We start from the raw sequence: 144,179 nt of genomic DNA, 5'->3' as shown, positions 1-144,179 counted from the left end.
ATGCTAGCAATTTCCAGTCAAAACCTTATATGATTTAGGCATTGGAGGTGGTCTGATTACAATATACATGGAGTCACCCCTTAGAGTAAGTGACATACATTGTCAGAAAATCAGTGACGACTATAATAGAGTGTCTCATTGGTGGTATTCATGCTAATTAAACATCATAATGGTTGGCATCTGGATTGGTAAACTGTAAGGAAGAACATTCCGATCATTGTCCTAAATATTTTCGGCATTGTGCTCCGTTGATATTTTACAGTAACTCACCCACTGGAGTAAGTAACAAACAATCAAACACTATCTAAGTTCAGTGATGTCAAAATTGAGCATTTTATTAGTGGTAATCGTATTAATGAAACATCATCATGGCTGCCATCTGAATTGACAAATTGGCGATAGAAGGGAACAGTGCCAGGAAATGAGGGAGGTACCCCAATATTTAGAAAAGGGACAGGTATACGAAATAGAAACAAGCAAACTCCTTTTACAGAATGACAGAAAGTAAGTGGACTAAATATATATGCAAATTCTGTAAACCCACCTGCAATGTGCATCATGTGCTCTAGGTACCTTTTATAGGACAGCATAACAATAAACATTATATTCACAACTAATTCCTTTTTAAACAAAACCACTTTTCACTTATCAATGGCTTCAATATGTTACAAAGAACTTCAAGAATGAAAGATGTATCAAACTATATATTGTTTTTCTTTAAAACCTTTTTAATTGGTATTATGTTCTTGAAGTGCAAAGATTAGAAAATATATAAAAAAAACATTGATTTCATTGGTACATAAACATCATGTTATTTCTCTATTTAAACACCAATAACAAGTACACATTTTAAAATCCAAAATTAAAAACCCACAGTGTTAAAAAAATACATATGTATATATACACAGAAAAACTGTTGACGCGGCATTTCGGTGAAAGTTTTATTGATCTTCACCTTCTTCAGGACTAACACATTTTTCAGTTTATCTGAGTAACAAAAAACATTATAATAAAGCCATAAATTCCTGAAAACTGTCATTGCTTGTAACACATTATTGTATACAGCAGTGCAGAAATGTGAATTATCTTTATACATGAAACAGGGATTCGCCTACCAAACATTATTCGTACAGCAGCAACATGGACTGATTCTCCAAACAAATGTGCGTATATCACATGGTCCACAAGATTACGTGGTTTAGGATTTACTTATCCATGATCTAAAATTAAAAAGTGAAGAAACCTGCCTAATTTCTTATATGGAGACACCTCCATAGGTGAGGATAGAACAGAACAGCCAGTCTATCCCCAATGGCAAAGTCTGTAGGGGAAATTATAATAATTTAACCCATAAATTCTAGGTGTGAGGTGCATTTTGTTGTAACTTCATACAACTCACCAGAGGTGGTAGGAGACCAACAATGTCATGGGATCAATGAAATTAAACAGTAATAGATCGTGCCGTGTGGCGATCGATTGCGGCACAGTGCATCTGTAAAACTCAGCAGTAATATATGGAACAATTCTACTGACTGTGTGAGAAAGTGTGATTCTCAGCACGTCATGTGCCAGGGTCTACCTTTTGGGCCAAAGAGAAAAGATAACAACATGCTAGTTTGTCTAGTATTAGTTTAACTTAACTAATGAGGGACTACTGAATAGTTTGAAGTCCAAGACTAGAAATAGTGTCCTTGAGGACCTTGAGGGAGGTGGTCACCCTAATAATGAATCACCACCATCTGTCCTCAGAGAAGAAGAAGGCAGTAGACATGCAGCTGGAGAGCAGAAGTCCATTTTTTGCGTGTTTATTGAATAAAGTAGATGTTATCAGCCTGGAACAACGTTGACTGATTTCCACCCGTATCCGCCGTGCTTGAACGACAGACGTGTTACGCGCATTTGGCCATTTTTTCGCGAATGATCAGTGTCGATGAAGAACTTTAACCTGCACGATATGCGCTCCAAGTCCCAACTGCAGCGTATTCACTGCACAGGTCTTAACTCTGGATTTTGTGGGAGGACTGCTGAATCTCCATTCACACTGAGGATGCACAGGGGGGATTACTTTACCAGGATATTTGACTCTAGCGTGTGCAGAATAAAAGGTGGTCTGGTCCTCTATGAAACGAATCATGGCTGTGTTGGAAGGGCAGGTCTGACGTTTTCAAGAGGGGCGTTTACGGGTAATGAACGCCATCAGTCTGCTTTTGACATTTATTCGAAGCACACATACTACTTTACCCCCCGAATATCGTGAAATGGAGGAGGCAGCTGCAGTGTCCCGGATGCTGTGCCTCGAACCCTGCGGAGAGTGGCATTGCCCCTCTCCAACACTACAAGAGCCCTTCAGAGAGCCGCAGAGTGGGTCTTGGCATGCTGCTGAAGGGCCTGTGTGGCCCCAGAAGATGATGGAGAGTGCTCTCCTTCAGAAACAGAAGCCAAGACACAGCCCTCTCCTGGGGCAGCACAGCGCCAACACCCCCTCCGTGAATGCCTGAAAGCGGGTCCCAAAAAGCGCATATGGAAGAAAAAACAAACATGAATCACAACGTCCACCTGGATTCCAAAGTCAGCAACAACCGGGGAAATACAGATAAATAAACCTCCTCGGTGTGAAAAGCATGAACCTCGCGATCCATTTCTGAATGTAGAATTTCGCAGGATACATTTGTTGAACAGTTTTAAAGCTCCCTAAAAGCGTTGTGTAAACAGACGCTCGGTATCATGTTCAGAGTTGCTGCGCGCTGGAGAGAGAGGCCCCTTAATCCTCACAAAAGGTTTTGGAACCCACAACCACGCGCAAGCGTGTGTATTTAGTGTGCTGACTAATGCCTCGCTGTGGTAGATGGGCATCAGCAGCTCTTGAACTGTCTTCAAAAAGGCAGAATTGATGGTAATTGCCCGGGGACTGCTTAGCATAAGTGCATGCACTCGCTCAACCAGTCACTATCGATGAACTCCAGTTCAACAATACGCCTCCTGGATGTTCGCCAAAGTCCTTCTAATGTTCTGTTTTCAAGTGTTGAATTCCAGTTCAAGAAAGAACACTTTCAATCACAAAATCAGACAAGAAGGGCCTTTTTATGGTAGTTACAGTCTAGATTTTGGTATAGCACATATTCGCATAAACAATTTTCAGATCACCGGTTAGTCGCAGTGCTGGGAGAAAGCATCTTCCAGCCTTTGGAACTTACTAAACCGAGCACCATTGTATTAGGTAACACTATTCCATATGTTAATGGCTCTATGAAACGGCAAATATGCTATTGCAAGCGCTATTTAAAACAAGCATTTGCAATGCAACCGGTCTCGCCTTTGGGACCTTATATGTATTTAGCTATGCAGCACATTCGCGTGGGTGCTGAAATATCTAATGTTCTTTAACATGGAGGGAAAGTAAGCACCAAACTGTGTGACACGCCAGGTATGGGAACACATGGAGAGAAATATTGCCTTTCAGCACCAAATGGTATAGTCCAAAGCTATGTTTTTAATTTAAAATCAGGGCCTTCGGTGGTCATATCACTGAAAATACAAGATTTGGAAAAAATATTATTGTCTATGGGTGCTCGTGGAAGTCAATTTCTATGGACTGGAATTCAGAGAATGCTAAAGTGATTCTGGTATTTTACTGACCTCTGCTGGTCGTTTTCTATCAAGAAAGTTAAATAGAGGCAGTTGCCAGAAAAATAAAAAAAAGAAAGTCCCTCAGCAGAAAGCAAATTCTGGTAATTTACTGACCTCTACTGGTCATTTTCTATCAAAACAGTTAAATAGAGAGGGAGGAGCTTAGCGCTTGACCAAGATGGCCGCGTGAGCTTAGAGCTCCCGAGACCCTCGCGCCCTCCGTCGACTATCCTGTCTCTAATCCTGCTGGTATGCATGGCACCGTGTTGCTGAGTTGTCAGGGAGGCGATTGATGCTACCCGCGGTCGGATCGCCCATCGGGAACCGGACTTATGACTGGCGAAAGATTGTGGCCTAACTCCCGGAGATGCCAGGGGCTAGAGTTGGCAGGATGCCCGACTCCTAGTTGATCAACAACGGCCTGGTGAGGTGTGAACTGTCGGACGGAGGCCCTCGCTCTTTCACTTTCGATTTCGTTCCCTTTGTCTGCCCGGACACTGTAGAGCTCTGGGTGGCTTTATAACCCCAAGGACGCTCGGCGGGCTACTCTGGCAGCACAAGGCGGACCTGCTCACTCCTTATTCCTCTCTCTGAGAGGGAACGGTCTTCACTGCATTGGACTGCCTGGAGTCCATTATGTCGGGCAAAGCAGAAGGGGATCGGCTGAAGACTAAGTCCACCAGGCGGGGAACGTATTCCCAAGTCAACAGTATGGACCGCTACGCCCTCCTGAAGACATCGCCGAGTGGATCGAGCCAGGCGCCGGATGCCCAGAAGGAGGACTCGCCTGGGACACCGGAGCTCTCCCTGCAGGATGTCATGGGCGCGCTTGATGGGATGCAGACCTCGATGGGGAGGCAATTCGAGGCCCTGGCGCATAAGGTGGATGCCATCCTGGTGGATGTCAACTTGATCCGCTCGGACCTGGGCAAGACAAACGAACGCGTTAAGGACCTGGACCACAAGACCACGGGCCTCACTGATGATGTTGCGGATTTGCAGAACGAGGTCCGGAAGCTGAGGGCCGAGAGTGACCTCGCCGCCCGCCGGCTGGAGGACTTCGAGAGCCGGTCCAGGCGCAACAACGTGCGCGTCATCGGGGTCCCGGAGTCCTCGGATGAGGCTTCGACGGACCTGCTTGTGGAAGATTTGGTCCTCAATCATCTGAAGCCTAAGGGCCTTGGAAAGTTTTTTTGCGGTGGAAAGGGCCCATAGGGTGCCGGGCGGACGGCCCAAGGCGGGTGCCCCGCCGCGGCCGATTGTCGCCCGGCTCTTTCATTTTCGAGATCGGGACGCTATCCTGCAAGCTTCGAGGGTGACGGGCCCAGTCCCCTTCCAGAATGCGTCGGTGAATTTTTATCCGGACTTCACCCAGCAGGTGCAGAGACAGAGACAGAGCTTCCTGGGGGTGAAGCGGAGACTTCGGGAACTGGACCTGAAGTATGCCATGCTTTTCCCCGCCAGACTACGGGTGGTGCATGAAGATCGGACATTCTTTTTTGACTCTCCTGTTATGGCCGATGAATGGCTGGACGCTTTGCCCCGGCGACGGACCGGGGACGACACAGCCGAGCATGGAGACAGTGGCCGGGATGGACAGGGCTGAAATCTCAAAGCCGGCCTGACTTGATTTGACCATACTTGAAGATTTGAACAGAGAGCAGTAACTGTGGAGGGTTGCGGGAGGACGAGGGGTGCTCTTTTCCTCCCTTAGGGTACTTTTTGTAGATTTTTGTTTTTCTAGGGCGACAGGCACACTGCAAGTTGGGGGGGCTTTTTAAGCTGCAGCAGGGGTGCAGGGTGGGGGGAGGTATGGGGATTTTGAGTTTGTTGTTGGGGGGTTTATTTCTGCAAGGCATGATGATTATCCTCAGGACTGTTCCATGGTGGCGCCTCGGGTGTGGGGTGGGCCTCTTTCCGTTTGAGGATGGGGGGTAGAGGCTTAAGTGTTATAAGCTGGAATGTTAATGGTTTGGGGGATCGCATCAAGAGGGGGATTGTTTTGCAATTTCTGAAACGTTCAATGCCAGACGTTGTCCTGCTGCAGGAGACGCATCTCATAGGCAATACGTGCTATGCCCTGAATAGGAAGGGGTATAAATTCATTGCACACTCGGGATTCTCTTCTGGGTCCAGGGGTGTGGGCATCCTCGTTAGAGCATCGTTGCCTTTTGAGGTGGACTCCACCATTGTTGACGATAGGGGGAGGTTTGTGGCGGTGGCGGGGAGGTGGGAAGGAAGGACTTTGGTTTTGGTTTCGGTTTATGTCCCGCCGGCCCTGCAGGCCTCCACATTTGCTGAACTGGGCAGGGCTTTGCTGACTCTCCCGGGGGGAATGCTGGTAGTGGGAGGGGATTTCAACGCTGTGGGTTCCGGACTGTTGGATAGATACCCGCCCAGGGATACAGGGGGGGCTCAGAAATGGCTTCCAGACTTCCTGGATACGTTTGGTCTGATAGACTGCTGGAGGCTCCGGCACCCCACACAGAGTCAATACACGTTTCACTCCGGGGCGCATGGTAGCCTCTCCAGGATTGACTACCTGCTCACTCTGGCCGCACATGCCTCGTTGATATCCGAGGCGAGGCACATGGCACGTGGTATCTCTGATCACTCGCCAGTGTGGATCCGGCTGGATCTAGGTCGGGAGGGAGGAGGGAGGGTGGCCCCCATCAACCCATGGTATTTCCGAGACCCCAAGATGCGCAGCGCCCTGGTAAAGAAGGTAGATAATTACTTTAAGGACAATCTGGGAACCGTGGACTCGGCGGTGTCGCTGTGGGAAGCTTTTAAGACTGTGCTTCGGGGGGAGGCCCTCTCCCTGGTGGTGGCTGCCAAGAACCGGAGGGATTGCGAGGTGCGGCAAGTGGAGGAGGAGATTGCGGGCCTTGAGGGTGATATGGAGGAGGATGTTACAGAGTCCTCATTGCATGAGCTTTGCCTGAAGCAGGCGGAGTATAGGGACCTGGTGACGAACGCCGCCAAGACCCTCAGCAGGGAACAACAGGGCCGCCTTTATGACGTTGGGGATAAGGCAGGGAAACTCCTGGCGTGGTTGGACAGGAAAGAACGGGTCAATAGAGTGGTGCCAGAGTTGATTGGAGAGGGGGGAGAGGCGATTGTGGAACCTGAGGGGATTGTGGAGTGTTTCGCGGAGTATTTTCATAGGGTTTATTCCTCTGTGTCGGACAGGCCGCCCGAGGACTCGTCTGATCTCCTCCGTGATATCGAGTTGCCCTGCCTCTCTGACATAGATAGGGACGATTTGGATGGTGACATCACGATTGACGAGGTGGCGGGGGCGATTCGCGCGTTGAACTCGGGTAAGGCCTCTGGACCGAACGGACTGCCGATCGACCTGTACAAATTGTTCCCGGATAGGGTCGCCCCTCACCTGCGCGCCATGTTTTTGGAGGCGCGGGGGGATGGGATCCTTCCGTTGGATCAGCGGCTGGCGTCGATCGTGGTCATACATAAAGAGGGTAAACCCCGAGATAGATGCGCCTCCTATCGGCCCATTTCACTCCTCAACGCTGAGCCGAAAATCCTGGCCAAACTCCTGGCTACCCGTTTGATTAGGGTACATGGCGATTTGGTCCATCCGGATCAATCTGGCTTTATCCCGCACCGAAACACAGCATTGAACATTAGGCGGCTACATGGCGTCATCGCCAGGGCGGACACGCTGCGTGAACCGGCTGTTGTGGCATCTCTTGATGCCACGATGGCCTTTGACACGGTGGAGTGGGCATATTTATGGGCCGTGCTGGCCAAGTTTGGTTTCGGTCGCGGGTTTGTGAGTTGGGTTCGGTTGCTGTACGAGGGGCCACTAGCGAATGTTGTGGTGAATGGTCGGGCATCTACTCCGTTTCAGCTTGGTAGGGGTACTCGGCAGGGCTGCCCCCTGTCGCCTCTGTTGTTCACCCTCGCCCTCGAACCGTTGGCTGCGTGGATACGTTGGCACCCGGATATACGGGGCCTTCGGTGGTCGCCTGATCACGAGGACCGTATTTCGCTTTATGCCGATGATATCCTGCTGTATCTTGCCTCACCTAAGAAGTCACTTATAGTGGTCTGTGACGTACTCGCATCGTTCGGCAGGAACTCGGGGCTTGTGATTAATTGGGGCAAATCGTACTTGTACGTTCTTAGTGGCGAGGTCCCACCGATCCCTAGAACATGTTCGATACAGGTTGCCCAGCAGGGCTTCGTGTATTTGGGGATTTTTTATATCCATGGATCCTGCTGTGCGCTATGAGAGGAATCTGCTCCCCCCCTTGGCACGCTTGAGGCGAGATGTTGAAGGTTGGCGGAGGCTGCCGCTCTCCCTTGTTGGGCGTGCGGCCCTGTTCAAAATGATGTCTCTTCCCCGCTTCCTCTACGCCCTCCAGAACACCTTGGACTGGGTACCGGCCAAATACTTTCGGGAGGTCGAAGGCCTCCAACGGACGTTGCTGTGGGATGGGCGGCCGCGAATAGCTATTTCAAAGTTGACGCTCCCATGGTACGATGGGGGCATTGCGCTCCCGGACATCCGACGGTACTATTGGGCCACGCAGCTGAGCGCGATCAACCATGGGTTTTATGGCCCTGCCCTCAGCCCTGGGTATGCCATGGATAGGTGGCTGCTGCGCGGCGGCAACTACTACAGGGCGTTGTATTCGCGGTCCTTAGACTCGTCCCTCACGGGGCCCACAGGTGTGGCGGTGCGCGTATGGAAGATGGCAACCGACTCGCTGGGCTGGAAGGATAGGCTAACTCTCGCTACCCCATTGTTTGAATCGGAAAGATTGGGAAGACTCTGGCATACGAAGGGCTTTGATAAGTGGGATCTGATAGGTATATCCAAGGTGGGAGATGTGCTGCATAAGGGGAGGGTGAAGTCCTTCGAGGAGTTGCAGACTGAGTTTGAGCTAGGGCCCTCAGAGTATTTTAGGTATATCCAGCTGCGTCACGCCCTCCGATCAGTCCTCGTGGAGGGTGAGAAGGTGCCGGAGTCCTCTCCCCTTGAGGACCGAGTCCTTGATGGTCATATGCCCGAGAGCACGATTTCGCTCATATATAAGAAGTTGATAAACGTCCGGGCAGACTTGCTATTGGGGCTGAGAGAACAGTGGACCAGGGATGGCCTTGAGTTGGATAATGAGGACTGGCAGTCAGCGGTTTCTTCGCCTAAGGAGGTTGCGATCCCGTCGCGTCTGAGGCTGGTGCAGCTTAAAATACTGCACCGGGTGTATGTGACGGGGCCAAGGCTGGTCCACATGGGATTCTCGGAGGACGGCCTGTGCAGAAGGGGATGTGGTATGGTGGGTACTTTCCTGCACATCATTTGGGAATGTGGTGTCATTGTGGAGTTCTGGAGGAGAGTCCATGCAGTTATGGGGGAGGTGACGGGCATTGTGGTACAGCCGGAGGCGCGGTGCTGCCTCCTGAACGTCTGGGGGCCCACTGACCTTGATGAGGCGCAGACCCAATGGGTGACTCTGGGTAACATGGTAGCTAAAAGGGATATCGCGCGATTATGGGGCTCCTCGGGACCCCCTACACTGACCGCGTGGAAGGAGAACATGGATTGGAGCATGTTTAGGGAGAAGACGGTCTACTGCTCTAGAGGTCGCCCCCGGAAGTGGCATGCCATCTGGGGGCGGTGGAACCAATACAGGGGGGGAATATGTCTTGCCCCGGAACTGGAACCTCCCGAGGAGCAGCTTTCCCCCTGACCTACTTTCCAGCACAGTTTGGTTTTAGTAACCGTTCTGGGCCTCTGCTGTTCCCCTTCTTCCTCCGCACACAGTCTTATACTTAGTAGATGAGTGGGGTCCGGCCTCCCCTGGGGGCTTTCGCCATGGGCTTTCAATGTTCTGCCTTGCTGGGGTTTGTTGTGTGTTTTTTCTGTGTTTATTTAAAATTGGACCTTTGCATTACTCTTTGAACTGTATTGGGGACACATCACTGTATCTAACTTGCAATGCTGCCGAACCTTCGGGCTGTCGGCTGAATAGCTGTGTCCTGAATTTCAAAATAAAGGTTTAAAAAAAAAAAAAAAAAAACAGTTAAATAGAGGCACTTGAACAGAAAAAAAGTCCGTAATGGTAATCAGACAAGTCCTTGTGCTGATCTCCAGAGCCCACAAAGTACATACACATATAACTACATACTAAAGTATATACAGGAGGTCTCAAATGCTCGACCTAAAAATGCTCATCATTGTGTTAAAGGAATAGTGTTCGCTATATCTGGTTTTTGAATACTTGACGAGGGTCTGCAGGAGGTCCCTTTAGCCAATGGCACCACCCAGTGCTAGTTTACTTTCATGTGAAATGAGTTGCCTGGAGAGTTCCATCCGGAGTAGGACGTTAGTGTCTCCTGACTGCATTTCTCAGATGGGAGGCTCCAGGCCACTGACACTGGATGTACACCCACATCCACTCGTCATCCCTTGCACCGATCGACCCACAGCTTCCTCCCTTGGCACACGCATTGTAGCCAGTAAAGTATGGGATGGGCAGAAAGCCAGATGCCAAGGACGGACTGCTTTGACATGGAGTAAAAATGCTAAAGAGAGTGGTCAGTTCATGAAAATGGTATGTTCTGCGCTCGTGATGCAGAGGCATCTCCAAGAACCTGCAGGGAGGGCGGATGCAAAGATCCAAAGGAGTTCACCAGTATGATTGCCACAGGGAACGGGATATAGTGAACCGCCCTGCTGAGCTTACTATAATTGTCCATCTCCAGGAGGCATGCAGGGAGATGACTAACCCATGCTCCCATCTTCCACAGATGGCTGAGAAAACACATTTTGCTCTCAGATGGCATTATGACAGGAAGAGAGCAGGAGAGGGCCATATACACAGAGATATGGCACTCTCCTCTCTCCCTAGCGCCGTGCTGATTTTTGCTGTCGTGTGCCAGGCACACACCTTAGCGCCATAGTGCTAGGGTGCGTGTCTCAGTCTTACAAAGGTTTGTACATGAAGTAAACCCTTCCTGTACCCACGCACACAAGGCACTCCACAACACCAGACCAGCGTACCTCAACAGCCGACTCAGCCTCTACACCCCCACCCGCCAGCTCCGCTCCACAGACCACGCCCTCGCCCCCATCCCCCGCATCCAAAGAGTGACCGCCGGTGGCAGATCATCCCCCCACCACGCCGCCAAGACATGAAACACCCTCCCCATCCGCCTGCGGCAGACCGAAGACCTCCTAACCTTCAGGAGACTTCTCAAGACCTGGCTCTTCGAACAGTAGCAGCACCCGCCCCCACCAGCGCCTTGAGACCCTCACGGGTATGTAGTGCGCTTTATAAATTCTATGAATGATTGATTGATTGATTGATTGATTGATTGATTGATTGATTGATTGATTGATTGATATACACAGTTCTGCAAAACAGTTTAAGATACAGAAACAAGATGATGCTTTTCCACATTAGAGTCCTGTCAATGGGCTTCAATTTCTGAAATTGCCTACTTCTCACACCTTCTCCTGTTAAGTCCAAGTGTCACTGTGGCCATGTGGTACACATTAATCTTGTGTCACAGGGGGAGGGGCCTGCGGGTACATACTTCAAGTGCTCCTCTCTCTGTCCCAGAAAAGGTGATCATAACAATGTGAATAGTTAGAATGAGGATGAGGGTCACTCATATTTATGCATGTCCCTTATTTTTTGTGTCTTTACGCTCACCTATCCAAATGAGGGACCAGTCAGGTTTTTAATTATTACCGTTTTTGCATGGTTTGATTGGATACCATAGTTAGGAAGTTCTTACACCCTGAAGAAGACGTGAGACCTTGTTAGGCTGATATAGCGGACAAAGCATGTTGGTAATTTAAGTATTTGTTCTGGTCAGATGACTCATTATATTTCACCTTATGACCAATTTTAATGTTTTTAACCATACCAGAGGTACTCTTCTTGCCTGAAACAAGACCCAAGTAACTGTCCTGAAATCAGATTTATAAGGACTCCCAGGATAAAAATATTTTTCCCTCTGTTGAGTTCGCTGGGGTGGCATTGTTCCTACACCAGTGTGAGAGGTCGGACCATGATGAAGCATGCATTGATACGTTAAAGGTGAGACGACCTCTCAAAAAATGTTTGATGACCTTCTCCTCTAATACATGTGAACTGAGAAACAACAGTGGTGACTTCATTATCAAGTAGTTTTGTTGTGCATGTCTTTATATGGGAGGATATACTTGAGGATTCACCTCCAATTCCCCCGTATGGGTATAGGCTATGTCACTGATTAGCAGTGTCACAGGCCACAGAGTCCTTATGCCAGCAAAAATAGGACCCAGAAAGAGATGAACAATCTGTGGCAACCATGCAGATAATGTGAATTTGCTTTAATAGTTAATGAAACTCTTTTCTAGTGGGTGAATCTGGTAAGGGTGATAAGTCTGTCTATCTGACGATGTCTTGTATGTCTGTGATAATTACAAACTAGGTGTGCTATAGTTTGGAATGTGCTGCATTAGTTCAGCAGCGAATCTAGAAGTGGGGGCAGAATAAGTAGATAGGGTATGGCTGAGTACTGGTAAGGGTTTAGTCTCATGTATCAGGCATGAAATTCCAACAGTATTCCAGACTTCCAATCACAATCAGAGGCTGCCAGGTTTCAAGCCCCAATGTAAAGCCAATTTCTGTAAAGGTTAAGTATATTTTCCAGGAGTTCAGCAGGTGGAGTCATCAAACCTATATCGTTATAGTGCTAGAATGTGCACATTGACAGAAGAACTGGGCAAATAATAAGTCACCCTGTGGCAAAAAAGGGAGATGTTGAAGAGCAAAAAGTAAGAATAAGGTCAGGCATGTGTGGAGTTTGCTGGACTAGCCTGTTTTTTTGAGCTTGGTAGAGCTAGAAGTTGTTACACGGATTAATTTCGGTTGTGAGATTTTATTTCTAGTTGTGTGAAGGCATGGATTGAAATATTGGGACTGAATCGCTCAATATCAACCAGGTGGGGACATCTGGGCCATTACAAGTTTGATCATGAGGGCCTACTAATAAATTAGGAACTACTGAAAAAAGAGTTATTCCAGGTCCGACTTCCCTGGTAATTCTTCATTTTGGCATGTACTTTCCCCTGAGTTGCAGTGAAAGTAAAGTCCTAATAAATCTGGTAGGGTCTTTAAGTACCATTACCGGCCCCATCATAGTTAAGTAATCACTCATAATGAGTACCTGAGTATTAAATGAGGACACAAGTCACTTGCAGTGTGAACATGTAATTCAAACTCATGTCCTATCACTTATACTTGTGCAGAACAGCTCATCGGCAGACAGGCCTCGGCACTAGCATTATGATAGCCAGCTGTCCTAATGTGCATATGTTTTAAATAATGGCAACCAATTTTAACCCGGAGTTCATAAGTGCTGGTTTTGTAAACCACTTCATGCAGGTACCTTATGTGGAACCTCAGGGACCCAACAAGACTTATTGTGGACATCAAAATTGAACAGTGAATTTATGTCAATCTCAGTAATGCTAAAAATAAATTTAACTGTTGTTTTCAAGCAGGAGATATAAAATGATACATTGTTCTGGCCCAATACAGGTCACACAGCAGCAGTGGCACAGTCACACAATTTGTTTAGGTCAATAACCTGCACTATCTAAATGGTCCATCTCCATCTGACCAATCTCCTACTACACCTTGAGGTTCCTGCCGAATCAAGCTCTTATTTTCTGGGTGTGTGTCTCAGGTGACCCCCTTGTACTATTAGTAATTTTATGGAGCAAGAGAACGATAACAACACTCAACTATTATTAAACAGATCCCATTTATTTGGGGCTTTCAGTTGGTTGTGTCTGGGAAGACTGGGAAGCTTATATTTACTGTGAACTTGCGATTGCATAGGTCCTTGCTAAAAATGATAATTGTGCACTTAGAAAAGAGCTAGTAGCAACAAGGCTGGATGCTGCAGTCATTATTAATTAACAATCTGGCTGATGATGTAAGCATCCTGAACATAGATAATTCTTAAATAAACTTGAAGATCATGTCTGGTTCCATCGAGAAGTCATTTTGAATCAAAGCACATATTGATTGTTAGACAGAAAGAACCACATTTCCCTTTAGTGCTAGCAAAAAGCCTTAGAAAAGCCACACAGTGCCTCAAGAATACTGTTAATAATAGTACTAAAGATCAATGCCACTGGGATTGGAATATAATGCAGGAGACTAGTTTTATACTTGCTGAATCAATTTGTCTCTATGAAAGTCCAAGAAATGATAACCACATATTGCCACATCCTAAGTGAGGATGTTTTGGGCACACGTATTTCATGTTTGCATAAAGCCAACCCAAAAGCCTGGGCGTCATTATCGATGATAAAGCTAACCTTGGAGCCCAAGACTCTGCAGTAGTGTCTTCATCCTAGTACACCCTTGAAATGATTAGGAATATTCTGCCATACATTCTGTATAAATCCAGGAAAAATTTGATCATGGCATAGGTCCTCTTAAAGTTGGTAAATTCATAACGTGATTGACAGGAGTCAGCAGAGATTTACAAGTTAACTCTTCAAGCCACTTGGAAACTTGTCAAACCCTTATATCTCAAAGACTAATGAACACATCCTTTCTGTGTAAAGTTCTACTTTGATGCAGGTTTGGTGTAATTCTGTTCCTCAGTTTGGGCGGTAGGCTTCATCAAATTTTCCCATGCAACTAAAATTGGAAACACTTCTTTTTTATTAAACTCCCTTTTACCTTCTTTCTCCCGACATGGATCTGCACAGCAATTGTCATGCTAAACCTTGGAGTTACCAGATTGCCACATTTTATGCAAATGTTGTAGGCAAATAAAAAGAAAATACTCCTGTAATACTGTGCCTGGAGTGGTAAAGACTTTTGTCATTCTTCAGCTCGTTGTAAATGACACTAACTAATCCTGTGCTTAATGACTTTGCTGTAAAACTGGCAAAATGCTTTGTCAATCTCTAGCTCAGTGTGAATGGCACTGTTCTAATCCTATGGTTAATAACTCTGCTCAAGAAATAGACGTTTGAGGTGAGCAGATTCAGAGTGTTGAGGTTGTTCCATATAAATGAGATACTAAACTAGGGAACTACACAGAGGTCCCGGCATCCTTGTTTGTATAATTTCTGCATGCGGTGAAAGTCTGAAATGGTATCGTCTTGAGATATGTATATATATACACACAATCCTTTTTACACAGTGACAGTCATAGTTAGGTAAGACTTTCCATATGAAGAGTGTTTTTTGTACTCTGGTCCTGTTTAATGAATATTCTCAAAAACATTTCATAGACAAAGTTTATGAAACTCAGCTACTTCCAGGAAAGTGTTGGGGTGATTCATCAAGTGGAGGTCAAACAAAAGGGGCATCCTATAACATCATCTTCCCATGTTAATTTGCACCAATTTTAGCAGAAAGTTAGAAATTGACCTGGAAAGCTTGCTTGTTGTGATTTAGTTTAAATCCATTCATCCATTTTTGAGGAATTTACGTTTAAAGAGGTGCTCGGGTGGGCTTGAAATGGTTAAACAAATAGGCATATCAGAACCATCATGCATCTGCACAGGAAATGACAATACCGTTTTCCATCCAAACTCACATAAAAAGAAGTTGCCAAGCGAGAGGAATTCATTTTCCATCATCCATCTGCCCAGGAAGTAAGATCACTGGTTTCCTTCCAAAAATCTCTTTAAAAGAAGAAGCCAAGCAAGAAGACTTCAGTACCCATCATCCAATCTTCACAGGTAGTGACATCACTGAATTTCTCATCATCCAGCTGCAAATAAAGCAACATTACTAGTTTCATAACAAAACTCTCTTTAAAAGACTATGCCAAGCAAGAGGACTTCATTTCCCATAACCGAAGTTGCACATGAAGTGACATCACTGTACTTCCCATCATCCATCTGCACATGAAGCAACATCACAGGATTCCCAGCAAAACTCCCTTTAAAAGAAGAAGCCAAACAAGAGGACTTAATTTTCCATCATCCATCTGCACAAGAAGTACAATCACTGGATCTCCCAACATCCATCTGCACCGGAAGTGACATCACTGGATTGCTCACCATCTATCTGCACAGGAAGTGACATCACTGGTGTCCCACCTTAACTCTCTTTAAAAGAAGAAGCCAAACAAGATGACTTCATTTACCATCATCTATCTGCACAGGAAGAGACAGCCCTGGTTTCCCACCAAAACTCTCTTTTAAGAAGAAGCCAGGCAAGAGTACTTCATTTCCTATCGTACATCTGCACAGAAAGTGCCATCATTGGTTTCCCACCCACCATACCCTGCACACCGCTCTCCTTCCAGGACCTGTTTAATGGCAGCTCCAGTGCTGATGCACAGGTATGCCAGAAGCAAGCCCATCTGCACCTGTCCGTGCCTGGACCGCTTCCAGCACCAGGAAACCTGGTTCTCCCCCTACCCACCAAAATCCTGCTGCACTCCTCCATGCTCTTAACCCTGGCTTCCGCTCATGGCACTGCTGTCATAATGCACCACAGAACATGGAAGGAGTATTCATTGGTGCCTCTTGTGAGTTCTTTTGCACTCTCCCACACCGTACACACACCACTCAAGCACAAAAAGCACCCAACACCTCACTTGCTCACACAGAGCAAACACCACCCAAACAACACGCCACTCTTGAATGGATATCTCTCAACACCCGCTCGCTCACCAAACATACCAAGGAGATTTGGGATCTACTGCACGACCACACTCCCGATCTGCTCTTTCACTCAGAGACATGGCTAAACCCAGCATCTGCACTAGAAATTGCTACCGCAATTCCCCCTGCTACAAGATTATTAGGTAAGACTGTCAGCACAAGCCTGGAGTTGGAGTTGACATCATATTCAAAGATAACATCAGCTGTACCACCTACATGGACACCCCCACCAGCTACATTGAACACCTCACATTCAAGATACACATCACAGCCAACTTATCCCTGGGTGAAAACCTCTTTTACAGACAACCTGGACCCTGTACTAATTTCGCCAGCGACATTATGAACTTCATCGCACCCCTTATCATAAAAGCCAGCACCTTCATCGGAGACCTTAACTTTCACCTAGAAGACCACACTGGTCCTAACTCTAGAAAACCCTGCAAACTTTGGCCTTAACAGCACATTACCAAATCCACCCACACCATTGGATACCTATTAGATTTTCTCCACAATCAGCAGCATCACAGTTGACAAGCCAGCAACAATGAACTGGACAGAACACACCATAGTTATTTTCAGTAAACACATGCCACACCATCACAGAACTATCATCACAGAAATTGTCCACCAGAGCTGGAAAAGCATCTCAGAAGAGGAGTGGGTTTCCACCCTCTCCAAGCATAGGCTTGAGCATGCCAGAGACTTTCTGAAAGCCATCAAAAACCTCAAAGTCTAGCTCACCGCATGTGCTACACTTTGGCTCCCCTCAAGTGTAACCAAAAGGCAGAATCCTGACTACAGCCCAGCTGGAACTCAGAGTGATGAAATATTACTATAAGCAACTCGAGCGCAAACGGAGAATAAGTCAAGACACCGCAGTTAAAGACATCTTCAAATCAGCCCTTTGACGCTACTACCAGCAGATATGGAACACTAAGCACTCTGCTCTTGCAGATTGCATCTACGCCACCAATAACAGCAGCAAGGAAATATTCGCCATCATCAAAGATTTCACCACACCTCCTGGTCCACAGTCAACATCACACCCTCGTCATACCTTTGCAACAAGCTCTCAGAATTCTTCTGCAACAAATCATCTCCATATACAACAACTTCAACACTCAACCAGGCCCCGTTATCGTTGCTCAAATTCCTAACACGGCTGATGAACAAACCCTGACCTCATGGCCTGCCATCATCACTGTTGAAATCACTGCTATCATGAAGACCATCCACTCAGCGGCTCCATTTATCCCTGCACCCACCGCACCTTAACCAATCAGTGAAGCAATAACAAGAATCCTGAATGCCCCCCTCAACTCAGCCACTTTCCCGATACCTGGAAATACGCCACTGCCATGCCCCTGCTCAAGAAACCAACACAAATCCAGCCACACTTTACCAACATACCCGGCAAAGGTCTTAGAGAAACAAATCAAACAAGACCTCACTGACCACCTCAGCAACCATAAGCTCCCCAATGCCATGTAGTTTGGAGTCAGGCCCAAACACAGTACAGAAACAGCATTCATTGCCATTACAAATGACATCAGCATGATCCTTGACAAAGGTGACACAGCAGCCCTCTTTCTCTTGGACCTCCCTACAGCATCTGACATGGCCTCACACTCCATTCATATCAGATGCCTGCACATGATGGGCATCCTAGGACTCACTCTCTACTGGATCTGCTCCTTCTTAATGGCAAGAACACATATCAGTCTGGCACCTTACTCCTTGGGAGCCTGCAAACTGATCTGGGGAGTCTCCTAAGGTTTATTCTTCCACCTCACCCTCTTCAATGTATGCATGATCCCTCTGGCCAATGTCATCTGCGCAATGTCATGAACATCCTCTTGAAATACAGACAACACACAACTCATACACTCCATCTCAGACAAGACCCCCAACCCAAAAAGCAAGCTCACTGCCTTCATGACCAAGGTCGCTAACTGGAAAGCCAACTGTCTCAAGCACAACACAGACAAGCTCAACAGAGACAAGATAGAAGTAGTGATCTTCTGCAAGAACACTGCACCATGGGACTCCAACTGGTGGCTGTCTGAACTTGGACCCACATCCAGAAACCATGCCAAGAACCTCAGAATGATCATCAACAGCAAACTGGACATGACTCACAAGATGGCCGCTAGGTGAGGAGCTCCGTCGGGAGCTCCATGGCCAGGTATTTCCTTTTTGGCCCTGGTCCCCTGGAATCTACTGCCCTTGGGCCTTTTTTTGCTCACCTGAGGTTCTTATGGACCGCGTCCATTCGGCTCTCCAGTTCCTGCGACCCAGTTCGAGAATTTTTGACTTTCAGGCAGCTATAGAGGAGATTGACTCTGGCTCTCCCCCTCAGCCGTCATCTACCCCGCCGGACATTGGACATGGTTTGTCCTCATCTATCCGCTGTGTTTTCCTCTCCTCCCCTGCCTTCCGACAAGTTGCAGAGGATCTGCTGGTGGTGGAGCCATTTCAGAGGTTGATGACCGGTGGGGTATGCCTGGGTGGCTGGGGAGGGGATCTCCCCTCCTGGCCTTGCTGTGGTTGCCTGTCCTCTTGCACTGCCTCCCTAGCGATGACGGAGATGGATGAGTCTTGCTTCTCCCAGCGGGGTTTCAGTGGCGGTGAGTACTGCGGCGCTGCTGACCAGTGCTCCCGAGCTTGCTTTGCTTCTTGAGTTTTGGGGAGGCGTGCCCTCCTGGTCCCCGCTGCTGCCTCCACCTCTCCAGGGCTGTTTACTGGAGCCCGAATCTGACTTTCTCCTGCCTTTGCGGAATTCTGACTGGTGATGCTGCTGCCCCTGGAGCCCCGGGTGTGTGTAAGAGCCGCTTTGTGATCGGTGGTGTCCTGCCCTCCTCCCTCTGTGGTCATCTGACCCTGCATGAAGCCTTTGAGTCTGCTGCCTTGTGGTTTTCGTGTTGGATTTTTGTGTGTTACGCCATTTTGGGTTGATGCTGTCGGTTCCCATTACCTGGGTCCTCCATCTTGACGGTTTTGACCTATCCTCATTGTTGCTGGACTGCTCCTTGTTCGCCTGTCTGTTCTTTTACTCAAGTCGTTCTACCCCCCCCCCCCCTTTGGTCTCCTACTCCCCTCCCATCTTATACTATCACCGATTCATGGGATGTTTATAATTGTTGGTCCCCAGCCGGTTTGTATGTCTTTTACTGTTACTGTATTGTAAGTGCTTTCCCTCTTTCTGGTCTGCCTGACCCGATTATGCATTCCTTACCCCTTTTTACCTGTCCCCCCAAACTTCCATGCCCCATTTGATGTGTGTCTTGGCTATGCTATGCGCTAATAACCCATGTTATTGTGTATTCACTGTTATTCTCCTATGTTATACTTGGCTCCTGTAACTGATGTAATTTTGTAACTTGTAACTCGCTGATCCTCTTGTTGATGGAGCAAGTGTTCACATAAAAAGAAACTTGCTCGTATGCAATCCTCTCGAATAACCTGTAACTCTATAATCAACCCGTCCATGAGTACTAACAGTGCACCATATTCAACATTATTGTATATAGGGGACGCTTTTCTATGTGCCTTACTAATGAATAACCAGAGTGTTCTAAAATGGCCGCCGAAAACGCGGGAATTCTTCTGCGCAGGCGTCTACTACCTCTACGTAGTATGACATTTTCTGTCGATTGGGGGGAAAACTTTGCAGCTGCACAGTAGCTTCTAAAATGGCCACTTTAAAGTAACGCACTAACGCACATGCTGAGCTGAAACTAACCCCTGCAAGCTCTGCTAAGCTATTAATGCAAAAGATGTATTAAGTAAATGGGGTTAGAGTAGAAGTAAGTGGTATACAGTGAATTCATTTAAGTTGTATTCTAACGTGTTCTTCTTTGACTTTATTAATAGTTCCCATTTGGGCCTTGGAGAGTGACTGCATCTCTGTTTCCATGTGACTTCTACACATGCGTAAAACGTCTGCTTGCTCTGATCAAGTGAACTAAATTGACTGGCTGCCAAACAAGAGCCCAGCAAGGACATGGGAACCCAACTTTTGACCCTACAAGAGGAAGGAGAAGAAACATTGTAAATTAGACTTACCGATCCACATATGAAATATCTGTGGGAATAAAGCTTGTGGGTATTAAAATTAAGAGGCGGGGAGTTAGACAATAGACTAAAGAAAAATATTGCACTTGGTATGGTGTGATGTCCTCACCCCACTGCTTGGCCCAATCAAATTGCGAGTGAACATGGAATTGAAACATTTGGGGGTGGATCATACACTTGAATTTGGTATAACAGAGGTAAGTTATAGATAGTTAGACACACTTGATGCTGAGATGCTGATGCTATGCTGAGATGCTGCCCGATATTGCTGTAATCTGACTGAAGAATTCAACACTAGGAAAACTTTGCGGAACAACCGAGGAGGCAAATCTAGGAAGGGGTCCGGACGAACCCGAGCCGGAGAGAGTAGCACCAGAGAGGGGAGTAACGCTGGCGTTACACTAGAAGAGGTCACCTTTCCCTGTCCCAAACCTGTCCTGAATTCTTGACTCTTTGATGTTGGGGTCCTCACACCATTCTAGATAAATATATCTGTAGGGTAAATGCTCCGTACTTGCAGTCTGTCCTTTCTCTCCTCAGGTGCTGTCATTGCAAGAATTTATTAATTCAGACTGATTATAAGCTAACTGTACTATTTTCCTGATGGAAATTTCTGGTATATTCATGTGTATTTGATTTGAATATGAATTCAGATAAACTTTTAAAACTCCCTCTGAGTCTGTGGTTCTTTAAAATAAAGTTAAATGTATTATTGTCTTTCCTGTCTATTCTGATCTACTACTAGATCTTATCGAACGTTCATTTACTCAGGAGACAGGAATGGTAAGAATACTGGTGTAAAGGTTTCCTAGGGTAAATAAAATTGATGACCAGTGGATATTTGCCAGCTCATTATGTGTATGAAGGTATGTGGGCCTAAATGAGTTTTGTGTGTCTGAATGTGTAGAGCTGGTAAACTCTGCTGCATCAGTTTTACTTGGTCGCAGAGGCATGGTTAGTATAGCTAGTTAGGTGAGGAGTGTATTTGAAAGTTGAAATATTGATTTATGTTTAACCAAAACCCGTTATGTATTGTTTTACGTTGTCTGGAAATTCCCGGGAATATTGAATAGCGGGTGGTAAATGGTAGCCACACTGCAGTGAGGTTATTGGTCTGGATCGAGAAAGTGCTGAAAGTTACGCAGGACTGGAAGCACTAAGTTAGGGAAATTCTCTTGTATATTAGTGAGAATAATTGATAGCGAGGAGTTCGCTGGTGAAATTTTGGTATTATATCCCACAGAAAGGGTAATACTGAAGGAGTAGCAGGTTCGCTGATGCTTGTGTGAAGAGTTAGCGGAAAGGTTTTACTCGTAGTGTGTGAAGAGTAAGCGGAAGGGTTTTACTCGCAGTGAAAGAAATCGTACTATTCTTTGAATTAGTGGGTCAGACACAATAGCGAATGTTTATACATTGTTAATTAATGAAACTGTGTGAAAAGTTTTCTGAAAAGTAAGTTGTCGCATTACCTTGTGAAGGAGGGGTCAGTTGCGGGAGCTGCACTGACGTCACTGAGAGCCGCGCTGGGATTGGTTGCAACAGCGGGCGTGTAGTTGATGCAAAATTGTAAAGGAGGGGTCAGTTGTAAGGAGTAAGACTGACGTCACAGAAAAGCAGCGCAAGCATTGGCTGAGCGAGCGAGCAGGGAAATAGTTGATTGGTCCGCAGATTAGAAAATGCTCTGGTATTGGAGAATTATTAGAATTAAAGCAAGTGTTTGATTGGTCATCAAAATAGAGATCCTGAGAATAATAATAGATAGTGGAGTTTGCATGTACGATCCAACTTTAATAGGGACTAAACCAGATAGAAGATTTGTACGTTTTGAATACGAGCAGTACTTTAACCAGCACAAGCACGCAATGTACGGAGAAAAGAGAAAAATGACATTCATGCAAAAAGTTAAGAATTATTTCAAAAAGGACAAACCCATTAAGAGTAGAGAGGGGATTCTCATTCCTCCTCTAAATACGCCTGCTTCATACATGATGGTGGAGAGAGGCTATCATACCTGTGTATGGTTGCTAAATTGGGTGGAATACACAAAGGATGATGGTATATTAGCATTTCCTGAGTACGGAAGCTTTAATGGAAGAATACTGTACAATTTAAGAACACAATTGAATGAGTTAGAACCCAGACCTAGATTGACTCAATATGAGGCTTTAGAAGAATGGGAAATAGAAGCATTTGAACGCGACAGGCCCCGAAGTAACAGGAATTTAAGCAAATATTACCCAAAATTTTCCAGAGAGACTAGAGATAGTCAAATGAAACAATGGAGACAGGCTATGGTGGCAAATGGTTTATATCCTGTGTTAACATCAGAAGAGCAGATAGTGAGGAAATCTGAAGACAAAGCTGATCAAGTTATGCCAAAGTCTAAAGAAAATAAAAGGAGTCTTAAAGAACCTGGCAGTGCAGTGAAGTTTAACAAGAGTCGAAAAGGTGATAATTGGCCAAGAATTATCAAGAGACTGAGATATCGACTTAAGACAATCAATGAAGAACCTGATCAAGTAAATGAAGTAACTAGTCAATCTGGACCTTCCAAAGTAATACCAAAGAGAAGGAGTCAAAGATTGAAGACATGTAATAACAAGTTTAAGGGTCCTGAATGGACATATGTTATTCTTGAAGACTTTGAAAACCTCGATTTAAATGAAGAAAGTGATGAAGAACTGAATATTGAGCCAATCAAAGAAGAAGTGATACCGACCTGAAAGAGAAAAGGCCTAAGGTGTTATTTCATACAAGGTTCTGAAGTTAAGAAGATATAATCTTCTTGCCCAAAATGTCTGATAATAATGTTGCTGGAAAACCAAAACAAAGCTGTATAAAGAATTGTTGCTGGATCTGTATATGTAGTTTAATCTTAGTCCTCATAATATGAGTGATATTAGCAATAGCTATTCCCTATCTGATGGTTACTGACAAACAAAATAGTACTAACACACATACAGAAGTTGCAAACCTTAAAGGAGATAGAGTAGACTTTGAAACACCAAATGAGCTAGATTTACACCACACTGTAGATAAGAATGAAACTGATTGAAAAGTATTTGCAAATCTTAGTACATTATGTAGAAACTATGGAAGTTAGTGATTGTTAAGTTTGTATGAAATTGCCAAGCTCAGTAGCTGAAGGGGTAACCTATCATCATTTACCCTTGACATATGGAATCTCTGTAGTGTACTAGCTAGTTTATTCTATAGAACTGGAAAATTTCAGTATTATTATTCAAATGTAGATGTAATATTTTCAGAAGTTCCCATGTGAAAGAAAATGAACTGTGTCCTTAGTACTAGAGACGCACAATTCATGGGTGAATGTTTCCTAACAATGAAAACAATAGATATAGCTGATGCACATAAACACAACTTAACCTGTAAATTACATGAAGAAGAAAAGATATTTTTGAATTTAGTAGAAAACAGGAGACAGGATTTCCAATGAAGAGCCTCTGAACCGAAACCTCAGATACCTAAATGGGCTGAAAGGGAAGACCTTTTAGTAACTGGCAAGACTCATTGTGCCATGTCTCTGGACTTTGAAAAGAAAGGGAAAATCTGTCTCCATAGACTTAAAACAGAATATATCAACGTATCTATTGGTTCCACTGAATGTGAACATAACTCCTTAGCAATTGGGGGTTGGGACTAAAAGGAGGAACTGATGCAGTATTCCCGGGAATTTATTATATTTGTGGAAACAAAGCCTAATTTAGGTCGCCTGATCACTGGTATGGGAGTTGCTATTTCGGAATAGTATTCCCTAAAGTCTATCATGTTAAAAGAATCACTGGAAGCAATAATGACAGTAGTGGACCAACAAGATATAAAAGAGCTAGTTTTGTGGAAATAGTAGGTGATATATTTGGTGCATTGATACCTTCAGTGGGGGTTCTGCTAAATTCTCGAAAAATGTGTCAATTATCAACAGTAGTTGATCGGTTATCTACTGACACTGCTGGAGGATTTCTACTGATCAATACAGAATTAGTTTATGTTAGATCTATGGTTTTGAAAAATCAACTTGCCCTTGATATCTTATTGGCAAAAGAGTCTGTAAAATGCTAAAAGCGCAACATTGTTGCACGTACATACCTGACAAAAGTGTAGAGATTGGAAGATATATTAAAAATATTCCATATTTTGAAGAAGAACTGAAACCACTGGAGGTTGACAGTGTATGGAAGAAAATAACAAATAGTTTTTCCACCACCAGTAGCTGGTTTTCCAACATAGGTAAAGGTATCTTAGGTCATATATTATTGCCAATCATGGGCATAACTTTGCTAGTTTTGATGATAATGTGTTTTCGCAAATGCAGTGGAAAAAGGTACGAAGTAAATGAGAAAGGTAGAAAAAGAAAATTAGAAGAAATACGACTTGAAGAATTGACAGGAAATATCTACAAAAGAATGAAAGGATCACAATTTAAGAAAGATAAAGGGAACAATAAAAGATTTGAAGACATCTGTGAGAAGTTGGCCAGCCATATGCTGGTCACTAGTTAAAGTGGCCACCTTGCACCAGTCCAATTCGACTCTTATGGTAGATAGGTTTAAGACAACCTTTTAAAGAATGCTATCCTAGTGGTAGCTGTGGAGAGCAGCCTTCAGGCTAAGTCTCTTGAGGAATGTAAAGCAGCTTGTTTTACCTTATAATCTCTTGAATTACCAAATGAAAGGACACCTTACAGGTATATATATAAAATATATATTTATTTATTTCTAACACACTCTGTTAATCTCTTTATAAGATTAGAAGTCAAGAACATATGCAAAAATCAACAGTTCCCAACAAATTAAGCACTTATATGGCTGGGGCAAAAGAGGCATAAGAAGATCGACTTGAGGAGGGAGAAGGCCTAGGGCCTTCAGAAGTGCTGGGGCCTCACTAATCCACCCAAGGCAGGTAAGTAAAGGACCCAGAGGAGACGCATGCAGTGTGAGAACATAGCCATGGATCCCAATAGACTTCAATGGAGCAAGTCGCGGTTGGAATTTTAAAGTTCTAGGGTACTACTGGAGAGTCTACAAGCAAGTCACTTACAGGGTAAGTAGTTCTAGAGCCAACACACACAGGAGCACCGGAGTGCACAAGTTACCTCACCCAGGGAAGCCGGGTGCATAGGTGTCTTTTGGTGTCGGGTCGTGCAGTCGTTTTCAATGAGAGCCAAAGAAGACTTGCTGCTTGTGAAGACAGGAGAAGTGTCCGGTGGAATCCAAGGCTGGATTCTGAAGAAAGAAGACCTGAAAGCAGAGGAGACAGTGTTCAAAGTCACTTGCCAGTGACCCGGGCCCAGGAAGATGGATGCCCACAGTGGTCGGGTGATTTCAAGTGATCACGGGTGTCTTGACTCTTCAGCCACAAGGTCCAGGAGGCGTTGATGACAACCAGGAGCTGGACTCGGCGTGTACCATAAAGTCTACAGCATACTGAGGTGTCGGCAACTGGATTGGATCCAACAAGCCTTGGCAAAAGCAAGTCTTGTGGAAAGTGGAGAAAGTCAGCGGTGCAGACCAGCAAGGTCTGATAGACTCACCCAGCAAAGGTAAGTCAGGGCAGGCCTGGAGCAACCAGGGGAGCCCTTTGGTTCTGTAGAAAAGTCTTCAGGGGACCCACAAGCCAACTGGGAAGGGATCGCGAAGACGCCTCATGAGGATTCACTTCATAGGAGCCCACAGTCACTCGGGACAAGGTAGGCCTCTGATCTTTGGTGGAAATCCTGCTGGAGGCTTGGACAACACGTGTTCCAATGCACAAGTTCATAGAACATCGTGAAGGGTTTGCACCTGACAATAGTGCACGGTACCTGGCTATTGCTGTTCCTCATCACTTGTGGGGTCCACTTGCCTCAGCTTCACTGGGGACTCACGATGGCCTTGGGGAAGTCAGGAAATCTACTTCCAGGGCTGCAGGGACTTCGGATTCTGGCGGGAGCGGAAATGTTTGCGACTATTGATTCAAAGTTTTGGTGCCTGCCAAGCAGGGGAGTCACTCCTTGACTCCAAGGGAGATTCTTCAGTCTTCCAAAGGTAGTGGAACATCAAAGGTTCAGGGTTTTTCTTCAGAGCGTCGTCCAGGGATATCTAACTTGCAATGGCAAGGGTTCCCTAACTTATACTACAAGGAAGGGAGGGACTAGCTCTATGACCCCTCCGATTGGAGGGTCAGGGGAGTGGTAGCCTACACCCACTTCCCTTTGTCCAGTTTTGCACCAGAGCAGGGGCAAGTAGCCCCTGAACCGGTTTGAGCTGGCATATGCACAGATGAGCCTGCTGCTCCCCCAGTGCAGGACTTCAAAGCACTCTAGGAGTGCACCCACCCAGCCCCAATACACTAAATCCTGTCTGGAAGGTGGTGACATCTCCCTGTGACAGGATGCCTATTGTTGGGCCTCCTCCACTGCGAGTTTTGGTCAGCAGCAGGAGGGCAGCCCAGTGTCTGTGCTGGTGGCATCCATTTTGTGATGCCAGGGCTCTTTCAGGATTCTACCGTGTTTCCACAGTAGGTACATGTCTATCCCTCTAGAAGGGTGGGATCATACTCTCACACCAGTTACTGGTGTGGGGGTATGATTCCAAAGCGTTTGACACCAAACACGACATGTTTTGATGCAGCCATCACAGAGTTAGCATTTACCGTGAGGTTATAATGCACTTAAGAGTATATGGTTTAACCGCATCCACAAACAGCCACAGAGAATAGACTCTGAGGGCTGCAGAGGGGCCCCACAAAGGCAGAGGCACCCCCTCACATGTAAACCAAGCACCCTGCCCTCAGGAATGATAGGGTCTGCCTTAGGGGTGACTGATAGGCTTATATGTGTGTGTAAGGTGATATATAGGGAACCTATATATCAGTGAGGAGTGCTAACACTACCTCACCCAGGCTGCAGTAGCAGGCCTGTGGTGTCAGATTTAGTCTGCTTCCCAGGGTGGCATAATACATGCTTCAGCCCCTGGTAGGCCTGTGAAGTATCTATGCCCTTGGTACCTAAAGTACCATATACTAGGGGCTCATAAGGTACCACGGTATCCAATCACTAGTGCATCTAATATGCACTCCAGGTTGTTCAGAGAGAACAGAGAGACTGGGGCCCTGATTAGCAGGGATCCAGCCAGACTATAGCCAGAAACCAGTGTTAACATCAGAAAAAAAGTGGGGGCAACATAAGTGCAGATCCTACTCTCCTACAACAACGAAATGGTAGAATGCTAAAGTTGGCATCTGATTTAATAGAATTTAGTGATGTCATAAAATGCCATCAGAGAGGGGATTGATGGAGCAAGGTTTCGCATAAAAAGAAACTTGCTCCTACACAACCCCCCCCCCCAAACACAGGGACACTAAACTAACCTTGACCAGTTGAGTCTTCGTGTTCTAAGTGGAAATACTTTGAGAGTCCATCTGCATTGGCATGTTGGGTCCCATGTCTATGTTCCACTGTATAGTCCATCCCCTGTAGGGAAATGAACCACCTTAAAAGTTTTGGGTTTGCACCTTTTATCTGTTTGAGCCATAGGAGGGGCTTGTGGTCAGTCTGAACTATGAAGTGAGTGCCAAACAAGAATGGCCTCAGCTTCTTCGGGGCCCACACCACAGCAAAGGCCTCCCTCTCTATAGCTGACCAACGTTTCTCTCTAGGGGTCAGGCTTCTGCTTATAAAAGCTACTGGCTGGTCTTGACCTTCATCATTCAGTTGAGACAGTACAGCTCCTACACCCAGCTACGAAGCATCTGTTTGGACAATGAACTTTTTGGTGTAGTCTGGGCTCTGTAAGATGTGGGCTGTGCACATGGCCTGCTTTAGGTCTTCAAATACCTTTTGACAGCTAGCTGTCCACTGAACCTTTTTTGGCATTTTCTTTGAGGTAAGATCATTTAAGGGGGTCACTTTAGATCCACATCCCTTAACAAACCTCCTATAATACCCAGTCAGGCCCAAAAAGGCTGTCTGGGTGGTTGGAGCAACCAATTCCATGATGGTTTGGATTTTGCTCTGCAAAGGTTGAACCTGGCCTCCACCTACAGGGTGGCCCAGGTACACAATCTGACTATGCCCTATCTGGCACTTAGTGGCCTTGATAGTGAGGCCTGCTTTCTGCAGGGCCTCCAAAACATTTCTGAGGTGGACCAGGTGATCCTGCCAGGAGGAACTAAAGACAGCAATATCATCTAGATAAGCTGAGCAATAAGTTTCCATTCCTGTCGGAACTTTATTCACCAACTTCTGATAAGTGGCAGGTGCATTCTTCAAACCGAAGGGCATCACCACAAAGTGGTAGCGCCCACCAGGGGTTGAAAATGCTGTTTTGGCCTTGGCATCATCAGCTAATTTGTTTGCCTGTAGCCAGCTGTTAGGTCAAATGTACTCAGATACTTGGCTGAGGCCAAAGTATCAATGAGCTCATCTGCCCTTGGAATTGGATAGGCATCAGTCCTGGTGACTGCATTGAGGTCTCTGTAGTCTACACAAAACCTCATTTCTTTCTTACCACCCTGGGTATGAGCTTTGGGCACAAGGACTATTGGACTAGCCCAAGCACTATCTGAAGGCTCAATCACACCTAGTTCCAACATGTTCTGGACTTCAGTCCTGATACAGTCCCTGACATGGTCAGGTTGCCTGTAGATTTTACTCTTGAGAGGCAGACTGTCTCCAGTGTCCACCTCATGGGTGCATCAGGAAGTCTGACTAGGGGTCAGGCTAAACATCTGTCTAAACTGTTGCAGAACTTGTCTGCATTCAGTTTTCTGATGGTCAGTGAGGCTGCTTGCCAAAGCAACACCATCTACTGACCCATCATCAGGTTTCTGTGAGAGCAGGTCAGGGAGATGGTCACTCTCCTCCTCCTGTTCCTCATCAGTTGCCATGAGCAAGCCCATGTCAGCACTGTCAACATATGGTTTCAATTTGTTGACATGGAGCACCCTAAGGGGGCTCTTGGGTGTTCCAAGAGTCACCAAGTAGGTGACTTCTCCCTTTTGCTCAACAATTGTATGGGGCCACTCCACTTGTCTTGGAGGGCTGTTGGGGCCACAGGCTCCGACACCCATACTTTCTGTCCTGGTTGGTACACAGTCAGCACAGCCTTTTGGTCATGCCAAGTTTTCTGTAGTTCTTGGCTTGCCTCCAGGTTTTTAGTTGCCTTCTTCATGTATTTGGCCATCCTGGAGCGGGGACCAAGTACATAGTCCATCACATCCTGTTTGGGAGGTTTGAGAGGTAACTCCCAGCCCTCCTTCACCAAACATAATAGGCCTCTTACAGGATGCCCAAACAGAAGTTCAAATGGGCTGTAACCAACCCCCTTCTGTGGAACCTCTCTGTAAGCAAACAAAAGGCAGGGAAGTAAAAGGTCCCATTTTCGCCTAAGCTTTTCTGGGAGGCCTTTAATCATTCCCTTTAGGGTTTTGTTGAACCTTTCAACTAACCCATTGCATTGTGGGTGATAGGGAGTAGTGAATTTATAAGTTACACCACACTCCTTCCACATTGCTTTTAGATACCTTTACATGAAGTTGGTACCTCTGTCAGATATGACCGACTTTGGGAAACCCACTCTGGAGAAAACTCCAATGAGGGCTCTTGCCACCACAGGGGCTGTGGTGGTCCTCAGGGGTATTGCTTCTGTGTACCTGGTGGCATGATCCACTACCACCAGGATAAATCTACGCCCAGATGCTGTTGGAGGGTCAAGGGGACCAACAATGTCAATCCCTACCCTTTCAAAGGGCACCCCCACCACAGATAGTGGTATCAGGGGGGCCTTTGTTGTGCCACCTGACTTGCCACTGGCTTGGCAAGTGACACAGGAGCGACAAAACTCCTTGGTGTCCTCTGACATATGTGACCAATGAAAATGTGGAACAAGCCTATCCCAGGTCTTGTTCTGGCCCAAGTGTCCTGCTAAAGGGATGTCATGTGCTAGGATCAAGAGGAACCCCCTAAACTTCTGAGGTATTACCAACCTCCTGGTGGCTCCAGGGGTTGGATCTCTAGCCTCAGAATATAGGAGTCCCCCATCCCAATAAAATTTATGGGACCCACTAGCACTCCCAGCAGCCTCAGCAGCAGCCTGCTGTCTGAGGGGTTCAAGAGAGGGGCAGCACTGTTGCTCCTTGCTCAGATCTTCCCTTGGGGCAGTTCCTTCTTCAGGATATGCTTCATCTCCCTCAAGAGGTGAACCTGTGATCTGAGACAGAGGGGAAGGCACTGCCTTAACCCTACTGCTCCTCTTTTTGGGTAGCATCTGGTCCACACTTTCAGGATCCAGAGCTGGTTCAGCTTTATGCATTTTGGCCTGTGACCTGGTCACAGCAAATACCTCTGCAGGTATGCCCAACATCTCAGCATGAGTCCATAACTCTACTTCAGACCAGGCTGAAGTCTCTAGATCATTGCCCAATAGACATTCGACAGGGACGTCTGCACTGACTACAACTTTCTTAAGGCCAGTTACCCCTCCCCAGGAGAAATTCACAACTGCCAGACTATGGTTGGTCCTGACATTGCTTGCATTGGTAACCTGGTACATTTCAACCAGGATAATCTGTCCAGGGTCCACAAGATCCTCTGCCACCATGGTGACACTAGCACCTGTGTCCCTAAATGCCAAAGCCTGTTTGCCATTTATTACAGGCTGCTGTTTGTATTTGCCCAGATTACTGGGGCTCACTAGAAAGGACATATCAATGTCTCCATCACAAATCAGCAATGCCTGAGTGGGTACTCTGACTAGGCCAGAGTCCACTTCAGAACCCAGGGTCAACCCTACTACACCCTTATTCTGATCACCACCTCCACCAGTAGCTGTAGTAGGGGGAACAGTTGCCTTAGGGGCAGGAGTGGTGGTGGTTTGGTCTTTGGACTTGTTACAATCAGAAGTCCAGTGCCCTTTATTTTTACAGAATTTGCACCAGGGCTTCTTTTGGCCTTTTCCTTTGTTGGATTGTGACTCCCCACCAGATGCAGATTTTTGGGGCCCTTGTGAAGACTTCTGGTCTTTTGACATATCCCCACCTTTCTCAGAGCCCTTAGAATCCTGCTTCTTAGTGTCACCCCCCTGGTTCTGGGTTTTCTGCCTCACCCTGGTTCTGACCCATTTGCCTGCCCTCTTTCCCAATTCTTGGGGAGAGGTTAGATCAGAGTCCACCAGGTACTGATGCAACAACTGGTTCTGGCAATTATTAAGGATCTGTTCTCTCATCATAAGATTATACAATCCCTTAAAATCAGTAACTCTAATACCAACCAGCCAACCCTCCAGAGCCTTGGTTGCACAATCTACAAAGTCTGTCCAGTCCTGATTCTGTGCTTTCTGGGTGTCTCTGAACTTCAACCTGTACTGTTCAGTGGTTAAGCCAAACCCATCTATTAGTGCACTCTTTAGGACTTTATAGTCATCAGCATCCTCTTCTCTAACAGTGAGAAGCTTGTCTCTACCTTTATCAGAAAATTAGAGCCACAAGATTGCTGCCCACTGCGTTTGGGGGACCTGTTGTACTCTACAGGCCCTTTCCACTTGTGGATATCATCCCCATTCTGGTAGGGAGGAACAACCATGGACAGGTTCCTATGGTTTGGAATGTAATCTCTGACTCTAGGGACACTGTTGCTGCCACCAGGGGTTTCTAAACCCTCACTTCTAGAAGCTCTCAGGAGCTCAAAGGCTTCTTTGTCTAATGCCAACTGCTTGGCATTAAGGGCAAATCTTGCTTCCTCATACTGCAGCAGTTTGTACATTCTTTCAGAGGAGGTCTCTCTTCTAGTAAAGCATGAGTTCCTCTGCTGGACAGATTCTCTGCCAGAGTGATAGGAGTGGTCAGATTCCCTTGAAGGGGACCTAGGCCTCTCTTCCACTCTTTCAGTTCTCTAAGGGAGAATTCCTCTGTCCCTTTCAGATCCTTGTGGATCTGGCCCTTCAACCACAGAGTCCAGGTCATCTTGATTTTCATCATCTGACCCAGAGACTGTAATTGACCCACCCCCTGATTCAGACCTATTAGCTCCTAGAGCTAATCTAAGATCATCTGCTGTCAGCAGATCTATCAGGTGTAGTGTGGAGGGACTCTGTCCTAACTTCAGGTGCCTTGCAGCACACATGGCTTTCAGGTCAAAGAAAGTCATGTCCTTGTACTGAAGCTGAGTGGACCCACTGGCTCCACCCTTCGAGGACATTCTAGTGTTGTGCAGTGTTGTACTACCTACACTAGTTTGTGGCCTACTGATCCTAGCTTGAGCTGTAGCAAGGGTGTGCTATCCCTTCAACACAGCTCTAAGTTCAGTAGAACTTGTTGATACTAAGCTTGACTTTATATGTACCTTGAGTACCTTTAGTAGTTTTCAGTTAGTAATTCAAATAGAGATTTTCTGGTAAAACAATGGCAAGCTGGAATCCCACACGCTGCCCACCAATGTGAGAAGTTGGCCTGGCATATGCTGGTCACTAGTTAAAGTGGCCACCTTGCACCAGTCCAATTCGACTCTTATGGTAGCTAGGTTTAAGACAACCTTTTAAAGAAAGCTATCCTAGTGGTAGCTGTGGAGAGCAGCCTTCAGGCTAAGTCTCTTGAGGAATGTAAAGCAGCTTGTTTTACCTTATAATCTCTTGAATTACCAAATGAAAGGACATCACACAGGTATATATATAAAATATATATGTATTTATTTCTAACACACTCTACTAATCTCTTTATGAGATTAGAAGTCAAGAACATATGCAAAAATCAACAGTTCACAACAAATTAAGCACTTATGTGGCTGGGGCCCTAGGGGCGTACCAGACCATATACTAAAAAAGAGGTATAAGAAGATCGACTTGAGGTGGCAGAAGGCCTAGGGCCTTCAGAAGCGCTGGGGCCTCACTAATCCACCCAAGGCAGGTAAGTAAAGGACCCACGGGAGACGCATGCAGTGTAAGAACACAGCCGCGGATCCCAATAGACTTCAATGGAGCAAGTCGCGGTTGGAATTTTAAAGTTCTAGGGTACTTCGGGAGAGTCTACAAGCAAGTCACTTACAGGGTAAGTAGTAGTTCTAGAGCCAACACACATAGGAGCACCGGAGTGCACGAGTTACCTCACCCAGGGAAGCCGGGTGCATAGGTGTCTTTGGGTGTCGGGTCGCGGCGTCGTTTTCAATGGGAGCCAAAGAAGACTTGCTGTTTGTGAAGACAGGAGAAGTGTCGGGTGGAATCCAAGGCTGGATTCTGAAGAAAGAAGACCTGAAAGCAGAGGAGACAGTGTTCAAAGTCACTTGCCAGTGACCCGGGCCCAGGAAGATGGATGCCCACAGTGGTCGGGGGATTTCAGGTGATCACGGGTGTCTTGACTCTTCAGCCAGGAGGCGTCGATGACAACCAAGAGCTGGACTCGGCGTGTACCATAAAGTCTGCAGCTTACTGAGGTGTCGGCAACTGGATTGGAGCGAACAAGCCTTGGCAACAGCAAGTCTTGTGGAAAGTGAAGAAAGTCAGCGGTGCAGACCAGCAAGGTCTGATGGACTCACCCAGCAAAGGTAAGTCAGGGCAGACCTGGAGCAACTAGGGGAGCCCTTTGGTTCTGTAGAAAAGTCTTCAGGGGACCCACAAGCCAACTGGCAAGGGATCGCAAAGACGCCTCACTTCATAGGAGCCCACGGTCACTCGGGACAAGGTAGGCCTCTGATCTTCGGTGGAAATCCTGCTGGATGCTTGGACAACACGTGTTTCAATGCACAAGTTCATAGAACATCGTGAAGGGATTGCACCTGACAATAGTGCACAGTACCCGGGTATTGCTGTTCCTCGTCACTCATGGGGTCCACTTGCCTCAGCTTCACTGGAGACTCACAATGGCCTTGGAGAAGTCAGGAAATCCACTTCCAGGGCTGCAGGGACTTCGGACTCTGGCGGGAGCGGAAATGTTTGCGACCGTTGATTCAAAGTTTTGGTGCCTGCCAAGCAGGGCAGTCACTCCTTGACTCCAAGGGAGATTCTTCAGTCTTACAAAGGTATTGGAACGTCGAAGGTCCAGGATTCTTCTTCAGAGCATCATCCAGGGATATCTAACATGCAATGGCAAGGGTTCCCTAACCATAGGGAGGGACTAGCTCTATGACCCCTCCTATGGGAGGATCAGGGGAGTGGGTGGCTACACCCACTCCCTTTGTCCAGTTTCGCACCAGAGCAGGGGCAGGTAGCCCCTTAACCGGTTTGAGCTGGCATATGCACAGATGTGCCTACTGCTCCCCCAGTGCAGGACTTCAAAGCACTCTAGGAGTGCACCCACCCAGCCCCAATACACTAAATCCTGTCTGGAAGGTGGTGACATCTCCCTGTGACAGGATGCCTATTGTTGGGCCTCCTCCACTGCGAGTTTTGGTCAGCAGCAGGAGGGAAGCCCAGTGTCTGTGCTGGTGGCATCCATTTTGTGATGCCGGGGCTCTTTCAGAATTCTACCGTGTTTCCACAGTAGGTACATGTCTATCCCTCTAGAAGGGTGGGATCATACTCTCACACCAGTTACTGGGGTGGGGGTATGATTCCAAAGCGTTTGACACCAAACACGACATGTTTTGATGCAGCCATCACAGAGTTAGCATTTACCGTGAGGTTATAATGCACTTAAGAGTATATGGTTTAACCGCATCCACAAACAGCCACAGAGAATAGACTCTGAGGGCTGCAGAGGGGCCCTGCAAAGGCAGAGGCACCCCCTCACATGTAAACCAAGCACCCTGCCCTCAGGATTGATAGGGCCTGCCTTAGGGGTGACTGATAGGCTTATATGTGGGTGTAAGGTGAGATATAGGGAACCTATATCTCAGTGAGGAGTGCTAACACTACCTCACCCAGGCTGCAGTAGCAGGCCTGTGGTGTCAGATTTAGTCTGCTTCCCAGGGGTGGCATAATACATGCTTCAGCCCCTGGTAGGTCTGTGAAGTACCTATGCCCTTGGTACCTAAGGTACCATATACTAGGGACTCAATAGGTACCACAGTATCCAATCACTAGTGCATCTAATATGCACTCCAAGACAACAGAGAGACTGGGGCCCTGATTAGCATGGACCCAGCCAGACTATAGCCAGAAACCAGTGTTAACATCAGAAAAAAAGTGGAGGCAACATAAGTGCAGATCCTACTCTCCTACAACATCGAAATGGTAGAATGCTAAAGTTGGCATCTGATTTAATAGAATTTAGTGATGTCATAAAATGCCATCAGAGAGGGGATTGATGGAGCAAGGTTTCGCATAAAAAGAAACTTGCTCGTATGCAATACTCTCGAATAACCTGTAACTCTATAATCAACATGCCCGTGAGTCCGAACAGTGCACCATATTCAACATTATTGTATCTAGGGGATGCTCTTCTATGTGCCTTACTAATGAATAACCCGATTGTTCTAAAATGGCCGCCAAAAACGCGGGAATTCTTCTGCGCATGCGTCGACTACCTCTACGTAGTATGACGGTTTCTGTCGCTTGGGGGGAACACTTTGCAGCTGCGCAGTAGCTTCTAAAATGGCCGCTTTAAAGTAACACACTAACGCACATGCTGAGCTGAAACTAACCCATGCAAGCTCTACTAAGCTATTAATGCAAAAGATGTATTAAGTAAATGGGGTTAGAGTAGAAGTAAGTGGTATACAGTGAATTCATTTAAGTTGTATTCTAACGTGTTCTTCTTTGACTTTATTAATAGTTCCCATTTGGGCCTTGGATGGTGATCGCATGTATGTTTCCATGTGACTTCATCACATGTGTAAAACGTCTGCTTGCTCTGAGCAAGTGAACTGAATTGACTGGCTGCTAAATAAGAGCCCAGCAAGGACATGGAAACCGATCTTTTGACCCTACAAGAGGAAGGAGAAGAAAAATTGTAAATTAGACTTACCGATCCACATATACGAAATATCTGTGGGTATAAAGCTTGTGGGTATTAAAATTAAGGGGCGGGGAGTTAGACAATAGACTAAAGAAAAATATTGCACTTGGTATGGTGTGATGTCCTCTACCCACTGCTTGGCCCAATCAAATTGCGGGTGAACATGGAATTGAAACATTTGGGGGTGGATCATACACTTGAATTTGGTATTACAGAGGTAAATTATATATAGTTAGACAAACTTGATGCTGAGATGCTGCCCGATTTTGCTGCAATTTGACTGAAGAATCCAACACTAGGGAAAATTAGCAGAACAACTGAGGAGGCACATCTAGGAAGGGGTCTGGACGAGCCCGAGCCGGAGGGAGTAGCACCAGAGAGGGGTGTAACACTGGCGTTACACTAGAAGAGGTCACCTTTCCCTGTCCCGAACCTGTCCTGAATCCTTGATAAATAAATGACTGCGCAAGTCAAAACACTGGCTACATCCTGCTTCCACATACTGAATATGCTGGGGAAAAGCGTCAAATGGGTGCTAAGCAGCGCAAGAAAACCTGTCACTCATGCCCTAGTCACAAGCAAGTTGGACTATGGGAACACCCTCTATGCTGGGATCTCAAAGCAGCTTACTAGAAGACTACAGACTATCCAAACTCTCCAGCCAGACTCATCCTCAACCTACCACACACAACCCATTGCACCACACGTCCGGGAACTACACTGACTTCCCATGGACAATCAAGCTCAATTCAATCTCCGTACTCACACTTTAAAGTCACTTCACAATTCAGGCCTCACCTACCCAAACAGTTACATCTCCTTCTACCAACTATCCAGACACGCCTGCTCTGGATAGTTGGTAGGATGAGGGTTCTCTTTTGTCACTCCTAAAGCATGAATCGACCTCCCTCTCCACATCAGGGCCTTCTCCTCTCTTCTTTAATTCCACAAGAAGCTGAGGGCCTGGCTTTTCAATTAACTGACCTGTCATAGATAGATCTAGTCACACATACCTGCTCAGTGCCAGGATCCCTTGCAGGTGATGCAAATATACATAACATAACATAACATAACGATGGTTGGTCCCAAGAAGCCTGAAGGGACTTCTTCAGGACCGTACATGTAATAAATAAGCAGTTCTAATTGGTCGAGTGAGCTTTTTTACCTATCGGACTTTTCTGTCCAATTGGACCGGTATCAGTCCTGTAGGGCCGAAAGATCTCAATTGGCTAATCGGAACTTGGAGAAAAATATTGCAGCAGAGACCCCATGTCCTGAAAAAGTATAAAGAATTATAATCTAAGAGAACAGGGTAAGTACCTATGACTGTCATGGGTGGGTGAGTCCCAAAAGGGCTACCCGAGGAGCCAATAAGGATTTTATACCTCTAACTATGGGATCGTGTGCCACCCGCTGGTGATGTACCTCAGTACTCCTGTGGAGTCGTACCACAGGAATTTTCACGCTTCACTGAGTGAAGCCTGCATGGTTCCACAGTACCAAGAGTGTGTTGCTTGCTTATGGTACCACGTAAAAAAAAATTGTGGGGTGGGTATACATGGGGGTATGCTTGCCCTTGGGAGTTAGGCTGTGTGCAGGGTGTTGTCTACTAATGCGCCTACAGGCCAGGCCCTGTGGCTCCCCCTTTAGTCACATGGTTGAAGGTTGTGTGCGATGAGGGGTGGCCACTGGCAGCATATTGGGCACAGACTTGGCCAGAGGTCAAGCCCTGCAGTCAATCCACCGCTGTACACGGTCAAAGACTATGCTCAGAGAGGGAGTGGGTTAAATATGGTCAAAAACCCCAAAATATTCACAGAAAAAAACAACTTGATGTTATAGTTTGGTGTTGAAGTAAAACACAAACTAATGTTAAAAACAAAAAAATATTAAATTACCAGTTATAGTTTACAGAGCAACTATAACTTGCGCCCCGGCCATGTACTGCTTGTAACCTCATATAGCACTCATGACTAGTTAAATGACATCATTGATGACATCACTGATGACATATCAAAGGACATCATTGAAGATAGGGCAGGGAAACAGAGATTGCTCTCACAAGGCAGGAGCATAGAAAATACCAGTTCCCAATTGGTAGGTGCAATGCTTACTCTTGCTGCACCCATTATTTGGTGCCTGTGGGGAACAAGAGGGGCCACAGGGACCCTGGGGCTCCACCTGCATTATGTCTAGTGGGTGGCCCTGGTGGACACTGTGGCATCCACATTAGACTCTGGAGGAAGGGGTCCTTGGGCACATGGAGGCTCAGGGGGGGGGACGTGTGCCCCCTCTACTTAAATAAAATATGCAGCCCTGAGGAGTTGGATCACTGGGGCCTATGAAGGTTTGTGGTGGGGGCTAAGAGCCCCCTCACATTAAAAAAGATACTGCCCCTGGGATGGGGTCCTCGGGGACTGTAAAAGCTGCAGTAGAGGGGGTCGCACATCTCCCTCCCATTTAAAACAATATGACCTCAAGGGATGGGGACCAAGCAAATTCTTGGGGAAAGGGAAGTACACGTTCTCCTCAGAAAAAGAAAAAAAAAAGAATTGCTGGCTTTGGCTGGCACCCAGGATGGCTATTGACAGGGGAGACAGCAGGGCTGCGGGGGGCCTGGGGCTCTCCCAACGCTCTCCAGTAAAAAGAAAAATATATGGGTGGGCACCAGGACACCCGAGAAGATTAAATAAACATGAAAAAAGAGGAGGCGCTCATTTAATATACCTTGCCTATTGCAAGGAGCACCCCATAATTCCCTTCAAGAACTTTTTAAACATATTTATTTCAGCTTGCTGGTGCTCCTAGAAATGGTTGGGGCACCACAAAGCATTTTGTGTATGTTGTGGGGGGCTGCAAGGAATACAGCATTTCCCAAGTAACTTAAAAAAAAAGTAAGTCTCCTGGGGAATTAAATCCATAATCGCAGAAGAGCTTACCGTATTTTTTAAAGCACTCCTGGCTGGAGATCTACACATTCAGCTGGAATACAGAGTCCCCTTGTAGTTGGTTGCAGACAAGCCCTGCGCCCAGCCCCACCCCACCTATGCACAGGCGAAGGCCATGCAGCGTGGGGTTGGCTTCCGGCAAGTTGAACACAGTGCCTAGCTGCAGATCCAGACCTGCTGCCAACCAACCATACGCCGATGGCCGTACGAGGTGTGGGTTTGGCGTTTTACTTTTTTTTTAAACTAGAAATTCACTGAAAAAAATCAAAAGTGACGTTATAGTTGGGATTTAAAAATAACATCTTGCTTTCAATTAAAAAAGACCTTTTAAATTCACTGGAAAAAAACAAAGGTTAAAGGGATGTTATAGTTAGGTGAAAATGTCAAAACCACCTAAATTCACCAATTCTAGTTACATCAAGTAACTATAACTCGTGCCCTAAGGTAACTCTAACACGTGCTCTAACCACACACTTCTAATTACCGCACATATTACATCACTCATGACATGTTCTATGTCATCATTGATAATATCACTGCAACATTTGAAATGACATCATAGATGGCAAAACTGTGCATGGTGGTGGCGCAGGATATAGTTATGGTTGTTCCATTTCTATGGAAATTTTTGAAATGATTGATAGATATAATTCTGTAATTTGTTGAGGATAAACTCAGAATTAGAAATGGATTTAGAAAATGCGCCTGTTGGTTGGGCACTGTAAACATTACAACCATACAGGCAATGACATTTTGGTATGTGATCCATGAGGTTTTCCTATCGCACGTTCTTTTATTGGCAATTATTATGACTCATGATTTCCCCAGTTGTTCAATCTGCACTTGCAACACCTTGGGTGTCTGTCTGTCTTTGCTACTGCTGAATATTTTTTCCAGGTATATTGTTAACAACCTATAGGGTTTTTCCACAGTACATATTTATTTTATATTTGTGTAAAACTTGTTATAATCTTTGACCTGACTCTTAGTTCTGCTAATGATGAAATAAAGCATGTTTGTTTTTGCCACAATCCTGAATCTCAGGCAGCCATTTATTTTTTTCCCACCTGCTGAGCTTTGACCAACAAAGAGCAAGGTGATTCTTCTAACTAAGTGTGTCTACATGATCCAGCGGTGAACCAGTAACAGATACTCCAATATCATATACTTACCTGGGCCCATAAACACACATACACACAGCCTGGTACTAACCGCTGGAGTCAAAGTTTAACGATTTTATCATTTCAAGATTAGTCTCCTCTCGTTCTCAACTAATATTTCACTGATCAAAAAGTTCTTTCCTCTGGTCAATGGACCATTAGTTGAACTAGTTGATGGTGAAATTACATAAATTATTTCTCTTTGCAATGAAATAACCACAGACTCGGGAAAGTTTTAAATCTTTATCTAAATTAATTTCATGTGAACCACTTTCAACGTACAGTACAGTCTCCGTCACTCATAGGAAGGAAGATTCAATTAATCAATCAATCAAACAAATATATCATACTCTGCATTGACTTTGCTCAGAAAGTAGAGGATAGAGAGAAAAGTGCATATGCACATTCATGAAAGTATATTTACCTAGGATAGCGTGAAAACCAACCCCCTGGCCAAGGAGCTGGGAAGGGTCCCCCGGAAAAGATCAGGTGACAAAGGCTTCAGAACAGGAATCAGGACAGGATAGATAACCTCTCAAACACCGACGCTTGCGTAGCACCCCTCTCTGACACACTCTTCCTCCTCGAGATTCTTCCACGATCTTCTTCTAAATTAATTAGTTAAAGTAAATGGTTCTGCATTCGATTCTTCATGAGCATCTCTCGTCACTCCAACAGCATCCCGAGCTCTGCAGCATTCAGCAAATCTCCGTCTGACTAACTAACCAAGACTACCTCAATTATACTCTTCGATATTCATGTACCTCCCAATAATGTTTCAATATCATAAATATACTAACTCTGATGGACAGGCAAGGGGGATGATTATCACACCATACTTATTTTTCATCGTAGTCTATTGTTCAAAGATCCCACCCCTTATTTTCTATTCACAAATCTTTATTCCCACCCGTATTCACATCTTATTAGACACAAATGTTTATTTTATCCTGTATTTCTATTCATAAAGAGGTTTTCGATGCTTGTTCCTAGGATGTGTAACTTTGTGTCCTTGGACTGCGTTCAAGTATATCGTCACTTCTTCCGGCTCATTCCCACTAAGCATGCGCGGAGGTCAGGTGGTTAACGGACTCTGGACTCATACGAGAGGCCCAAATACGTACTAGCAGGAAAGTCAGAAAGACAAATATTAATTTCAAATATAAATGGTTTCACTGTATTCCACCTATCTCTAGTCTATCCCTCTTTAATTATTATTACCTTCCCCGCGTTAGCATTAGTAAAATAGCTTGGTTCCGTTTCGGCAAAGCAGATGCCAAGCATGTGAGCTTCAAAGCAGCCATTTTAATAGCGTCTGCGCAAGCGCAAGAAATTCCCTCCAAGGGACAGCTCGTCATACTGCGTAGATGCAGTTGACGCATGCGCAATAAAGATCTCCCGTTAGCAGCCATTTTAGAATTTTGCTCGAGTTATTTATAGTAGCAAACACATAGGCAAGCTTCTCTGTCTCTTATATTCAATGTGGTGCATATTAATTTATACAATACATGGTTAATACAAAATTAGAATTTAAATGAGAGGATTGCTTCCGAGCAAGTTTGTTTTCTACAAGACATTGCTCCATCAATCCCCTCTCTGTTGCCATTTTTGAGCCATCACAAAATCACCCATCCTAACCAGATGCCAAATTTTGCACATCTCAAGTCCCTTTCCACTATTTTCATTCTTGTCCTTATTTTTATTTTTCAAATCTTTCATTCTTTTATATATTTCTCGTTTCATCTCTTCTAGCTGCATCTCTTCATATTTTCTTTTCTTTCCCTTTTCATTTACTTCATATTTCCTTCCCTTTTTGCAACATTTGCACCATATCATTATTGTTAAGACTATTATTGTCATACCAACTAATGGAAATACTATTTGACCTATAACACCTTCCCCAAGATTAGTAAACCAAGTCCCTATTGAAGAAACACCCTTTGTTAGTCTTTCCCATCCACTATCAACCTCCAGTGGTTTCAATTCTTCTTGAATTTTCGTAATATTCTTTATGCATCCTCTAATTATTGTGCTTTTAGCCGGTTGCACTGTCAACATTTAACAGACTCTGCCTTCTTTTGCTAATAATATATCAAGCGCAAGTCTATTTTTTAAAACCATAGACCAAATTGCAACCATTTCTGTATTAATCATCATGAAACCTCCAGCAGTATCAGTCGATAGATGATCAACTACTGTTGACAATTGGCAGATTCTATGCAAATTCAGAATGACTCCCACTGAAGTTATCAATGCACCAAATATGTCACCTATTATTTCTGAAAAACTAGCTCTCTTTCTCCGTGTTAGTTCATTAGTGTTTTCATTGCTTCCAGTGATTCTTTTTGCATGATATATCTTCGGAAATACTATTCCGAAGTATCAACTACCGTACTATTGTGCAGGCAGCTTATAATAAGTATCATTGCCACACACATAGTAAACACCAGGAAATTCTGGATCTGTTCCCCCTTTTAGTCCCCAACCTCCCAGAATTAGGAAGTTATGTTCACGCTCACTGGAACCAATAAATACATTGTTATAGTTTGTCTTTAATCTATGGAGGCAGGTTTTCCCTGTCTTTACAAAGTCTAGGGACATTGCAGCATGAGCTTTGCTAGCTGTATAAACTCCCACTTTCTCAGCCCATGGTGGTATATGGGTTTCTGTTCTGTAGCTTTTCTTTAGAAATCCTGTCTCCTTTCTTCAACTAAATTCAAAAACACGTTCTCTTCACATAATGAGCATGTTAGGTTGTTCTTGTGTGCCTTTGCTATATCTATTGACTTCATAGTTAAGAAAAATTCACCCATAAACAGTGCATCTGGACTACTAAGCATTGGATTCATATTCTTTTGAATAGGAATTTCTGAAAATACTACATGAATAATAATATTGAAGTTTTCCTGTTCTATAAAATAGACTTGTCAGTATGCTACATGAAATACCATATGTTAACGGTAAATGGTGGTATGTGACTCCTACTGAAGCTGGTAATTTCATACAAACATAACAATCACTAATCTCCATTGTGTCTACATAATGGAACAACAGCTTTGTGAATACATTTAAAGATGTGTCATTATCTGTTACTGTGTGATGTAAATCTATCTCATCTGCTGCTTCTATTTCTACTCTATCACCTTTCATATTAGCTGTCTTTTCATTAGTGTCTGTGTCATTATTCTTGTCTGTTATCATACGATAAGGAACTGCTATTGCTAGAAATAGCCTTACTATGAACACTAATAAAATACTACATATGCAAGCCCTACAACATATCTTTGCAGAATTTCGTTTTGGTCTTTCAGCAACCCTGTCTTGAGCCATTTTAGTCCAAGAAGATTCCTCTTCTTTTCTTTACTTTATGAATTTTAATTCTTTGTTAATTCAAGGAGGCCTCACTTTCCCTTTGTCAATCTGTTCTGCATTTACTTCTTTTTCTGTCTCTTCATTTAAATCTAGATTCTCAAATTCTTCTAGAATCACGTAAGTCCATTCAGGACCCTTGAATTTATTGTTCAAGACTCTCAGTCTCGGACTTCTTCGATTGTTTTTCACAGTTGACTTCTCAGACTGACTCGTAACTTCATTCACCTGTTCAGGATTTTCACTTGTTTCCTCAAATTATATTTCAACCTTTTGACTCCACTTGGCCAGTTATCTTCTTTTCTGACCCTTTTAATTTTCACTGCACTTTCACCTTCTTTGTCTCTCTCAAGAGCTCTTTTATTCTCGTTTTGTTGTGGCACAATCTGATTTTCCTCATCTTCAGAGTCCCTCTCTATCTTTCCTTGTTCAGGTCTTGGTATTGCGGCTTGATCTGCCTGAACATGTTCTTCTTCCTCTATGTTTCTGTTCAAGTCTTATCTTATATCTTCTTCCACCCAAACTTGTTCTCCTTCTCCTAACTGGTCCTGTTCAGGTCGTACTACAATTTGTTCTTCTGCAGCCTGAACGTGTTCTTCTATACCTGTCTGTCTCTGCTCAAGTCCTTTTATTGGTCTGCTTGCCTGAGTGTGTTCTTCTCTCCCTGTCTGGTCCTACTCAGGGTCTCCAGTAGCTTTGTTCACTTCTTCCTAAGCGTGTTCTTTTACACCTATCTGGTCCTCACTAGTTTCTTGTCTTTCTAATCTTGTTCTACTCCTTGTTAGAATGACCACCTCAGGTATGTCAACCACTGGTATCCAGTCCTCCTGACTTGTGCTCGGTTGTTCCTTGTCAGCCTCTTCAGAATCTGTTACTCTAGATTCTTTGACTGCACAACCTTCAGCAGCCTAAACTGTTTGGGTCATTTGCGGTCTCTTTTCAGCAGGGGCTGGAACCCTTTTTGTGTGGCTTGCATGAATCCAATTTGGCAAACCTGCACTCTTCACTACTGTAGTAGTGACTAGTATGACCTGCCGTGGATCATCCCACCTGGGTGCTAGGCACAATTTTCTGGTGTGCTTTTTCACTGCCACCCAGTCTCTGGGATTCAAATCATGCGCCTCATCTGGCTGCCTGGCAACTGCGTGTTCTCCAACCTGGTGAGAGACAGAACGCACAAGGTCAGCCAATCCTTTTCAATCGTCTAATACCAGATCATCAGATATATTCAGCAATTTATGTCCTGGTATAAATGCTTGTCTCATTGCTCTTCCCAAGAGAATCTCATGGGGACTCAATCCTGTGTTTCTGTCAGGAATACTTCTGAGTCCCATCAATACAAGAGGCAATGCGTCTGGCCAACTCAGTGATGGATGCACAGACCTTTGCCAGTCTTGACTTGATTGTGCCATTTAATTGCTCTACCATTCAAGAAGCCTCTTGGCGGTATGCACAGTGCAGTTTTTGTTCAAATTTGAATGCTTCACAGATTAATCAAATGTTTTCATTATTAAAATGAGGTCCTCTATCTGATTCCAAAGTTACTGGAAAACCAAAGCATGGAATTAACTCTCTCAACAATAATTTGGCAAATGTTATACTGTCATTTCTCCTGGTGGGTATGCCTCCACCCATCGTGAAAAAAAACACACCATGACAAGGACGTACTTCATTCCCCTGCATGGTGGTAACTCTATAAAGTCAAGCTGTAATGTTATGAATGGTCCTTCTGCCTTTCTGATTTTTCCCCAACTGACCACTGTCTTTCTTCCTGGATTTATTTGTTGACAGACTAAACATCTCTGCCAAGGACTTTCTGCGACTACCCTAAACCTTGGGTTATACCAATCTTGTCTAAATAGTCTGATCATAGCGTCCCTACCTACATGTGTCTCCATGGTGCATTCTTGCCATTTGAGAAAGTAAGCAGTCTGGCATGACTGGTCTGCCATCAGGGTATACCCACACATCATCTTCTACCCTCCTTTCACAACCTGATTTTATCCATTTTTCCTTTTCACTAACTTCTATCTCATCCTGCAACTGTCTCACCTCTTCCCATGTTTCGAAAGCTGAGAACAGCATAAGTTGGCAGCTGATTCCACTTGTTTCAATTTTCTTGTTTAGTGCCATATTATTTCTCGCACAGTATTGAGCAATATAGTCAGTGTATCGATTACCAGCCTCTACATAGTCATTTCCTGACTGATGAGCAGCGCACTTGACCACTGCTATTTCTTTTGGCAATTGTATTGCTTCCAGTAGTTCCTTTACAAATTTCCCATTTCGAATCGGGGATCCTGAAGAAGTCAGAAATCCCCTCTGCATCCAAAGCTGGCCAAAGTCATGCACAACCCTGTAACCCTATTGGCTGTCAGTAAATATGGTCACTTTCCAATTTTTCCCAATTTTGCATGCTTTTATTAAAGCTATCAATTCGGCTACTTGTACAGACTTGACTCCCGGTAAACAGGATGCTTCAATGACCTCAGATATTTTTCAAACAGCATAAGCTGCACTCAGTCCTCCTTCCACAAGCCTTAAACAAGAGCCGTCTACAAATAGTTCATGGTCGGTCTCTTTCAGAGGCTCTTCCGGTATATCAGGGCGGGGCTTAGTGCACATTTCAGTCACATCCAAGCAATCATGATCTGCTTCATCTTTCACCTCTTCACAACGTGCATCTAGCAATAAAGTAGCAGGATTCACCATTGTGCACCTGATCACTGTCACATTCTCTGCTCCCAGAATTATTCTTTCATACTTAGTCATCCGACTAGGGGTAAGATGCTGCATTCGAGTTCACGTTAACAGTATCTCAACTGAATGTGGAACATAGACATTTACTTGATGTCCCATCACAATTGACCCACTTTGCTCCAGACTAATGCAGGTAGCAGCTACTACTTTTAAGCAGCCAGGTAATGCTGAAGCCACATTATACAAAGTAGCCGAGAAATATGCGACTGGACGTCGGCTTAATCCATGTCTCTGGGTTAAGACTGAAAGCGCACAACTCTCTTAACAGAACACTGCAAATTCTTTCGTATAATCAGGCATACCTAGTGCAGGGGCCTCACTTAAAAAATTTAGCAACTTTACAAATGCTTCCACACTTTCATCATCTCAACCTATTAGATCTTTCACTGTTTTCCGTGTCATCTGAATCAATGGTTTTACTAGTAAAGAAAAACCTAAAATCCACTGTCTACAGTATCCTACCACTCCAAGAAACATTCTGACCTCTCTTTGTGTTTGCGGTAACTGCATCTGCTTGATTATTTGAATTCTCTCAGGGGTCACTTTCCTCACTAACTTTCTATCTGGTGACCCATGTATCTAACTCCTGTTCGGCAAAATTGCAATTTTTCGGGAGACACCTTGTGTCCTACGTCAGCCAAATGATTCAGTAATGCAATTGAATCAGTAACACAGTCTTCTCTGGATTTCGATGTCACAAGTAAGTCATCGATATACTGCACTAAGACTGAATTTCTGGGCATAATTAACTTCTCTAGGCACTTTTTCAAAATGTTTTGAAAATTTGAAGGACTTTCTGTATACCCTTGAGCAGTGGTTCCCAAACTGTGCGCCGTGGCTCCCTGGGGAGCCGCCAAACCTAGCCAGGGGAGCCACGCACCAAGCACTTTAATGCATTTAATGTTGAAGGGTCTGTTGGCTTCAGTTAAACTAATTATACTTAAACGCAGGATGTCGATGATTTGTAAGTGACAATGCAACTTATCAGGAAAGCACAGTTGTCCTGTCTATTAAACATATTAAGTATTATTATGTATTGACACTTGTACTTGAACCATAGGTACATCCAGTACATATTTATTTCAGTACACACACATTGCCAGATAGGCCTGCTCTCTCTTTGAGCACTGGGAAGTAAAACATCATATACAGCATAATGCCAACATTTGGAAGCAAGAAAGAGGGACGTTTAAAACATTTATTTTTTTAAAATCTGAGGAATTTATTCAGCTTGCATTGATTTGGAGGAACTTGTAGGGAGGAGGCAGCAAAAATAAAGCTGTATGTGGTGTTGTGAGTCAACCTGCTGAGATAGGTGTGTTGGCACGTATACATGGGTAGAAATGGAAGTGCACGAAAATATTCTTCAAGCGCAGAAACACCTTGGCAATGGGGCCAACATGCATAGGGGTGCTATCTAGCACTGTAAGTAGTATACAAATGTTTGAGAGGGCACTCTTAAAAAGACATGGGCAAAGAAGTGTAACTAGGAATATTTTATGAGGGGCGCCGCCTTAGTAATACGAAACACCCTGCGTATATTATAATACCTTCATCGGCTCCATCCCAATTATTTTCAGGGAGAAAAATGCAAGTAACTCCCGATGCCCCGCCTACATGCCCCAATCCTCCAAAAAAAAGTTAAAGTGGGGAGCCACGGGCAATGGCCAATCGGTCAAGGGAGCCGCGAGTCAAAAAAGTTTGGGAACTCGGATCCATGCCAAGATACGATACCCGAATTTAAAAGAAAAAAGATACTGGCTGTCTGGATGGAAAGGAATGGAGAAAAAGGCTTGGCACAAATCAATTCCTGTAAACCATCCAGCATTCCAAGGTTTCTGATACAGAATCACTGCTGGATTTGGCACTACAGAACAACAAGGCACTACAATTGTATTAATTTTTCTCAAATCCTGTACTATCCGGTACTTTCCACTAGGCTTCTTAAGTCCTATTATAAGTGAATTACAAGGATTGCTCATTATATCTTTTAAAATGCCCTGTTTAATTATTCGGTCAATCTCTGAAGCTACTCCTGCTTTTACTTCTGGACTCATTTTGTATTGTCGGATGTTGGGGTAAACCGCACCTTCTTTCACAGTCACTTTCACTGGGTCTACATTTGCCATTAGCCCTATTTCTTTTCCAGTGAAATCCCATACCATTGGGTTCACAGTTGTTTTCAGCTCTTCTGGCAAGTCATCTTTAGTCATTAAAAATGCATCTCATCTACTTCTGTGCCTTGTTTTGCAATCATTATCTTGTATACAATATCCTCATCAGGAGTTTGAAGAGGAACACCATCCGGCGTGCAATAATTTGTGCAGTTCATTTTGCACAGCAGATCTCTTCCTAGTAAATTTACTGGACTAGAATCACGGACTACGAATCTGTGCTTGTCTTTAAAATTTCCAATATGCACCTCCATAGGTTCTGTTATTGGGGTTCTAATCTGTTGATTTGAAACTCCGACTACTTGGATCGCTTTTCCCGAGAGGGGTAGGTTTGGGTGTCTGCTGTAGCACCAGTATCCAATAGAAAAGTGATATCATTGCCTTCCACTTTCCCATCAATAAATGGACCTGACTGATCTACCAGCAAGGATGCACCAAGTACGCACTCCTCTTCCTCCCCACTCAGGCACCGTCATTGCTCATTCTCACTTTCATAGTTATTCTGCAAAAGGTATTGTGAAATCACAGAATTTGTCTTACCACTTCCTTGAAATCGGGCGTCCGCACTGTACTTTGGCTTGTTCACAAAATTTGGCATAGGGGCAGGTGGCACCTGACACTGCTGATTAACTACCTGCTCTGGCTGATTCATAAGCACCTCATTCTGCGTCTGTGGATTAAAATTTTTGTTTGGTCCATTATTATTCTGAATATTCCAATGTCCAAGTTTTCCGCACCCATGACAAGGAAACTTCTTGTTTGCATCCTCTCTACTCATTCGTCCTCTTGATTTACCACCACTCGCCACATTATCACTCTGATTCTGTTCTTTCATTTGACCATCAGTCTGACTATTTAATTTAAGTTCCGGTTGCTCTGCAAATTTCACTTGTGCCCACATCATTTTCTCTTTTAGCTTTTTATGCCTTGCCTCAATATTGTCCCCATAATACTTTGCGTATTTTAGAATATCATCTATGGGCTTTCCCTGCCTACACAACATATGCTGTTGAATCATCTGACTAATTTCTGGTTTTAGACCGTACACAAACCGATACACAAAATGACCCATATCCTTATCTCCAATGTTCTCAAAAACACTCTACTGCTTAAAATCTTATAGCAGTTGTTCATAATACACATGAACAGATTAATTCGGCTCTTGGGTTGTTCTATCTATTTTTACCCAATCTGTTTATTTAAGAAGAATTTTTCCTTTCAAGAAAGTAATTACTTGGTGATATTTCTTCATCACATCATCTGAGGGTGCCCCTGTTTTCGAGTCTCTTGGGTACTCGCCACTTGGCCAATCAACTGTGATCTTACATTCTGTCCATGAATCAGAAGGTACCACTATGTCAAACAGACCTTCCAAGTCTTTCAACAAAACCTTTGAAACTTTCACAAACCTTTCAACCTGTTTGTACCATTCAACTGATTTCTCTCTCAGTTTAAGGAAATCATTTGTAAATGACAAAATATCTTGTCGACTCCAACAACATATCCACCTCCAGGTACCTCTCTAATAGGGCACAATCCCTCTACTTTCCTGGACTCTTTTAACATATATGCAGTAGACGCCTCTTTTGCCTGTGCTTCCTCCTTCTTCTTGGTCCATCTTCTTGGTCCACTTGTCAATGTCTCCCCATTTTTGCAAGATATTCATCAACTCCTTTACTTATAACTTCTTACCAGACACATTCATCATTTCTAAATCTTTGTCAGTAAACTCCACTCGATATGGTTTCTGTAGCACTTTTGATCTCCCTATATCTATTCCCATCTCAGAGGCAAGTTCTGTCAATTTCTCGCATTCCTAGTTATACTCCTACATATAAACAACTCTTCTTCATTGTAAGTGTTTAATCTATCTATTCCCACATTTCCAGCTATCATTTCTTCCAATTCTACTTACAGTTTGTAAATATCTAAAATCTTTTGGGGTGAGCATTGTTTTTCTATTCCCTGTGCCCATCTCTGCAGATTCTCTGGAGTTACCGCTGTAGAACTCCGGGCTCCTGAGGATACCACTGACCTTCCTTCTTTTGAACTACTGGGTGTAACACTTTTCGGGGTTTCATTTATCGGCAGATCCATTAATGATTTTACTGAATCCACTCACTGGCTTGGTGTGAGAAAGTGCCATCTTTCTTGCATGGTATGCCCCCACTTTTTGCGACTGAGTGTGCCCTGGGCTCCTGCCAATCAGGTACCCAAGGCCTGTGTTCCTTCCCTAAAACTGCCTGACAGCCTAAACCCAATTGGCATCTCTGGCCACATGTCAGCCCCTGGTAAATGGTACCCTAGGTTCCCAGGGCCTTGTGACCAGAGATGGCACCTAAGGTCTGCAGCACTTATTGTGCCACCGTTAGAGGCCCTGTACCCTGACACACACACACTGCCTTTGCAGGCTGAGTGACTTGGTGCAGAACAAAACAGAGAGACGACATGGCACACATCCCTGTGTACCATGCACCCAACACACACTGCCCTGGCATACCTCAGTCACCCCTCTAGCTGGGTGCCCTATGCCAGTGGTGTGGGTACAGGTGCATGAGCCCTGTGCCCCTACAGTACCCAGGTCCATTCCTGGGCACTGTAAGTGCAGTGCTGCCATTAAGGGTATATGGTCCTGGGAGGTCGTCAACACGAACTCCACAACACCATGATGGCAACACTGAAGACTGAGAAGTTTGGTATCAAACTTCTCAGCACATTAAACCCGCACTGATGCAAGTGTGGCATTTAATGTAAAATGCATGACAGAGGGCAACTTAGAGTTGCCTCCTGAACCCAACCTACAATTCACATCCTGTCTGAGGGGCTGCCTAGGCTGCCACACAGCAGACATGTTGCTGGACCTCTGGGTAGAGAGCCATCCGCTCTCCTGGGCCTGCAACAATGTACATCCTGGGTGAGGTGCTAGGTCTCCTCCCCCGGATGGGCAGGGGAAGCTTCAAAGGCATGCCGCCTTTGTGAGCTTCTCCAGGCCACTTGCTGTACTCCGCAACTGGCCCCCACCGATTCTGACCCCCACTCTGGCGGGAAGACTGGCGGGAAACCCCAAGGGAGGAAACGCAGCGTGCCAGCCTCTGCCAACCCCACCCCTCAGGTGAGGGAGGTGAGGTGAAGCACATCTCCGGCCTCTCGCCATTTTGGAAATGGGGAGCCCTGCCCAATCAGGACTAGGCTACTGCCTCCCTCCCACAGGAGAGTGGTAGGATAGGGGGTGCACCCACCCCAGGGAAGGCACCCATTGGTCCCTGCCCTTTACCTACCTGTAAAGCCCCTAAATGTAGTATTTAGTGGCACCCTGAACCTTCCTTCCTCACATCCCGAATCCGAAACAAGCAAGAATATCAAGAAACAAGAAGACATGCCATGCAGCTGCTAACAAGAGGAAGACACCAACTGATTTGGCCCCAGCCCTATAGGCCTGTCGACCCTCGAACCTGCTCCTGCTAAACCCCGGCGTCTCCAGTGGTCAGCAACCTCAAAAACCCCGGAGAAACTGACTACCTTGTGACTCTTAAAGACTGGGACTCCCACGAGCAGTGGTCCTACTCAACAACAAGCAACAACCGCTGGCATCAGCCAGGAACCGCAAACCCTGCACACTCTGCACCTGCCAAGCCTGGCCTGTGCCGGAGTGGACAAAGACCACGAGGACATCCCCCCGGCGGCTGTGACCCAGAATCCCGCACCCAGGGACCCACCTCGATGCTTCTGATGACGCCTGCAGCCTTAGAACCAGGGACCCATCCAACCGCGACCAGCAGAGGGTAAGATTTCCCGACGCCAAAAGGCACCCATGCACCCGGTGCCCTGCGGCCCCCTGTGCCCAATTCCTGGGTGCCTACCTATCCTACAACTTCCTAGCTTACCTCTTGAAGTGGTGGTTGCTCCTGAAGAATCTTCGTCCCCGAGCTTGCAGCCTTTGTTCGTCACTGAGCTTCTCCATTGAAATTCATTGAGCGCCCAACGGCTCAAAAGCACCCTGCACCCAGCCGCCGGAGTGCCCCTGGGAGTGCAATCTCTGTCCTAATCTACTTCCCCATTTGCCCTGAGCAAGTGACCAGGAGCCCAGCTTCCACAGCCGCGTGGCCTGCTAGCCAGCAGCCACCAACCAAAGGCCCCCTGCCCGTAATAGGATAACATTGGGCCTAACTCTCTCTGCACCCGGCTGAACCTGTGCCGCTAAGGGTCTAACAACTGTACCTACCTGACCCTGGGAGACCCCTGAGTCTATGCCCAGAACCTTAACTCTGCCAGTCGAGTGCTTACCCAAAAGCCGATAACTCACTTTTCTTCCATGGGGTAACATTGACTGGTTTCACTTGGAAATTCTTCTAAGTGTCGAGTTTTGAAACTTTAAAATATTCATCTAAAATCAGCCAAATAACGAAAACAAAATTACTCACTTGTTATCAGGAGAGATCCCAGTGCTGGATCTTGGTGCCCAGCACTGACCCTGAAAAGTAATTACAACTGTACTTACTACTAACTTGATTTTCCTCCATCGGATAACATTGCCTGGTTTTCACCAGAAAGTCTTCTTTCGATTTCTGAAACATACAAATATTCCTTAAAAATCGCCTGTATAACAGCAACGCTTTCTTTCAACTGTTTACAGGAGATGCACCAGTGCTGGATCCAGGATCCAACACTGAGTGAGAAAAAGTAACGATAACCCTACTTACCTTCTAAGTGAATTTCCTCCCATAGGATAACATTGGTGTGTCAACTTTTAAAATACAATAATATTCCTTAAATATCATACCTGTTACCAAAACGTTTTTACTCACCTGTTTCCAGGAACTGTCCCAGGGCTGAATCTAGGATCCAGTCCTGTGGTAAGAAAAGTAATCCAAAAAGTAACTAATTGCATCTACTTAGAAATTTCCATTGAGCTCACTGTATAATTATGTTTGAATTGTGTTGCCTATTGCAACAACTGTAACTACTGTGTTCAAAAGTCTATTGCCTATTGAAAGCATTTATCTAAAGCATCTCATTCTGATAAAGTATATTTTGATTAGGCCTGGGCAAAAATTTCGTTCCGTTCGCGTAAATTGCGATAATTTGACATTTTCGCGTTCCGCGGAGAGCGCGAAAAAATGTCAACGTTTCCGCTTTCCGCAGCTTGGCGATAATTTGTTTCTTGCTCGCGCTGTAAAATAATACATTCTCGCACGCGCGCGATCGCCTTACCTGAATCCCTGCGTTCGCCGACAAGTTTTCTTGATCCGGTCACGTTCTCCATGAGATGTTGGATTGTTTTTAGCCATTTGCGCTGTCTCGCGATAGTTCGCGCCCGCAGTGACGTCATGCGTCGCGCGATCACGTCTTTCTTCTCGCGATCATGCACCGCGAGACAACTTAAAACAAGATGGCCGCGCCCGCGAGCAACCACATGGGTAAGTTGGCGACCCGCAACCATGCAGAAAATCTCGCGAACATGCGGGGAAAAAAATTCCGCATCTTCGCAATATTTCCGCTTGTTTGCGATAATTTTTAACATTTTCGCGATAATTTGCGAAAGTGGATTTCGCAAATTCCGCCCACCCCTAATTTTGATACCTATTTTTGGTTCTAAAATAAAACAACTATATATTTTTATATACAAATAACTGACCTAGAGTTCAGTTCTTAAGTGTGTGAGACCATTTGCTGACTGAGTGTGTACATCAAATGCTTTACACTGTCCTCTGATACTGCCTTACTGCTCGACCAAGCTACCACTTTAGAGAGTAAGGTTATATCTAACTTTAGCCTCTGCCAAACCTCTGGCGACTGTGGACTATGTGCACACTGTTCCTATTTGGGAACAGTATATACAGAGCCACTTTCTTACACTTGGTCATCAGTTATTACTATTTCTTTTCTAGGATTATTCAAAAGAGTTGTTACAGCTTGTGGTTTTGGACAATTTACCTTGTCTACATACAACGGAACAACAGGACCTATAGTTACGGGTATTGTCAATGCTTCAGGGTTTAAATTAAGTTGGTTTATTTTCTGTATTAATTCCCCTCTGTTTTTATTCAACGCTTCCTTTTCTTTATCATGAAGTACCCTATTAACTGATGGATCATGTAAAATCTGTGGAATGAAGGGTGTTCCCAGGACTGGTGCACTCGGGGTGACTCTACTGGGTCCTTCCTGATACAGTGTTTTTTTTTAGTTAAAATGTCCTCCATAAGTTCATCATCTGATTCACCATAACCTGCCACTTTCATGTGTTTTGTTTTTTTCTTACACTTGCCCCCTGACTGTTCCTCAGCCATTAACACTGGATATAAACCTTCCGATACCATTGCTCTCCTCCATTGCTTCATCTGACCCTCACGTGACTCACTCAGATACCTAGGAAAATGACCCATGTATTTTCCACTCCTGTTTTTCTCTTGTTCATATGATTCAGTCTACCATTCTTCTAATGCCTCATACTGCGTCATCCGAGATCTCGGATCTAAATCATTCATCCGCATTCTTAAATTCTGAAGAATTCTCCCATTAAACGTACCTTGTTCTGGAAAAGCTAAAACACCCTCACCTTTTGTGTACTCTATCCAATTCTCCATCCATACACACGTATGATATCCTCTCTCCATCATCATAAATGAAGCAGGCGTTTTTGGCGGTGGAATAGGAATTCCCTCTCTAGTTAATACAGGCCTGTCTTCCCTAAAGAAATTCTTAATTTTCTATATAAATGACATTTTTCTCTTTTCTCCATACATTCTGGACACTCGATGCATAAACAATAATCTGAAAATCCTCGAGCTTTTCTATCAGGGCGACTCACACCAAAAGGCAAATGAGAATCAACCATACAAATTTTCGGCAACCAATCTAAAAACAGCTTTCATCCAATCACCCAATCAGATTGCGACTCACGTTTGTGGTCTTACCAATGCTAGCGCAGCCTTTTTCGATGTCGTCAGTTCTGCTCCTTACTACTAACCCCTCCTTTACAATTTCGCGTCAGTCACACGCCCTCTGTTTCAACCTATCCCAGCGCGGCTCTCTGTGACATTAGTGCAACTCCGGCGACTGACCCTCCCTTCAAAAGGTAATACGAAAACATATTTCTTTTACTTTTTTTACTGCTTTTCATTAGTAACAACATAAAACATTCGCTACTCAGCCTGTTCCTCTAAACAAAGGATAGATTTCTGACTTATTCTGGAGACTCAGAATTTCTCTGCGAGTAAAAAGCTCTATTTACCCTTCCTTCAACCTCAAGAAAACCTGTTACTCCTTCAGTGTTACCCTTTCTAGGTGATATAAGACCAAAGTTTCACCGGCGAACCCTTTTGCTGTCACTCAAACTCAACTTATGTACGAAATAGTCCCTAGTTTAACACTGCTAGCCCTGCGTAGCTTTTCAGTGCTATTCCAACAGACGAGTAACCTCACTGCAGTATGGCTTCTATCACCACCTGCTATTCATTACCTGGGAATTTTCCAGACAACGTAAAACAAGACATTGACTCTTTTTGTTAAACATAAATCAATAATCAATAATCAATACTTATCACCAAACTAGTCAATAATAACCATAGCTCTACTACCAGAAAACTGATCCAGTGGTGAACCAGCAACAGATACTCCAATACCATATACTCACCTGGGCCCATAAACACACATACACACAGACTGGTACTAACCGCTGGAGTCAAAGTTTAATGATTTTATCATTTCAAGATTAGTCTCCTCTCGTTCTCAACTCATCTTTCACTGATCAAAAAGTTCTTTCCTCTGGTCAATGGATCATTAGTTGAACTAGTTGATGGTGAAATGACATAAATTATTTCTCTTTGCAATGAAATAACCACAGACTCAGGAAAGTTTTAAGTCTTTATCTAAATTAATTTCAAGTGAACCACTTTCAACGTACAGTACAGTCTCCGTCACTCATAGGAAAGAAGATTCAATTAATCAATCAATCAAACAAATATATCATACTCTGCAAGTACTTTGCAGAGAGGATAGAGGGAAAAGTACATCTGCACATTCATGAAAGTATTTTTACCTAGGATAGTGTGAAAACCTACCCCCTGGCCAAGGAGCTGGGAAGGCTCCCCCGGGAAAGATCAGGTGACAAAGGCTTCAGGACAGGATAGATGACCTCTCTAACACCGACGCTTGCGTAGCACCCCTCTCTGACACTCTCTTCCTCCTCGAGATTCTTCAGTGATCTTCTTCTAAATTAATTAGTTAAAGTAAATGGTTCTGCATTCGATTCTTCATCAGCATCTCCCATCACTCCGACAGCATCCCGAGTTCAGCAGCATTCAGCAAATCTCAGTCTGACTAACTAACTAAGACTACTTCAATTATACTTTTCGATATTCATGTACCACCCATTAATGTTTCAATATCGCAAAATTACTAACTCTGATTGGACAGGCAGGGGGGGATGATCATCACACCATACTTATTTTTCATCTTTGTCTATCAATCTATTGTTCGAAGATCCCACCCCTTATTTTCTATTCACAAATCTTTATTCCCACCCGTATTCACATCATATTAGACACAAATGTTTATTTTATCCTGTATTTCTATTTATACAGAGGTTTTCGATGCTTGTTCCCAGGGGATGTATCTCATGTGTCCTTGGATTGCGTTCAAGTATATAGTCAATTCTTCCAGCTCATTCCCACTAAGCATGCGTGGAGGTCAGGTGGTTAACGAACTCTGGACTCATGCGAGAGGCCCAAATACGTACTAGCAGGAAAGTCAGAAAGACAAATATTAATTTAAAATATAAATGGTTTCACTGTATAAAACCTATCTCTATTCTATCCCTCTTAAATCATTATTACCTTCCCCGCGTTAGCCTTAGTAAAATAGCTTGGTTTAGTTTCGGCAAAGTAGATGCCAAGCATGTGAGCTTCAAAGCAGCCATTTTAATAGCATCTGCGCAAGGGCAAGAAATTCCCTTTAAGCGACAGCTCGTCATACTGCGTAGATGCAGTTGACGCATGCGCAATAAAGATCTCCCATTAGCAGCCATTTTAGAATTTCGCTTGAGTTATTTATATTAGCAAACACTTAGGCAAGCTTCTCATGTCTCTTATATTCAATGTGGTCAGTAATAATTTACACAATACATGGTTAATACGATATCAGAAGTTAAATGAGAGGATTGCTTCCGAGCAAGTCTCTTTTCTACGAGTCCTTGCTCCATCATACACACCTCATTGCATTACGCCTTGTACTTTTGTATTTATATTGGCCTATGCTTTCCTTCTAACCCCCTTTGATAATTAACCCCCTCTAATTCATTTAGACATTTGATTGATGCTCAAAGCTCTAGGAATGCTTTTTCTTGGTTGATGACTTTAATGCCTTGCCCCAGTTCGGCTTTTTCATTCACTGTGACCTTAATAATTTCAGAAATGTGTCTCCTGTTTCCTGCTGCTGAGAAATAGTTAAACTTGTATTCCGTTTCTTCTTTAAAGTTTGTTGGTTAACAACTTTCCCATACATACCTTTGTAAGTAAAAGAAATAAGTGTTGGTCCAATAATTGGAATTGGGTAGTTCTCCTCAATTCTTAGTAGTACCTATCTATTTTTGCAATTTTAATGGTGATTGCTCCAAGCAAACTATTATTTAAAATACATTCTGTTTGTAACAGCCTATCTTCGCAATTCTTCGAATGTCGAATGTCTTCTGCAAAATAATTTCAAACTAGCCTTGTTTTATTTAGCCATAGATAAAAATGATGGCATGAAATTAACATGCATATTATCCATCCACAGGAAGGCCCTGCCCAATTCAGATCTTAGGGTTGAAACATTGATACACTGTACTGCCACATTGGGTTTCACTTCACTTGGACACTAAGCACTGTACTGCCTGCACTACTCTATAAGTATATCACCATGTTTCAAAAACAGTACAAATTGAATAATAATAGATGACTAAGTATTTAAAAAGCAATGACTTACTGACATCAGCTACAAACCTATTGCAGTGTTCAGACTGCACAACCATTATCAACATATGCACATTCACAGAGTTAGCCATACAGTAGTAAATTCATGTTTTATTGCTTAACAGTGATTCCAGTGAATACCTACGTAAGAAACTGTTCAGTTTTGTTTATAGATGTACTATGTTTTGCACCAGAAACTCACATACATAAAGATTTATACTGTCATCATCTGAAAGTAAATAAGTGCTTTTATCAACAAACCAGTGGGTACTACTTGCTGGGCTGGGGTAGATATTACACGGTGTGGCTTACTAGGATCGAAGCACCTAAGAGGGCCATGAGTTCCATGAGAAAGTTGATGCAGCACTGGAAACCGAGATGTATGGAGGCAAACACACTGGGCTTAATTCACAAAGGTAAATTTACATGTGTAGGTCTCCTCACACATAGGTCTACTCCTACACTTTTGTGTATCTCTCAACCTTTTTGCTATTCATCACTTCTGAGTGGGGATTTAGACTTATGTGTAGACTTCCATGTCTCCACCCCCTCCAATGAGGGGGTGTGGCCTCCTATAACTGAATTTGTGAGTGTAAAGTTTATATTAGTAACTTCCAACTGTTTGTACAGATCTCTGCAGCTGTGGCGGAGATATCCCTCTGGGAAAGTGTATGGAAATGTAATGAGGTTTATTTTATTTTAATTATTTGGAAATAATTAATGTCAATGCAGAAGGCAGTCACAATACTCATACTCTACCTCCTACACCACACCCACATCACACTGCACCTCCATTCACATGCACAGCTAATTGTAACTTGTGACACACACAATCAAAGCCCTGCACAAGACAGGACCAGAATTCCTGAGCAGCCACATTCACTTTCACCCACCCACAAGACAGCTAGGCACTACCGCACTCTTACTTGCACACCTGCCCTGCATCCGCAAAAGCAAAGCTGGAGGTAGTGAAATTTCTTACATTTCAGGACCACGCTGCACAAAATACCACATAACAATAAGCTGTTTCCATTATAGCATGAGTCGAACGCCCGGGCAAGGGTTACACAATTCAATTTATTGAGATAGTCAAATGGCTCGGACAACACCCGGCACTTTTCAGTCCCTCTGGTACCTTGCTTACGGGTTGTTATACTGGAAACAGTGTAATGTTGTGTGATATATATATCCCATCTCAGGAGGAGACCGAAACGCGTTGGGTGTTTGTGACCATTCCGAGCATGAAATAAAATAACTTGCAGCTAGAAAAGCCTGTGAGTGTGTTCTTTCTCGCACAGCGTGTGAAAACTTTGATATATTTATGTATATGTAATGTTATTCTTTCTCTGAAGAAAACAAAAGTTAAAGTGACATTCTACTTTTGTAATAATGTCATTAAAAATATAACATTTTAAACTCTAAAACCCACTGAAAATCACCAGTTATAGTTAACTGAAGTAACTATAACTCGCACCCTTGCCATGCACAGTATTGTCATCGATGATTTCATTTCAGATGTCATAAGTGATGTTATTAATGATGTCATAGAAAATGCTGTGAGTGATGTAATATGTGAGGTCATTAGCAAAGTATGGCGAGGGCGTAAGTTAAATGGACTGAAAAAGTGAATTAATTAAGATGCTAATTATTTAGAAAAACAGCTATATGTACAATGATTTAAGGTAAAATTCAATAAAAAAATATTACACATTTTAAACGTGCAAACTACACGAGGTAGATATAGTTATTCGTATAGGACACAGAAATGCTAAAATTTAAGTTTTTTTTTTTACCGGAAGTGAGCTTGACAATGCTGAAATGTGCAGAATGGAATTTAGAGATTCGAGCTTAATGTGACATGCTTAGAAATGTTCATCATAACTGCAGAATGTTCCGGTTTAACAAATGTATTACATTTTGTTAAGAAACACCTGAATGTGATAATGAAACTTCCTATTTTAGCTTTAGGAAACAGCTAAAAAGCTGGCAGTTTTCTTGCCCAATCTGATAAGATGTAAGCAGTAGGTTTTAGTCTAGGATCGTTTCCATGTTAGTGCAGTTGACATTAGCACCAACACACCATGGACATTCCTGCACTTTACAAAACAAATCAATATATTTACCCCATATTTCACATATTGCTTAAATAGAATAGTTGTACTATTTATAACAGTTTTTCTTGTTTCCTGTTACTGAAATGCATTATTAAACACCATTTTTGAACGTTGATGTTTCTCTTTAGCATAGTTCATTGTTTACGCAATGAAACATTTAATATTAGAAGGTTAAACTATGTTCGATGTCTATGGGAATTGAGGCTTATGAAACATGAAGCTACATAAGTAAGATGTGTGTAACAGAATTTTTGATAAAACTTTGTTAGCTGCATGGTATTTCGTGGGAAAGGAAAAGCTGAACTCACAATCAGACGGATGCTGTTGCCTAATTGGATCCAAAGAGGAGAGCCTTGCCACACATTTCGCAACATTATTTTTGACTTTTATATTAATGCGTGTCCCTAGTTAGACTGGAGCCACACTTACTTCACACAGCTATTCCCAGAGATCATTCTCTGGTGCCTTTTTGATAGTTATGGCTACTGTTGCTCCTCTTAATTGATGCTCCATTTTGACAAATTGTTACTGCAACTTTATGCTTATTTGCTCAAATTAATCAGACTCAGTTGAGTTTCATGAACTAATCTTAATGGGACGTTCGGCCGATTTATACCTTAATTGGATTTTGAGATTTATGCTCTCTTGATAACACTATTTTCCTTTCTACTAACTGTAAAATTCTAGTCCTGTTCATTGTCCTTTATGGAACGTGCTTGATGCATTATTTGATGATTTTTTCTTAAGATATTTTTAGGAGAATTCTGTAAACTTGCTTGATTTTATTGACTAATCTGAATAAAAGAACAAAAAGAATCTTACTAAACTTTAATGAGAAATAACCTTTTTAAACTAATTTAAACTCTCATCATTGACTGAACTTAGAACTGTCATTGAGATTTAACTTATGATGATGAACTAGCTCCTGATTCAAAACATGGTGGCAAAGATCTGTCATCTGAAGTGAGTAATACTCGGAAGCCAGCGCTGGTGGCTGACTTTATTTACGGCCATCCTACTGGCTCTGTCAAAGGGTAAGAACACCAAAATATAAAAGGCAGGCATATTGGCTTTATTAGAGGGTCAGCACCTCAACATATATAAAGTAGACCTATTGGCTTTGTCAATAAATCTGTTATAAACCAAGAAATCCTAGGGTCTGATCACAAATCAATAGTAAATGTGAAACAAAAATACTTCTAAATTAAGAATGTATCTATAAACAACAATGGAGGTGTGCTCATGGGGTTATCTAAGGGCAGATCCCTTTAAGGACGTAATCCCTCACTCACCATAGGTGACCATTTGTCATCACACCCTAGCGGTTTAAATCTATAACGTTGGTGCACTGCTATTTTAATCCTGACACTAGGCATATCTTGATTAAAATTGTTGTTTGTTGCCTAGTAGTCAGTTTTAACATTCACTCACATTGTTCTAGTTTATCATTTGCGCTGCGTTCTCACTCACACATCAGATTCGTCATAGGTGGGCTTAGGATACCCAATATACTCCATTAAAACGTCCCTGAGCTCCTCCCTCACAGTGAGGGGGTTGTAGCCCTCAAAGGAACTAGGTGTTTCCTTTGGGAGGAGAGTCACTATGATGAAGCATGTCACCTATGGTGAGTGAGGGATTACGTCCTTAAAGGGATCTGCCCTTAGATAACCCCATAAGCACACCTCCATTGTTGTTTATAGATACATTCTTAATTTAGAAGTATTTTTGTTTCACATTTACTATTGATTTGTGATCAGACCCTAGGATTTCTTGGTTTATAACATGTTTGATAGGGGATACAATTCGTAGTGGTCTATAAATCTGTCCCTTGAACCCTCCTCCCTTGAACTGCTTTGTTGTTTGAGTGTTTTGTCAATAAATCACCACAATAAGTTATCAATAACAATAATTCAGATATTTACATCTACACACAGCAATGTGTGGGTGTCGGCCAATTGCCAACCCAAACACTCCCTTCCCAGTGCGTCTGACGGCCATTGGCCATTGCTTGAGAGGGTTCAAAAGGACCCACTAGAGGTATTTCTTTTTTCTATTTCCAGCTGCAGGTGCTGGGAAAGAGCTTCCCCAGCAACCGAGGCTGCTTTTTCTTTTCTCTGTAATGATGATGGGTGTGCATGGCAATCTGACGGCAATACAGAGAAAGTGAAAGCAAATGAGCCAATTGGCTCATTTTACTTTCACTGCATCAGTGCTCGGGAGCATATCTCACACCCCCAAGCACCAATTTAGACCATGGAGGTATCATTGAAAAGGAGAGAAACTCCCCTTTACAACGGTATACTTCCCCAGTGGATCCCTGCTTGAGGATCACCACAGGAGGGTGATGTCCAAGCAGGGATCCACGCTCTAGGCATCAGGGACAATTATTGTAAGGGGAGCAACCCACTTGCATTGGGCTAGTGCTACCCACCACCCCAAGACACAAATGTCTTTCTGAAAGACCACTTGACATCAAGGATTGTTATTTTTAGAAGAACAAGTGGGGGTGGTCCGCTCAGACATTGGGCCTACCCTCACCACCTCCCAATATCAACCTCCTCAACAGTCTTTCTGCCACCCTCCCCTTGTGTTTTCTGCCTATCAACCCTCTGGTGGGGCTGGGGGCAGAAAACCGACTAGACACCAGTGACTGGGTTAGTGCCCCCCTCAGACACAAAAGTCTTTCTGGCACCTAGGTACAGATTGGAGGTTATTACCTCCAATATGCTCCATAAGGGAGGCAGAAAACTCACTAGACACCAGGAGTTGTTTATTTTTAGACAAACAGATGGGAGCAGTCCATCCAGGCACCAGGAATAACCCCCACCAAACCAACTGCCCCCTTGCAGGCAGATAGGAGAGATTTTCCTCCAGTCTGCCCTGAAAGCCCGGCAGACCCCAGGAAGAGGTTTTCAAGGGGGAGTAGCTATACTAGCAATGGGCTAGTGACCCCACCTCTTCCCAGCCAGAAAGGTGTTTCTGTCCTCTGGGGGAGATTGGAGGTTATTAGTTGGCAGACAGCCCACTAGACATAGAGAACTTATTATATCTTGGTTGATTGGAGAGGGCAGCCATCCCACACATCAAACCTAGTCCCCCCCACCCCCTAAATAATACATAAAAAGGGGTGGGGGCAGGTGTCATTTATATCAGGCTAAGCTCCCACCCCCCAAAAATGTTAAACTGTCTTTGTGCCCCCAGGGGTGAACCTGGAAGGTTTTACTCCCCAATCATCCCCCAGGAGGAAGAAAACCCCAGGAAAGCTTATACATCATAAGTTGAGCGATGGGGTATCTCCCAGCCCCACAAAATGCATAAACAATCTTTCTGGCCCCCTCCCCCTCTTGGGGCACATTTGGGATGGTTTGACCCCCAATCTGCACCTGTTGGGGTGGAGAGCCTACTAGACCCCGTAGATTTTAGATCTTTGTTGTTGCACTATATAAACTGATAGGGGCAGCCCTCACACATATAAGGCCAAACCTCCCCCTAAAATGACCGCCACAGTCTTTCTGCCCCCCACCTGAGCACAAATGAGTTCTTTACCTCCAGTCTTCTCCCCTGGGGGCAGAAAGACCACTAGACACCAAGAAGATTTTTTTTATTGCTGCAAGGGTGGGTGTGCCTTACCCAGACTTTGGGCCGAGCCTCCAGTACTAAAATTACTTTAACAGTCTTTATGCTACCCCAGGGGACAGATAGGGGGTCTTTGCCCCCAATATGCCTCGCTGGGGGGCAGAAGCACAACACATAGTTATTTCTGCCCCATATAAAAAGCAGATTGAGGCGTTTACCCACTATCTGCCCCAGGGGGTGAGAAAAACTGTTGCACCCATTCTGATTTGGGGCAAGGTGCGAAGCATGAGTGTCTAGCGGCAATTTTGTCCCAGGGGGCATATTTTGGGTAAACACGCTCAATAAACCCACAGGGGGTACAAAGGTTGATGCACCTGTTCTGGGAGCTTATTGGTTAAAAGCCATGATAAGAAGGCAGAGACGTGCAAGAACAGTTGCTGAACTCTAGCCGGAAGCATCACAAAAGGGAAGGGTTCCATAGGTAGAGTGCCTACAGCAGGGAGTCGGCACCCCCTTTGATATCTGGGAGGGGTGTTGTGAGTACATAGCGAGGATGTAGTGATGTGATTAGGCCACACTGGGTAGCAAGTGGTGAAAAAGACAAAAAAAAGTGCCTGGAACTTTGGAAAGAGGCAGAAGAGAGAGTATTAGGACAATTTACGAGAATAATTAGAGTAATTTGGGTATGCAGCCTTTACCTCACAGCCTTTACCATGCAGAACTTTACCACGCATGCCTCTACCACATGGGTAAGTACTGCGGAGACTGTTTTTGGTACTTTAAGCTAAGCCGTACTTTACCATGCAGTTTATAAAACGGGGATTTAAGGTTCATGGGATGGGGAAGTGGTCAGGGTGGTAAGAATTTGAAAAGGGTTTTAGAATTGAATGATGGTTAAAGGTACTGGGTAGTAGGGTTTTTAAGGGGTTTTAGGGTTCAGAGATAGGTAAATGTACGGAGTAGCAAAGGGTTTTTAGGGACAATTATAGGTAAAGGTATGGGGTAATAAGATACAGGTTGCTGCCGTTCCCTGCAACTCCTCATAAAACACTATTAAGATCCTCATGTAAGCATGTATAGTGTTCCTCTGTTGGTTTAAGGCGGGAGACAGCATTTTTGGGTAACACATGGAAACATGGTTAATATTAATGGCCAGGGATTCTGTCAAACCTCCTGAATGGGATTTGTATGTCCATCACAGCACAAACAGAATCTTGGATTGCATCACGGATTCTGTGCAAAACGTTCCTCTGCAATGTAACCCAATATCAGTAGATGAGGCCCCTTTGATCTACATAACTCTCCTAGACGCAAAAATACATTTGTAATCTAGCCATTTTTATTTTGGTTAATTTATTCCTCTCAAGTACTGACACCCTAAATCGATAAATTGGGCTGAAAGGAACTATCTAGAACTCATTCTCTCTAGCATGCATATGCTTCTTTTGCTAGCATTATTTTAGCTTAATCAAGATACCCAGCTTGGGAGCCCCACACAGTTTGCGCTATGGGACAATTTTGCACATGTGTACATCAAGACCATACGTCTGCTGACTTGAAGAGATCCCACATTCTAGCTAGTTTTACCAGTTCTACTACCACATCCTCTAAGCACCCTCCATACATACAGTACAACAAACTATTTTTGAAATTAAATATATTTTATTAATTGTAGATACTAAGATAAATCTGAATCTTAAAACATGTACCATAGGTGCTGAGAATCATTTCCATCAAGATGTTCATTCTTGTCATAATTTTGTTATCATTTCGCTGTGGGCCAACATATGTTCTCAACTCTCTTGGCCCTAATATTAAACGTTGAATTGGAGATTTTGATAGCACACACTAATTCTCTCATAACATTTATCAAGGTTCTAATTTTAGAATGGAATAGCTTACCTTGAATTTGAAATATATATTTATCCCTAATGATTAACAAGACCAACACATGTCTTAGGATATGGGTTCCTCGATATTCTGATTTCACCCAATACAATAGATTTTTTTGTGATCCTAATGACCATTGACAGTGGTTCAAGTGCCAGCAATACAATATCATGGGTTAAAATAGACACAATTGTTTTGTAATCCTATTTGTCGTAAATGGGTCACAAACATTCCATTTTAATTGAGACTTTCATATGGACTAATGTACAAGACCCCACTCTAAATGTCATAAGCCCTTTCTGCAACCAACCAGTATAGGATATGGTCCATTTTGGCATTAGTCGTTCATCTCTGGAAACACAATGCTAATTATTTCTTGTCAGGCTCAGTTCTAAGGACTTACAGGGAAGATAGATGTTGCTGACCCCAACCATGAGGTTATTTGGCAATGGTCTCCTGAGGTCCATCCTATTATTTCTCTGCAAACTGGGCCAAGTACAAACATTTCTGCCCTTGACTCTAAGGGTAGCAAGGACAAGTAGTCACAGGATTTTCAGTGAGGTATTGAGGGGGCAAGAGTCCACAACTCAACAATCAATGAACAGACACAATAATATAATGTCTAGCCCAGTGCTTATCTTTTAATTAAAATAGAGTACTTTAATCTTGCAGCAAAACTAAATGGTAGACAATTGAATAGGTATATTATACTGGGTTAATAAAGTTGTGTTCTAACAGTGAGCCTCCATACACCCTTCCTACCAAGTAATCGTCTGCCCTCCTACAGAGATCAAGTTTCCCTTTATTATCATCCCTACACACTGTGGAAATTAGCTCAGGTGCAGATGACTCAAAAAGTTCTCAGTGTCTCAAGGAGCAACTTAGATCAATGTGTTTCATTGTTTCTTTGCACAGTAGTCTCAGGTGGGAGCATTACGCCCACTATGCAGGCTAAGCCCCGCTGCTTGCTTACATTTATTCTTGGTGATCTGGGCTGCACAGCAAATGCAGGTTACACACATATTCTCATAGCTTGACGGTTGTGGTGGCGGCCTTTTTTCTGGTCAAGGTTGGCAGGTCTGTCAACTACAGGACAGGGTCCCAACATGCATGACAGTACTCATCTTGGCAAAGCAGCCCTCTGGGTTGGCTGTGGTCCGGCATTCAGTGATGGCTGTTGCAGTCTCTGGGCTTCATTTCGTGAGGCAATAACTATGGGAGCAGGTGCAGTTCCCAGACTAATCAGGAATTCTCCCACTGTGGAAGTTATTTGTCAAGGTTCTCCTCGTCATCAGCACAGTATCCATCCCTCAAGAATGAGGCACAACGCTGGTCTATACACTCTGCAAAGGCTTAGTACAGCTGCTATCTTCATTTTTGTCTGTCTTACATCAATTTCCTTTTGCTTTCTCCTCTAATTTGCTATTCCTCTTCTGGCCTGTCTCTATGATGCTTCTGCATGGCTTTTAAGTAACCTCTGATTAGGCTGATCCTTGTTCTCACTCTCTTTGTTTAAATGAATTCCATCTAAAGGGTCAAGAATATGCTTCTAGATTCTATTCCTGGATTTTCTCTCCGTTCTTGTTTGGGATTGAACTCAACCCCTTGTCTGTGCACTCCTCCCATAGGATCCAAGATAACCGAAATAGTGAATTAAACCAAAAAGAAAACACATCCCAAAAAAAAATTCACACCTGGCAGGCCACAGTTCTCCAGTGAACTGTGGACGGAGTTAAAGTGAAAAGTGGGGTGCTGGCATTCCCCAGTTCCCCTGTACTCCTTCGGTGCTCCATCGTGTCCTGAATCTTCAGAGTGCCCCAACTCCTCAGCACTAGTTACTTCTGTGGCAATGAGACCTGATTTCCTCTGCCAGAGCTAAATGTCCTCCTCCTGTCCATTTTCCTCTCCTGCTGAACATCCTGCTAGACTCAGTTTTTGGGTGTTCCAATGTCTGACTTCTTCTGTGAGAATATCGTTTCTTGTATTTTAGTCCTTAGATATTGACTACTTTATTTTCCCTTCTTTAGTCTTCCCTCTCTTGGAAGTCTTTCTTCTCTTTCAACTCCTTTTTCAGTCTTTCTCTTTTCCCTAAATTATTGTCCATTTTCAGTGTTAAAGGCTGCTGATGTCCGGCCAGCAGATTCAGACATTGTGGGAGTTTGGCACTGCGCACAGCTAAGAACCTTTACCTAACGGCAACAATGTCACAGTGGAAACAAAAATTCTTCCATTGTTTTAAAACACCGTTATCGGCTTCTACCGTTTTCATTGTTGCCCTCCTACATTTACCAAAGAAAATCATTCTGACCTATGCTCTAAAATTACAGCGTTTCCTAATCTGGATCGGAATTTTACCATAACACAACCTTTGATTATAGCAAATGTACTCGCAAAATAAATCATTCTCTTTCACGTTTCTGCTTTTATAATTTAACTTTTGTGGTAATGGTTACGTTCATAATGGCTAAGTAGCACCTTTATAAAATGTTGGAATTGGAAAGCTTGGAATTCTTTCTTGAAATTCTTTTTAGCTGCATTGTAAATTAAGTGAAAGTTGTAAGCAGACACCTGCACCATATCTGGATAATTGACCTAGGTTGTGGGCGACACACACTATTATCCTTGTTTTATAGGGTTAAGGCATGAATGATAGAGCCAGTAGCATGAATAACCACATCAAAATCTGTTTATTTACTACAATTAGAACAAAAGTTGTTTCCTACTGTTATTATGTCACCAGTAGAAGTATTATCTTCCCCTGTGTTCTTTCACCTGGCCTGGGTCTGTGGAGAGAAAAGGGTGCCGGTGGAATATTGGCTAGCAGTCTCACTCATCTTTGGCCTCTCCTAGGTCTGCACGTACCCTCGAGGTGGGAGAACGTGGGTCGTGCTATACCTGCTCCAACCACGACTCTCACCTGTCAGCGTGGGTCTGCGGAGGACTCTGACAGGGAACACATGCTGCACTGCACTGACCAGTGGCTTTCACAGAGCCACAGTCAGTGGAGCGCTGGCCCTTCACTCTCAGTGTAAGAGTTGAATGTGTGGCTGTTAGCACGGAGGAAGGAGGGAAGCCGCAGGATGGTTGGTAGCTTGAGGCCATGTATTTTTAGGTCTCGCCTAGGCAGCGCACATGCGCTGCCCTAGGATGGCCTTTAGCCATCGGTCTTCACTTTTCAAGCACTGCACTTGAGCTTGTGGCGGCATCCACCTTGCGGTAGCGAGCAGCGGCGCGCAACAAGCACAAGTGCAGTGCTTGAAAAGTGAAGACTGCTCTCCCAAGTTTACTTTTGCTTCAATCGCGGCACCCATGCTTTACTTTAACCATGTTAAAGGGAAAGCACGGGAGCCGCGATTGCTACAAAAGTAAAGAAATAGAAAAAAACATCTATTTCTTTACTTATGCTACAATTGCGGCACCCCCGCTATACTTTAACATGGTGCTGCAAACAGTACATTGGGATTAATTCCATGGCCTTACAAAGCACCTGTGAGATTCTGCTCACCTTGCAGGAAGGATAGAACATTGGTTTTGACACGAGGAGATCACGTGTGTCATTAGCTTCCCACCAAATGGCCGAGCTGACAATGGTAGCCCTTGCAGCAACCAAGATCCAAAGTCCAGGTTGCCTGCTGTGATGGCTCAGTCCTACCCCTTTGTCCCCTTCTCTGCCAGGGCTGCACTTGCCCTTGTCTAGGGGACAACCGAAGATTAGTGCAAAGAGTTACGAAAATAAGGGAACAGCTGGAGCTCTTTGAGGGTCTGTGTCTCAATAGTAAGAAGAAATATGCATATTGTAACCTATCGATACTTGATTGGTCAAAACCTATATCACACATATCGTATTTTACCTTATTGTTTGAGACCACATATGAATTTGCAATTAAGGAGGCATGCGTTAAAGAAAGCGATACTATGGGTGGACAGATCACATCACCCAACAGTGAATCCAGGGTGGGCGGAACATATCACCCAACAGTGAATCCAGGGGGTATGTCACTTTAATGAGCATTCTACATCTTCTGTTAGGCAGCTTCTGTGGGGCAAGGGATGGCGACCAGCATTCCAAATGAATCCAAAATGGGTGATTAGGCGATGGGGAAGGTGTGTATTGCCTCAGACAGGGGTGGTGTGTTCAAGGAGCGCACCACTGTGAGGAGCAGCCTCAGGGAACACCACCGCCTCTGCCTTTTCTTTGGGGAGCGGCACATCACCCCAGGTAACATTAGAGAAGGCTCAGGATGGGCAGCACAGGGAAAGTGACAACAAGGTGGGTTGTCACCTGGGGCTTTGTCCTTGTTTGTTTCCCCCTCCATTTGTTCTCTGTTGCTGCACCGGCGTTTGTTACAATGTGCCCCCACTTCAGGCCACACGCATTTCTTTTATCAGCACAGCATCAGCTTTATAGCACCCTCACTTTTTTTGCGGGCGCAATGTTAATAATTGAAAGGTGCACGGTCGCTGCTTTCTTCTTTCGTGGGCACCGTGTTAATAATAGAAAGGCGCACTGCAGCCACACTTTTTTTAGCATGGCGGCCAAGAGCCTTTCTTTTATCATCACGGCAGCCTTCTGCCGCCTCTTTCACCAGGATTGAAAGCAATTTACTTACCATCACTCTATACAAAGTCTCCCATGCAGTGTCTCTTGAAGCGTGTGCATGGTCTACAGCTAGCACAACCCGAGCTTCACTTGTGATGCGTGCCCGCGCTCCCGGGGAGCCCCAGGCGGGGAAGCCTTGACACCAGCCACAGACCCCTATCATCCCAGACAGGTGCCTGAAAACCACTGAGCTGTAATAATTGCTTTTCTAGATGTTAGAATTCCCAAAATCTCAAGACGCCTCTGCTTCTACCCCACAGTTAGTCTGTCTCTTCAATGAGCACCCTCCCTCAACACATTAATAAACAAGCTCCCATTCCTGCCTGGTTATGTGTTCTCTGTGGAATATTCACACTTCCGCTATTTGTGCTGCAGCGCTCCATTGTTCTCATAGTTGCTGCTAAACATGTTTCTGAAGATACCTACAGCAAGGCTTCCGAAGTAAGCAACCTGTGCAAGATCACACTTGCTACCAAACAAAGGAGGCTGCTACTTACAAATGCCATTATACAGTCTCAAAGAGAATGCAGACCACATACAAAGCCCCTCCATATGCAAGTCCCTATTCCTAACGGGAGTGAAAGCAAATCATATAACTCAAAATGAATGCGGTGAATGGCTAAAGACTTATAATATCCCAGAGGAGAGACCTTTTGGCTATGCCAATGCTTGTTTTTCATTTGGGTTGGGGAAGGGTGTATGCATAGATTGGTGGGAGTGGGAGGTAGGAGGCAAGGTATTTTCTATATTTGAGCTGGGTGGAAGGAGAAGATTTGAATAGAGGGTGGTGTAGCTGGATGTTAGGACCTGTAGTTACATTCTCATTTTTGTGGAAGGAGGAAGGATGGCAAATGCATTGGGTAATGGGTGGCAGGAGGGCAGGTATCCTTTTTTTCTTATATAGGGGAGGGGAGACCATGTTATGTATGGCTCCCCCATTACTCCCCTGCTCATGTGTAGCTGTTGAAAGCATGGGCAGATGGTGTGGGGCCCTATGTGATAGGATATTGTTAATGGGTAAGAAAGTGAATAAGGGAGACGATTATGAGCTCATGGTTCTGGGCAACAATATAGACATCTTGCGCTTCACTCTCATTGTCTATTTGATATCACTTACAACCCCTTGGTAAAGCAATAGTCCTCATTATTCACTGGTACCAATCTATAATTCCCTTTGCTCTTCATAGGTCTCACAGAGAGCCAGTAGTCTGAAAACTGGGTTCTGAATCCCGTTATTCATTGCTTCTGCAAACCTTATCAGGCAGATGAATTTCTAAGCCGTGCTGACACGGCTCTCTGAGAACCTACTAGCATGGTGCATGTGTTGCTCTCTGATCTATGGAGAGCAGAGAGCACAGCTTAAGCGGAGTTAAAAGGAGGAAAGGCAAGAGGGTGGTGGAGGTGGGTGGTAGGATGGCAATTGTTTTTGTTTAAATTTGGGTTGGGGAGGGAAAGGTAAATGATACAGATTTTCAGTTTCTGACACAAGGAGGGTTCTGCAGGGTGAGCACTGCAGTACATATCTGCATCTCCTACCAATGCAGGAGAGCTTTCATAATGTATTCAGCTACATGTTGGCAAACAATATAGTGCTTTTTACTTTTTTTACCCTGAGAAATGAAACAGAAAAGGATGTTGTTTCAGTCAGAGCTGAGTGGGGACTTGTTAAGTCTGTTAAAATGAATCTGGGATTGCAGTTACCAACTATTCCACACACCAGTTGCTGCTCAACGCATTTTTGGATGTTCAAAGTAAGCTTTTGATTTGTGATGCTGGCACAAATTGTACAAAGTGCTTTCATTTTGCAGGCCACTTCATATGTCTTAGCAAAGAAAGCTATACGGCATGTTACATGCTCAATTGTGGGAACAAAGTGATGTGGGCCAGAATTGCATTGGTTATTAAAAAAACACACAGGGTTTCTGCAAGACAAACATTTTTGAAATTGAATGCCTTGTTGAGCAGGTCTGGAGGCGTGATTGAGCAGGGTTGCCTGAAAAAAGTATGCTTCTGTTAATGTGAACTGTAAAATGTGTTCCCTCCGAGTTCAATGCACTTTCAGTGAATGGAAATAGCAATTTCAAAGGCTTTTGGAGGCGGTTATAATTGTTATTTTTTTAAGGAATCGCACAGGAGATGAGCATATATATACAGTGGTACAATGAAATGAGCTCCCTGATTGCTGAATTAGTGTGAACTGCACTGGCCCAGGGCAGAAACGAGCCCTTGTATTTATGTGCTTTAAGTTTGTAAAGTGAATTTATTTACATAAATATATATTCAATAAAAAAACAAAGGTTTACTATTAGCTATAGTCAAGAAAACGTCATTTATTATTCTCATACCAAACCTACTTAAACTACACAAACCATAGAAATTTCTAAGTTATAGTTATTACTTAGTTATAATTTGCACCCGCACAGAAATTACTATATCTCCCTCACCTCCATACACAGTGTTTTGAACTTTTTAGCCGGAGTACATTAACTATAACTCGTACCTTCCCCATGTACTGCTTTTACCCTTTCATATTACATCAGTTATAGTAGGCAGAAGATGCCGGCCGCAGCTTGAACCGCTCTGCTGGGCCACCTCTCTTATCCGCTAACATTCTGCACTGCCAGGCATGATTCAACCCCACTGCCCTTCTCTGTGCCTCGGTGCCCCGATGGGCGATCGGTCTGGCCCATCGGGCCACTGGGATTGCCTGCTGGCCTGCAGGGATGGTGCAGGCCACTTGTGACTGGATTGCGGTCCATGCTGAGACGCCAGAAAGCCTGCTGTGCTTGAAACTTGTGGCAGCTCCTCCAGATAGTTGTGTTGAGGTGCTGTGGTACCTGTTATGCTGTGGTCTCACGGCATGCCCTTCCTGGATGGATTACGGGCCCGACTCACCTACCGCAGGGGCGGAGGGGCTAGCTACACCCTGACGAGAGAGGGTGCCTGTGGTGACGACAGTCAACTTCTGCCGCTCTCGTCCTACGGCCACTGCTGTTCACGCAGAGTGTGAGCTGGCTAATGCAGAGAAAGCTGCTTGGTGAGGATATGGTCGCGACCGGGGCTGCGCGTTTGGGCCTACCCGTCGGCTGTCTTCTAGCAGACCGGTGTGGATTGCCCTGCTTTGGAAGGATCTGATTGACTGTTACTGGAGTGGGGTGCGCCTGCTGTCTGGGTGGACTGCTTCCCTCTGTCCTGCTTCCTGGCTGGATTGATGAGACTGGTGTCGCAGCCATCTGCTGGTGTGACCTGGGTGTGGGCTCACTGTTGAAAGGGGAGCGGCCTGGGTTCCTGGATGCTTCTGTGGGTGCCTGATGGCTGTGCCTGGAGGTGACCGTGCTCTTGCATTACCCTGCAGGGATTCCACGTCAGGTGGCACCAGGGATCCTGGGGAGCAGTGCAGCTGCTCAGAGGAGGTTGGAGACCGGGGCCCTGCCAAGGGAAAGGTGCCTAAGGTACTCAGAACAAGTCTCCACAATTTGACATGGTCCTTCTCGAGAGGACCTAGCTGCTAGGGGTTTCCGGGGGTGGCCTGGTGACAGACAAAGTGACCGGGCAGGGCTGTCCTCCTTTTGGTCTCTGTACCACTGAGGTGGGGAGGGGGCCCAGCATATGCCAGAAGGTGTGAACCAATGGATCCTGGGCATCTACGTTTACTTCTGGGCTTCATTGTCATCTCTGGAGACTCTCTTGGCTCCCATTCCACTCCTCAGCACTCTGGTTGCCATAGGACCGCAACTGCTTGGCCTGCCACCCAGGCAGTTGGAGGGTGGTCCCTCAGTGTTAGGCCCCTGGTGGGACAGATGAGGAGTTTTTTACCAGTGCTGCACCCTGCTGAGTATTAGGCGGCCTCCATGTTAGCTGAGGCAATGCATTGTGGTGCACTTTCCCCTACGACTCTGTGAACTGTGCAGTGGGTGGTGGCTGGCTGGCCTTGGTGCTCCGGGGCTGATATGGTGGCTCCCCGAGTGGGTTGATATCCTGGGAAATCCCCATCCTACTAAACCACAGGTGGCACCTTTGCCACAGCTGGATGACGACGCAAGATTCTTCTGTGGCCTTTGGATCTGGTCCTGGGGTGCCATAGGCCTATCCGTGCTGCCTGCTGCTTCTGGTCCAGACCGAATAGGGCAGATCCTAGAGGCAGCCGACACTTTCAGATTATCAGTAGAGGCCAGAAATGATGCTGTGGCCATTGACGTGACTCTTCTCTTTTTTTTGCAGTTTTATACAGCACTATCATGACCTGAAGGTTTTGGAGGGCTTTACATGAGCACCAGATACATTCATGTTTTTGGTAGGCACAGGGAGATTAAGTGATTTGTCCAGAATCACAGGATGTTGAGCCGACGCTGAGACTCGAACAAATCTGACTGTTACGCCACATACTGTTCTTCGGTAGGTTCAATATAATCTGCAGATAGAATTGCAAATACAGAGTCGGCCATCCAACAGCTTCAGCCTCACATGACAAATCTTCAGGGTAGTGTCTGGGACCTCATGGATTGGATTGGTGCTCTTGAGGAAAGGGCAGAGGATGCAGAGAGGCTGTGCTTGACTCAGCAGTATCCGAGTGGTTGGCTTGCACAAGGACATGACGGGGCAGGATATGGTGACCTTTCTGGAACCCTGGCTGGCTGTCACTGTGGCGCTCCAGAAACTGTCCACTTTCTTCTCCCTGGAATGTGCGCACAGGGCACCCCACCCAGACAGGTGGAGCCGAAAATCCTCCATTTCAGAGACCGGGATGTTATCCTGAAAGTGTCAAAAACAGCATTGTTGGTGACAGCAGAGTGCTTATTTGTCCAAACTACACAGTGGCTGTGCTGAAACAACGTGCACCTTTCCTTGAAGTCAAATGTAAGCAAAGTGAAATGGGGCTCCACTACAGCCTCCTCTTCCTGGCCAAATTTAAGATTATCTTGGACAATAAATCCTTTTTCTTCAGCAACCTGGAAGATGATTGGAGATGGGTGGAGGCACAGGGCTCCTCCTTTCAGGTAAGGTGCCACTGAAGAGGTCGCAGCATAACGGGGCTCCCGTGGATCACGCCGAGGGAGGAGGCGCAGAGGGGCAGCACCTGCCAGTCAATCTGCCTTGGCTCCCACCAACTCTCAGAAAGCTGCTGATAAGGAGTCGGTGCTGTAAGCCCCTGTGGCTATCAGGGTGATAACATGCATCTTTCCTTGCAGTCAAACGTAAGCTGCATGAAATGAGATCAGCTACGCCATTAAGATTATCTTGGAGAATAAATCCTTTTTCTTCAACAATCCGGTGGATGCCTGGAGCTGCACGGTGGCACAGGGCTTCTCCTCTCAAGCGGGGGTGCCTCTGAAGTGGTTGCAGTGTTCCCGGGGCACCCTTGGATCGCACCATTGGAGGAGGTGTAGAGGAGCAGTGCCTGCCAGCAGGGGCGGCTCCTCCATTAGGGCAGAGGAGCGCCGCCCCACTGCTTTTTCAAAGTGCTAGAAGCACAAACATAAAATTATATTTTAAATACCATTTTATGTTCCTGCTTCTTGCACTGCGAGAAATCAGAAGACAGGGGTATGCCTAGTTGGGGGCGGGTGGGAGGGTATGCCTGGTTGGAGGCAGGCATGTGGGTGAGTCGGGGAGGAGCGGCTTGCAGCACTCTGAGTACCCTGACTGTTTGGTCGGCCCTGGGGCCAACCAAAGCAGTCATGCGCACTCTACTTTTACTCTATGTAGGCTGCATGCAGCCTACATAGAGAAAATGACCACCCTACAGGTGCCCGGCTGGGCGCTGTCCGCGGCTCTGCACCAATCACAATGCTGCCATTGCAGCATTGTGATTGGCTTACAGGAGGGGAGGGAGCATGCCTGTTCCTGTTGAGGAGCAGGAAAACACGGTGACCCAGCCCAGGAGCAAAGGCGGTGCGGGACCCGGTCAGGTAAGAGTTTTATTTGATTTTATTGTAATCCCCCCGCGGTAACCCCCGTGTGAACCTCCTGTGCGCCCCCCACCCGTGAGTACTGCGAGCCGCGACTGCCTGACAGTCAATCTGCCTCGGCTTCCGACAACTCTCAGAAAGCTGCCGATAAGAAATCTGTGCTGTGGGCCACCATGGCTATCTGCGAGGTGGCAGACACTTTTGCTTCAGAATCGAGCACTTAGCTGTTCAGAGGAGGAAGTGGTGGTGCAGCCAAAAGTCAAGTTGCAATATGCTGATGAGATCAGCTGGGTTTGGTTCCTTCTCCCAGCCCTGAGTGGGGAGTTATTGTCGGGACTGTTTCCTTCTTGTTATGTTGCTCAGCCTTTCCGAGCTTTTTCACATGTACATGATTGACTGATACCCTTGCATTGCATTGTGAGACATTGGCTTACTACTGTGACTTGGCTTTGCATTATTTGCAGGTTGATTTGCAATTTGTGTAGATGGGCTGTCATGCTACAGTGGATGAGGTGTTTCTGTTTCCACTTGTCTCCCTTCCATGTCTAGTTAGCTTACATTAAACTTTCTAATATATACTGTTGAGGGAATGGGACATCCTGCTAAGAGACATCACATACACTCTTTCCTCATCCGGCGCCACATTAATATTGCTATATTACAGGAGACAATCCTCACCCAAGCTGAAGGTCAATGTCTGCATGTGCGCTGTACTACACCACATTATCTGCATTCTCTAGAGGATTAGGCTGTAGGTCCCCTTCGAGATTGACACCCAAAGAGTAGATCCTGAGGGGTGGTATGTGTGTACCTCAGGTCGCATGGATGGGTCTTCTCTTCACATTCTGGGACTTTATTCCCGCGATACTGGGCAGGCTGACCATCAGCATACCTTGGACGGATTTGATGAGTACTCCTTGCCATAGCCTCTAGTGTTGGAAGGAAACTACAATTTTGAGCTTGATACTTTCATAGAAAGGTCCCAGCCCCCTTTACCGGGCGCACTTGCCCACCACGTTTTTGGGCCTGCGCTTCTGCCGGACTGGCATTTGGAAGATGCCTGGCGAGTGACCCACCCATTGTTGCATGAGTACTCCCACTTTCTCTCATTCATGCCTTACACACAGGTATAGACATGTTCCTCGTTTCACTGCATCTACTGGGGTCGATACACAATGCTGAGCTGCTGGCCAGAATGCACTTGGATCATTGTGCCATCTTGCTTACTTTACACTGGTGCCCCTCATGGGCCAAGTTACCTATGTGGCACTAGCAGTGCTCGGTGTTGAATCTTCACTGAGAATTCCGGCACTGCATCCAGTCCACTCATTGAATGGGATGCATTTAAAGTGTACATACGGGGGCTTTGTCTTAAGACATCTACAGGAGTCTGTTCAACCCTTAGGGCTGAGTTGGGCCGGATTACGTGGGAGATACACCCTTTGGAAATCCGTGCGGTATCGGAAGTGGAGATGCATCGCTGAAGTATGTGCACAATTATCACACCACAATTATGGCATGTATATGGCCAACAGGTATGCGGAGGGGGATAGGGGCAGCAGACTTGTTGCAGGCTACACCCTTTGCTGTAACTCGCCACCCTGATGGCCACACAGTGCACAGACTGGTGGACATCACTGTGGTATTTACTGTGTCTGATCAGATATTGTTTGACCAGCTGGAGGACTCGGGCAAAGGCGAGCTCTATTACTTCCTGCACGACACCCCTATGGTGGTGTTGTCACCCGCTGACCAATTGGAAATAGAAGTTCCCATTACGGACCGTGAAATCAAGTTGCTATTAAGCAGTTAGCAACTGGCAAAACAACTAGCAGTGAAGGTCTACAACTAGAATTCTTTAAATGCTTTCTGGGGGACCGCAATAAACACCTTTTGGCACTGTATCAGACTGCCTGGGAGGAAAACCTTTGCCCATATTCCACTTGAGAAGCCCTCATTGTACTGCTTTCCAAGAATGGAGGTGACCAGGGGGCCCTCTCGCCCATGGTGTATACCTAATTTAGATTGCAGAATCCTCAGGAAAATCATAGCCAACACTATTCTTCCAAGGCTGTCCCTCTTGATCCATCAGGATCAGTCGGAATTTATACCCAGGCTTAATACTTCAGCTAATATTAGGCTGCACTTTCATATTCTCTACGTCTTCCCCGTGGCCATTACACAGGCAGTTGTACTCTCCATTGATTTGGAGAAAGCTTTTGATAGCCTCCCCTGGACCTACCTGTTTGCCATGCTGAAACACATGGGCTACTCCATTGTGTGGTGGATCCGGCTCCTTTATTCTGCCCCATTCGCCCAGGTATGTATTGTTCAGGAGGTTTCGAACTCTTGGCCCATAAGCCTTCGCACCCGCCAGTGATGTGTGCATTCCCTGTTACTTTTTGTTCTTGCCACCGAGCCCTTGCTTGCAGGATGCACCTGCTTGATAGGGATCACGGATTGTGAATAGCTGAACAAACGCATTCCATTTCTCTTTACGCAGATGTCATCCTGATTATTATCTTCAGGATGTTACCTCTGGGTTGGATCTGATCATGCAACTCTTACACACCTTCCGTTCATTTGCGTGTCAATGTGTGGAAATCCTGTGTATTTCCTTTGTTGGACCACTGTGCCACTTTTATGGAGGAAGGGGGCCCACCTCTTTAGCAGCAGCCCTTCAAACCTTCAAGTATTTAGGCATATATTGGGAACTAGATGGCATCTGGGATGGTAATTTTGGGAGGGCTTAACAGGGAGTCTTCTGCCACTTTTTAGATGCGGCTCCCACTGTCTCCAGCACGCCGAGTTGTGTTGTTCAAGATGGTGGCCCTACCTCGTGTCTTGTATTTCTTTGCCAATGCCCCAATTTTTATCCCCAAGAAGGCGTTTAAGGAGCTTAACACCCAGATACCTGACCTGATTTGGGTTTCTGCCAGGAAATGGGTTGCACTGCATGGTTTGTTCCTCCCCCTACCTTCCAGGGGCCTTGCTGCCCCTGACTATAAAACATATTACTTGGCTGATACAGTGGTTCTTGACTTGGATTGGGTCAGATCCCCCCCCCCCCCCGGAGGGGCAGTATCTTTGGCCTGTGGGTAACCAGTCTTTGGTCCTCTGAGAGGTGGTCAGACCTTCCCCATGTGGGGCAGTAGCCCAACTACTGCTTTGGATGGTCAGGTACTGTTGGAGTGTGTATTTCCGGAGCGGACATCGTAAGATAGCGTACTGGCTGGATCTCCCCTATGGGTGCTGCCTGGTCTCGCCAAGCTGAATGTATGACGTTACAACGCATACATTTACAATGCATGCCTTTACAACCCAGTTTTTAAATTGCAGCATCCTTTACAATGCATACATTTACATTGCATGCCACTACAACAAATATTTTAAAACTACTTTTACAAAGCATTCCATTACATTGCATTATACCTTTACAACACATACCATTACAACACACCCCATTACATTGTATTTAAGGTAACTGTTGGATAGTTATTGCAATTTAATTATGTACAATGTACTTAATTGACTCTATCTCGATTACACCGGATCTTTTCTTTCACATGACATGGCTGTGTCCAGTGCTGCGCACCTTCTGGACTTCCGTCTGTGAGTATATTACCTATGTTACCGGTAGAATCCATATTGACGTCCCCCGTGCCTGCTTCTTGGGTTGGATGCTAAGACCTAAAACCAATAAATCTGAAACAAAAAAACTGTTCGTCCTTGCTTTTGCACTGGCCAAATGTACTTTTGCCATGAATTGGAGAGCAACGGGTGGCCTCATCTGTAGCTGCCTGGCAACTAGAGTTACGGCACTGGGTCCAGAGGGAAGACTTTGTGCTGTGTAGGCTGCAATATCAGGCAGGAAGGGGAGTGCAGGTCACAGGCTGGGATACTATACTGCTTGCGTTATAGCTGGCTTACGACTTGAGTCCACTGTGAGACATTGGCCTTCTACTGTGCGTACGCTGTCTGCTCATGTTCCAGCAGACCAGGGTGCTCATTTCTGAAGTTGTGTCTATGTCATCCTTTCCAGTGCCTTTCAAAGGCTCATATCTGAGCTTTAGAAAGGCAGCCCAATGGGAGCGCCACAGCACATTCCTGAATGGCATGGACTGTTAAATCCTTGCTGTGCAGGAACTGGGGTGCATGCATACAGGGGGGCACAACATGGGCCCTCCTGCATGCATCCCTTGGCCCTGAGGCACCAGTGGACTCTGTAGGGACCCCTTAGATTCCTCACCACCACACTTTTCATGGCAGGCTCACTGCCATGGAAACTGTGGCGGTGAGGAAACTCGTAATTTTCTTGCCAGTGCCGCAGTGGTACTGTTAGCATATTGTGGGACCTCAGACTACTGCAAGATTTCAAGGGATTGCGGATCCCTTGTGGTAGCAGCAGTTATTTGGCAGTCCGACTGCTCAGCTCGTAATACGGCAATCCCACTGCGGGTTTGGCGGTCCATCAGACCACCAAACTCGTAATCTGCCCCTTCATTTTTTGTCCTTGTTGACCTCCTCTTTCCTCTTCAGATTATTGTTTTGGTTAGTTGTGTTTATCGTTTAAAAAAAATATACCAGCAAAAATGTAAAATAAAAATATAATAATACAAAAAGCTATTGTCATAACTAACCAAATGTCTCAAAAGAAAAAGAGTTTCTACCAATATTAACCATAATTTTTAGATATCAGAAGTATTACATTCTGGAATAAATGTTAAATGTAAGGTAAGTTAAATAAGTGCCTTATGATGGCTTCATAGTAGAGGATAAGTTAATAGTAGACTTCTAGAGTGATATCTGATTGTATTTTGTAAACATAACACATAGTTAGTTCATCATCGGTTTCCTTTAAATGTGTTTTAGAGAAACCTACAATTTCTGTTACACTACTATGTCATCCTTTAGAACATCTACAGTTCAAGATGAGCATATGGTAGTGGTCATCATCCACGGGGAGCCAATAATTGTCCTCCTTTCAAAATGTAGTTGTTAGTATGATGAAGTTTCCTAATGGCCAATCATGTAATTCTTAATATATTTGTTTGACTGCCTCTGTGTTCCCTTCATATCAGTGTATATGTAAGATGGTTAGTGTTTGGTTTGTTGGGCACAGTTTTGTCTTTTGGGCCAGACAGCATGCTGAGAATGTAGGTGTTGAAAATGATTTAGGTTTGAAAGGAGTTGAACTAACATAGATTGGTAAAAGAAGTTTGAAATGGAATCAGTTAATCCCTCTACTTTCCTCTGTTAGTAATTGTGACCATCCCTACTTTATGGTTACCCACTGTGGTAGCAATTATGTAGAACACCTAACTGGAGTTAGATTGGAAAAATGAGGTAAAGGAGACATTTTCCATCTTAATGTCTATGTTTCTGAACACATATTTTGTGTTCTCAAATATTTTTCAGAGATAAAAGTGGAAGTGGTCTACTGTAAATGCTGCTAAGTTTGAAAGGACTCAAAGATGTGAAAAAGCAGTGTCAGCTTTCCTTTGCAATCATAAAATATATTTCATTTTTCATTTATATAAAATATGGCAATGCAGCACTTAGTGTCGTGATGGTGTACTTGTTCAACCTACGGAAACCATATTTTCATTTCAACCTAAAAACTTGCCTTGACAAGCACAAAGGCTCTTTTAAGAGCAACCCCATATTATGTCTAATTTTATTTTTTCATACATACATTATTTTAGATTTCAATAACTACCAGAATACTTTCTAGATAATTTTGAGAAAGTACAGCGGTACATCCTAAACTTTAAAAAAATTATATAAATCAAAGAAAACTTCACTAACTCTACAGACTTGCTAAATTGCCTTATTTCTTCCTATACATTACAAGCAGAGTAATAAACTATATTTTATGATAAAACACAGAACCAAGTCACAATGTGGTCTAAACAATATGGGTCCCTTTATATTTTGCAAGGTTCATTAACCAATAATATTGTGCTTCGTCGACGCCATGCAGAGCTCATAAAGAGGTACACCCAGCTCGCTGTTTTCAAGCAGTACAAGAGAATTATTCATTTATAGGTCACTTTAGGCACTGTCAGTGCATAAAAAAGGTGTTCAGCTCAACTCTGAGCCAGCTCACCCTATCATGATATAGCCTTGGGGACTTTATTGTAAACATGTTTATTTATTTATTTGAAGAGTTTTATATAGCGCTGACTAGACCCGGAGGTATCAGAGCGCTTTACATGAGGTTAGCATTGTTACAAACGTTACATCAGTTACAAGAACAAATCATTGCATAGAGAAAAAAACCTTGCTACATAATTACATTCGTTATGAGAGCATTACAAAACTTAGAAAACAAGTTCTATGGTGCATCGTGGTGGGGGAAAAATAAGGGGGTAGGGATGCAGATCAGGACCCTCTAGTTGGCAGAGGTATTCACCCTGTCTAAGCAGGGGCCACAATCATAGTCAGGGTAAGCTAGATACACATTACAAAACAACCTTTGCTCACCCTCTGGCAGCCCGGCAAACAGAAGTCAGGCCCATCTAAAGAGGCAATGTCTAAAGCACTAGTGCAACACACACACACACAGCAACAATGAACACACCACAAAAACAGTCCACATAGGTTCAGAAAAATTGATTATATTTTTAGGAGTAAAATAAGACCAGAATGCCAAAAATCAAATAAGTAGAACCAAAGTTATGAATTTGTAAACAATAAATGAAAAAGTAGCGCTATTTGATTCCAAGCACTAAGGGGTTAATTGAGGTCGTGCTGGACTGGAGTAGATCCAAAGTCCAGGCCAACCACGATGGAGGGCAGGCCAGCCGGCAACAGGACTCACGCAGGTCCCGCTAAAAATAATACCTTGAATGGAACAAGCATCGATGTTGAAGACTCAGTGTGAGGAGTCGAGGAGGTACTGCATCGTCGTCGATCCAATGAATGGAGGCGAAGCGTTGGCGTTGATCTGCACAGTCAATGAAGGCTTTGTCAATGAGCCCCTTTACGATGCAGGCAGTGAGTCGTCATCAAGCTGGGCTGTCCATCGAGGCAATATTGATCGACTCCTATGTTGGCATTGAGGGGCAATGAATTTGTTCCAACTGGCGCACAGTCCCACAGTATAGATTTTGGTGGTTCTGGACAGCAGAATTCACCTATCAAGGCCCAGGACTGGACTGGCACCACTTGGCAGGGCTCACAGTTGGCAGAGTCCAGGTGCTGTTGCAGAGTTGCAGCAAGTCCTTGATGGCCCTGAGACCTCAGAACAGGAGACAAGCCAGCAGGCCCTTGGAGGCACTCTGGGTTCAAGTGAGATGGGTCCACTCCTTGTCCTCAGCAGGGCAGAGATCAGCAGGCAGTAGCACAGCACAGAGAAGCAGAAAATAAGTTCATCCAGAGCAACAGTCAAACAGAGCAGAAATCCTTGTAACACAGCAGTCGTTACTCCTGGCAGAGTTCTTCATAGGTCAAATAGTGTACTGTCTTGGTAGGGTGAAAGCCCAATAATGTATACCTAAATGTGCCTTTGAAGTGGGGAGCACTTCAAACAAGGGCCTTAAAGTTCACAGGTCCCCTTCCATCCCAGCCCTGTCTGCCAGGCAATTATCATCCTTGTGCAGATTTAAGAGTGGTCCAAGCAGTCATTTTCTGCTGAGTTTGCACTGTCTAAAGTGCAAACCTTGTCTATGACTCTATAAGTTAATGCATGAGCTACAGATAGCACTGATATAAAACAGAGCGCTGATTGTTTGTGTTACAGAGCACCACTGTCTAAAGCACCTGCAATAACGAGTATGTTCCACGTTTATGTGTATTCTGCAGACAGCACAATTTAAGCGAAACCAGTAACATGGACAATTTCTGTGATAGTGTTTGGGTACTCATGGCGTTCATGATACATGTCATGAGCTCTCCACACGTGAAGAATGTAGGTCTACACCTGTTTTGAATGAAATCTGTGAATGAGAGTGCATGAACTGCAGAAAATGAAGCTTGAAAACAAGAAGATGTACTTGCCTCCCCTGTTACTGAGCTGTGGACTGCAGCTCATTCTCTAAGTGTGCAGTTTTAGTTAATAGGTGTGCTTTAGCAAGCACAATTACATTCAGGAAAGAGGCAAGGATGCTGGAGGGTCAATATGACCTCTCACACACGTCCATTCTCCAGGACATGGTTTCTGTTTTGTGAGGGTGCTGTTAAGTGGATGCGGGGGACAGCACTATCTGAACTAGGCATTGAATGGGTCACATAAACATCCAATTAATTTTGATTGCTGCAATGTGTTTATCAGCTGCTTTGTTATATTTTAGGTTGATGGGTGTTATATATAACATGTTTATATTATATGTGTAGTTTAAACTGTAACAGTACTTTATATTATTGAAAATACTGCTATAGGTACTAAGTTTGAAAGTTATGTTTGCATTGCACACAGTGGGCAAAGGCAGTGTTGTCAAATTGTAATTATGGGTATTGGGATTTTCAATGCTGCACCGCTTTGCGGTGGCCGGTTAAGGGGTCTCAGCAAGCTGAGGAAATATGAATTTTTATGGTCAATTGTGTCCCCTATCTTAGACCCCAACGGCTCCATGTACATGCTACAAGTACATGTATGTTCCCTCCAGTTCCAGCTATGAAGACGCAAATACATGTGCGTCCAACGTCAACATGTCCTCTTTCAGATCCGCCATGAATGGGTCGAATATTCCATTCCTAAGTATGATTGGCCACCGACTTTATATGGCTCACTTTTCTAGTTTTACAGTTCAGGCGAGTAGGCCCTGAATTTTGCCATCAAGCCTTTTCTTGTTTCTGCCTCTGAAATGCTCCAGCCTGGACCTGCATCCGTATCCATGAACTTTGTCCTACTCTCTGCGCGGCTAACGGTGCCTGACGCGGCCTGTTGCCTGCCAAAAACTGTATTCAGCCTTCAAGTTATCTGCTCCGCTCCTCACCCAATGCATTCCTGTCTCGTAGTTTAGGTAAACATCCTTCCAGCTACCGAGCAAAGGGCCCGGCCTCGCTGTCTTTATGCAAGTAATTCATAGGCCCTGTTACCATGGAAGATTCCTGCCCCCTCGCATCTCATGTAGACACATAGACGCTTGTACATGCACTAACAGTCAGTATAGAATAGATTCCGTCCGAGAGACCTTCCCTTTTGGATAAAACAGTTCCTTAAACAAAGATATTAGATACGATTTGGGATTAGGTTGACCTGACCCCAGACTTCTGTCTCCACATGTAGAGCTAAATGTCAATTCCCCTTCACCCTCTAGTTGCACGTCAATCACACGTCAATCACACGTCATGCGGCTGCGCGCGCATCTCTGCCAAATATTTCTGCTGACACTGCAGGATTCTCTTATGGATCCACCCACTTGTGACATCATTTTAAATGACGTTTCTAGTATACGCCTATTGTTACGCCTATTTTCATTACGTATGTGTATTCTTATCTGTATTATCAGCTGTTACGCCTCCTGCATCTGTCTTAATGCAATGCTTTTCATATATATATTGTTACTTGTCAATAATGTATTGCCTATCCCTTCCTGAACCTTCGTGGTGATGGAATAAGATTGCCTGGTTCGAACCATAATTCCTTTGTAAGGAATAAAGTCCTTTTCAGAACCTCTAATACCACGGATTCTGCCTCTTATTTTGACTGAGTTATTCTTACTAGACTTTACCGCATGAAAAATAGTACAGGTAATTTAAATATTTACCACATAAATTGGCGCCCGAATAGGGACACTTTCTCATCTCACGCGCCAGAGGTGCGTTGCAGGCCCGGTCTCCTGCCACAGCTGGACGGACAAAAACGCGTACCCGCAGGATTTCCTGTATCTCCCTCCGGCCAAGCGGGAGTGACTGAGGCTGCGATCAACACCCAGACGAGGCGGTGAGAAGTGCGAAGTATCCCGACCAGAGCCTAGCTGAGAGAGGAAGATCCGAGGTATACAGAGGCCCACCAGGTTACGAAGTTCCGAGTCCAGTCGAGTCCAGTCCGGTCCAGTTCAGTTCAGTTCCGAGGCCTTCCGTTCCGTGCTACCCGGTGAGTACCGTTGCTGGGGAGGCAGTTAGACGTGCACATTAATTCGTGCCGGTCATGACGGGTTTGGGTACACAGATCCGGTCTGCACTGTTTTAGCAGTGTATCTGTACTGTTTAGCAGTATATCCAGTATGTTCATGTATATAATCCAGTATTATCTAGTATTAGTATTATGTCAGTAACTAGTTTTCTTCTAATTATCATTGTTCGTTAAATGTTAAATGTTAAATGTTAAATGTTTTACTGTGTTCAAAAATTGTGGTATGAATGAGTGTTCATTATTGTGTTTATCGTATTAATTGTGTTCAAGTCCAGTTTGAGTAGGAATCAAGTAGCAAGGTTTAAAGATGCCGTTCTTTTCAAAATTAAGACAGATCAAAACTAGAAAAGGAGTACTCGAAGAAGCTGTTCCCATTCCACCTAGGGACACTCCAGGGTATTTTATGTATCATAAACATGGCCTAGATGCCGTATTATATCTTGACTTATGGGTGGACTACACCAAGGATCTAGCAGAAAGTCAGAGGTGGCCCGCAGCTGGGACATGGGATGCAGATTGCATCATGAGAGTAGAAGAAGAATTATGGAAAAAGAAAGCCAGACAGTCACAGAAAGATGCCATTGAACTATGGCGCAAAGAGTCGCATAGGCGCACAGAGAAAGCGCTCAGACAGGAAGAGAAAAGTAGGGAGAACTCAAATAAAGCCCGAGAAAACGTATTAGTTGAAGAAGGTATCCGAGTAAAAACAGAACAAGTAGACAGACAACGAAACACTCTTATGAATGGTATGTATCCTCTTTTGGCCGAAGGTTTACCTAAGGCCACCCCGGAAATACCGAAGGATTTGCCACCCCCGTTACTCCCGATTAAAGTACATCCCAAGACCGCAAAATATATTTTCCTGTCCTCCTATTTAGACGATGTAGCTCCCGAATATGTTAATGTTCCACCACACACGCCACCTGTCGATAGTACTCAACCCCGAGATCATGCGCCCCCACCTCCGCAACAACAAACTCCTCCGCACAATCCAGTAGGTCCATCTGTTTCCACCGCTTTTCCTGCATCCACAGTTTCTACCTTACATCCCACAAATCCTTTCGTGCCTAGCACCTCAGAAGGTGCGACAGGAGGTGCGACAGCAATTTTTGCCACGCCACCGTCACGAAGTAAATCGTCTCTTAGAGATTTAGCAAACCAACGTACACCCCAAATAGCAACGTCCGACATGTTTAAGGAACATCTTGTAGATTGTAGATATGATCCAGTGCCCGGTAAAAATGATAGAATGCTGCTATCATCACTACGTATACGACGAGCTTCACTATATTTAACGACACTACCAGGAATGGTTAATCATCTAGACAATATATATCGCTTTGTCCAAACAGGGCAAGGCCCTGAAAGTATTGACGAAGCCATGGATTATCAGAAAGTGGATATACAAAGATTACTGTTACGCTTCTTCATAAACTGCTTGATCAGAGACAGAGATAGGCCTGGGGTAGATCAGGATGAAATGCAAGTACTTACCAGATGGGGTCAGAATATATCAGAGGGAAAACATGATAAACAGACGTGTATAGTAGCTATGTGCCGAAAGATCCGCAAAGAAATAGAACGAATACATAAAGCCAGATTGGAGGCAGATAAAACGGAATCAGAGGGAGAGGAGGAGGAAGAATCAGAAATGACCACAGGACAATTAGAAACGATAGCTTATGTAGGTAGGGGAAGACCTTGTAGTAATACCAGATACTTTAATGATCCAATACGTCCGATACGTCCAGAATGCAACAGACATTTTCAAACCCCTATGCTAAATACGAAGTCCCCTGAACACTTATTCCAGGCTGCTGATAAATTACTTCGAGACCGAAGGGGGTATCATATGCTCGATTCTATGGATGAACAAGAATTAGCCAGGTCAGCAGTACAATGGGCTGACAGTTCTGAAAAATACAGTGATGATGCGCTAGCACACACGTTTTTGAATCTCACCCCAGACGAACAGCGTTTAGCTGGTATATACATGATACAACACCTCCTTATATTATATAGAAGCCAAAACTCCGATCCTGGTCCCCTACCTGATATACTGATAGAATTACTCACGAACAAATGGAGAGGTTCAGGTACTGATTTAATTAAAGAAATTCTAGAATATCGACACCAGTACATTGTCTTCGTATGCCCAGAACATGTTTCAGTTCCCCCCAAGTTGGAAAGAAAAACGTACCACATAGACAGACAGAATCCCTTACGCGAAGTACACCCAATAAGAGGTGAAGACAATAATTTTAAACGCGTGTTTGTGTACACGCCCATAACTAAAATTGAATTATTAGAAATGAAGAAAGTAGTACCTAGCCATGACAAAGACCCAGCAGGTTTCCACCGTGAGATAAAAGACATGTTACTCATGGGAGAGTATACTTATCCTGACATTATGAAAATATTGAAAGTTTTATTGCCTGCCGGTATTTACGAGAAACTCAAAGAAAAGGAATGGGAGGTGGGAGACCAAAAGATAGATTGGACAGCATTAGAAAACGAAGAAAAGGCCCGAGCTGCAGGTTCAGGGCTTGGGGAAAGGACTACAGCATTACCAGGATTATTAGTGCAGGTACTACCACGTTTATTAACTACGAAAAAGGAAGACTGGGGTGCAATTTCAGCCTGTAAACAAAAACAAGATGAAGACACTAGTGATTTCTATTCCCGATTCGAAAAATGTTTTGGTATTAATAGTGCCATAAAAGCAAGTAGTGAGTCGTATCCACATCTGTTTGTGACAAAATTAGTTGAGAATTCCCTGCCCCAAGTTAAGAATAGAGTATTAAAATTCGAGAGTACTTGGCAAGGTAACACACCGTCACAGATGTTACAAATGTTACAATATCATCACAATAGAATTAGAGAAGAACAAGAACATGAACAAAGACGTATGAAAGACACGAAAATGAAAATGCTAGTTGCCCAGTCAGTTCCAGCTGACGGGCATAAAAAGGGTACGACACAGTCCAATGATTCAGCGGGTCCTGTTAGAGGGACATGCAACTATTGTAAACAGCCAGGTCATTATATACACGATTGCGCAGTTCTGAAACATAATATCTCTACGGGTATAACGAAGGAGAGACCACGTCCGCCTAGACAGGATCAGATCCAACAACAAGTACCTCAGAATATACAGCCTATGCCAGCTGTACAACAGACCGCACCACAACAACAACAACAACCACAACAACAGCCACAGCCTATTGCTGCAACACAAAACACGACACAACAGATGTACCAGTATGCACAAAATGACTACCCAGAGTATCAGCGCTACACATGAAATAGCCTAGAGAGGGAAGTTGGCCTACCCCTTATTGAGGTTCCCGTAGATCAAGAGGGTCCTTATGTACAGAGTCAAGTATTAGGGAAAGACCGAAAGTTTCTACTCGATACAGGGGCAAGCAGAACCACTATCAGTCACTGCGAAGTCCCAGGGGCACCCCTCTCAGGCTCACAAAATATTTCCCTTGGTTTTTCAGGAAAGCCCACTATTAACGAAGTATCGCAACCACTTGCATTCACAGTTGGTCCATTGACACGGACTACAGATCTATTGCTTACGAAATCATGTCCAGAAAACTTGTTAGGTATAAAAACATTGAAAGCTCTAGGAGCTATAATATGTTGTTCTCCGGAAGGAGTACGATTATTTTTGCGTGACTTTAAGGGTCACTACGTGTCTAAAGACATGGATCACCGGTTACAGAATCTACCTGCACATATATGGGCGCAAGGCCCCACTGATGTAGGTTGTATGCACATTACACCATATCGAGTCACACTCAACACAGGAGTAGTACTACCACGAATGCGACAATATAAATTACCACCAGATGCTGTAGTGGCTTTGCTGCAAATCATTGACGAGCTCATTGCACAAGGAGTGGTTGTAGAAACCGACTCCAATGTATGTAATTCTCCGGTTATTCCGATTCTTAAACGAACTGATCCAAAAGCACCGCCAGTATATCGATTAGTTATTGATCTGCGCGAATTAAACAAATGCATTGTACCACAATACCCCGTGGTCCCAGATATCTCTTCATTACTAACAGCCATAGATTCAGAAGCAACGTTCTTTACTGTAATTGACCTCAAGAACGCTTTCTTTAGCGTCCCAATCGATCCGGAAAGCCAATATTTGTTCGGATTCAGTTTAAATGGACGAAGTTTTAAATTCACACGCGCACCTCAAGGATTCACAGAAAGCCCCAGCATCTATAGCCAAGCACTGAAAAGAGAACTTGACAGTATCCACATGCCAGCTAACACTGCCCTGCTTCAATATGTCGATGATCTGCTGATCACCGCCCGAAGCGAACCTGAATGTGAAAAAGCATCACTGACGGTTTTACATTTCTTAGCCGACAAGGGGCACAAAGTGTCCCCTTCAAAGCTGCAATTCTGTGTCCAGCAAGTTGTGTACCTTGGGCACTTGCTGTCCAAGGGGGGAAGACAGCTTACACCCGACCGTATCCAGTTAATTGTTAACATGCCGCCACCCAAGACACAAAAGGAGGTACGGGCATTCATAGGCCTCACTTCGTACTGTAGGCAGTGGATCCCTCAATATGCATTTCTAGCAAAACCCCTCATTCAGTTGACAACACAGGAGGCAGCGACATCGACTGTCCTCCCTTGGACTCAGGAACATATACAAGCTTTTGAAAGCTTAAAGAAAGCTTTATGTCAAGCACCTGTTTTAGCAACGCCATGTTACAGCAAACGTTTTACACTTTTTGTTACAGAACGTGAAGGTACTGCTTTGTCAGTACTCACGCAGGAACAAGCAGGATACCACAAACCATGTGCTTATTTTTCTAGTACATTAGATCCCGTAGCTCAGGCTCTTCCTGCGTGCCTGAAATCAGTCGCAGCAACAGCTTTAGCAATCAGACAAAGCGATGCCATAGTGTTATTACATTAATTGACAGTACAAGTACCACACGCAGTAGAGGTTCTCTTGAACCGAACCCAAACACAACACTTGACTATAGCAAGACTGACGGGTTATGAATTGACATTGTTCCAGCCACACATAGAAATCAGACGTTGTAGTACATTAAATCCTGCCACACTTCTGCCATTAAGTGGAACAGACCCATTGGCACATGACTGTATTGAAGTTATTACTATTACGACGAAACCCAGACAAGACTTGACAGATATTCCATTATCAGATCCAGACCTGACATTGTATGTAGATGGTTCATGCATGAGAACAAATACAGGAGAGTTAGTGGCCGCTTATGCAGTCACAACAGACACTGAAATTATTGAAACAAATTGTATTGATACCTTGTCAGCTCAAGCAGCAGAGCTCATCGCTCTGACACAAGCCTGTATTCAAGCCAAGAATAAGAAAGTCAACATATACACAGATTCACGTTATGCATTCGGAGTCGTCCATGACTTCGGCGTGCTTTGGCGAGAGAGAGGTTATTTAACTTCTCACGGTGCCCACATCCAGCACGGTCCCCTTATTCAAGTTCTGTTAGATGCAATACATCTGCCTACTGCAATATCGATTATGAAGTGTAAAGCCCATACAAAAGTGACTGACATTATTTCTCAGGGTAACGACCTAGCTGACAGAACAGCTAAACAGACTGCTCAGAATCAGACTCATACAACTGACACGACAAAGACAATAGTTCCGACACCAACACACTGCATGACAGTTAAGGATCCCGCCTTGATGTAATTGATATACAGACACATGCCACACCAGAAGAAATAAAGAGATGGACTGAATTAGGAGGGATCCAAACGGATCAAGGATGGATGACGAAGGGAAAATCTATATGGTTTCTCCCCGACTCAATGGTTCAAGTCATCATTAACACAATACATAGTCCAGCGCACCTAGGAGAGAAAGCTATGCTAGACAGTATTCAACACATTTGGTTCAATAAACTCTTGCGAGCAGCAGCTAAACAGAAAGTACGCACCTGCATGATTTGTTGTCAGTTCAATCCAGGAAAAGGCGTACCTGTAGAGCAGGGTGGATTTCAACCCCCCGATCACCCTTTTGAAGTCCTCCAGATGGATTATATCCAGATGGAACGATGTCGAGGATTCAAATATGTCCTCGTAGTTGTATGCGCTCTTTCCCGGTGGACAGAGGCGTATCCCGTCTCAGATTACACTGCCCCGACTACTGCCAAACAGTTCGTTCGAGAATTCTTCCCACGATACGGTTTGCCCCGTGTCGTGTACTCAGATAATGGCCAGCCGTTCTCATCCGAGCTAATGAAACATGTTTCACTTCTGTTAGGCTACCAATGGAAATTCCACTGTGTCCGACATCCCGAGGCAGCAGGTCTCGTGGAGCGACATAATCAAACTCTGAAAATTAGACTGTCCAAAGTATGTAGAGAAAAAGGTGTCGACTGGATAGTAGCTTTACCGGTTGCGCTCTTTTACATGAGAATGGTAGCACACTCTCGAACAGGGCTATCCCCGTATGAGGTGATCTTTGGTAGACCACCAAATATGTGGGGGACGCCTATACCTCGTAAAATCACTGATGTTGATTGTAATATGTTGACAGATTACCTGGCTTCCTTGATGTCTGCAGTACAATCTTGTCGTTCACAGGTAGCTGCAGCTTTTCCCGATAACACTGAGGTGAAGCCCCATGACGTGGTTCCGGGAGACCTTGTACTTGTAAGGAACTTCGACAGAAGGAACCCGCTGGAGCCTCGCTGGCAGTCGCCTAAGCTCGTCTTATTGACCACAAGGACAGCTGTGAAGATTGAGGGACGTAAAGGGTGGTTGCACTCGAGCCATATCAAAAAATTTCATGGACTATCATCCGACTTGAACTTTCAGCCCTGCATTTCCTCACAGACTGACTCAAAACTTCCCCTGGTTGATAAGCTAGAAACAGAGAATTATAAACTGAAACTAAGGTCTAGCAAGTCAGACAATTTGATTGTTTAAGTCCTCTCCAAGGTGAATCGGTTGAATTTGTCTCTGACATGTATCCTCTAGACCGAAATAGAGAGAGAAATAGACAGAAACAGCTCAAGAAACATGCGTACTGTAAATCACTTCGTAGTCACTGCATAGTGACATTATTAATTATGTTTTTTCTAAGTCTTTTGATTATTAGTGTCAGCATATTTTTACACATGTATTACCCTATTTCCAAGCGTGCTTTCAATGCTACTGCCGAACATTCTTTTAGCGAATTACCTCCGCATGAGTTGTCCTATAGATTTGCGCTGCGCAACAACACATTCATCAGTATGTTACATCATTCTCATCAGACCAGTAATGCTACAAATTGTTGGATATGTGGCCGACTCCCTCCCTATCAGAAATACAGGGGAGTTCTGACCCTCTTTCCGTATCCATTCACACACAATGGCTCCTGTGGAGCATGGTTTAGTTTGATTAATTCCCTAGATTCAAATTCAGTAGTTTATCAAGACAACTGGGTATGGGGAAACCTGAACCTAGTTTTACTTAAAGTCTGCTACCCTAACAAGGAGGGACTTCCCAAAAGAACAGGGACTGATCTAGAAAATGAAGTATATGGATTAGGTAACTTTACACTTAACCTCATGATCCTGAATGTTGAATCCGAAGCTACACCAATCTTGCCCGCTATGTCAGTATTTCCAGTTAGAGGCGAATTATGTGTAAGAAAGAATGGTTCAATACACATGGGCCATAGTAAATGTACCACTGTAATAGAATTCAGTGATGAAGGCAAGTCTACATTTAGAGCTTCCCGTCACTCCTACTTCATCTGTGGTCACACCGCATATATACGCCTACCCCTAGATTGGGATGGTACCTGTTACATTGCATTCCTTCTGCCACCTGTTTTCCTAGCCCCGCCTGATTATCATAGGAATACCCATTTAGTACACAATAGACAGCAGAGAGATCTCCCGATTGTCGACTACACTGAAACAGCATGGGAGAAATACACAGATTTCAATAAAGGTTTCTTTCCCTACATAGGTACAGTCACTAATAGTAAGCTGATACGTAGATTAACTAGGACCCTTGAAGCAGTAGTGAATGAAACTACTTCCGCCTTAGGCAACTTAACAGAGGAGCAGTCTGCGATGCGGATTGTTGTTCTTCAAAATCGTCTTGTCCTTGACGTCATTCTGGCCGATAGGGGCGGAGCTTGTAGGGTCATCGGATCAAGTTGCTGTGTTTTCATACCAGAAAACGCGCCGTCAGTATATAAAGCCATAACTCGACTTCATAAAATCGTAAGCCAGATACACCAGAATCCAGGTACCTGGACTTGGTCCGGTTGGTTCTGGAGCATGTTGTCAGCCTGGGGATGGAGGATCCTATCCTTCCTAGGTATTGGCTTTCTCATACTATTCAGTTGCTGCTTATGTCTACAATGTGGGCCAGCGATTTGTGGTCTGTGTGCCACATCGTGTATCCCGCCCTCAAATTTTCATTCAAGATCCCGGAAGAAGAAAGAAGAACAAATGATGCTATATGAACAGATTGATGGATTGATGAAGATGGATATTTCATGAGGGTCCGTAGGGGACAAGGAGGGAATGAGGAAATATGAATTTTTATGGTCAATTGTGTCCCCTATCTTAGACCCCAACGGCTCCATGTACATGCTACAAGTACATGTATGTTCCCTCCAGTTCCAGCTATGAAGACGCAAATACATGTGCGTCCAACGTCAACATGTCCTCTTTCAGATCCGCCATGAATGGGTCGAATATTCCATTCCTAAGTATGATTGGCCACCGACTTTATATGGCTCACTTTTCTAGTTTTACAGTTCAGGCGAGTAGGCCCTGAATTTTGCCATCAAGCCTTTTCTTGTTTCTGCCTCTGAAATGCTCCAGCCTGGACCTGCATCCGTATCCATGAACTTTGTCCTACTCTCTGCGCGGCTAACGGTGCCTGACGCGGCCTGTTGCCTGCCAAAAACTGTATTCAGCCTTCAAGTTATCTGCTCCGCTCCTCACCCAATGCATTCCTGTCTCGTAGTTTAGGTAAACATCCTTCCAGCTACCGAGCAAAGGGCCCGGCCTCGCTGTCTTTATGCAAGTAATTCATAGGCCCTGTTACCATGGAAGATTCCTGCCCCCTCGCATCTCATGTAGACACATAGACGCTTGTACATGCACTAACAGTCAGTATAGAATAGATTCCGTCCGAGAGACCTTCCCTTTTGGATAAAACAGTTCCTTAAACAAAGATATTAGATACGATTTGGGATTAGGTTGACCTGACCCCAGACTTCTGTCTCCACATGTAGAGCTAAATGTCAATTCCCCTTCACCCTCTAGTTGCACGTCAATCACACGTCAATCACACGTCATGCGGCTGCGCGCGCATCTCTGCCAAATATTTCTGCTGACACTGCAGGATTCTCTTATGGATCCACCCACTTGTGACATCATTTTAAATGACGTTTCTAGTATACGCCTATTGTTACGCCTATTTTCATTACGTATGTGTATTCTTATCTGTATTATCAGCTGTTACGCCTCCTGCATCTGTCTTAATGCAATGCTTTCCATATATATATTGTTACTTGTCAATAATGTATTGCCTATCCCTTCCTGAACCTTCGTGGTGATGGAATAAGATTGCCTGGTTCGAACCATAATTCCTTTGTAAGGAATAAAGTCCTTTTCAGAACCTCTAATACCACGGATTCTGCCTCTTATTTTGACTGAGTTATTCTTACTAGACTTTACCGCATGAAAAATAGTACAGGTAATTTAAATATTTACCACAAAGCACTAGGCATGCTTTTTATCTGCTACTTTCCTTTTAGAGAGAATTTTAAAACAGTTTATTTATACAGGTTTACATGCACAGATTGCATGCTGTTACTCCTCTATTTACATTATATGCCTCTTTTATATAAAAAGCCTGTGTGTCTTCAAGCTTTTTTTGAAAATCATTTGCTAGTCATATATCGCCCTCTAATGATCTCACCTAAGTCACTGATGTACCACAAGAAACAGTCATGCATGAGATGGTTCCCTGTAGCATGCAAGACTAACTCCAATTACCAATGGACTGACCCCTAACTTTGGGCTCCCGGGTAGTGTGTTACTTGCCGTAAAACACTTCGGGGCAGATTTATGAGGTTTTGCCGTAGGGAAGCGCAGCAGGCCTTCCTGCTGCGCTTCCCTATGGCAAAAGAAAAGGGCAGGGATGCGCCGTATCTATAAAATGCGGCGCATTCCTGTCCTTATCCCCTGCGCCGGCGCACAATGGGCTGCCTGCGCCAACGCAGGCACCTCTGCACCATGGTGCAAGGGTGCCTGCGTTTGCGGAGATGAATATTTTTGTACAGGAAGGGAAACATTTCTGTACAAAAATAATCACAAGAGGTTTTTCCTCATTGTATGGGTGCTGCAGAATGCAGCACACATAGAAAAAGGAAAAACGAGGAGAAATAAAGATATTTCTCCCCGTTGCGCCTCCCTTATGCCTCCCCTGGAGAGGCGGAAGCTTTTGGCGCTGCCTCAGATTTACGATTTCTCGTAAATATGAGGCAGTGTCAAAAGGCCATGGATGTTGCGGGGAACGCCCCCAGCAACACCCATTGCACGCCCCTTTAACGCAGAACACTGCGTTAAAGGGACTGATATTTATGAGGCAGCATTACGCCACAAAAAGGGGCTCAGTGCTGCCTGATAAATATCACGCAGGCTTCTGCGCCACGGAACGTCACAAAAAGTGCCATTCCGATGGCGCAACGGGCCTCATAAATCTGCCCCTTCGAACCTCATCAGGAGTAGTGAGTGCTATATAAATGCAATTTCAATTGAAGGTGCAAAGTTCTGTCCTGTGCCAGTGCACACGTTTATGATATGGGGTAAGCTACAAACGTAGGAAAAGAATAGAATGGCGCAATTGGTTCAGGGTTGTTTTATTTATATATTCAATTGTGCATTTATTGCCTCGCTTAAACTTTCATAATAACGTCAGAATAGAGGTGTTTCTGAGGGTGTAATGCACTGGTCACTTACTGAATTTCCATGAGTAAGCCAGGCATAACAACATTGAAGTTGAGAAAATCTTTGTGACTCGTGTCCTAGGTGGCTGGTTCACTAAGAAAGAGATTTACAAATGCAAAGCATGGCAAAGGGAATTCCCAAACATTATCTTTCAGCTTGTTTGTGAATTGTGCATTTTAAATGCATGCATTTCGATGCAATACCTCGGTATTGGCTTTCTTATGCCTATTTTCTTAATCCTTCGGAGTAATGCAAAATTCTGTTGAATATTCGGATTGAATTTTATTCTTTATTCGTAAATATTTTTGCTACACTTTAGGTGAAAACTGCCCAGAACTGGACAAAACTTACTTATAACGTACTCATTTGAGCGTACCTTATGTGCTCAGATAGGAGAAAAATATTGCAACCATTTGTGAATATTTACAAAATTGCTACTTTGTACCTGTTCACCTGATTTACTTTTAATGTGCTTCTCCTACTGTCTAATATTTCCCTGAGAATACACACTTTACATATACGCTGTATACCATACCCATGTGTCGATAAGGTACATACGTTTCAACTTTATCTATGATGTATGAAGTATGGATGCACACGATATGGCTTGTTCTGAGAGGCATGTCAATATCACCCTTGGTGGACCACTGATATGTACAAGGCTGGTGCCTATGCTGAGATGTAGTCCAGTGGAATGTAAATGTGTACTCCACCATTCCTGCATTTCCTAAGCGGTCAAATCTGGGGTCAGGGTATATTTCTGTCTACAACCTGCAGTGTAATTCGGATTTCAGCACATCCCTCTGTGAATGAATGATGTTCTTGAATCTACCCCTGCAACACCCACTGCCAGAGCACCCTAAAAAGCAAGATATGTGCGGCAGCAAGATGATTCTTCACCAGCTAATCTGGTCCTGCAAAACTCAGTCCGAAGTCATCACTGTCGCGCATGCGCAACTATCACTTTTTGCACTCTGTCTAGGCACATTGGGAGAAAAGCTTTGTGAGTAGATGTTTGGTGATTTGCTTCGGTAACATATTTTACAGCTGGTAGGTAACCTGTATAGTGTTCCAGCTGCTACTGTGATGGAAAGAGCTAGAACACAAGATGGTTTTCAAGAATTTTCCATCGACTGTGCCCAGGACCAAGGTAGTGACTTCACTCTAAGTAAGTATGGGTCCCATATGCTATCGGAGTGACTAGTTGAACAGTGTAGTTAACTATATATTGCCAAATAAAAAGTGTTTTACTTTGCTTTATCCTGAAAAAAGAAATACTATTTCCTTTCCAGAAGGCAGGAAAGGATGTTGATTAAGCGCTGAGTTTACTTTGAACATGGAACTACAGTTTCCAGGGATTATACACAGTTATTGTTAAATCCTTTTTTGCACTGGAACAGATGTAGTTACATTCCTAAAGTTTAGTGTATTTTCATGTGACGTTTGTGATTTAAGAAGCACTTTCATTGTGCAGCCTATTATATATTTATTAGCAAAGGACGCTGTAATGCCAGTTACATGCTTAATTCTAACAATAGTGTAACGTGGGCCAGAAATGCACCTCATTATGAAAAATTAAATAAAAAAAAGATTGTTTGTGTCAGGCGAAAAATAACTTTAGAATCAATACGCTGTTGAGCAGGTCTGCAGGCGTGGAAGGGTTGAGTTACCTGTTGAAGTAATCCCCTGCAACACATAAATTCTGGTGAAGGATTTTTATTTTTCCATTATATTGACCTCTGAGGGCAATGCTCTTTCTTCGATTACATTTTGTCGTTTATAGGGCTTATGGAGATGGTTTATATTTCTAAATGATTCACAAAGGGGATGAACATATGTATCAATAAACTGCAGACCCATACAATGAAAGGATTATGCAACCATGAGATGATGCAGCAGCGGTTCATGCACTCACTTTTTGCCATAAACGGGTTTTCTGCAGAGTGTAAATAAGCTCTGAAAATCAGTTTTTGCCTCTCCGTGCCTAAGAGATGTGTAAGCTTCAGCTCCTGCACTAACTCATAGATTTTCCAAATTAGGGGCCGATTTCGATGCAGGCGGAAACAGCTCCAACCGTCGGTCGGAGCCATTCCGACCGCACTGAAATGTCCCGTTCGGATTCCTTTCCGACCGACCCCATCAAAAGGAATCCGAACCGGATTTCCGAATGGCCTCCGGCAGGCTCGGGAGCCTGTCTGCCATTCAGAAAGCCTCCAGCAATACCCCGGACGTCTCTTTCTGCCAGAGGGATTACGATGGCAGATTTCAACAGCCTTTCTGTTCCAGCCTTTCCGACACAGAAAGGCTGTGGGAATCTGACTTTGGGGGCCCCCAGCAGAGCCCCCATTGGTGCAAGGCCTCCAGATGACAGCCTAGGGGGCACTTATGGTGCACCCCTATTGATCCCTGCACCCGGTGGCAGGCACCTTGAGGTGCCTGTCATGGGGTGCAGGGATAAACTGCACCTCAGCTCTTTACAATGAGAGCATGCATGCATCCCATTGTAAAGAATAGGAATGCGACCAAACAGTGTTTGGTCGCATCCTAATGGCTGGGTTGGGACCAACGACAGGAGGTTGTTCGGTCTCAGTTCCCAAACTCAGGTCCGTCCGACATCGTAATCGGGCCCTTAATGTATTCTCATATACGGCTGGGTATCAGCAGGGGTTGTAAACCTACTTAGAAACTGCTTGGGTGCTGAAGGCATGCGTGTTCATGTTTACACAGGGGTAAAATGGAGATGTGTCCCTATTCGGAATGGAGTTTTCTATCTACCTGCACTTGCAGTAACTTGTAATTGTACACATTTGTGCATGAGCTGCAGATAGCACAGCTATGAAATACAAACCCTTCCTTGCTATTCCTTGTTTCCAATCTCTGCTGACTTTGGCTCATGCACTGACTCGGAGAGTTTGCGAAATGAATGTATGTTGTGTAGAGATAACACTTGGTCAGCTGGCCACAATTCTATATTGTGTAGTATGGTATTAAGTTACTATTTCATGTTTCAATTAACATATGTCCAGTCTCTAGGAGATGGAGAGATTCTATTGAACAGTAGCCAGAAATGCCCAATTATTTCTGGTGGTCAGCAGTGGTCTAATTTAAAATTAGTTTATTGGGGCAAAGGGAAGGACCAATCTGTTAAAAAGATGATAACAGGCTAACATTAGTAGTGTCTGCAAAATAATGGCTGATTTATTATAGTTGTTTGACTGTGTCAGCATAATCTCAGCATTGCATTGCTTCCATTCGCTGGCGGTGCTTCCTTGGCAACATGTCAGTATCAGCAAGCAGAAGGCGATTGTGTGAAATGCCGGCTGTACATAAACGTAGCCTTGGTAATATTTATTATCATTTATAATATAAAGGCAACCTGTTATACTCCCGAAAATTCATGAACACAGCATAGTAGAGGGAATCCATTTTAAATGGGGTAGAGCCGGTCCCCTAACGGAGTAATGATGCAATGGTCCTGTAGTCTTTTCTTTCCATTGGAATAATTAGAAAGTAATTCTTGTGAGGCATAGTTTTTACATTTATCTGAGAGCTAAGACAAGTCAATGCATGCTGGTGGGAAATTGTTATTTCATGTATACTGTTTCTATTTTATATTCTGTCCAAAGTGAAAACTATGCCATCAGTGAATATAACTGGAAAAATTATTGATTCTGGGCCAGTCAAATCTGTCCCTGTGACCTTTGGTTTTTTAAGTGAATTTCTAAGGTTTTTAAACATTTTAATTCCTAATTGTAACCTGTAGCCTTTGAGAGTGTGGGAGTGCATGAGTGTCTCAGTGGGTCTGTGAGTGGGCGTGAGAGTGATTGAGCGGGTCTGTCAGTGGGCATGTGAGTGGGTCCGGGAGTAGCTGCATAAGTGTCTGACTGGGTGTGTGAGTATGTGTGTGTGTGTCTGAGTGGGTCTCTGAGTGGGTGCATGAGTGTCTGAGTGGATGTGTGAGTTTTTGAGTCAGTCTGTGAGTGGGTGTCTTAGTGGGTTTGCAAGTGCCTCCATGAGTGTGGGAGTCAGTCTGTGACTGAGTGCATGAGTGTCTGAGTGGGACTGTGAGTGAGTACACAAGTCTCTGAGTGTGTCTGTGAGTGAATGCATTAATCTCTGAGAGGGCCTATGAGTGATTTCATGAGTCTCTGAGTGGGTGTGTGAGTCTCTGAGTGGGTCTGTGAGTAGGTGTGTGAGTGTCTGACTGGGTCTGTGAGTGGGTGTGTGAGAGTCTGAGAGGGTCTGTGAGTGGCTGCATGACTCTCTGAGTGGGTCTGAGAGTGGGTGTATGAGTGTCTTAGTGGGTCTGTGAATGGGTGCATGAGTCTCTGAGTGTCTGTGTGTGAATGTCTGCGTGCCCTCTATTTTTGCCTCTTCTACTCTGTTTTGCCTTTCCTGCTCGTGTTTATTCCCTCTGTGTTACCTTTTTCTGCCATCTGTTTTGCCATTTCTGCTTGATTTTCTGCCCTCCATTTCCTCTTTTCTGCTAGTTTTTCTGCAGTAAAAAGGGGAGGAACCCTGCAGTAAAAAGGGGAAGGACCCCCTCCTTTTGTAGATATCAGCCCCAGAGACCCAGCCTAAATCAATGGGGGAGGAGGGTTGCACGGCCCACCTCCCTGAACCACATACCCGTGCACGGCCACACCTCCCTAGGTGTAATGGTCCCCCCCAGGGCTTAAAGTCTGCACAGCAAAGAATGTGCATGTTGGAGACTGTGGGGGGAACCTCAAGGCCTCTGAGATCCTAGCAGGCTCCCTGCCTCCAAGCTGGCATTGCTTTCACACACAGGGAGCTGCTGTGAATGCAGATCCCTGCGTGCAGGAACAATACTTTCATCCCTTTTCCTGCCTGCAAGTATGCAGAAGCGGAGTGTTTGCTTTTGCTTGGCGGAAACTGTCACAGCTCCCACCAAGCAAAAGCAAACAGCTATCTACTGAGGGTGGGCACTTCGGGAGATTGCATGAGCTGGCCCTGGGTGGTTGGTGGTCCCTGCGGCCCCCTCTCGCATTTTAAAAATGTAATTGTCATTGGGGAGGTGGTGGTCCCCGGGGCTTCTGAAAGCTCTAGGAGAGGGTTCCGTGTGGGCCCTCTCCTTTTTTGAAAATCCCCAGGGAGGTGGAGGTCCCTGTGGCCGAGGGGGTCCACATGGCCCCCTACAAATTTATTTAAAATTAGCCCCAGGGAGGTGGTGGTCCCCGGGGCATAAATAAGCCTTTGGAGTGGGGCCCTTGTTGCCCCCTACATTTTTTTAAATAGACTTTGCATGTCCCTGGATCTGGCCCACCTGGAGGACTACAGTAAAAACAAGCGTGGGAGACAGCACTTGTTTTTTAAAACAATTCACAGCGATATTTGCAAAAATCACTTTGAATTAAAAATGTTGTTCTTGCCCTGACTGAGTCCCAGGGGGACCCAAATGAACAAGGCCCTGGTTAGGGTATTCGTACCATGCCCCCTTTTCTTTTTCTTTGCTGAAGCCGAGTCCAAAAGGGCTGTCAACATTGCCTGGTTGAAGTGCTGGTAGTCAATCAGAGCTCTGCACAAGCTCGTTATTATTCACAAAGACTTTGCCAACCCCAGATAAATAAATTTGGTTTTCCTTTAATATTTGAAAACTACTCAACGGATTTAGGCCAAATAACAAAAAGTGTGCTTTCTGGGCCAAATTCTACCTCTTTGCCAAATTTGGTGTAATTCTGTCCAGCGGTTTTGGCTGTAGGCGTGTCTAAAGTCTCTATGGGAATTAACATGGAAATTTTTTTTACAATTCACAGAGATATTTGCAAAAATCACTTAGAATTAAAAAATGTTGTTTTTTGCCCTGACGGAGTCCCAGGGGGACCCAAATGAACAAGGCCCTGGTTAGGGTATTCGTACCATGCCCCCTTTTCTTTTTCTTTGCTGAAGCCAAGTCCAAAATGGCTGTCAACACTGCCTGGTTGAAGAGCTGGCAGTCAATCAGAGCTCTGCACAAGCTTGTTATTATTCACAAAGACTTTGCCAACCCCAGATATATAAATTTGGTTTTCCTTTAAAATTTTAAAACTACTCAACAGATTTAGACCAAATAACAAAAAGTGTGCTTTCTGGACCAAATTCTACCTCTTTGCCAAATTTGGTGTAATTCTGTCCAGCGGTTTTGGCTGTAGGCATGTCTAAAGTCTCTATGGGAATTAACATGGATTTTTTTTTTTAGGAGGGCCTAAACGACGCTTGTGCTGTAGCCGATCTCTTATATCTACTTAGTGTAGGTCTGAGTCCTCCCACACATTGGATTGGCCTTTGGGTTTGTCTTTTTGGATTCGTAACCTGCAAATGGCTAATGGTGGGTGTATGTCCCACCTCTTTTGAAAAGTTCACTTCCACAGTGTAATGCCACGGGAGCGAGCAATGGCATGCAGGATGGTAGCTGCCTCCTTGTTTCCGTGTGCCTGCCCCCACCGCTCCTCAGAAAAAAACAAATGCAATGTCAACCATCGCTTTTGTTATCGAAGGCATTATCAAACCTGGCAATATGATTTAGCTCAGTCCCATGGCAGAATTCGTAAACTCCTTGAAGAGCAAATATTTAACCTACCCATTCAGCACTACACGGGATCCTTCCCTCAGCAGAAGAAACAAGATATTATGTTTTCACCCCAAATATCTTTGTTACCGGGTAAGCCCTTTGCTCCTGCACCTCTTTTGATTACGCTTTTCATTGGTTGGTAATCAATAATCGTGAGTCCAATGAGCCAATTGTCACGTATGGAGCCAGAGGCCCTAGCGCGACAGACACGGGCACAGCTGGCCCCTCACATTCCCAGCAGTCTTCAACGCGCAAGCCCTTGCTTGCAAATATTCAATGAAAATTCCACTGCTGTTGAGCACAATTAGATAATTTTATTGTAGCCACTGTTTCAGACAGAAATATGCGTGTGGCGCACGTGGCTGCCGTTGGAACTATAAATAATTTAGGCAGTAATTAGATCACATTCGGTTTTCCTTGGGGCTATAGATGTTTGATTGAGCGTTGGTTGTATTAGGGATGCTCGCTGCCTTCCATGCCACCTTTCCAGGTGGCGCGAGGGTAGGAGGCTGTGAGCCCAGGACGGGGTCGAAGACACCACGTCCCCAGGCCCTCTTTAGTGAGATGGAGAGCAGGTGAGCATCTCGCTACGGAAGCCGCAGGGCAGGACTGACACCGATACTACATCATGGAAAAAGCTGCGTGTCAATGACAATTTTATGACCAAAGCCTGTAGTATTTATTCTTCGCCAAAATACAAATTACTTTGTCAGCGCGCTCACTGCTGACGACGAATTAGCACAGCACAATAGATGAGCGTCTAGATAGATATAAGACCTTGCTGCTGAGGCCTGCATGTAGCCTGCGAGCCTAAATAATGTTCTTTTTTTATTTTTATTTGTTTTTATTGAGCAGAATACAACAACATACATTAAAGTCAGCACCCCTTAACATTGATATATATTAGGATATAATTAATACATCATTTTAAATGTAGAGGAGTAATCATCTTCATCCTACTCTTGTACTTAAAGTGCAGATGCAGTTAAATTCAGAACCCTAACAATATCATTGAACAGCATAATTTAAACAATTAGACAAAATGCCAGTGTGCTCCAAAAAGGAAGCTAAACTAAAGTGTAAGCCTTCTCTAGTACTAAAAAATGCAAAAAAAAATAGAGTTAAGGTAAAAAAAATATCATTTGACAGTGTAATTTAGAGGATCAAGTAAAGTGCAAATGCAAGTGCAGATATATACTCCCATTCTCGTGGAAAAGGAAATGAAAATACCATTGATGACCCGGGAGTATGATTCATAAAAGAAAATCAGAAATGATCCTTACCCCTGGACCTTCTTATTGATCATAAATATAATCCAAATAATTATTCAACACCAAATTGTCCCTGAAGATGTCCTTCCATTTGATCAAAAAGTTTCCAGATTGACTCAAATTTCTTAATCGCCCCCACCCTTTTGGCATATGCTTCTTCAAAGGTTCTCACACGTTTCATTTTTTTATACCATTCAATAAGAGTTGGGGTCTTGATTGTTTTCCAATTCTGCAAGATCAATGAATGTGCCACCAAGAAGGAAATTGATATAAACATTTCACCCCCTTTTGTTAACACCTGATTTGATCTTTGTTTTAATAAACCAAATAATGCTGCCTCCGGTTCTGGTTGAACAATGGTTCCGATAGTACGGCTAAGCCCAGCACATAATTCCAGCCAAAACTGCCCCAAACTAGGACATGTACAGGCAATATGTAGCCAACCGCCCTCACCGGCTTGCTGACACCGAAAGCAGGTATTTTCCACATCCGGATAAATTTTATGGAGGGCCTGTGGTGTATAATAGGCCGACCATCAAGACAGAAAAGCCATCCTTTTAAAGTTGGCAGCCCTGAGTAGCTTGTTGCCATTCTGCGAAATCGCTTGCCATTCTCTAATTGAAAGATTGCAGGCCAATTCATTTTTTGTTTTTTCTAAGAAATTAGTAACAATCAAAGGCTCCCCTTGATTTTGAAAAACTCTATACCAATTTCCTATGCCTCTCAATTTAATTCTGAACACGGACGCAAGAACTGAAGGGGTGCCTGTTTTACCTAAGGGTGCATATTTATTTATCCAGGATCTAACCTGAAGGAAACTGAAAAAAAGGAGCCTATTCTGCGTGCCACATCTGGGCTGCACCTCCTCCCAGGTCATGCATCTGCCTCCTAACAGAAAATTACCTAACTCTTTAAAACCTTTTAACTCCCAAAGTTTAATATGACTACTATGAATAAAAAGGCCCAAACTTCTAGCCTCTGATAACCCCAAATATTCAAATCCCGTCGATTTTGCTTTTTGCAAAAAAAACAACCGAAGTCTAGAAGAGAATTCTTGTAGCGTCTTATATCTTACTTTTTTAGGTAATTTTGCTGTTTTTAAAAACACCGGAAGCTGAGTCCCTGCTGCATCAGCCATTTTCCTCATAAAAAAAACATCCAAAGAACCCCTATTATCAAGCAGACCAACTAGAATATCCATAAATGCTGCCTCATAATAAGTTCGAATATGGGGAAGTGCCAACCCACCCCAACATGTATCTAGCTGCAAAATTGATAGTTTTACTCTTGAAGCATTTTTATTCCAAATAAACTGGCGAAAAATTTTATCCAATTCTCTAAAATATGCTGCGCTAACTTTAATCGGGACATTGGAAAAAAGAAAAATGAATAAAGGTAGTACTGACATCTTGATCAGGGCAACCCGTCCTATCAAGGAAAGAGGGAGGAAGCCCCATTTACCCAATAAATCTTTGATCTTACTCAATGTAGCTTCATAGTTTAGCTTATAAAGATCCGCATATCGGTTTGATACATAGGTTCCTAAATAACAGATCGGTTCAGGGGAGCACGCTTGTTGTTTCAAAATATCCGGAAGAAAATTACAGCAAACGTTAAGTGCCAATACTTCAGTTTTTTTGTGGTTAATTTTGTATCCTCCAATTGCTTCAAACTGAGCGAACACCTTCAAGATTTGATCAACATTATGCTTTTCCGGTTTAAGGTAGAGTATCACATCATCTGCAAATAATTTAATTTTGGACATCCCCCCTATAGGAGTTTTTATATCTAAGTTCTCTCTACTCTTTACTGCTAAAGGCTCTATAAAGAAAGTAAACAAAACAGGCGATAGGGGACACCCCTGTCGGGTCCCACGTTTTATATCTATTAGACCTATAGATTTAGAATTTATCCTAATCTGGGCCTGGGCTCCTTGATAAATATTCCGAAGCATGGTAATTATTCGATCTGGAAAACCACATTTTTCAAGACCATAAAATAGTGCTCCCCAATTCACAAGGTCAAATGCCTTTTCGGCGTCAACCATCATTATTATTGCAGGAGTTTGATGAGTATTAAAATAATCAATTGCTTGAATAAGAAAACTTGTATTTGAAGACATTGATCTGCCTGCTATAAAGCCTGATTGATCCTTATGAATTGCATACTGAGCCATAGATGTAAATAGATTTGCCCACATTTTCATCAAACTTTTATAATCTACATTTAGGAGACTAATTGGCCTATAAGAGCCAACTTCCCTAGGATTTTTACCCTTTTTAACGAAGCTAACTATTGATGATTCCTTAAAGGCTGTTGGAATTTCCCCTCCTGCACTAACAAATTGAAAAAGCTCAACCATAAAAGGAAGTAATTCTGCTGAGAAACCTTTATAAAATTTGGTCGGCAAACCATCATTCCCGCAAGCCTTACCTCCAGGCATCGAAGTTAAATCCCTGGAAATTTCTTCTACCGAAAAGTCGGCCACTAAGGCCTCTTTTTGACCTGTTGAAAGTTGAGGGAGAGCTAGATCTTCAAAATAAAACTGTATAGCATGATTAGCTACCTGGTATTCAGTTGAGTAAAGGTCTTTATAATGATCTATAAAAATTTTAGAAATATTATCTTGTCCCGAAACTAGATTCTGGGTTCCAGGAATTAACACTTCATTAATTACTGCCGCTTCTTGTTTAACCCTAGTTGACCATGCCAGTAATTTCCCTACCATCTGGCTTTCTTCATAAGTTTTTTGCTGATATGCTTTAGTACTGGATATCTCTTCCATGATGAAAATTTCCTCAATTCCTGTTTGACCCTGTTAAGTTCCTCTCCGGGTACCTGACCCCTGATAGAGCAGCCTCTCCTTTTATTTGTCAAAGCCATCTCCACTGCTTTCTGGAGTTCTTCAATACGAGCTTTACGCTCTCTAACTTTCGCAGTCATAAAAGCTATCATTTGTGCTCTAATTGCTGCTTTAAACGCCCCCAAACTGAAAAAAGATTTGCTGTTCCTCTGTTAATTAAAAAAAAAATCCCCAATCCATTCCTTCATATCCCCTACCCACTGTTGGTTGGTTAAGAGAAGTCGATCCATCTGCCACCTGGATTTCTCTCTAGCCCCCAATCCAAAATCAATTTCTATTTTTATTAAAGAATGGCCTGAGAAAGAATTAGCCATGATCTCCGTATTTGAGCATCTCAGAGAGCGTGATACTAGAAAGAAATCAATACGGGAAGCTGACCTAAATTGGCTGGAGTAATAAGTAAACTGTTTTGCTGCACCATGAGCCCTTCTCCAAGGATCCACCAATTGATGATCCTGTTTAATAAGATCTATCAACTTCTTAGTCCCAGGTTTCATCTGCCTTTTAGTCTTGTTAGATGTATCTAATTGCAGATCTTGAATAAAATTGAAATCTCCTCCTAAAATGATAGGGCCTAGCGCCGTTCTTGCTCTATCATTAATACTTTTGAGCGCCACAGAGTCATCCACAACGGATGCATAATAATTGACCAAATTCACCAAATTACCCTCCATCTTTACCTGCATCCAGATCCATCTACTATAAGGAACTCTATCAACTAATTTCACAACTTAAACCTTGTCCAAGATAGATAGCCACCCCTCGAATTGCTGCCTGAGCTGAAGCAAAATAGGCCCTAGAAAAATATCTTGGAATAAACAGTTTGGGTTGAGATGGGTCTCTTGCAAAAATAAAATTTGGGGAGAGAAGCCTGCCAACCATTGTATCAAACCACCATACTTTTTCTTATTCGAAATACCATTTACATTAATGGAAATAATACAAGCATTAGTACCCATTTTTCAGCTTATTATTCAAAATTACACCAGTAAACATACCCATTTTCAAATAATATTGTTTAGCAAAATTCTGGTTATTGCTTCTCCCTTTCTCTTTTAGCTTACTTTCTATGTAAAACTATTCTGCTCATTAATTTGTTTTACACCACCACCCTTTCCCTGTGTCACAACCCAAACCCAACCCTCCCCAAGAACCCTGTGACCCTTAGCAGTAGGGGAATGCCCGCCCTACCCACTGCTGGCCCCACCTGGGAGCCCTGAATAATAGGTGTCCTGGTATTGCACCCTAAAGTAATTTGCTGCCTGCCCCTCCCTTAAAAAAAAAAAAAAAAAGAACATCCAGAAAAAAACATTGAAAAACGGTAAGGACAGCTCATAACAATATGAAAAGCTGTTGATTCCTATTACTTGTCCTTCATGATTCGCTGCAGCATCTCCTGAGCTTCATCCAGATTTGAGAACAAGTGAAACTTCCCATGGACCAGGACTCGTAGTTTCGACTGCTGGGCGATAGCTGCTTGTGCCCCCTGTGCCTTGAATAGATAAAGGAGTTTAACAAACTCCTTTCGGCGTCGTGCCGCTGAAGCACTCATATCTGAAAACATACGGCAAAGGGGGACCTCAGATGAAGAAAATTGCTTTTTTTGAATAGCCCGGGTCAATATTTGCTCTTTTATACGACAATCTGAAAAATTCACTAACATAGTTCTAGGAAGTTTGGAGTTAGGGAAGGGCTGAGCTGGAACTCTATGAGCACGGGTGATCGTAAGGTCCCCAGTGAACTCAGGAAGAACTGTATTTTTTATGAAGGCCTGCACCCATTGAACTGGTTGGGATCGCTCACATCCCTCCGGAACACCAACCAGGCGAAGATTAGTCCGACGAGCATGATTTTCCAATTCTTCCAATTTCAATTCCAAAGCATTCTTTAATTTTTTATCCTCTGAGACCTGTTGATGACTTGAGGTCATCTGATCTTCTAGCTGGGAAATTCGAGACTCGGCTTCCTGTAGTCGAATCGGCATAGCCCCCACCACCTCTTCAATTTTGGATAATCGTGCATGCACTGCTGCAATTTCAGTTGCCTGGGTAACTTTCATTTCTCTGATCTCCTCAAGAATTAAATTGAGCATGCTTCTTATATCGCACTGGAAACTGAATCCAGATTCTGTTGTTGACCCTTTTGCTGATCCAGTCCAAGGTCCTGACGCGGGTCCTGTTGGTTCCAAAAATACTTGATTAGGATGTTTATCCAACTCCAATGGTAAAACCGGAGGGGAGGAATGCTCCATTGGGCGGAAGAGCAGAGGAGGTACACGAGAAGGGGTTAGCAAAGGAGAGGGAGGCTGGGATTGATCAACTTGGGGAGTCCTTACGCTCTGAGTGTCCAGCTTGGGAGACTGTTGCGGCGGTGAAGGTAGAGACTGTATTAAAGGTTGAGAAGGTTTAATTTTCTGAAAGATCAAATACTCCTTGTTCTTGCCTGCCGATAGACTGGAAGGGTTTATACACGGGTCTATACACGGATCCTCTTGATTTTCCGTTAAAAGACTTTTGCCCTGATTCATATGGCTCTCGCTTGCGGAAACTGTACCAACAGTGCTGCTTTCTATAACTGTTGTAATTGAGCTTGTCGAAATCTGGGAAACATTGTCTAATTTTCCCTGCGACCCACCTTGCTCACCTTCAGCTTCACCTTGATCTGTAAGTTCCTCCCCAGAGCTTGAACAATCAGCTATGGGGGTAGACCCCCTTCGATTTTTCTGAACTCGCTCCCGCTCAGCTTTTGAAATACCCTGATTTATTTTCAATTGTGTATTGCGAGTTCTTGATTTCAAGGGTGGGTTAGAACATAGCTGAGACGGGGTAGCAGGATTTCTATTATGTCTCCCCATGGTTTTAAGTTTTTTTCTTCCTTTCTTCCCTTATGGAGTTCTGGAGTTGAAAGAAAAAAAAGAAAAAAAATAAAAAAACAGCAGCCTCCGCTCCTCTCCACTCCCCTCTACTCCCTTTCAATCAATCCTTGTGTCTGGCACTGTCAGGCACTGACGTTTCTTTTTTTCTTCTCTTTTCCCCCTTGTACACAGTCAATTTTTGATACTTTGCCTGTAATTGCCTGTAATTCACCAAATTACCTGCTTCTTCAGTCCTCCAATGGAACCCAGTAATACAGCGATAGCCCACAATAGGGCCGTCTGCAGCTGGACCGGTAAAAGAAGAAGCAACACCAGCTACTCGAGTTACTCCGTCCTCTGCAGGCATCAGATGAAGCCTCAGATAAAGCCTCGACAGCCTTGACAGACGATCCCCAGACAGGGAGCAGGCAGCAGGCTCCAGCTCCCAGCACTCCAAAGCTCCAAGCTTTAAACACTAAAGGAAAACGCCAGCCAAAATCGGCAAAAGCAAAGAAACGCCGAGACCACAAACCGCCATCAGTGCTTCAGAGCCACGTTTCCAGGTACGGGGCGGGGCAGCAAACACCGAGGCTACGTGAAGGCGGGATCTCGCATAGCCTCCCCCACTCGAAATAATGTTCGTACTAGTCAAAACCGACCCTCCAATAGTCAGCTAAAAGGAAGGACATTGAGTTGGGAGCCTAAGGGCCAGAGCTGTCGCCCAGGTTCGAGCCCTGCCTCGCCTCCTCACCCTGAGATCTGGTCAAATCAGTAACTTCGTTTTCCCATGCCCTAAAATACATATAGAGGGCATGATTTTCTACTTTTCCGAAGCATCTTCTGATGCCAATTTGAATTGACTAACCAATTGCACTTTTTCTGTCTGTAATGTTTCTTAATTTTTAAATTAACCTTCATGTTCTGGACTTTAAATCTTGTCTTGTGTATTTTTTTTTTCCTGTCTTTGGCCCCCTCCGTTTGAGACTCACACAACCCAATCTGTCTAATCGTTCGGTATTGGTGCGTCCCGCCAACAGATTTTGTTAACTGAGCATGGTTGCAGGTGGATAGTTCTGAGCAAATTGGGGCAAATTAGTGCAAATTTGGTGACAAACCTTAGTGGGATTTGCAATAGAGTTAGGGGGTCCTGAAATACAGTGGTTTAATACCCGTGTGTTAGCAATGCACCAGTGTACCTATCCTGTTAAAAATGTCAGGAGTTGCATTACACTACCAGTAATAGGGCTTCGTAAAAATGAATCGTTGTGCATGTTAAGTTGTGTTATGCAGATGGTGATAGTGTACTTGTACTGCAATGGGTAGTTTGGATGGAATTATTGTTCAGCGGTGTGGTGCAAAACGCAGTGTGGTGCTATGCCAAGGGTGTTTTCTGTTGCATACATATATTTAAATCTGCAGTGCATTGTAACGGTTTGTGTAAATTGCTGAAGTTGTTTAAATTGTGGTCTTGATGGAAAAAATGTAAATAATGATCTTCCCCTTGTTATGATTTTGCTGACTCTTTCTCCAGCCAGGGAAACATCACTGGTGCATAACTTCGTTTTTTATTACTGATGTTTAGAGCCCAGTTCATCGCTAATATTCTTCTGTGGTGTGTAACTTCCTTTTGACTTACTCCAGCATTTCCAGGGGAGGATCAAGTTACGCTGTTTGCAAATTTCATGTGTGAACCACAACCAAGGGGCGGATTTACAAGCCCATGCGCCACATTTACACCGCCGTTGTGTCACTTCTGTGATGAGCAGTGGTGTAAACCATGCGCCACGCAACTAGGGAGATGCGTCACGTAGCAAAGCCCTGCACCACATGAAACCTGCGTTAGGTTTCATGTGGGCGTTCCGGCGCAGGGTGTGCGTTCCGTCGCAGATTTCACTGAGTCACTTTTACGTCCATGCTGCGTCAAACCCTGCGCCTGCTTGAAGCAGGCATAGGGAGTGACGCAGCATGTTAGGCATAGGGCGTTCCTGAGCATTGTTGGAGCCGCGTCGTGTTTACGACACGACTCCAGCAATGTGCCGCCCTTACGCCTCAGCATGTGACACGCATCGCCCTATCCTTGCGCCACGGTGCGCCGCATTGTAAATGCCATGCATTCGTGGTGGCACAGGGAGGGAATTGGGTGTCGCATCTTTACAGGCGCATCCCTGTTGATTTGCAAAGATGTGCCAGAACTAGTAAATCTGCCCACTAGTCTGTAGTTAACTCTGTCCGATATGCACACATATTCCCCCTGGTGAATCGCATCAGTACATCTTGAGAGTAACCAGTGTTCCGAGAAGGGCGGGGGAGAGCGTGCTTTACAGGCGTAGCAGTAAAACACCCAACACACACATCAATAGTTGGCAGTTCCTGCTCGTGCACAGGACAACTGTTTTATTCTGCTTGAATTACACCACAGATGCATGCTGGGTGTGTCTGTGTGCTGGACCGATGTCTCTGTGTCTGGCGCATGTGCACCATCACATCCATACCCATCAGAGTGAAAGTGTCATCCCTGCAGTTGGTTGTGAAATCCCTGCCTTGGGACATGAGGGAAAAAACAGAGATAGGATCAGTGCTAACTTTGTAAAAGCAAAGAGTGCTGGTGTATGGAGCGATGCTCAGAAGACTGCAGCATGAGCTTTGGTGCAACTCCATACCAAGGCAAGTAACAGGGAATTAAAAAAGCATATGCAATGCAATTGGTCTCGCATATGCGAGAGTTTGAGATTTTGGCATTGTAAATTCCAATGCCTTTTATTTATGTTTTTTGAAAATGTGCAAGCTGTGAGTAAACACGCACTTATAGTCGTTGCTTACAAGAAGCAAGGCTGGCAGTAACTGCGCCTGTTTTACCGACAGCCTTGCTTCTTGTAAGCAAGGACTATAAGTACAAAGTGCGTGTTTACGTACAGCTTGGACATTTTTAAAACACATAAATGAAAGGCATTGTCATTTACAATGGCAATAGCTTAAACTCGAAAATGCGAGACCTGTTGCATTGCAAATGCTTGTTTTTTTTTTACTCCCACCGTCATCTCAGCCCCCACTTCACGGATCACCTCAAAACTTTCCATGCACAAATAGAATCACCAACACACGTTTTTTGCAAACTTTTGTGAAGATTCATCTAATGTCGCCAAAGATATCGGCATGTCAAACAACTCTTCACCTATGGAAACATGATTATAACTATAACTATATACTGGTGACTGCCATATGTTTGTGTGAATGTGTATATATTAAAGGATTACTTTATTTTTAAACAGTAGCGCTTGTTTCATGTAAATTATTTGTGACAATATGACTATATTTTATTTCTACAGATGCTATAGTCTAATTGATGTTTACTAGTTATTGCATATTGCATATTCTTTAATGCTTAGTTTTATATAAGGATGGACTCAAAAGATAGATCAATAGATTGTCATACATTCTGATATGCATAGAATGTGATGCTCATTGTAGTTCTTCCTATTTGGAAAGATCTGAGGTTGACTCGTCTTATTACCTTAGAGCTGAGAGAATGAGACCCCTTATTATATATCCAGAGCCCAAATATATAATAATGGCAATGATCACAGGAAGACTAAAGTGGGCTCCTGTAGCAGAGAACAAACTGATGATATACCGAGTGTACCGAAGGAGTTTCTGACTTATTGTTGCTAAATGCTGCATGGCATGTTCATGGGCATGGTGGGTCAACGAGCAATCCAGGGCACTACTTGATATAGTTGCTAGAAACAAGATGCCTGCTTTTAGCGGTCAAAGTATATTTGGGTAGGCAAGTGTATTACAAATGCATATTATGACAACTGCCTCAATAGAACTTCCACAGTGAGTGATGCTGGTGACTTTAAAGTTAGTTTTGGCATCTTTATTTCAATTGTATGATCTTCAACCATCATATGTAGTGAAACAAACCAATATGTTGGGACCTGTTTTGACAAATTGTATTACTTTTTGTAAGACACTTATACCTTCACATACTGAGGAGATTTGACCGAGGATTAATTTAAAAGCATAGGATATACATGAGAATCCTTTGGTGGATGTGGTAAGAACTGAGTTGCTGCCCAGTCACCCAGGGTGCTTAGTAGTCCTGAAACTATTCATTGAGAAATGCAGCAGGGGCAAATTGATGATGATGTTAAATAAATATGTAGTCAAGACTGGCATAATTTTGTGTCTGAAATGAAAGGCTGAGCTCCCTCAAGAGGACGGACAAGTACTAGATTAGCATGAATCAGGAAGCCATATTTGGATATGCTTTATAGAAAAATGTTTTAAAAACTGTGATCCTGCTATCTGCGGCTCAAATAAATATTGAGAGATGGGAGGCCCATTCATCAGATTTATAGTTTGGTTGACCAGGTTGATATATCACTCTTTACGCCTGCAGGTGATAATATAAAGGAAACTGTGAGAGACAAATTGAATCCTCTCCCTTGCCAAGCAAATCTAACTTAGTTTATTAAGACTTACAAGACCACTTAAACTGTGCTATATAGATATGAACATTTTGCATGTTTAATTAAAGTAATGAAATCATGCAATAATAGCAGAAACGTGAAACAAAATGTGGTAGTCATGCAAAGGAGGAATTGATTTCTCTGTGAGACTATGCAGGTAATGTACAAACCATGTAGATGGGATTCGGACATGGAGCACGGAAGGAGAAAGCAGTCCTTGGATGAGCAAGGTGATCTTATTTCAATATTCCATACAGTAGATGGGTTTCCCATTTAATTTTCATATTCTCAACTGCTTCTGGGTACAGCACCTTAGCTTCTGGGGATTTCAAATAAATGGTGTTAGTTAAGTGGGGCTGGAGGCACTTATTACTAATTGGTACTGGATAAGTGCATGAGAGCATTCTCTATATCAACTCACAGAGTTTCTTTCTGGGAACGAAGTTTTGGAGGTCATGGCAGAGTGTCCACACAGTCTGGACCGAGGCATCACATGTGTAGATAATGCTCTATGTGGTAGTGTCCTGACAATGGACTACAATTCCTAGCAAGCCATGAACTCTTACGTGGTTTGGAAAGATGGTGGCCATCTTAGTTATGAGGAGATAACGACGCTTGTGGCTCACATTTGTTTGCTAGTCAATTGTGATACAATGTTGCTGCAGCCAGAACTTTGCTGTGGAGATTTCAGATTCCCTTTGCCAATAATCCCTTATTTTCCTATGAATTTCGATTAAAAGGCATGGGAAATACAGACAAGTATTTCAGAACGTTGTGTTGTTGGTGGAAGCAAACTTTGAACTGTGTTTGAAAATGTATCACAACTCTCCTAAGACTGGAGGTTGCTTCTTTTTATTAAAGTTTATCCAGTATGCATTTGTTATTTCTAGAGCACAAACTTAGCCAAAAGGCAGAAGAGCCCTGTTCATGGTCAAAGACAAGTATAAAGTCTACAAGTGGTAGGAGAGGTATCTAGTTTGTGGGCAGTTAATTAATTGTGTTGCAGTGATCTTTAAAGCAGTTCATCTTCAACGCATTCCTAAATTGGAGCAGCATTGGGTCAGTCCGAAGGGTTACAGGGATGCTGTTCCAACTTTTGGGTGCATAGTTGGAAAAGGCCTGCTGCCCTTTTTTTGTGTTTTTACACTTCTTAGTCCGTTGTCTGATGGTGCCGTCACTGTAGGTGTGCCAAGAACCACCAGAGTGTGGGTTCAGGTTGTGATGGCTTTATAAATGATGCAACTGGTTTTGAAAATGTGTGGGCCAGCAAGGGGAGCTAATATAATTTGATCAAGATGGGGGGGGGTCATGGCAGGCTACTTTTCAAATGCAATCAAACTGACTGACCTGTAATCCACTGGCGGGAACAATGTACGAAGACAAGCCTCCAAATCCCGACTGCATTCTCCGGAGCAAAAATTAAGAATACTTACCTCAAGGCTATGCTAAAATGAAGGGGGAAAATGGGACTGGAGAGAAAAAAGGAGAATGATGAGTGTGTTGCATTCATGCACACTGGCTTACACCTTCTCTATGCTAACCACAGGAGATGATTCTCTTCTGTGCACTGCAAAAGTAAACAACAATGTTCACTAACCCTTTCCAAGTTCGGTTCAAAACATACATAAATTCAATCTTAAACTTCAAATACGTTCATGTACTAATAACATTCTCTCATTTGTTTTTTTAAGAGTCTTAGGACGTGTCCAGTTTTTGACTAACTGAAGAGTTACACTTACTTCTATACCTATTTCATCAGGTGTTACGGGGGATAACGCCTTAGACGGCAATTTGAGTAATAATGGGCCCATCCACATACAAGATCATGTAGTAGCCTCGGAGCGGGAACCAAATAATCTGAACAAACGTAAAAGAGGGGGAAACCATAGAAAAGGAACCAGATCCAAGTCAGCTAAGCCAGCACCACCCAAAATTCTGACAAATCCAACTAAACAAAAGGGCACCCATCCAGTTGATGCGGGACAACATTTTTTCTCTTTTAACACTAATAACAATGACCGACTTTTGGGGGAAATTGAGAAATCGGTTCAGTTGCTTTTGCTGCCTGTTTTAGAGAAAATTCAAATTGTTAATCTAAAATTAGACCAATTGGAACACCTTATCTCTCTTAACACCAACTCCCTTGAAACTCTATTAACTAAAAATAAATTACTTGAGGTGGGGGGTACTAATAATAATAATAAAAACAGTAACGCCAATAACAGTAATTCAAAAAAAGGGGGAGAGAATAAAAATGCCAGTAAAACACCTAAAACACCTATAACTGGTGACTCTAAGGCAGCACCGGTCCCCTTAGCACGAACAAAACTTGTTCCATCAGCTCGCACTAAATTTGCAGTGGCGGGCACTGTGGGGCCCCCTAGTCAAAATATGGGTAGTACAGCACTAACACCAGAAGTTACTACTTCTAAACAGGGAACTACCCAAGGGCCAAAACAAGCATCTTCGCAGGGGCCTGCAGCAAACAATGACAACGAGAGAGCACATAAATGGAAATCACCACCTGTAAACTTGCCCCCAGACTCAGCTCCTTTTATGGCAATACTCACAGGAGTACCCCAGTCTTGTCCAATAAAACGGAATCAAATCAGGAGTTAAAAAATAAAGTAATATATTGGCTCAATAATAACAGACCATTGCCTCCTGATTCTAAAACAAAAATACTTAGTGTACGCAGAGTTCCATGGGTGGGCCCAAGCGAGAAGGACCTAGAGGGGGACTGTATTCTGATCAACTTCAACGACACCTGGGTAAAAAATATCATCTGCTGTAAACCAAGATTTGCTAGAGCTGGTGATATTCAATGTATAGGTCTAGAATACTTCTATCCAAATTTGAATCTTGTTCCCCCGACTTTGCTTTACAAAAACACTGGGCAGACATCTAACAGTGAAAGACACCTTGGGTGGGTCCGGAGAAATAGAGCCGTATGGCCAAACCAAAACAACTGGGGTCCTCTGCAACAGAGTGATGGTTTCTTTAGGGGATCAATTTATAACAATAACAACTTTTCGCAAACCTGGCATAATGAATTAAGACCAAGATTCCAGGGGGAAGACCACCTAGGATGGTTTCCAAGTAATATCCCCCTAAGAAACCGCTTTGATGCACTTGCGGGTATGGAAGAGATAGATTGACCATTACTAAGTTCTCCTGGCAATACTAATACTCTGACAACAGGAGAGCCCAGCCGGAGCGAGAAGGGAGAAAGCTGTGATGATAACTCACGGGAGAATGTTTCCGTTGGTGACGATCGTACTTTTAACCCCCAAGCCCCTGAGGCTAATGAAAGCGAACCAAGTTCAATCATCTTGAGGCATAATCCGGAAGTATTACCTGAATCAGTCAGAAAGAACCAAAGCGAAGTAAGGATGCGCCTTATCTCTTGGAACATTGCTGGGCTCGCATCAAGATTGGAGGATGAGGCATGGTTAGACTTTGTGGGTGATTGTGACATCCTGTGCCTCCAGGAAACATGGAGCCGATCCACTCAGAACATCGAGGGCTTCAAAGCCTTTAATACCCTAGCGATACCTTCACAAGCGGGTAGGGCAAAAGGTGGCCTAATGACAGCAACCTCTTTAAAACTATGCAAACTTGTAATTTCTATGATAGTTGACTCCCCATGGTTTCAAGTGCTAATATTGGTTAATTTGTTTCCTGAACCATTGTTGTTGATTAACTGGTATTACAACATCTTTGACAACAATGAGACAAGCGTAATGTTGAAATTGGAGGAGGCCATAGCCAGGGCACGCCACGAGCAACCCCTACTATTTGTCATCTGGGTGGGAGATTTCAACTGTCCATTATGCACCCATGGGGACTCGAAGGTGTGTGGCTTAAGAGACTCCCATGATCAACCCCTGTTACACTACAAACATACACCTCAGGGGGACGCCTTAAACAACATCATTATTCTAAATGATCTATGCATAGTGGAGCCCTGGGTTGGTCCAGATTCTGCTCCAATACCGACGTTTCAAGGAAGTAGAGGTATGATGAGTTTTATTGACTTTGCAATTGTCTCTAGTGGGCACTTTCATCATGTTGATAAATTGGAAGTAACTGCTAATGCTGCCAGTGACCACAACCCTCTAAACTTATCCCTGCTTTGTACGGTTAAAACCAAACATTCTGTTTGGGAGCAACCTGTAAAGTATAGAAGGAACCAAGGTATCACACTTAAATGGGGCAAAATAGACGCGGCAGGTCTTGAGGCAGAGATCCTAAATGGATATAGCTCTGAGTACGAGGCATGCCTAACACCTACAACTACCCCTGAAAAGGTTATAGGGAATTTTGAATCTCTATGTGGGCATGTAGCCGAACGCCTCACAAAACCAATTGGTAAAAGCAAAATGCTAGGTCCCAGATGGTTTGATGCCGCATGCTCGGCAACACACAGATCCTTGAAAGCGGCATTAAAACAAAAACCTAGGGACATGGAACTGGTTAGAGCATCTAGATTGGCCTATAAAGAAGCCATAAAAACAAGGAAGTTGGACTTAAAAAACCAAGCCTGGGATGATCTAGAAAAGGCCTCGGAATTGAAGGACAGCAGGCTTTTCTGGGAAGTTATCAACCGGCCCCTTTTTACAAATAATGGTAAGGATAACATTGTGATGCAGATTGCATGCGAAACATGGGAATTACATTTCGGGAACATTTTTAACCCACATGGTACTTTATCCAATGAACCATCACTAGGAGACGTAAGGGAATCGGTGGCCTCTCAATCTTCTTTGTCCTTGAGCTCATCGCTCACCTTCCAAGAAGTGGAAGATGCTCTGTCGAAAGGCATACCATTAAAAGCACCCGGCCCTGATCTAGTGCCTTTGGACTTTTTTAAACACAATGTTAAGGTTTGGGCCCCTTTGTTGTTAAATGTTTTTAGAGCAGTTGTCATTAGCCGTATTCCGGCATCATGGAAGGAGGCAGTAGTGGTGCCAATTTTTAAGAAGGGCGATAGATCAGACCCCCGATGCTATCGCCCAATCTCATTAATTGATGCATCATGTAAGATATTGGGTAGGGTCATTTTAGCCAGACTAGAAACATGGGCAGACTCGGCGGGCCTTATTGTGAATTCCCAATATGGGTTCAGAAAAGGTAAAGGCACTGTTGAACAGTGCCTGAACCTGGCCCTGATCATAGGGAAATACATGAAGGCAAGGAAATCTTCCATCCACCTTGCCTTCATGGACCTTTCAAGTGCATTCGACACTGTGTGTCGGAGCAAGCTGTGGCAAATGATGGAGGTCATGGGTTTCGAGGAACCCTTGGTCACCTTGCTCCGTAGACTCCATGAATCCACTACTGTAGCCATAAGGTTTGGGCCAGGGGGAGAGAAAACTAAGTCTATCCTCTCAACTGAGGGCGTTCGTCAAGGATGCATATTAGCTCCTTTTCTGTTTCTTGTGTATACTAATGGTCTGGAAAAATACCTGTTGGATCATTGTCATGATTTTCCAAAGGTCAACGGCAGGAGCATTCCGATGCTTTCTTATGCCGACGACACGGTACTTATGACACTTACAGGAAACAGTATGCAGCACTGTCTTGATGCCTTCCACAAATTCATGTTGGACCTAGACCTCAAGGTTAATTTTGCCAAATCTTTTGCTATGGTCTGTGGCCCAAAGGGCACCAAAACCAGAAAGTTCGTAGTCAAAAATTGCACCATTGAAAAGGTTGAAAACTTTAATTATTTGGGAAACCTTTTCAACAACAAACTAAGTTGGGCCCCGTTAATGCAGACTCGAGTTCAAAGTGCTAGTCGCTCTATAGAGGGTCTGTTTCGTTTCTGTGGCAAACTAGGACAAAAACCTGTTATACATTTAAAAACCTTGTATAAAGCTAAATGTTTGTCGGTTGCTACTTATGGGGCAGGGGTTTGGGGGATTGAAAGCCCTGACATGATACAGATCATGGAGAACAAATTTTTAAAGCGTGTATTGGCTATTCCATCAGGCTCCTCAAACAGATTTGCCCACAACGAAATAGGTCTAAACTACGTGAGTGACACCATTCGCCTTTCCCCTTTACTGCTATGGGGCAAAATATGGCTATCAGAGGACTTACAGCTCACCAGAGATATCCTCCGGGATTGCTTAAAATTGGCAAACATGAAACAGATCCCCTGGCTATCTTATGTAAATGAAATGCTCCATAAAATAGGCTTGGGTGACACTTTCGACAACCCCGAAAATATACAGGGAGATATCAAAGCTGTAATTAAAACAAATTATTGGAAATCACCGTTTGTGAATTCCCTGGTTAGCCCTTATGTTCCTAAGACTACTTTGCAGCACCAGTTTTATTTAACCTTCACAAACCATGTGCAATGGCGATTCTACTTGACAAGGTTTAGGCTACACATCTTGCACTTCCTTTTTGCCTTTCCAAAACAGGGGGGCTGGTGTGAGAGACTGCCCCCCTGTCCTTGTAATAACAAAGATAGCCAAAGCACGATGCATATTGTTCTTTTCTGTTCCTTATATAAGGACCCGAGAACCAGGTTTATTAAGCCGATCCTTAAGGAAAAGCAACCATGCCACTATAAAGAGGGTTATGATTATTTATTATCTCTGCCTTCACCTGGTGTCTGCTGTGCGATGTTAAATTTTATACGGGTGTCACTTTTGATTAGAAAACGGTATGGCTAAATCTGGCCCTAAGAAGTTGACCCTCTGATCACGTATATTGTATATTGTTGCATCGTGATTTTCTTTTTCTTTTCTTTATTTCACCTGCCCTTCAATGTATGCCCCGGCACGAAGAATTTATGAAATCTTTTAATTTGATTGCAGGTAACAGCTATGGGGTCTTTATCTGTGATTATATTAGCTAATGAATTTTATCAGTTTAGTGTTATAATTGAAAGACTGTCTTTTAAAAATGAACTTGAAATAATGTTTGTAAATGAAATTGATTGACTTTTATGATTCTTTTGTTTTGAATCGAATAAAGTCCAACCATACACTTAACATTTCTCGAAATGTTCTCTAGAAAACCACATTTATTTATGTTATTTCTTAATCAGCATCAGTTAAATCTTTTGTGCAAACTTGCAACCTTTTCTAATCATCAAGCAAAACTACATTTGTATTGTTGTATTTGAGTGGGGATGGAGCAAATTGAAGTATGTATTTAGTAGAGAAAAACAATGCTTATGGGGCAGATTTACAAGGAACTGACGCATCTGCATAGATGTCTCAGTTTCCTTGCGCCAGCGCCAAATGTCATCAGGATCTACTAAGTTATTTTACCACATTTAATCGCTTGATAGATGAGAGTGCTTAGCCAGATGCATATAGTGCATCATTATTCTCTCAAGGGTTGAGAAGTGAGTTGAATGTTGTTTTGGAGAAGGTAGTCATTCTCCTACTAAGTGTGAAGCACTCATAGAATTATTGGTGCAGTTGGATCATTTACCTAAACATTGTTGAGAAAAGACCAATGTTTTAGTAGTCCAGCCTAAGGTACAATTGAGACTTCTGATGCCAAAGCAGTTAGGCAGCATACGTGGGCCCATAACTATGAAGAGAGAAAAAGTAGTCCTGTTCAGCGTTTGCATTTTGGAAGGCCAGGTAATTTTGTAAGAGACTGCAGAAGTAATATTTAATTAAAAGTGTAGCATCAGTGCCGTTGCCCATCGAAAGACCAATGCCGGAAGAAATGTAGAATCCTTGACAATTAATGGAAGTGCCTTGTCCATAGAGGAATTTAAGTCAATTCCCAGTGTGTGTACGGAATACTATGCAGTCAGCTGCGGTGCGTATGATAATTCCCTTGTCGATATGTTTTCAGAGGAACGTAAGAATGTGATATTTGGGCTTTTAGGTTCTGGAGCTCCCAGAAATTATATAAATATTAGGTTTGCTCACTCCGTGCAAATGGCAGTAATGAAGATAAAGGTTTCAGAAGATGTGAAAACAGTGGATATTTCTAATTTTTCCAGAGCCAGTGTGGTTTAATAAGCATGGGGTTTTGGAATGTTTTCGATCCAATCATTAGAAAAATTTATTTGATAGATGCTTCCAACTTCAATGTAATTGTTGCAATATACTGGTTGATCTTACATCATCATTGGACTGATTGACCTCCGGAAACTTCAATTAAATACAGACTATTGATAGACTAGCCGTATGACTTCATCTGTATTCATAGAGAGTTATTTTATATAGAACTTTTAGGCATGCATAACTTGCCGGCGATTGATTGCACAATCTCCTTACCCCCTTGTTATGAAGACTTTAGTGATGTTTATGTAAGAAGAATCTAAATATGTTACATCCACAGAGAAGTTCTGACTGCAAGATTGATTTGCAATCAGGTGCACAAACTCCTTCCAGTCGAGTATAAACATGTACTGAAGAGGAACAGAATATCTTAGACAGTCTCTAGATACAAATTTGGCTAATGTGTTTATTAGGCCCTCACAGTCTCTCTTGCTTCTTCTACATTGGTTTTTGTTCTCCAAAGGCAGGGTGTGCTGAGAACAGTATAGGCTGTAGAGGCCTCAGTATATTTGTAGTGAAAATGTATTACCCTGTTTCATTAGATCAGGCCAGAAAGTTACAGATATTCACGAAGGTTTAGCACTGCTGTATAACATTTAAAATATTGTGCTGCAAAACTACTGCACCCAGAAGCTGTACTTACTTATCCAAACTTACTTCCACAATACTTTGGTTTTCGATATTATCACTAATATATTTTTGTTGCTCCATAATTTTGTGCCTGATATTCTGTTACACAACCGTTCACAAAGTTAGATCTTAAAGGAGCTTACCATCTAGACAAGGTTCAAGAGGGAGATTGTTAGAAATGGGGGTCTTTAGTTGGTATTGCTATGCACCCTGTCTAAGTAGGGACCCTTACTTCTAGTCAGGGTAAGGGATTAACACACCCAAGAAAACCCCTGCTCACCCTCTTGGTAGCTTGGCACGAGCAGTCAGACTTATCTGAGGCAATGTGTAAAGCATTTGTACATAACACACTACAAATGGATACCAAACCAGTTTAGCAAAAATAAACAGTCTTCATCTAAACCAAACCACACCAAAACAACAAAAATACAACATGCATACCTCAAGATATCACTTTTATAAGGTTTAAGCAATTCTGTCGATAGAACTCTATGAATGTGGTGATTTTAGCACAAAGTGCCTTTGATGTGACAAAATCCAAGATGAAAAACAGCCACAAAGGAGGGGAGCATCAGAAAACACAGCGATGCGTCGGTTCTTGAGTCCTTGGGGAATGGATGCGTCAGTTCTGCTGCTTCAGGAGAAGTGGCGCATCTATTCTGGACTGTGAGGAGAAGCGATGCATTGGAATCTTTATCGCACAGGTGCAATGCATGGAAATGCAGATGCACTGTAGGTCGTTGCGGCAGGTGCTGCGTTGATTCCTTCAGCTGTGGACCGGTGAGCCGTTGATTCTTTCAGCCTCATACTAGGGCCTGTTTTGAAGCCAGAGCGGGGGTCTCAGACATCAGAGACACAGTGCACTGCACTCTTGCTGCGGGGGTTCTTCAGGCTGTGAACAGATGCTGCCTTCATTATTTCAGCAGCGCCGCGACCATGCAAGCTTGTGGTGGGAAAAACAACTTTGAAAGGGCAATGCATTGATTTCTAAGTCCAGAAGCAGCAGAACCACCTCCAAGGACACAGAACTGGAGTTGACGTCAGAACTACAAGCAGTGGAGTTCAGGAATGCGGCAGGTGGAGTTTTTGATGGCCCTGAGACTTCTTAACAGGAATCAAGCACACACAAGCCCTTGGAGATACATCCTAAACAGGATACCAAAGTAAAGTCCAGTATTTGTCCTCTCCAAGACAGAAGCAGCTACTGAAGGCCAACCCAGCAAATCAACACAGCAAAGGGACTGCACTCCTCCTGGCAGCATTCAAGCTCTTCTTCTTGGCAAAGTCTCCTCTTGATCCAGAAGTGTTTTAAAATTATGGGGTATGGGTCCAATACGTATACTCCTTGTGGCCTTTGAAGTAGGCATACTTCAAAGGATAGTCTTTTTAGTGCACAGATCCTGCCTTGCACTGTCTTGGCTTCAGACACACTAATGGGTGGTGGAGACAGCATATTGAGAGGCCAGGCACAGCCCTATTCAGGTGTCAGCAACAACTTCTCCCACCACTCTGGCTCAGGAAGGCCCATCAGCCTGGCGATGGGCAACCAGGATATGGAGGGCACACCTCAGCTCCCTTTCAGTGACTGTTTAGAATGAGTGCACAAACAAGCAACTTGTCAGTCTAAACCAGATATTGAATCCACAGGCAGGCACGGGATGGTACAGCAAGAGAACGCCCAATTTCTAACAGTGGCATCTTCAAATGTACAATTTAAAAACCACCTTTCCTAAAAGATGTATATATAAATCCTGCGTCCCGAGAACCTAAACTCCAAATCTCTATCTCTTCCCAAATGAAAGTTCCACTTGTAAACTGTTACAAGGCAGCTTCAATGATAACCCATGGAAGAGCTGGTCCTTGCAATAGTGAATAACGAAACATGTAAAACACACAAGTACATGTCCTCCCTCTAACACACACTGCACCCTGCCCAGGGAAGTACCTTGGGCCTACCTAAGGGGCGCCTTACATGTAGTAAAATGGAAGGTTTGGGCCTGGCAAGTGGGTGCACATGCCAGGTTGACATGGCAGTTTTAAACTGCACTCGTAGACACAGCTATGGCAAGCCTGATGACATGTTTACAGGGCTACTCGTGGGTGGCAGAACAAGTGCTACAGGCCCACTAGTAGAATTTGATTTACAGGCCCTGGACACACACAGTGCCCTTTACTGAGGATTTATACCAGTAAATCAAATATGCCAATCATGGATAATCACTCATAATCCCATTTTACACAGGGAGCACTTGCACATTCTCACTGATCAGCAGTGGTAAAGGGCCCAAAGTACACAAACCAGCAAAAATGAAGACCAGCCCTCAATGAAACATACAGGTGTTTGAGGCAAAAATACAGTGGAAACCAAACCAGGGATGCAAGGTCCAAAAATGTTGAATGGAAAAGGGCATTCTGTATGGAGTTTTAATTGTTCAAATGCAAGAACATGTTTTTTTTTGGGCTGTGCAATGCTCACACAGCTTTTCAGTAGTTTATTGATGAAGAATTGAGACAGTTTTTGAGGTATTTGTACTTTGTACTGGTTATATCAAAACACAGTTCAGAGAAAATCTCTCTTTAATCCCTGGTAGTTGTGGCACAAACTACAGGCAATCCCCAGAGATGTGTGTGCTAAGTTAAAGCAGTAGCAACACATTTAAATTAAACAACTCTACACAATAAAATGCCCAAACCAACTTAGTAAAATAGATAAAAATGTAATGCGCAAAAAGACATTCAAGGTCATTTAAATTAGTTAAAGGCAACTGGAGTTCTCATTTTTAGAGTAAAAAGAACTAAGAAACAGTAAATCACCAATCAAAAGTTAATATTAGTGGTTGCAGGTCGACCAATCAAATATACCAAGTAGGAGTCCAGGTTAACGTTTGTGCCTAGCTACACTACCAAGCTACTGGCAATGGAACTGGGCATGGCTTATATTGACCACACCCACAAACATGGCTGACAGGCCATATAACTGTTGAGATCTCACTGAAACTCTCGCCAGATCTCAAGAGTGATTTCTACATTGAACAGATTATGGTCCTCAAAGAGAAGTCTAGGGAATCAAGGAGTGGCTTGTTTCTAAGGCAGAGTCTTCAGCAGTTCCATCAAGAGGTAGGGCCAGCTATGACACACCAGGTCTCACTTTAGCCAGGTCTATTGCAGAACCATAGTAAGATGGACTTTGGGCAGTTAGAGACAAACAACTCCAGCCCTAAGGGCTGTCCAATTAGGAAGAAGAATGTTGCTCAATATCCTCTCCTTGCAGGAGGTTTCTCCCACCTATCTCTCACATGACTTAAGGGGTCCCCAAACAGGGCCCAAACTAAAGCTGAAAGAGGCTGAATCCTACTCCTTTTTGCGAAACCTCCCTTTCAGCAAACAGTTGACATGGCAGTAAGGTGTCCCACTTACGACCTAAGGACTGTGTTAGGCCTGGGACACCTGACCATTCTGTCTCTGCTTGGGAGGACAGATCTACCTTAGTCTAACTGGAGTGTTCTCTAGAGAACTTAGGAGAGGCTGCCCCAGTGTTAACAAGTATTTATGCTGGGACTGTCTGAAGAATGGGCCACAAGATCTGGATTTAGTGCAGTGAGTCTGCGAAAGGGGCATGAAAGACAAGTCTTCCTGAGCATATGCAGACTGCCATGAGGCGGCATTAGTAAAGGTGTACCTGGCACCCATGTGGTATTAGCCAGAACTCCGAGTGAGACAGAGACAGAGACATAAACAGAAATAAAATAATTATTTTTACATGAAATGTTAATGTTTCCACGTTGCATTTTGGGGCTGAGCCACACAAGCTGGATAGCGTTTCTATTGAGAGAAGTGTAACCCAAGCACTGCGCTAGCAAATGAAGGACCATAATCAAGATGGAGTAATCAGTACTTGCTCAATGTTTCAGACAAAAGAAGAGGAAGTGAATCTGGCACGTGCTGTCCAATTAGGAGGCAGCAAATAAGAGTGACAATGAAGACCACGACTGGTAAGCAATGGATGAGCTAAAAAACCCTTGTAGAAAACAATATCTGTCCAAGAGAGATCATTCTATTCATTTACAGACTACCCGTTCCTGGGAGCTGTGATCTGGTTTGCCAATAACAGGCGTCGGAAATGGGTCAGTAATTCAGGCACCCACAGGACACTCTCATTTCTTTACCATACATCTTTTAATTTTACATTTATCCTCCTCGGTTGCTTCTTATACTTTCCCCTGTCCTGATGAAGACCCGCAAGCGAAGGTTTAAAGTTGCCCTCTTTTCAATAAGTCAGGTCGAAACGTCAACACATACCCCCAACCCTGGGCCTGTACCCCACTATACTACCCGTGCAAACACCAGATGATACTTCTCTGCGCTTACTAGAAAATGTATATAAAGAAAAGATGCATTGTGGACAGGGCAAAATACACTGCTGTATGTTTCACTAATATCCAGTGTTGATTGTAAAACTGTTGAAATTACTTCTGTTTAATTACCTTTACTTTGAAGTCTCTTTTTTCTCATCTACTTCACACACAAGCACAATTCCTTTGCACCCCTTCTTTGAGCAACCTTCCGTTTGGTATATATTTGGTAATGCATTTACCTCCTTTGCTTATTTAAGAATATATAAAACAAAGATTTCTACCGATAAAACAATGGGTGTTTTTTCTTTCCATATTCCATGGTGCATATTAAAAAAAAATGTTATGTATTAATTACCATCTGCTGATCATTCAAGCAACAATGTGTATTTGAATTCTGAATGTCTCTGACCTGGTGCTTTCTAATAAGTCTCGGACCATTTGTTATTTATATTATACTATACTCAGGTCCTTAGACAGTGATTGTGTTACCCCATTAGTCTATAATGGAAAGCCCAATGTATAGCAGCAATATATATTTTGAATAAAATAATGGGTCTTTCTCAGGCTAACATCAGGCCCCACCCCTAAAACCTCAACAGTCTTTCTGTTCTCCGGAAGACTAAAGAATTCCATCTGAATGGCAAGCAGGAGGGAATTTGATAATTTTGGGTGTCGTTTTTATAAATGGGCCAGGAGATTTTAGCTAACTCCCTGTATCATCCCACTTGCAATGATGAACGGCTGCACTTTTTGAGCTTGAGTAGGCTGCCACCTGGAAAAACCTACCACACACAGACAATTCTGAAAACTAGACATCTGGACGAGTGGCATGCATCCCACACCATTTTCTTACTCACAATGCCCTGCAAACCTCAAATATTGACTAAAAACATGAATTTTCCTCACATTTCTGTGCGGCAAACTGCTGGAATCTGAATGGAGCCACAGATGTTGTACTACACAGCATTCGCCCAAGTCTCCTGATGAAAATGGTACCTCACTTGACACAAAAGGCCCTAAAGTCCTATGTGGAGAGATAGATCAGCAATAGGCTTAGATGTGGGATTTGGGGCCATGCTTGGCCACCACCCATGGAAACCTACCAACTACAGAAATCTTGAAAATTAAACAACCAAGAAATTCGAGGGTGGTGTGCCTTGTGTGAATCTCATAAGGTTTTCTTACCCACAATGCCCTGCAAACCTCAAACTTTGCCTGAAATCACGCATTTTCCCTACATTTCTGTGATGGAAACTTCCGGAATCAGCAGAAATCCACAAAAGTTGTAACAGCCAACATTGCCCCACGCAAGGGCTCTTATTGTATTTGGTTTGATCCGTTTCTGTGCTCAGTGTCCTTGGTTTGATCCGTTCCTAATCCCATCGACACAAGTGGGGCAGCTTTATATCGGCACAGGTGGGACAATGCTGGGTGGTAGGAATTTTGCTGATTTCTACAGATCCCAGAGGTTTGATCACAGAAATGTACAGAAAATGAATGATTTCATGCAAAGTTTGAGGCGAGCATGGGCCTTTTGGTTAAAAACACCTCATGGGATCCACACAAGTCATCTCCTACTGGATTCCCCTTGGTATCTAGTTTTCAAAAATGTACAGGTTTGCTAGGTTTCCCTAGGGGCCGGCTGAGCTAGGGTCCCAAATCCAAGGCTACTCACTTTGCAAAAAATATTGTCAGTTTTGAATGGAAAAATGTGTTTTGTGCCATTTCCTGTTGTGGGCACTATGCCAACACACACAATTGAGGTACCGTTTTTATCAGAAAACTTAAGGGAATGCTGGGCAGAAGGAAGTTTTTGGCTCCCAGCAGATTCCCAAACTTTCCATCACAGAAATATGAGGAAAATGTGTTTTTTTGGTCAAAGATTGAGGTTTGCAAGGGATTTGGGGCAAAACAACCCAGTGAAAGTCACGCAAGTCATCCCACCCTGGATTCCCCTAGGTGCCTAATTTTCAAAACTGTAGAGGTTTGTTAGGTTGCCCTACATTCTTTCCGACTACGGCCCAAATTCCACAGCTACCACCAGCTTTGCAAAAACAGATCAGTTTTGAGTGCAAAAATGTGATGCATCCATGTTGTGTTTTGAGCTGTTTCCTGTCCTTAGTTCTTTATTTCTGCAGTTAGTTTGTTTGGCAAAACCTAGAGGGATCTACACTTATCACCCCTTGCTGAATTTAGACTTTTGTCTACTTTTCAGAAATGTATAGCTCTTTTGAATCACCCTTGGGATCCACACTGGTTTCTACCAAAAACTGGAAGTAGGTTGAGAAGACAAAAATAGGAAGAATGGGGTACTTCTTTTAAAAATGCCATAACTGGAGTAAAAACGTGATTTTTTTTATCCAGCTCTGCATATTCCTAAAAGCTGGGTAGATGGTGACTTAACTCAGCAAACCCTTTTTTGAGGACATTTTTATATAAAAAAGTCACATTCATCCAAGGCAGTTATTTCCTATTTTTCCCTAAAAACTTAAAACGCAGCTATGTTTGGCCATTTTCTCTGTTCCCTCTTGGAGAATCCACAAACCCCGGGTACCTTTAAAATCCCAAGGATGTTAGAAAAAAGTGTGCACATTTGGCATGGATAGCTTATGTGGACAAAAGTGATGGAGGTATTGGCTCAAACTATCCCAATGAAATGACCAGCAGCGAAAGGGTTAAGGCATTCTGTCATGGAATGTTGGAATCTCGTGGTGTGTTTGTTGACAGAAACAGTAGTTTGTCGAGACCAAATAGGGATTACCTTGCTGTTTGTTGGGCACATTGTACCAGACTCACTTGATTCTTTCTGTACCCAGTCTTATTAGGTACACGTGTCCAGCATTTTTGGGGATTTTTACAAAGTTTAACAACCCACATCGCTCATACTACAAATGCCAAGAACGATTTTCTTCTTCTTAATTCATGCCCCACCCTATTTGCTTTATCTAAAACCAAAAAAAGATCAAAATATGTCAAGCTGACGGTAAAAAGCCAGGAATTATTTTTACCAAAGTGTATTAAAGATTACAATAAAATGTGAACTAACTGATGAAAATCTTATATATGCGTCTGTGCAAAAGAAGGCACGTGTACTAACTGATGAGAAGCTTGAATTACAGACGGGTGACTACAATTGTGAAACTAGATGAGTGCAAACACATTTTTACTAAGGAGCACATTTTCGATGATATGTTCTCTGCTGCTTACTGTGAAATGTCAGTTGCACTTGGTGCTTGTGTATATGCATACACACACTCCTGTTTATACATACCTGTACATGAATATGAACTGCCAATCAACATGATGTGTAACTCAAACTAACAAAGCGACTGCAAATTGACAAACACAGAACTGTGACTGATCCCCAGATAACGGACACACTCACTCTCTTTTGGCTCATGCTGTTTCACCCTTTCTCTTGAATCCAACCTTGATTTGATATTCTTGAGCCTGGAAAAAACTCAGCAGCTTATTACGTGAGCGAAACACGTGTCCGTTCAAGTGTTTGAAGGCTGAAAATTAATATATATAAACAAAAAATAAGGTATTTATTGACCCTAAATCGATTTTAATTATCTGTTCACCTCTATTCATCTAAATTGGTGTGCTTCCCTGGGAATGTAGGGTCGTCTAATCTCTAAAAGGCATTTGTGAATGGCATATTTTTAGACACACATTAAACATCTTCGAATGGAACTAGGTTCTGATATTGTTTAAACTAGCTTAGATGGTTGTGTTGTTGGTCAGAATTTACTGTAAGTCATTTGCTGTTTAATTTAACGTGCACTGTTGGTCCAGTCACTAGCAAATAGCTGTTTTTGTTGATGCTTGTAATTACATGATTATCTTCCCTTTGTTTGTATGACGTGATGGGAAAACAAGGAGGAGCCAAGGACAGGCGCGTTAGCAGGGCACATGGGAGGTTAGGCAGAGAGAAGCACGGTGGTCTGTGTTCATCCGGTGGCCCCCCTCTCCCAGACCCTGTTCTGCACTCTTTCTCATGATATTGGCTATAATCTCAATCTTGGTCACGAAGAGCACTCGCTTCACCCTGTTTTCTAATTCAGAGAATGTGCAGGCTGAATACAGAGCCAGGACCACGGTGTACAGATGCGAAACAAAACTATCCGGCCAACATCGAGGTCGTGGGTGACATTAATTACTTTTCTGTGAGCCAAAGAAGCTTTGCAGTTTGAGGCTAAATAAACATGTTCAGGTGCAAAACCTGCATTGAATGTCTTTATTTAGCTACAAAAAGTGTAAAGTTTGACTTCACGTCTCCTCTAAGCAGTGTGATTGTATAGTTATTATATTTAAACTGTTCATGAATTTGCGTGTTTGTTTAGAGGTGTTGCTGAGCACGAACTATGGTTGGTTAACATCTGGAGCGCTGTTCATTGTTTGGCAGTACACTTGCACTTCTGCTCCGCAGACACGGAGCCTTGACACAGAAAACAAGCATAGCAACGAATATAGGCATAGACAGAATGAAGTAGTCAGGGTGTAGTGTGGTAGGATTTGCTTGTATTGTATTGTAACATTTATATGGTGCTTACCACCCCTATGTAAGGTGCTGAAGCACTGGGATCCATGGGCAGCACACTAGACTGTGTAGGGTGGGTTGGAAGGGTGTTATCCTTGTTTTGATCTTGCGTTGGAATTGTCTCCATGCCATCCTTGATGACCACCGAGGTGTGGTTATCGTGTCATGGGCGCAATGCTTAGCAGTGTGATGGAGTAGGAAATGTCATAGAGAGGCACAACTTTGCAGGTCTCTTTATGGTATTTTGTGCGCTCACAGTCCACGGGAAGGTTACTGCACTGAGTTGTTCATTCTGAGATCAGTTTGTTTATGTTTCCTGTCCTGAGTAGGCATACACTGGATTGAGAGCTGGTCAGGAAATCTGCTGGGCTAGATCCCTTATTTGATTGTCTTTGTGAAATGGCAAGAGTTAGTTGGGACCTGCAGGGGTAGACTAAATTAGAGTCCTCAAGAGCCCCGTGGTACCTAGCAAACCTCTTCAGTGATTCCATGCATGTTCAGCTTGTGATGTTGGGTAGTTTGTTGCTGTAGACTGGTAGAGTACGGAATGACAGACATGACCTATAACGCTTCTGTCTTATGTGAGTGTAAGAGGGTCATGCAGTGTAAGGCAACTGTAATGCAGCTGTTTGATCTACATTCCACTGCAAGACAATTAAGTGTTATAGTGTTAGTGAGGGCTAGGTAGGATTATGTATGATTTTATATAACTGTATAATACTCAGTCTAGATACAAGTCAGCACTTTAAAACTTAGATGAACATAGAAATGTGGCAAAAGGTTTGCCAACATGTGCAGAGTGACCATTATGCCACCGTGTCCGTGACTCAACAGCAACATATTACCATATGAACCAGAACGAAGGTCGGAAGCTGAGAGGTATCCGCTCTGTATTGTGGGGTACCTGTGACTCCAAGCACCTGTGTTCATGCTGGAGGACCTCAGATGCGGCCCTCCTCTTTCAGCTCTCACTGCAGCTTACTGGGCACGACAGAGACTGCTCCTGCAAACAGTGAGTCTCCTTCTGGAAGTTGAAGTGACTGAAGACATCCGTTGCCAGTTGCCTGTCGACCGCAATCCAAACACAGAGACTTTCAATTGATAAGACATTAAAGGAAACTTTACATAACTGAGCGCTGCTTGTGCTGAACAGGGTTAAACTATACACGAGCCTTGGCGCGTGTTTCTTAGACACTGTAACCCTAAGGGGAATCAGCCTAGCCATACCATAGTATCGACACTACTCCACACTACCTATCTGGGAAGTGTGTGGCCACTTTCCATCACTATCATTGAGAGTCTTGCGCTGAAGGGGTTGTACTTGGCCCAGTTTGCAGAGCATAGCAGGATGGATCCGGCGGCATCAGCAGCAAACAACCCCAGCCCCAAAAGCTGAAGCCCAACAGCACCAAGTTACACCATGGCACCATGGCATCCAGAACGGAGTCTGACGTAGGTATAGTGGTTGTTTTCCTTGGGTGCTATGTGGTTGATGCAAAGTGCCTTGAACAGTGCTCTTCTAGCTACAGATGGCCAGTGGAGTTTGCAGGACTGGTGTCCTGCATTCTCTAGGGTGAAGGCAGAGAAGGAGTCTTGTGGCAGTTTTTTGGATTAGTTGTGTTTTACTGTTTTTAACCTTCCCTCTCAAGTACATGAAAAGGATGAGATCTTGATATTTAGCAAGGGACTATCTTTTGTGCCAATCATAGAAATGACAACTTTCAAACTAGACTCGAAATGTTCCCTTATTTTCTCAGAACAGCTAGACATAAATACTCCTTTTCCCAAATAGTAGTGGAAGATAGGCCAGGGATAACAAGATTACACTTCCCTTCCATATTTTACCCTGCATCTGAAAAAATAGCAAAGTAAATCATTTTATTTGAAAATTTAGTTTTGGCTGAATTACATGGTCCGTTTTCAGCAAAATAATATGTAAAATGCATGCTAACAGAAAATAATCCAATGCAATCAGGAAAATAGGAAATCAATCTTTTACAACCAAACACGCCGATAAGAAGTTGGGATTATTATACAGAATTTGAATTACTTAGTAAATCAGGAACATTATCTTCCATTATATGGTGGCCATTCTAATGAGATACGAGAAAAAAAAATCTTTGACTGAAATAGCCTTATCATAATATTGCATACACGAAGAAGAATTTCTAAATAATCCCGATTACAAAGTTACAAGTATTTACAAGCTTCCTAAAAATCCATGAAAACTTTAAACAGCCCCCTGTACAACCTGTAGCAGCTGGATGACAACTGGTTCAAAATATGTGAACTTGTACTTATTAAACCACTGCTACAAAAAACAAAATACTAGAGATAGTATGTTTGTAATAGCAAAACTAGAGGGATTTAAATATGCCACTAATATACCTCAGTGGTACGTGAAGGGTAAGCCCAATAAACCCTTGAGGGCTTAGGCAGATAAATTGAAATAGTGAGATTGCCAACAAGGGATTTTACTTGAAGTTACTTAGTTCAATTTCTTTGTTATTAAAATTGAAAGTGTATTTTAGATCAATTATACACATACAATAAATGTTATGAGAGATGAAAAAGTACACACACGGGAATGAATTGTGAATAAAACACAAGTCTTTTTATATATCAATCAAAATCAAGATAAGGGGGATACACAAGGGAACAATAAATTTCAGGCAGTGTAACATGAAAGATGGGTTAACTTAAATCCACATTTCATCAAAAAACATCTATTTCCAGGTAGTTTTAACAGAGATTAATTTCATAAATGGAAAGAAATCAGCTGTAATTATCAAATAATACGGAATTAGATGATGGTGTCGACGTTTCGGTCTTGGTGGCAGAAGTCCGTTAGACCATCTTCAGGACAGTTAATATTTGCACAAATAACCCTTTGTGAATTCGGGAAGAGCAAACAGCTCAATCTTCGTTTTTATATATTTTTGTCAAACCGTATTGGATGAATCTAGTTGTTGACAAAATAACTCCTACATGGAGATCCGTATATGAAAGATCCTCGTTTGTTCTGATGTCTTTTTATTTTTAGGTTTTGAATCAGACTCGAAAAAGCTCCGCCATAGTCGGGAACGCCTGTATACCTCAAGCATTTTCTACATCAGTAATTACAAATCAAATTAATTGGAGCCCGATCACAGAAAGTTTTGACTGGAACAATTGCATGTCCATTGTGGTAAGGAGGATGTTAGTGCAAACACCATTTACTACCCTATTATGAAAACTGATTTCCAGAGGAGGTAATGTGTGATAGGTATGTTTGTACATATTTATTGTCTTGCATTTTCTGTCTTGGTGACATGACATGTTGATTTTGTATTTTAGGTCTACATTATTGCATTCTTTTGTTGTGTTGTGTTGTAGTTACTGTGTGGTGTTCTGTTTCAGATGCTTTGCTGTACTGTGTCCCTTATGCTTTAGTTATGTTGCTATGATTTTTCCAACTATCTCTTTATTGATTTTCACAGAGAAAGAAATAAAACCAGGGGTGAGGTTCCTGCCTCCAGCAGCAGCCCATACCCACTCTGCAGGATCCACACTGCGACCTGCACCTAAAACAACTCAGGTAAGTGAGTGGTCCCCACCGCAAGCCCAACGTGTGCAGCCGCTCCCCCCAAGGTCAGCCTACGAGTCCCACTACCCATGGATCTGGTGTGAGCTCAAAGCTCGAATCTCACGTTACACGCAAGCGGTGAGAGCTGGTGGGCTCTCCACACTCCAGCCCAGGAGACACAGGCCATGTGATCTCCATCCCCATCCCCACTTCAGGTCTGCTTATCATCGGTTTTGGATTTGAGAGTGGTCAAGTAAATGTTCCATGTGCCCACCAGTGGGCCTTTGGGGTCCCACACTTGCAATTCACTCCGGCCATCTGCTTCAGCTGTCCCCCACTGAAGAAGATCCAGGAGCCAACTGAATTGGTTTGGTGCCCCCGGAGACTTCTATGCTATGGCATTGACCCCCTTTACCAGTGCATATGCTAGGACTGTGAACCTCATCATGTACTGAGTCTGTTTCGTACTCAGCAGGAGACCCAAGAGACACTACTCGGGACTACGTGTCAATGTTCTGTGCGTGAGCTCAACCAGAAGCCACAACACTTCCTCCCAATACTTCACTATTTCTGAGCAGGACAAAACCATATGTGTGAAATCTGCAGCCTGTGAGGCACATCTAGGGCAGTTAGGCACCATGCCCAGGAACATCCGGTGCAGCCATGCTGGGGTGAGGTATTTCTGGTGGAGGTAATTGAACTGCGTGAACCGAGTTTCAGATTACGTGACACAGTCTTCACCTGCCTCATCACCCCTTTCCACTGCTGGTCAGTCAGTTCCCGCCTCACTATTTCCACCCATTTATCTAGGAAAACCGGGCATTCAGCAAGACGGGTGCCCAGCAGTGCAGTATACAGCAGAGTGGCTACTTGTTGCCACCCCCATGTGTCAACAATAGTCGGAAGAACTCGGAAGAGCACAGTTCCACCCACATTCTTCTGACAACCACCTTCAAATGCACTGAATGCCAGAATCTGCCCCTGGCCAATGCCATACCTGTCTGACACCTCAGGGAATGTGAGTGACAGATTATGCGTGAAGAGATTGCCTACTGTGGTTAGCCTGCTATACCACCAATACCTCGCATTGTGCTGCCTAGACAGCACTTTAAAATCAGGGAGTGCCCAGAGCAGCAGACTCAGGGAGTAGGGCAACTGAGGTGCCCCCTTGAGTACATATTTGTGCCAGCAATAATGTGCTACCCCAACCAAGCCACCACTCACGATAACTGTGACTCTCTGACCCCACAACCACTTTAAGACCATCAGTCCCCTCAATCCATGAGTGAATTGCTTCAACGCAGGGTGCCGAGCTTCTGATAGCCACGTCATACGCCATTACAGCTGACCTTTTGCATAATAGAGCTTGTAGTTGGGGACCCCAAGGTCTCCTTTTCCCAATAGATTAAACAGTTTTCGCAGCACCACTATCCGCTGGCCACAACCCCAAATTAAGACTGTCAGTATGCCCTCTAAGTCCCTGAAGAAGATCTGAGGCAGCTGCACTGGTAGTGCCTCGAAGAGCCTGGGTAGTACCAACATTTTCGATATCGCTATCCTGCCCATCTGGGATAAGGGGAGGGTCTTCCGAAAGTGCACAAACTGCCGAGTGGAGTTCATGGCCCTGGTCAAGTTCCACTGCACAAGATCATAAGCCGAAAGGTAAATATTCACTCCCAGGTACTTGATCATATCACAGCTCCACTCTATCCCCATGTCGACTGGTCCCTCCCTCTCTCAATACAAGGTGACGGACTTTATGGATAGCATTATCACTATATCTCTGCTGCCGTATAAGGGTGATTGTGCACAATACTCCGGCACCTATCACCTTTTGGTGCCACTGTTTACAGATTCCAAAAGTACTTTAAGCAAAAGGAGGTGCACCGAACACAACACATGAAGTCCGTCGTTATTTCACTAATCTCTTCTTTTATTTATTTTGAAATAGTTCATAAAAACAGCCAAAGGGTTTCGTTTCCCAAAGATAGAATATTTTGGAACTTCATCAGAGCTATAATAAATAACATAAAACACATATATGCAACAGAGAATTGACAATGACTGACAGACATAACTTGGAATTTCGACATTACATATGTTTTTTTCAGAAATAGCCTGTAAACCTGACATATAAAAAACACTAGTTTAACACTTTTTCTTTAATAGGAGCAACACTATTTTTTTAAACACCAAAGAGACAAAAGGACTGACACATTACAAGCAGTAAAAATTGTTCCTATATATATCAAATCTTATTACCATTTTCAAATAGCTGAAATATCACAAACATACCAGAAACAACAGAACAAAAATCATACTAAATATGAAAAGACAATTGCTTATGATGTCTGTTTTATCTGAATGCAAGAGAAAGAAGAGAAGAAGTAGGAAACAAGTACAAGAGAGAGAAAGCGTGGTAGATACAGAGTGTCATCGATACACTCAGCGATATAGATATCACTAGAATTACGATTCCTTACCTTAAATCGCAAATTGTGAATTCGAGATATGATAAACAATTGTTGTTCTGATTTTAGAGGTGCTCCAAATTTAATATGACAATGATTGACACCTAAACAAAAGATATTAATTGTTGAGGTTCCTCATATGGGAGAACGTAATAAATATAAAAGAATAATATAGTGCCATAATATTTGTTGACCTCACATTTTAAAAAATAATTCTTGTCAGAACACCAAATAATAAAACGCAATAGTCCTTATGAAGATTATGTTATTCAGAATATGAAAAATAGATGTAGTCACCTAAACATAAGAGGGAAATACACTCCATTAATTCTAGAAACCAGATTACCCCAACGAATGTACATATGTAATTTAAGACAAAGTCAAAATGACGGGATCATTATAAGATAAAAAAAGTTTGAATACTTAAGGTAAGAGAAAATTGCAAGAAAGTAGTGTCATCCACTCAGTTAATAATGGCTTATTAGCCAACATGTTGGTCAAAAAAATTAATAGGATTACCTAACATCTTCACATCTCACCTTTTGGTCAAGTTGAAAATGAGTTTTTAGAAAATGTCTCGGACACAATAATCCGCAAGGAGAGGGATGAAAATTCAACCACCTAAAAATAGGGGGGTAGATATTTCTTTTTAAAATATTTAAACAAAGGGGACCATAAGAAACAGCAGTTTAAAACATCCTAAACCTGCTCTTCATAATAAGAACTGGGGACAATATCTCCAAAGTAGGACCTTTGTAATGCAACCGTATTGTATGCAATCACCTACCCTTAATTTAAGATATGTAAAATAATCCACGGTAACTTTGCAACCATAAATCAAATACTTATATTATAATTCCTGGTTTATTTCATGTTACGTGTGAGAAAACGCTCACAACCTCTCTCTGAGTTCTAGACACAAATTACGCTAATTTCTTTTGTTTCCTCGTTTTTGAAGTGTTGACTAAAACTATTCTCATAATTTCCCATTATGTGCTGTTCAAATGTGACCGCAGTTCATGAATAACAGGGTCCATCCCAACAAAAAATGACAGAATAACATCAATGTTACACTCCGTAAGACGCGCTGGAAACGTGACAGCAGTTCATGCATAACAAAGTTCATCTAACCAAAAATGACAGACTCAAGTCAATGTTGCACACAGTAAGATGCACTGGAAAAGAAACCAGCTCTTACGCGCTCAAAATGTCATTAAACAATTACGTCTCCCTCCTAAACTAATCCATACCGTAATAAGTGGCCGTGTCTTCTTCCCGAATCTCCTTCAGAAGTCCTCATCTTGCACGCCATTTATATAAGTCTCAGGTTGCCATAAGGACCGACACCTGTGTTTGTGACACGGTGTCCCATGGCGGCCATCTTTGAAAGGTGCCCAGTGTGTTAAAGGATTATTACACGATCATGGTGAAATGATATGCAATAAGTATATTAGATAATGTGGCCCCCTAAACCTACCACTAATTAAAATAAATATAATTTAAACCAATTTCTAAATTTAAGTCAGCTCTATTTAATAAATCAATTCATCTATAACAATGGAAATCAGCGGCCATACTAGAAGGGTGAACACGTGATCACATAACCCTCTAGAACGCTAGTTTGAGAGCGTTAAGAGTGGCGATCATATAATTTACAGGAAAGAGTGGGGTTCATATAATGTAAAAGAAAATAATATGTCTATAAAAGTAAGTTCTCGATAGCTAGTGTTTTCCAAGGTTATATTTAGCTGGTAGCCAACGATCATGCAATGCCTTAGCGTGTCAGAAGATGGATTATAGTGGCCAACTTAAAGGCCAATATATTCGGCTGCCATATTTAAATGGTAAATATACAACCAAATAGTGTCCTCATGTATGTACTTAATAGAGGTGCCAAAATAAAAACACAACAATGGACCCAGCAAAAAATACTTTCTGGTGTCCCATTTCTCAATAGAATCAACAAACAGTGCACCCCAAATACAATATAGAAAACTGGAATCAAGATGAGGGATATAAATGAGATTGCTTGGAGAAAACTTGAACAATGTTTTTTGTACCAATATATTCGGCAGCCATATTTGAATGGTAGATACAAGACCCAATAATACTCTTGCGTACCAATTTATGAGGGATGCTAATGTGGGAAGCCACAATTGTGCCATCAGGATAGACTTTCAAGTGTCACATATCCCAGGAGAATCAACAGACATTGCAACCCGATTTAGTAAAGCGGTCAATCATATAAGATCATATCATTTGATTCAAAATCAGTTCATAAGAATGGATTCAGGATAAAAAGATGTAGTTGGAATGGCTTAAGTTAAACCTGAAAATGATTAGTTAACATTTTAAAAGAAAGTACAAAGGAGAATGTTTGGAGGAAAGACTGGGTAACAGAATTGATACCAAAACTGTAGATATTAAAATAGCATTGTTACCCTATTTCCTCTGTCTATGGGTTATCAACTTAAATTTCATTTAGAAGACTGATGATTGGTCTAAGGAGTAAATAACCATTACCAGTGTTTACAAGAAAGTTGAACAAAATTAACATAGCATATTAGCTTGTGACAGAACAAAAGATGACATGATGAAACCTTCAGTACCACAATCCTACCCCATAAAGGAATTGTCAGTTCCAATGTCAGGTATACCATGAATTTTACTGACACCTTAATTCAAATTATCAAGATATAGCTTAATTTAGGAACTAATGGAATTCATTGTCAGTATTGTGACCCTAGTTTATGGCCCGGAGTCTGCATATCCACTTGGCCTCTTTCTGCCTTAAGGCAAGCTCTCTATTGCCACCTCTTTTGTTGGCCATCTCATGTTCAATTCCATGAAACCAGAAAGCTGAGTCAGTGGCATGAACCTGTTTATAATGTTCTGCCATTGGGTACCTCATGTCCCCCCCAATATGGCTCTACGGTGTTCCTGAATTCTCAATTTGAGGTTTCTTGTTCTGCTGCCCACATAGATCAACCAACAGGCACAGCCTAACACATAGATCACAAACGTAGTATTGCAATTTATAAACTCATTGATTGTGTACTGTTTCTGGTTCTTGAATGAACATACTTTTGTTTTGTTTTTTCCGAAGGTGCATATATTGCAAGAGACACAAGTAAAAGATCCTTGAGGTTTCTTGGGTAGCCATGTGATGACAGCTCTAGATGTTGTTACATACCTTGGACAGAGATTGTCTTTCAGTGTTTGTCCTTATCTATAAGTAACCGAAGGGTTCTTGGTTAGGACTTTATTTAGGGTAGAAACTTCTAATAGGATATGCCAGTTTTTCTTTAGAATTCTAAAGATTCTGTCACTATACGTCGTGCATTTGGTGATAAACCTACGCTTCTCATCAAAGGCAGTTCTTCTTTTAGTCCATGATTCCAATGTCATATCCCTATTCAGTTGCTGTACTCGTACTTCAGCTCTATTCACATCCTGTCTCTTATAACCTCTATTCAAGAACCGGGAGCATGTGTCTGCAATATTAGTTCTAAATGATGTATCTTCAGCACAGTTTCTCCTAACCCTTACCATCTCTCCGTAAGGAATATTTTTTATTACTGAGCGCACATGTGCACTAGCAGCATGTTGAACTCCATTGCACACTGTCTCCTTTCTTTACAGCGTGCTCTGAACTGTTCAATTCCTTACATAGAAATGGAGATCTTAAAAGTCGATCTCCGCCTTGTGATGGTTCATGGTCAATTTTACATTATATGGGTTATCATTCAGATACCCGAAATACTCCTGAAGACTTTCACTGGACCCTGACCACAGGCAGATAATATCATCGATGTATCTCCCCCAGAACATAATGTGTTGTGTCCAGGGAATGACCTCTTCCCCAGGCATGCACCCTCTCATACCACCCCATAAAGAGGCAGGCATATGAGGGAGCAAACTTGTTACCCATGGCAGTTCCGCGGACTTGATGATACCATTGTCTGTCATGCAAGAAAAAATTCTTAGTCAGAATTAGTTCCATTATTTCTGTTTTCATAAGATTGTGCTCATCCTAGTCTGCTCCGTCCTTATCCAAGTATGACCCAGGTATATAGACTGACTACATCCCAGGTGACAAAGCATACATCGTCTGACCATGCAAAGTCCTTAAACTTTAACAGCACATTACTGTCTTTTATAAAGGAAGGCAGGATCACCATGTGCTTCTGCAGCTTCTTATCGACAAACTCCGACATTTTTTCGGTGGGTGAGCCCACCCTCAAAATGATTGGTCGTCCTGGGGAAATAATGATTTCTTGTGGACCTTGGGTAGTACATGTATATAAGGGTGGGCGGAATTTGCGTAGTCGCGCTACACAAAGTTCCGCGAAACGGTAACAAGTCTCGGCAAACATGCAAAAATTCCGCAAACACGCAGAATTGCTTGTTCGCGATGCTTTTTTCCTGTTCGCGATCGCTGTTTGTGTGCTCGGGGGGAAATATCTCGCGAGCACGCATTTTGAGACTGGGAACAAGCAAAAAATTCCACGAAGCCGCGGAGCACAGAATTTTGGGCAATTTCGCGTTCTCCGCGGAAAGCGAAATTACCCAAATTCCACAAATTCCGCGAGCGGAATGGAATTTACCGCCCACGCCTACATATATACAAGGGAATCTGGGTTGGTTTACTCTAAGGAACTTATATTCTGAATCGCTTAAAAGACAGATGTCTTTCCACTCTGTGAGTTTCAGATTAACTAAAGATGTCAGTTCACCTATAGGATTCCC

The sequence above is a fragment of the Triturus cristatus genome, chromosome 4_2 (genome assembly GCF_964204655.1).
Source record: "Triturus cristatus chromosome 4_2, aTriCri1.1, whole genome shotgun sequence".
Classification (NCBI taxonomy): domain Eukaryota; kingdom Metazoa; phylum Chordata; class Amphibia; order Caudata; family Salamandridae; genus Triturus; species Triturus cristatus.
Note: the sequence above shows the minus strand (reverse complement) of the source record.